We start from the raw sequence: 144,179 nt of genomic DNA on the forward strand, positions 1-144,179 counted from the left end.
CAGAAGCCAGGGAATGAAACATCTTATGGACCCCTACATTTGGCCTGTATTCTGATGGCAATGGGGAACAATTAAACAATCTTGAGATAAACCCATCTGAGTGTCGGATCTACAGATCCTATAGGGCATGTAAGCTGTGATGAGTCTGCAACTCATCCCTAAGAGTAATGAAGGCCATCAAAGGGTTTGACTAAGGTAACAGTATTTGCAGTTCAAGAAAAAAAAAATTACAATGTAAAGAATAGATGGACCGAAAAGGCAAGACTGTAAGGAAGGCCACTTAGGACTAGCAGAAAATATAAGACAATGATAGTGGGGATAAAGAGAGGCAAATGGGTTTAAGGCACATGTAGAAGCAATGAATAAACCTTGGTGGTTGGACGTGGGAAGTGAAGGAGACGAGAAAAGGTCTGATGACACCAGATTTCTGGTTTGGGCAATGTGTGGATTGTGGTACCATTTAAGACAGAGACTACAGGACAGAGGAAGCCAATGGGTTCAGTTGGACACATTGGGTTTAAGGTGCCTGAGGGACATACAGATGGAATTGTTTGGAAAATAGCAGAAATGTAATTCAGAAGAATGGGAGAGACAGTGGCGCTGTGGATGGGGATCGCACCATGGAAGTGGTAACTGACGTGGAACTGAAGAAGAACAGTGATATCCCTCAGGGAGAAATGTAGACGAGAAGGAGGAGGCATGTAGTCAGACGCCCAAAGCATACTGATAGTTAAGGATGAGCATAGAAGGACGAGCCTGCTGAGGAGATAAGAAAGAGCAGTCCAAGATGTTGGATGAAATCCAAGGACATGCTGGGTTACAGGAGCCAAGAGAAGACAGTGAAGGAGGAGTAGTTAGTGTGTCAGCATGATATGGACAACCAAATGGCAAATTTGATAAGGCAGATCCAAGTAGAATGATGAGACAAGCCAGGTTGCAGCAGATAAGAATTTCAGACAAAGTATGCATGGCTTTCAAGAAGTATGGCTGAAAGGAGAAGAGAGAGGGCCTAGTTGGAAGGGAAAAAGAAGGCAAGAGACTCAAGTGAGTCTGAATACTACCAGTGGCTCCCTAATAGCACCTATTAAAAAAAATGGGTGAAATAGATGATGGGGATTAAGGAGGGCACTTGTTGTGATGAGCATTGGCTGTTGATCAGAAGTGTTGAATTACTATACTGTACACCTAAAACTATTACACTGTATGTTAACTAACTGGAATTTAAATAAACACTTAAAAAAAGAAAAACTTCCTGATCTACTTACTCTTCAGGGCTCTCCAAATTTGGCTCAACCAGCTTTATTTCTTATTATTCTCCTACCATAAATCACTCTGTGCTTCAGCCAAACAGGTTAGTCACTGTTCCCCCAAGTAAAATGAATGGTTCACCAGATCCATTTCTTGGTTTATATTATTTCCTCCACCCAAAATGGAACTGTCGTCTCTCCAGGTACAACCTTACCCCCCTGCACTGCCCATCTCTGGCTCTTGGAAACCCCACTACTCTACAACCTGATTCTGCAGGGCTCAATGCTTGTCCCATTCTCATACCCCTCCTCATCTTCTGTACCTAAGTTATTTGGATGTTTCTTTTATGCCCCTACTTGACTGTAGATTCCTAGAAAGCATGGCTTGTAGCTTACTTAGCATTTTGTAAGCTTGTTTTATGCAGTAGAGTTCAACAACCATGAATGAATGAAAGTTTTAATGAGCTCCATAGAAGTGTTTCTTTATCATATCCAGTTGATGCCCTGGCAAGAGGCAACCCTACTGTAGTCCTGTTCTGAGTTCTTGCATTTTCATTAAATAGTAACTCTCTGGGCACATACTACGTGCCAGGCGTATAATGTATTTAAGGTGCCTGAGGGACATTCCAGTGAAGTTGTTTGCAAAATAAGCAGAAATGTAGTTCAGAAGCATAGGAGAGACGGCTGGGCTATAGGTGGGGGTGTGGGTATCCTCAGCAGAGAAGTGGTAAGCAATGTGGAACCAAAGAGGAAAAGTGAGATCCCTCACTTAGGGAAAGATGTGGAGGAGAGAGAGGAGGCTAGTATCATCACTCCATTTTATAAGTGAGTAAACTCAGGCTAAGAGAGGTTAAGTAACCTGCCCAAGGTCACATAGCCAAAGAATGATTGAACCAAGACTCCAGATTAAGACACCACCCTGACCTTGCTGACTTCTCTCTGCTCTTGTTGCTGACTTAAAGAATGGAGAAAAATAATTTTAGGAAACGCCCTAACAGTGTTCTCAGTAATTGTCCTACAGAAGATTGTAAAACATGCTACTTTAGGAAGCCCTTTCAGACCAGTAGAAAAGTCAGTAGATTCTGTCATTTTTCCTTTAAAATTCAGTAATAAGTAACTAGCATAAATAATAACAACCTCCAAAAAATAGCCAGGTAGAATACAGTCAGTGAAAGATTAAGGTATCGGAAGATGAGAGAGGAGATAAGCAGCCAGATAGGAGAAATATTCACTTTTCTTGGCTTTTATTTGGCAACACTTAATATTTAATAAATTCTGAGTGTTCAACTCCCTGGAATGATTCTAAGAACGAATTTCTTGCAAAAATTACATGTGTCAGTGAGTTTCCTAGGAACATTCTTTCATGGTGACACAAAATTAGGTGGCCTTAGTTCTTTGACCTTGTAAAAATGACTCTTTGCTTACATGATTTTTCTAGCAGAGAAACATCAAGCATAACAACTTATCACTGCCTGGAATGAGAACCCTGCCCTCATTCCTAGGTAATGATCCAGGAGTTGGATTGTATTTTCTTATTTTCACAAACATGTTGCATTATGGCTTTTTCCATTCATCTAGTAACATTACTCATTATCTCTTGACAATGATCATTTAACAACTCATTTGTTTTTCTTTGGGATTCCATTTCTGATGAGATATTCATTATAATAAAATTAAAATGTAGCTTAATTTTTACTAATGGACTGTGGCATTCTTCATATTAGAAAAAAATTCTATCTGTATGGCATTATAAAGACAGTGAGTTCCAGGAATATTCTGAACAAAATCAGAAACATCCAGTAATAGTCTTTACTTTGGCCAGATTCCCAGTAATGTCATTGTGACTTCCCCAAATAGTCTCTTAGAATGCTGGTTTCTTGTCTTTTAAAGATGAGCAGTCCATCCTTGTTTGATGTGAAAGATGTCTCTTTTGGCCTAACTCCCTTTCTCCTCTCTGACCACCTGTCTTCCATCAAAAAGTGCTCCATGAAACACTTTTTAAAATAAAAGTGAGGGGTGCCTGGCTGGCCCAGTTGGTAGAGCATGTGATGCTTGATCGCGGGGTCACGAGTTTGAGCCCCACATCAGGCATAGAGATTACTTAGAAAATAATAAAAGTGAAATTGAGGGCACCTGGTTGGCTCAGTTGGATAAGCGTCCAACTTTGGCTCAGGTCATGATCTCACAGTTCATGGGTTTGAGCCCTGCATCAGGCTCTGTGCTGACAGATCAGAGCCTGGAGCCTGCTTCAGATTCTGTCTCCCTCTCTCTGCCCCTCCCCCACTCACGCTCTGTCTCTTTCTCTCTCTTTCAAAAAAATAAAATAAAATGTTAAAAAAAATTTTTAAGTGAAATTAAAATAACTGTGTTTTGACATTCAGCCCCCAACCCCCGAATTCTGGATCAAGCCTACAGAATCAGTTTCAATCACAACAGTTTTGTGGGTTTTTTAAAAATATTTTTAATGTTTATTTATTTTTGAGAGGGGGAGAGGAGCAGAGAGATAGGGAGACACAGAATCCGAAACAGGCTCCATGCTCTGAGCTGTCAGCACAGAGCCCAACACAGGGCTTGAACTCACAAACTGTGAGATCATGACCTGAGCTGAAGTCAGAAGCTTAACTGACTGAGCCACCCAGGTGCCCCCACTCACAACAGTTTTATAACAGTCAGCAAATCCTTTTAGATCCACTAGTATCTAAAAGTTTTGTAATGGATTTACTATTTTTTCCTTTCTACTTAATGAAAATGTTAGAATTTGGTTAAAATAATTTAGTTAAATAGGGGATTTCAAAGAGGAACCTAGCTTTCAGAGGCACTCGATGTCACATTTTTGGAGGCGCTCAATGTCACATTTTCAGCTGTGCAGCACCTGTGCTTTATCCTTAGCTTTGGGCCCCAGGGTACTAGGTGGAGTGCATCCCAGCCACAACGGGGTGGGGCCAAGGCAGGGATGAAAATGTGACAATGACCTGGTGGAAGCAACACGGTTTATCTCAGCCATGCTATATGGTATGTAGTGTGCCTGTATAGTTCTGGGGTCAGGTACACCTGAATTCAAAGCCCAAAGAATCACTCCATGACCTTGGGAGATGCCTCATCCCACACAAATCCCTGTTTTCTTATTCATAAAATGGAAAAACTTTTGTATCCAGCAGGTCTAGTCAGCAGACAGAAACCATACCAGTTATTGAGCAATGAGAATGTAATATAAAAAACTATTAACCAGGGGAGCCTGGGTGGCTCAGTTCATTAAGCATCCAACACTTGATTTCAGCTCAGATCATGATTTTACAGATTGTGAGATCGAGCCCTGCATCAGGCTCAGCACTGACAGTGTGGAGCCTGCTTGGGATTCTCTCTCTCTCTCTCTCTCTCTCTCTCTCTCTCTCTGCTTCTCTCAAAATAAATAAAAAACATTAAAAATTGTTTCAAAATAAAATAAAAAAAAACTATTACCTAGGTATAAAGTTGTTAACTAAGTGTCTGAAAAGTAAACAAAGACACTAAGAAATCATAGCAGTAGCACCTGTGGGAAGTAGCTACCTCCCCTAGAGGTGGGTAAGAGAAGAACTTGGAGGAGGGACCAAGACCCTTGAGGATAGGGTACCAGTGGGCTGGTGCTGGTGTCTCTGAGAAGGTGCAATGAGGCTGCTCCGATGAGTGAGGGGGAATCTGCAAAATGGGTTCAGACTCCTCCAGGAAGGAACTGCCTCTGCGGAGATGAGCGAGCACTGCTGAAGTGGAACAGGGGAACAAGAAGTAGATATAAGCCCCCAGGGAAGGAGCAAGTTCCTTCTCCCTCCTCTGGTCTTATGATGTCCCTCTGGTTTCCCCATTGGCAGCGTCCAACAAGGAGCAACTGGTTATGCAAAAATGTGGTCTGTAGAGTCCCAGAGAGACCCAGCACCACAAAGCAGAGAATAGAACCGTGGACTGGAACTGAAAGACAAAAACCTAGAACTAGTACAAATTCCAGGTATTAAGCACCCACTCCATGCCAGGCACAATGCCAAGTGCTTTACATACATTATCTTATTTATCTTAACCACTTAAGGAAGTGTCCTCATTTCACAGATGGGTAAGAAAGGAAGGCAGATTTATCTGACTTCTTTACTCTGCTGTATATAACAAGACGTTGTCTAAACCCTGTCTCGGTAGATGTTGTCCTTTCCACCTTCACCCTCCTTCTCTGCTCTAACATATTCAATCTTCTCAGTGTCTGGTGGTTGCTGGGGAGAGGTGAGGGAAGTGGAGAGTCAGGCAAATTTATAGAGGAGCTAAGGGGAGGAAGTGGACCCACTTTGTGGTTCAGAAGTACGTAATGTGGCCCTGGCAACAGGCAGATGGGAAGAAAGAGCAAGAGAGCTTTAAGGGAATTTGCCTTGTGGGAAAGAGATGACTGAGCTAATGGCTGAGATACCATTAGTTCATTGGGGAGCATTGGAGCTGGTCACTGAAGCTTTGGCAACTGGCATGACCCAAGAGGGATGCCAGGGTGGAGGGTACAAATGAAGGGCTGTAAAGCTGGGGCAGGCGGGGAGGGCGGCTTCTGAGAGGACCTCAAAGGGAAGAAGCATCTTTCTTTATGTCTTGAGCTATCGTTGCAGCCTGGCAGGGATCTGCTCTGGGGCAGTGGGGTGAGATAGCCATCCCTGGCTCCCAGAGCTGAACAAAGAATTCCAAGCTTAATGAGAGCAGGTGAGATGAGAAGTGGCATCTTCCTGAATTTTCAAGGTTTCAGTGAGGATAGCAATGACTTTTATAACAGCAATAGTACATTTTGGAATAACCAGCAGCCATGTCACCTCAAACAGCACTAGAAAAAGGACAAATCTATAGACAGGATTGTTGGGGTCAGAGCCACAAGGCTGAGTAAATAACATATTCCATGTGCCTTGGGCCAAGTTCCCTGGCAACAAACTCAGATGAGACTTGCTTGCAGGTGGTTCACTGAAGGCTGTAGTCAGTGACAGGCCCTATAGAGAAATGAGGGAAGCAAGACTGGGCAGAGGGAGAGATTGAACTGCAAAGCAGATGTGACAGAGGATGAGTTGAGTTCATCTTCAGTGGGAACTGGGATAGTTCTAGAGTAGTCCCAAGTGGGGACTGATCTTCTGACTCCCTCACAGACCAGCCACTGGGTGCAGTCCTTAGTGAGGGGTTATAAATCTTGTCCTGTGGGAAATTCCTGACAGATGCCAACTGGGAGCCCATAGCAGTTGATGTCCCAGTAGCAGGGGGAACAAATGACTTGGTCCTAAATGAGAGATCAAGGAGGCCCATCACAGCATCTGCTGCACATCCATCAATGAAAAAAGTACCTACTGGGGCACCTGGGTGGCCGAGTCAGTTAAACGTCCAACTCTTGATTTCAGCTCAGGTCATGATCTCACTTTGTGAGATCAAGCCCCCTCGTCAGGCTCTGTGCTGACAGCACTGAGTATCTCCCTCTCTCTCTCTGTCCCTCCCCCACTTGTGTGTGGGGTCTCTTCCCAAATAAATAAACATTTAAAAAAAAAAGAAAAAATCTACTGAATAACTATTATTGGTCAGCCCTGTGCTAGGCACTGGAAACACATCAGGGATCGAGACACAAAAAATATCTGGCCTCAGGGGATAAAAGTATATTTACTAAACTTTTCTTTGCCTCAGTGAACCTCACCTCGAACTATGGATAATAATAGTAAGCTTTCAGTTAGTATGAGATATAGTTATTATTATTTAAAAAAAATTTTTTAATGTTTATTTTTGAGAGAGAGAGAGAGACAGAGACAGAGCGTGAGAAGGGGAGGGGCAGAGAGAGAGGGAGACATAGAATCCAAAGCAGGCTCCAGACTCCGAGCTCTCAGCATAGAGCCTGACACCCACAGGGCTTGAACCCACAAACTGTGAGATCATGACCTGAGCTGAAGTCAGAAGCCTAACCTAAGCCACCCAGGCGCCCCATCGTTATTATTATTTATAATGTCTACGCTACATGTTTGAGGACTGCCTGGAGGACCAGCAGGGCAATCACCTCCTCTGCTATCACTGCCACAGGCATGGATCTGCAGAAAGGAGGAGCCCTAAGAGAGAAAGAGTTGTAACACTGGGCCTGCCCCAGAAGCAGGAATAAGCTACCCCTGAAGGAAAGGCATGATTTTCAGAAGTTTCTTGTGTATTTTGATGGCCAGCGCAGTCCCCAGGAACTCATAGCGTGACAGAACTTCAAGAAAAAGTGGAGACACCCAGGCTGACTGACTAAAATGCCTGTGGCCGAATAAGTACCTCCCCTCCCAGAATACCATGCCTGCCCAGGCCAGAAGCTCTGGGAGAGCAGCTGTGGGAAAATCATCAGGCAATCAACTCAGGCTCATGTCCATCTCTCTACCTTGGTGCTTCCCCCCATCTCCTTGTATGTGGGCTTTGAACTGGGACTTGAAAAGGGCACTGCATCTAGGAATTTCCCTTGGCTCCATGGCTCCATAGACTGGGCTTTACAATCGCAAATAGCTGTGCCCCAGCCCCAGCCCAGGCTTACCTGTTGGCTGGGTACACACCACCTGACCCCCATTTGTCAGGTAAGAGGAACCAGATGGCAGAAATGGCAGTGAAGGGTACTGTCCTCACACAGAGTCCCTGCCAGAGACATGGGAAGAAACACCACTTTTTAAAGGGTTTGTTTTTTTCAGCAGCATGGGCAGTGTTTGTTCTTTGGAGGGCATTGGGGACTGCAGCAACAGCATTGTGCTCTGAGCACCTCAGCCTTGACAGCCACAGAAACATCACAGGAAGCCACAGCAAAGGGGGAAAAGGCTACAAGTCCTGAGTGCTACCCAAAAGAAATGTTTCACATGTATACATGAGACTCCTTGCTGAAATCTCCAGGGACTCTCAGAATAATTTGGGAGGAAGCTGACATTTCCTCCCATAATTTGGGAGGGACTCATGTTCTCATATAGCAGGTGGAGGTAAAAACAGAGAAATACTAGTTTGTATGGTCTTGTGACACTGTTTATCCCTCCCATCTGCCTCCCAGCACTACCATCATCCTGTGTGGGGCCTGGGCCTTAAAAGTTATATACAGGTAATTGATACTTGTTGCTTTGTCCATTCCCTCTACTGGAAACCATAGCATAATTTCCTTCAGAGAGATTACCAACTCCTCTCTCTGTTCATAAAATGATGGTGTTGTTTGTACCATTGGCTTGAGATATGGGCACGTGACTCATCCTAGCCAATTAGAAAGAATATGACTTTTCTTTTGGTAGCAATGGTTGGTTTGGGGATGGGTACATGATCCAAAAGAGTCAATAAAACTCATTGAGGTTTTTGCTGGGAATCCTAGGAAAAGGAAAATTACTTCTGTTTAATAGACTTGAATGAGGTCTGCTGCTGTTGGAAGCATCTTGTGACCACAAGGGACAGTAATGTTTGAAAACTGAGCCAACATTGAGAAGAACAGAGGTGAGAGAGTGACTGGGTTCCAGCGACACCTTAGCCTAGATCTATCTTTGGATTTTTCAGTTAAGAGAGACAATGTGTTGTGTTTTTGCTTAAAGCCATTTGGGTTGTTTTTCACTTGCAACCAAGAAAGTCGAGACAGATGGAATCTATAAGCCAAGCAGCACAGGATTGGGAACATAAAGGACATGCGAGTTAATTTTAGTTCCCCTTTTCTCCTTTTACTTGATCCTCACTGCAACTATTATATGTAAGTAGGGGTGATAGTTTTATTGTCCTATTCAAACAGTGATAAAATCATACCCTTGATATGTTAAATGACTTGTTCAAGGTCTTCTGGCTAATAGGTGATTGAGCTCAGGGTCGGTGACCTTCAGATTTGGGACACAGGAAAAGTCAACAAGATCAGTACACCAAAACATGATAATCAGACCTATTTACTGATATTGTCTTGAGGATACTTTTAGAAAATCATTTGATCCTACAAACATTTTCTATTTATATCTCTCAATGTCATTTTATTCTGCTATTGGTCATATTTTCAATTCCATACAACTTTTCATATTAATGGAGAGAAAAAAATGCCTGTAAGAAACAAATTCAGTTGATCAATAAGAATTTATTGGGGCGCCTGGGTGGCTTAGTCAGTTAAGGGTCCGACTTCGGCTCAGGTCATGATCTCATGGCTTGTGAGTTCAAGCCCTGTGTCTGGCTCTGTGCTGACAGTGCAGGTCCTGGAGCCTGCCTCAGATTCTGTGTCTCCTTCTCTCTCTACCCCTCCTCTCCTTGCGCGCTCTCTCTCTCTCAAAAATAAAATAAACATTAAAAAAAAAGAATTTATTAAGTGCTTAGACACTCTTCCATCACCCTCTTATCCGACTCCATTTCTTCAGCTCCAGAGCTGTCCACTGAGCTCCCCACCTGAAACATATGTTCCATAAAAGCAAGGGCTGGGGCGTGTAGGTGGCTCAGTCATTTAAACATCCGACTTCCACTCAGGTTGTGATCTTGCAGCCTGTGCTGAAAGCTCAGAGCCTGGAGCCTGTTTCAGATTCTGTGTCTCCCTCTCTCTCTGACCCTGCCCTGATTATGCTGTCTTTCTCTAAAAAATGAATAATAAACATAAAAAAAATTTTAAAAACAAGGGCTTTTTGTCTTCTTTATCATATTCTCAATTCCTAGGTCTTGGTACATAGTAGGAGCTCAACAAATACTTGATAAGTGAATAAATGAGACCATGCCTTGGAGAAGGGGAAGAGAAGGGAAGTGATGACAGTTGACTTGCTGGAGGATTTACCCAAAATTAACTGAGAAAAATCTGGAAGTGATGGAGTTTAGAGTCAATAGGCAAGATGAGGCTTTCTGCCATATAGGGCTTAAGAGATGGTTTAATTTCAGCTGTAGAGTAATAGAGAAAGTTACATTTCTGTGAGTCTTAGATCTATCACTGTAAGATTCATATGTGCTGCACAATTAATAAAATGAATGAATGTTCTTATTCATGCAAACACTACTCAATTCAAAATTAGTACCTGTTTTAATGGGTAAGATTTTATTAATGATTTAAGCAATAGGACTAGTGTCCTAATTGGATATATGACATTTGACCAAACTAAATATAAAAATATTTTTGATTTCTTTAAAACATATTGTAAAAATTTTTAGAAATAAGCCACTGATTTTTTAAAAATCTGCTCTGAAAATATAATTAAGTTGTTTCTCTTGATTTTCAAAAATATTTTTCATTTTTTATAACTCTGAGCTCTTTTATCATTACTTGGATAAATAAAATATAAAATTAAGATAATATAATTTTGTTTAATTAAAAAAAAAACTTGAATTTAACCTGATCAGAAAGGTCCTTTCTAGGAGGAAGGGTACAATCTCCAGTTGATTGCTATTTTGATATTTTAACTGATCTGAGGTCTCTCTTTTTCTTTATCCTTCCTTTTGGGCTGTCAGCACCAGAGGTGGGAGGTAGAGGCTATACCCATTGAGAATGTTTGGAAGCATAACTCTCCTCACCAGACAATAAAAGGATAAACAAAACAAAGGGAGGAAGGAAAGCAGGGAGGGAAGTTCTCACAGCAAGGAGAAGTAATAAGCATTTGCTAAAGTCAAATGCGCTCTTTGGGGAACCTGGCTGGCTTGATATTGGGTGGTGAGTTCAAGCCCCACAGTGGGTATGGAGATTGCTGAAATAATTAAAACAAAAAAAATGCAGCGTTTACTTAATCATTTGCAAGTGAGAAGCTATTTGACTATCCTGTATACCAGGCCAATTTATTTTTAAATCTAATCAATCACCTAGATCAGAGCTGTCCAATAGCTGTAGTTATTGGGCACTCCAAATGTGACTAGTCACCTGAGGAACTGAGTTTTTAAACTTCATTTTAATTAATGTAAATTTAAATTAAAATAGTAGCATGTGGCTAGTGACAGTACAGATCTAGATAATTAGTTAAATTTTACTAAGCATTCTAATTTATTGTTTCTTCGAAAACATTAAAGGAATCACAGTTATGTTTCTAAATTAATTAACATAATGGAGTGAGTATTTTGGACACATAAAGACCCAATGTCCAAAAAAAGTAGAAAAGAGGCAACAGTTAGAGATGATGTCCTCATCACCTTCTTAGCTCTTCATTGTGTCTGGTGTTCTCCTATTTCCTTGGCTTTTTGGAAGCCAAGAAGCAAGTTTCTCCTGTTTCTCTAGTGTTTTTTGCAGACATAAAAAAAAAAAAAAGTCCAATCACCAGATCTTCACCTGACATACTACATACCTAGACACTTACTGATTCAGTTATTTGTTTGCTTGTCTGTTTTTGCTCTGAAGAGTTCAGTTGACTATTGGCTTTGGTTTTTCAACATTTTCTTGGTAGTAATAATTTTGAATGTGGGGAGTTATTTGCCTGGTATGTTGTTCATTAAAATACTGTGGGCTGCCTAAGTTCTCAGAACCTCTATCTGATGCTATCTGATGAGAGGCAACCTGCAGAAAGGTTCAGTCAAAGTGCACTAGGGTCATTAATTATTCTTGAAATAATCACTTGGTTTTCTAGGTTTTCTTTTTAAATTCATTTTTCATGCTCAGTCTTTCTTTTCCTCTGCTGCAGGTCTTTTGTTGGTGGTAGTGATGTGAGATGGTTTGGTTTTGGTTTTATTTCGTTTCAAGAGAATGGGAAATGCAATCCAAAGATGCCCCTAGATTTTTAGCCCAGGAAGAACCATGACATGAGCGATCTAGAAGACATAGGTGATGCAAGATGCCTACTGTGTATATAATTCTATACCTGACTGTTGGTAGGTGTCTACTATGGGACCAGAGTGCAAAAAGGATACAGAGCCTTAGGATTCCTAAGAAATGCATCATTACAAACATACACTTCCTACATACCCTTCCAGTGGAGTAGCACTTCCAGTGTTTTGCCTCACCCAAAATAATGACCTCTCTGATAAAACTGGGAAGCACACAGGTCTGCACTCATGTAAGTGTCACAAAGTTAATTTCTTGATATCTGCAGTCTTCACAGGGGGCAGCAGTGAAACGTTTCTCCTCCCACTCTATTCCCACCTATACCAAGAGCTTGAGAATCAAGTTTCCTCTGAAGATAAAACTCTAAAATCTACCCTTATGGCAGCCATGGGAGTGTACCATGTAGATTTCCCTTCACGAGAGAACCTGCTGTAAGGACGGTCATTAGCTGGCAGCCTCCAGCTGCCATACCTTCAGGATCTGCTGCAGGATGGGTGCCAAGACCACCTCTACCCAGGCTGCTCCTGGATAATGGCTGAGCAAGGTGGGAGGACCAGAGTCATGCCATTCCTATCCAACACAAGTCTCCTGTAATAGGCTCCTTGCTGGAGCTCCTCATTGCCCTGGCTAATGATGCACAGTGGTTTGAAGCTTTTCCAAGACAATCCCCCTTATTTCGCTGACTCTGTTCACAGGTATCAGACCTACAGTGCAGTCTGAAGGTTTCTGCCTACTCACATTTCCTCTTCCCTTTTCCCCCCACAGGCAATTCCCCAAATATGTCTCTTGCACACCTAAGTCTGTATTGATGTCTGCTTCTTAGAGGACCAACACAATACAAAATGAATGAGATTAATTATTTGAAGAAACAACATTAAACGGCATTCTCGACTGTGAAGATATGAACCAAGTCTGTTCTACTCTAAGGCCTAATGCAGACTGGGCACAAAGCAGGCTCTCAATAACTTGAAAAGGAAGGAAAGACAGGGGGAGGGAGAGAAGAAAGATTTTGGATTACTGAGATTAAAATCTAATCAAGCTTTAGTAAAGGGTAAAAAAAAAAAAAACGCTATAGCATTAGAAGGAAAAACTAGCAGACAGAAGAGGATGGTCAGTTTAGAATTTAGAAAACGGAACTCTACAGGGTGAAAATATGTTAGTGTATCTCCAGCACCGTATATGGAAGACATGTGTACACACACAGACGCATATACACATTCACACCTGCATCCACATCTACACACGCATAAATGATAACATGCAGGAAGTCATATGTAAAGTACACATATTTATATTCCTGTTATTTTCCTCAGTATTCTCAATATGTACAAATAATACCTAAATATACCACAATGGTAAATGGAAAATGAAACAAAAAAAATCCCTAAATGCTTCCAATGGAAACATTACCAATTGAGAAAACAGAGACAAAGGCCAGCTCCAGGCTGGGCTTCTGTTGCTACGACTTCCCACTTGTGCAATTAGTCCTACCCACTGGGTTAGGATACGCCTGTCATTAGCATCTGGCAAATATCCCTCAGTTAAGAAGCAGCAATTGCAGTGTCCCTCAGAAAAGGCTCTGGACTCCATCAAGAGATGTAATCCTATTAAATTCCATCAAACAAGTCTCATGTTAATTTTTAAAATTAATAACCATTTAATACCCACAATAAATATATGTTGATGTTCAAGCATTTGGGCTTTATTGAGAATTTACTGAGCATGATGTTTGTCCACATATATCTTCTTTTCCAATTATCTTAATGAAAAAATATGTATTCGGAGTCTACTTGTTTCTTAGGAAGTATGTTTTTGTTGGGGTTATTTCAAAAGCATTTACAGAAATGTAAAATGTTTTTAGAATTTTAAGGGCAAAGGACCCAGGGTTTTATTAATATCATGCATTTAGGACTGTGTCCATAGCCATCATTTTGTATATATATAAAATATATTTATATGTATATAATGTATATCTACATATAAATTTATAAATATATATAAATTTATACATACTATAATATATAATTTATAATGTAAATAAATTATATCTACAATGCATAAATTACATGCATAAATTCTCTCTATATAATTGTTATATATAATTTTATATATTTATTAAAAATTTTTTTAACATTTATTTATTTCTGAGAGAGAGAGAGAGAGAGAGAGCACAAGGGGGGGAGGTGCAGAGACAGAGAGAGGGAGACATAGAATCCGAAGCAGGCACCAGGTTCTGAGCTGTCAGCACAGAGCCTGACGTAGGGCTTGAACTCACAAACCGTGAGATCGTGACCCAAACCCAAGTAGGAAGCTTAACCGAATGAGCCACCCAGGCGCCCCCAATTTTATCTATTTTTAAAATTATATATGAATCTTTTACAGAAATCCTTAAATTTTAACTTAATTTTAGTTCTTTAATCCTTAAATTCTTTAGAGAATTTTTTTTTTTTTTAAGTTTATTTAGTTTGAGAGAGAGAGCACATGCATGGGAGGGACAGAGAGAGAGAGAACGCACATCCCAGCCAGGCTCAGTGCCATCAGCACAGAGCTGGATTTGGGGCTCAATCTCACCACCGTGAGATCATGACCTGAGCCAAAATCAAGAATTGGTCACTTAACCGATTGAGCCACCCAGGCACCCCTAGAGAAATTCTTAAAAGAAAACTGCAAAGGTATGCCTTTTTGAATTTTGCTGTTGGTTTTCTCTTAAATTCAAACGCTAAAGAGTCTCTTAATGGCTCAGGCTCATAGTTCTAATGCCTTTGTACATGGTATTTATTTGGATAATGTCTTTTATATAGCTATCTTATTTTCCAAAAGCAATAACCCTTAAGCAATCCTGCAGCTCATCATAAACCAGGCTCAAACTGGAAATACACACTTTTATTCCAGATGTTTAACGAGCAATGAATGTGAATCTATTCCTCGAGGAACAAACAAGGGATATTTGAATTGAGGTAGGTTTACCAGCTCTGTCTGCGATTAGAAGTGGTTTCTCCAAACAGCAGTTTAGAAAAGAAATGAGGGGCTCCTGGGTGGCTCAGTCGGTTGAGCTGCCAAGTTTGGCTCAGGTCATGATCTCGCGGTTTGTGAGTTTGAGCCCTGAGCTGGGCTCTGCGCTGATAGCTTAGAGCCTGGAGCCTGCTTCAGTTTCTGTGTCTCTCCTTTCTCTGCAACACCAACCCCCACCCCCCCTCATGCTGTCTCTCTCTCTCCCTATCTCAAAAATAAATAAAAACTTAAAAAATTTTTTTTAAAAAGAAGAGCAATCAGTAAACAGGAAGTTACTTGTGAATGGACTTAAAAGAGAAAAAGATCCACTCTCAATTCTTTTAGGAAGTCATTCTAAGTCAGCTGTGATTGTAGTAATATTTACACTATAGAATCATTATCATTAATCTTCTTTATTCGTGACTTTTCCAAAAGCAAAGAAGGGCCTGGAATCAAAACAAACTCTTCAAATCCTGAGATATAATTCGATTGTAGAAGAGACACATTGGAAAGGAAGGGGAACTGGAGTGGCAGGAGCGTTGTCTTTGGCAAAGTCAACGGTGTTATTCTTGCTCCTCTTTTACATTTCTAGACTTTTGGCTCTTTGTCAGAGGCCAGTCTTGGTGGTATTCCTTTCATCTTCAGGGGTCCTGGCACTTCCTCCATGTGGCCCTATTGCATTGTCTTCCTTGCAGACAACTACCATCTCAGTATGATTCACGATTATAGTAATATTCAGTACTGGTGAGATAGCTAGATGAGTTAGCTACAAAAGAACCCAAATGACTAACTGGATCAATATATTGGATATGGTTATTTAAATATGGAGAGTACATCTAAGAAATAAAAATATATTTCTTACCTACGGTTAACACTAATCATTCTTGGGGCGCCTGGATGGCTCAGTCGGTTAAGCATCTGACTTTGGCTCAGGACGTGATCTCACAGTTCCTGGGTTTGAGCCTTGCGTCGGGCTCTGTGCTGACAGCTCGGAGTCTGGAGCCTGCTGTAGATTCTGTGTCTCCCTCTCTCTCTGCCCCCCACTGCTCGTGCTCTGTCTCTCTTTCTCTGAAAAATAAATAAGACATTAAAACAAAACAAAACAAAAAACTATCATTCTTATAGGCAAGGGTTCATTCCCAAATGTCAATATAATAAAATGATTCCAAGGTGTTTTGGTTGGATTTGGTGCTGTTAATTATATTTCTTACTTCATGCTCCTCATTACCATCAATGTCCCACACTGAAGATTTTTTAGGATCAAGCTAGTTTTTTAATTAAAACTTGCCTTTTGTATCTTTTTTTATACCCAAGTCTCTTTATAATGTGGTAGAAACCTGGGTTCTCAAAAGAGTCTTTTTCAAATTCTCTAGGTCCATCTCCATGTGGAGGGTGGGTGGCTGTTGCCCTGAGGCGTTCACCTAAGGCTGGTTCCTCTTTCCCTGGGAAATCCTTTGCTTACACACTGTTGCCAGAGGGGAAAAAAGCAGGGGTGGGGGTGGGGGTGGGGGTGGAGGGTGGGTGGAGTAGAAGGATCTTTTCCCCAATATGTCCAGTAGGAAAGTCCTGGGAGAGCTCCCTGATTTTAACAGTTCTTGGTTGCATGCTCCATCCAGGGTCTGGAGGAACAATGAATGAAATTAGTGATTCTGGGTGGATAAACAGCATACATCTGTCCACCATACCCAACATCTCCAAGTGCATGGGTCCCAAGATGCAGTTCCTGGTGTATTAATTAAGTACTCAGTAAAAGTTAGGGATGATGATGAAGTTCCTCTGTTGGATAAAGTTCCACTCCAAACCAACAAAGAACAGCAGACTTTGCCCAACATGGGCAGGTGAGTGGAGCTGGTTTCATTCAACACACATTGCATTGCCTTAGCACCCTTATACATGAAGACTCACTTGGGGCTGTTTTCCTCAGGAAGGGGTTGCAAGGAGAGAGGCTAATTGAACTTTGTAGATCCTTGTCATGGGCATTAATCATATTTGTGCCTGCCCATTATATTTTTAATAACCTTTAATATTTGGGGAAATTTCTACAGTATATGGCCCTTTCCCCCACAAACAGTTGAATTCCTAGCCTCTCTTGCAGCTGAAACACAGTCATGTGACATAGACGTTACCAATCATATACACTTGCATGAGACTTTGGATTTAAGAGATAAACTTGAGGAAAGAGGGTCTGTGATGAGCTTTCCTTCTGTAGGTGGCAGCATAGTTATCTCGCCTTTGGGGTAGGAGTGTTGCAAAGGTGAGTTTCCCAGGGCAGAAATGCATCTGATGTGCTCACAGCCATCAGAATTGCAATAAGTTAGAGTACTTGCATTTATTGCTTAGTCTTGGTAGCAGCAATGGCAACTGATTTCTCAATGGGCCATTTTGGAAGCCAGGCTTTGGTCATTAGCCTTGACATAATTTCTTCAATTCTCTTAAAGGTAATGTAAACTACCTTCTATTTAAAAATGCATCCATCCTTTTTATGGCTTGAGCTAGCCAGAATGGACTCAGTTGTTTGTAGCTTAAAAGGCTAACCAACACAATTTGCCTCCAATGTTTTAATCTTGGGAAGAAGTGGGGAGGTCTACTTCATAGCTTATGTTGACAAATATCAAAAAACATTGAACCCATATTTAATTCTAAAAAGCCTCCTTCACAAGAATATTTACTGATGGGTCTGTGGACAAGAATTCAAAGATTATGGGGAGTTCCTAAATGTTGATAGTATCCAAAAAGGTGAATTCAGAAGAGGCACTTGCATCACTAAAGTATTAATATCATAAGTCTATACTTCTATATTTTCCTAGACAAAGGAAGTGGGGAAATTCCAGTTTGGTGGTTTTGCAGAACTACAGATGTTATGGAAATATCATGAACATTGCATTGTCACTAGGACTGCATAAAAGAATTTTCACACAAATTGCTTTCCAGATACTTTTCATTTCTTTTATACATTTGTAGCACTTACAAAGCTAGAGCTCCATGTGGTACAGCTGGAGGATCACTTTTAAGGAAGCACAGACTATACCCAAGTTCTAGATGTGGGTTGTGCCTCAAAGAACAACAGGAGGGATCCAAGGATAGAGTCCAGCCCCTCATTCTCTCCTCTCTCACCCTCCCCCCTTCAATCTAATGACTGCCCTGGATTGTTGTTCAGGCATCTTTCAAGATAATTGGAGAGTGCCCATATCTGAGATTAACTATACTGGAAAAAGCCACTTAAAATTTACTTGACACAGGCTCCAAATTTTCATAGTAGATACTGAAAAATTGTTCAGGAGTTTATCTTCAAGAATGGAACAGAAAATTCAACATTTCCTTTATATTTGCAACTGTGTGCCAATTCTCATAATGAACGAAGAATGAATAAATGTGGGGGTTTTTTGAGTATAATTTCCCCTGCAAAATGCATTCTAGCAAAATACAAACATCTTTTCCTTCACTCTTGACTTTCAGAGCACTATAATGTAGTGAAAATCACTTTTGAAAACTTATCATAGGGCTTCTTCATTTTTCTCATGGGCTTCTCTTTGATACTTGGGCATTAAAAAATCATTCTTTTTTTGAAGGGACTGTTGGTCAGCAATCTTCTTTAGCTCTTTCCTTCAGTTGTCCACTGGAGTAACTCATCCGGGGCTTCATTTGTCAAAAAAGCCCATCATTCTCCTACTTCTTACAACATCACTTGCATCCATTTTATGAAATTCTGAATCTTTTACAAGATCAATATTGCACCGTGGATTGAATGTGCATTGTATTTACATTGCATTTTCAGATGTTTACAAGGTTGATGAATTTACCAGAGACTAACTAAGATGTTAACATACTGGGCCTACCTAGATGCTAATATTGGGCAGCAAGGAATGTTTGAGAGGGGACTGATTTCGTAAGTGGTCGGTTCATTGGTGAATATTTCCGTATTTCCATGACTTTGATTCCCTGTGCAACCTAGTGAACTGCAGAGATTGGGTAATATATACTTTGGATAATAAGAGTCACTTCACCTACCACTCTGCTTTTCTTTCTAGAATCTGCCACGGGGCTTTTGTCCTTTCTACCTCTCCCCTTTCCTACTGCCTGGAGTTCTTTGGTTCCCTGCCCATTATGCCAATTCTGCATGGTGAAAGTCTAGAAATTGGTCTCACAGAAATGGACCTTATACACACTTTCAAAGTCCACTTGGGTCTGTCTCAATTTTAACACATTAGGCTTCTCAGAACATTTAAAGATTATAATTTTGGTCAGAATTCTAGTTCCAAGTCAAATATGTGTTTCTAAAAGCAAATAATACGGCCTTTGGTAAACTTTTAAAATCATATGGTAACATCAATGTCTTCCTATGTGTCTCAACAACAACAGAACCATCAGTGTTGGAACCCTGACTCTTTAGTGAAGATATGAACACAGTTATCATTCTATAAATTAAGAAAAGAAAATACAGTTGCATATTTATGTTCAAATAGCTTTCTCTTTATTGAGACATGTTTAATACTTTGTCTTTGAATTTTAAATTTTGAAAACTTAGCTTAGTCCTAGGAATGAAGTATTTTCTGGCTAGGATGACTTCAAATCATTACCAGAAAGTGAATTGAGCAATATTTTCACATTATAATTTAAAACTTTGACTTTTTAACAAAATATCATCTAAAACACTTATGCTGTTGGATAGCATATTCTTGAAATGTGTGCAAAATAAACAATCATTTATTTTCCTCTTTGCTGTTTTAAAGCAATTTTTATTGGGTTGAGGGTGTAGGTTTCAGGATATAATGTAGTTTGCCAAATTCTGTAACCCCCCCCACCCCCCTTTTTTTAAGGTCATACAGGGTGTGGTGCCTTTAGAGAATTTTTTAAAAGTTGTAGTTCTTGGTGTTTTTTTCCTTCACTTTTTCAAAAATAGTAAGATAATCTAAACACCACCGGGAAGTTTTGGTTCCTGCTATTGGCTCCTGGGTTCCCCCAGTATTAAAAGTCATATGATTCTCTGTAGCTAGCTTTTACTTATTTTCTTGTTAGGTGTGTTTACATTCTTAACATTGTAAGCTCAATACTAGAAATGAAGGCTTGATAAGTAATATTTTAATGATTATTATTATTATTTTGCTTAGCAAGGTGAAAATAATTTAGAGGGAACAACACAAATGAGGCATCTAAATTCAGCTATATCACTGGTGTTGTATATAAGCCAATTTGACAATAAATTATATTAAAAAATAAATTCAGCTACATCCTTCTTGTGGTGGTATGGTTGTGGAAAATCTTAATGGATCCATTCTGTTCTTGTTTTTTTTTATTAATCCCGAGTTATTGGAAAACATGTAACAAAATAAAAGGTTTAAAATTATTTTTCTCTAATTAAATAAAGGAAAGCCTTGGTTCCTCCACAAGGCTGTAATTATTCTTAGAAAAACAAATTCTCTATGTATCTTAACTGGTCAATGCTACAGAAATAAATTGTTGGAAAAGATCTTTTAAGGACAGAGAGATGCCAGCAAAGAAACACCATTTTCAGAACAGAGCACAGGATGGTGAGATCTGATGATTTGGGTTCTGTCTTCATTATCTGCCATAGTTAATGACGGTTCAGTCACAAATCGCTTGGCTGAAAATGCACTTTGAAATCCCAGCACAGAAACTGTCTCCCTATTCTCATACACTAGTAAAAACAGAGAAGAATCTATTGAGTGAGAGTGTGTGTTTAAAGTAAGAGGATAAAGGCAGGAGTTAAAATGTGATTGAATCCCTCTTGTGCTTCCCCCCTTTCTGGCCTTAGATCTGGATGTTTGAAGGCAACAGAAATAAAGAGGGAACCCCAGTTTCCCAGCAATCAGCAAGCGCTAACACCTTTTTTTTTTTTTTTTTTTTTTTTTTTTTAATAAGCAACTAGGGAATAACACTCCACAGAGGAAGCCATGACCCCCTCTCTGTTTATCATCTGTGGATCCCGAGGCCACGTCCCAATAGGGTACCACTCGGCAGGGGGTTCCTCTGTCCTCCTTCTTCCCAAGGCCCTGCGAGCGGGATGTCACAGGGGCCGTGTGTCCTGGGGTGTCAGGGAGGAGACGCCCGCCCTGCCCCAGGAGAGGAGGCGGCTTGCCCTCGGAGCCGCCCCCTCCCGCCGCCGGAGAACAAACGGGATATTCAGCAGTGGCCTGTGGCTGCCAGAGCAACTCCTCTGGGGAAATTAAGCGTCGAGTCAGCCTGCACCGTAATCGTCTTTAAAAGCACCCCCACCCGCCTGCCGAGCACACCCGGATACCTGGGCTGCCCCGCGGCTGCGTGTCTGTGTGTGTGTGCTTGTGCGCGCGCGCGCGCGCGCGTGTGTGTGTGTGTGAGAGAGAGAGAGAGAGAGAGAGAGAGAGAGAGAGAGAGAGAGAGAGAGAGAGAGAGAGAGAGAGAGGTGGGGGGGAGAGAAAGAGAGAAAGGCGGGGGGAGCAGCAGCCGGGGCGTGTGCGGCGTGCGAGCCTGTGTTTCTGCCCGAGTGTGCTGGAGTGTGAGCCTGGGGGGTGGTGCGAGCCGGTGTGTGTACCGGCGTGCGCGCCGGGGTGGGAACGAGCCGCGTGCGTCTACACCGGCCATGAGGGGCGCGGGCGCCTGGGCCGCGCTCTGCCTGTTGCTGGCCGCCGCCGCGCAGCTGTCGCGGCAGCAGCCCCCGGAGAGGTAACGCGACCCCCACCCGGGCTCCCTCCCTTCCTACCTTCCTCCCGCTCTCCTGCAGCCAAGCCCGCAGCTTCCCTGCAGCCGCGTCGGGGCGCCCAGGGAACCAGCGCGCGACCCCGCGCTCACCCGGGCTCTGGCGTCCCCCGTCCCCGCGCCGGCTGTCCCCGGGCCGGGTCCCGAGCCCCCCAGCTCCGCCTGCCCCCGGTCCTGCCGCTGGCCGGGCCACCACGTGGCGGGGGCTGGAGCTGACCTGCGCCTCTTCTCCCCTAGTGCTTATGCGGGCGGAGGGAGGCACTGGGGCCCAAGTCTGTGGACTTTGCTTTTTTACTTCTGTTTTCCTCTCCCGGGCGGCTTGGCCCAGAGACATGAAGCCTTGGGGAAAACGAGTCGCGCGGCGCGCGCGGGCAACCGCACGCCACCTCCATCAGAAAGTTAACTCTTCGCCACCTCCATCAGAGCTGAGGGAGGGCCCTGGTCCTGGACTGGGGGACCCACTTTTGGCATCCCCTCTTCCACTTCCATCACCAGCCACCTCCGTTTGTAAATGGGAGGCCCTGCCAATGGTCAATGGAATTCAGAAAAGGAGAGAAGTAGGCATCTCTCCACATCTAGGAAATTAAAACTTTTTAATATTAACCAATTGCTTGTTTATCCATTTACCATTTTCCTATAAGCTCTTACCACTATGTGGAGGATTTGCTTATGGATGGATGGATAAATAGATGTTGTGTTACTAGGATGGAGACAGATGGCAACTGGACTGAATGTTTTATTAGGCTATAATTTAAATATTCTAAAAGCTAGCAAGTATTTCAAATCCCGTATATAGTGCAGGCATTTATTAATCCATATTAACTTTATCCACATTCAATAGGCTACACCTTTCTGAAGTTGACTTTGGATTGTTAGACCCACTTTCAAATTAAATGTCCTTCTTTTATTTTCCCAGACCTGTTTTCACATGTGGCGGCATTCTTACTGGAGAGTCTGGATTTATTGGCAGCGAAGGTTTTCCTGGAGTGTACCCTCCAAATAGCAAATGTACTTGGAAAATCACAGTAAGCATTTTTTTAAGGGTATTCTCCTGGAAGTGGGTATTGGAAACAGTGGAAGGCTGTTGCATTTTTCCTCTGGTGTAAGGATCTAGGTAAGGGGCGAGTGCCTAAAATAGTGAAATGTTGGATTTACCTCAACTATGTGGGAGATTTTTATTAATAGAACTAGTGGCATCCTGTGTTAGTGATTAGAAAGGGCACAAGATAACTGTTGAAGGAATAAATTCTTAAAGCAGATGTGTTTCTGACAACTCATCCTGACTCAGTTGAGTTTCATAGATTGAAAATTAAGGCTGTTTTCAAAGGCCTGTTGTAATGACTTTTAGAATCCATTTGTTGCCTATGCCCTGCATAAATGTCTCCTAGTGGAGAACAGAAGATCAAAGGTAATGCTCATCCCTGACTACTTTATACCCATTATGAGTAAAAGGGAAAAGAAAATGAAAAAAAAAAAAATCCCACTTAATGTTCCTGATTTAAAACCACCACTAATGGCAATCTGAGAATAGAGAATAATAATAATTGTGGAATAGGGCAGTAAAGTCTAAATATCAAACAAAGGCTAATAAAATGCCCATGCTGGTTAGTAATGGCATAGATTATGCCAAGTCAAGATAAGCAGTCAGATTTCCAGACAGCCATCTTAAAAAAAATAGTCTGGATTTAGAATCAGCTAGATTGAGTCATCTTTCCAGTCAGTATGATGGTGAGTATTTTTCATTTTTTCGTTGTTGGGAAGTTGTTTAGTAATTGAACACATTGGTTCACGGAGACCTTTATTCAGTCAGATTGTGCCACCGGCTGATTATAATTTTTAAAAGTAGCTCCCTCTTACTGAGCACTTACTGTTTCCTAGACACTATGCCAAGTAGTTAACTCACATACTCTCACTGAATCCTTGAAATCACTCTGAAAAGTAACTCTTTTGTACCCATTTTATGGATAGGAAACTGAGGCCTAGAACAATTATATAAGTTGACTTGATCAAACATTTGGTAAGTTCAGCTTTGCATAAAGTGAAACCTATTTTGTAATGGGGCATTTTTAACAAGGTCGTTTGACAGGCAATAGGAGTGGTCCACTGCCTTAATATAAAACTTGGCTCCTGTATGTGTTGATGCTCCCCTATAAAATATTGACTGTCTGATGAACTGGTACATATTTCATTATGTTACTGCAACACATGGGGCCAGGAGAGAATGAGTCATAAGAAGTAGCTTTGAAATAGTGATATTAGTGTGAGCGTGAATAAGGCTTCAAAATAAACACGGAACTTGGTTTTCATATTATAGTTGTGTTTCAGTTGTAATTTAATGGCTTTAAGTTATACACGATCCAAGGAAATTAATGGCCAGGAGGCATCATGTGCCTACCAAGTAGAAATTCATGGTTGGCTATATATGGGGTATTATGGGCATAGTTGGTATGGCATCAAATGTCGATGGGAGGAGGGTGTCCAGTGAAAGTTTTCCTTGGTAAAGCAGTGGTGTGCTTAAGCAGAGGCCTGACTACCATATTCTTACATGGGAGGAGGGGAAGTATAATGGATGTTCTGTTTGGATGCAATGTAAAAGTTAGGTGTATGGGCCCACCAGTCAGTCTTCCCTGGATTCACATTGTCATTCTATCACTGATAAATTATGTGACCAGGATTTATCTTTCTTAAACCTCGGGATTGTAGGTCACCTGGGTGACTCTGTGCGTTAATTGCCTGACTTCGGCTCTGCTCATGATCTCGAAGTTCGTGAGATCGAGCTGTGTATCGGGCTCTGTGCTGACAGCTCAGAGCCTGGAGCCTGCTTCGGATTCTGTGTCTCCCTCTCTCTCTCTGTCCCTCCCCAACTCACACTCTGTCTCTCAAAAAATAAATGAACATTAAAAAAAAAAAAACCCCAAACACCTCAGGATTGTTGTGAAATTAAAACCAATTAGTGCACGTGAAGGCCTTTGGCTCAGTGCCTGAGATATAATAAGTGCTTAATAAATGTTACCCATCACTGTTATAATTTTCATTATCCTCATTATTGTTTGGTATTGACTTCTCCTTCCTTCTGACTTACAGTCGATATGGCAGATCACTCTTACCCACTTACTTCATTGGTTAAGCTGGGCTTGGCATCAGCTCAAAACAACTCAGACTTCTATGGAACAATCTTCTATATCTATATCTATATCTATATCTATATCTATATCTATATCTAGGAAGACCTTATTTCTGCAGTTGGGTTCTATAATCATACTGAAGGTATTCTGTGTGAGTCAGAACTAGGTTAGCTTCCAGTAACAGAGCCCCTCATAACAATGGCTCAAACAGAAGTTTGGTTCTCTCTCACATAAAGGAATCTAGAGGTAGGCAATGCAAGGTTGGTGTGGCGGCTTCAAACCTTTAGGCACTCAGTATCTTTGTCTCTCCCTGTTAGGCCATACTTAGATGCGTGTTCAAGTTCCAGCCATCATGTTTCTGTTCTAGCCAAAATAAAGGAAGAAAAACAAGGGCATGTATCCTCCCTTTAAGGACATTGTACATAATTACATGCAGCTCTCCTCTTACATCTCATTGGCTGGTTTTTAGTTACATGGCACTTCTAGCTGCAAGAAAACTGAGAAATGAAGTCTTCATTTCAGGCATCCAGGTGCTCTGCTAAAATTCAAAAGTTTTCTTTTGAGTAAAAGTTTTCTATCAACTGTGGAAAGAAGGGAGAACAAGCAGACATCAAGCAGTCTCTGTGACATATTTATTTGTGGTTTTCTCAGGCTGCCTGAACTCATGTTCATGAAGGTGACTAACAAATGCCAGCCTTTTTTGGCGGAAGAAAAAAAATTTTTTTTTAGGAAGTATAGGTAATGTAGAAAAAAGGATTACACAACTTGATTTTCTACTTAAAAAAAGCTTAATAGTTTTCACTCTTAGCCAGTTGAGTTTATTCTATTCCAAGGGGCCTGTGTCTTTTGTGTTTGCATATGAGTAGCTACCAAGAACTTCCAGAGAAGCCCAGCACATTCTCCTGGTTATAATTACTGCCTCTGCTATTCCCAAAGGCCCTGAGTACTCTCAAGGTCTTAGTTTGACAACATTTTTATTTCTTCATATTTCACAGAGAATAGCACTAATTTGTTTGTAAAAATCTTCTCATTTCTTCTTCACAGTCCTCTAGTTTGTCGGAGTAGCAGAAGAGGACTTCGAGCTCCTGTACATCCTAGGGAACATAAAAAGAGGAGGACCGTGATGTTGCTAAAATTAGTAATCCTGAGGTCTCTCATTCATTCAACAGATGTGTTTTGAGTGCTGGATACTATTTGGATTATGGCAGCAAACAATGCAGCCAAACTCCTTGCCCTCCCTCATGCAGCTAGCATTCTAGTTTGGGGAGATAAGCAATTAATATTTAAATAAACAAGTAAATAATAAGATATTAAGTAGTGAGAAATGCATTGTAAATATAAAATAGGGGTGCCTGGGTGCTCAGTCAGTTGAGCATCTGAACTCTTGATTTTGGCACGGGTCATGATCTCACGGTGAGATAGACCCCCTTGTCAGGCTCTATGCTGAGCTTGGTGCCTGCTTGGGATTCTCTGTCTCTCTCTCTCTGTCCCTCTTCCCCTCTTGCATGTACTTACTCTCTCTTTCTCACTCTCTCTCTCTAAAATTTAAAAAAAAAAAAAATAGATACTACTCCACATCCATTAGGATGGCTATTATAAAAAAATAGAAAATAGCAAGTCTTGTTGGCAAGATGTAGAGAAATTGGAACCTTTGTGCATTGGTGGTGGGAATGTAAAATGATGCAGCTGCTGTGGAAAACAGTATGGCACTTTCTCAAAAAATTAAACCTAAAAAAAAGCAGAATGAAACCTATAAATACAGAGAACACACTGATGGTTGCCAGAGGGGAGGTGGGTGGAGGGATGGGCAAAATGGGTGAAGGCGAGTGGGGGATACAGGCTTCCAGTTATGGAATACATAAGTCATGGGATGAAAGGTACCACACAGGGAATACAGTCAGTGGTACTGTAATAACGTTGTATGGTGACAGATGGTAGCTATACTTGTGAGCACAGCATAGGGTGTAGAGTTGTCCAGTCACTATGTTGTACACTTGAAACTAATGTAACATTTGGGTGTCATTGATACTTCCATAAAAAAGAAAAACAAACAGAATTATCATATTATCTAGCAATTCCATTTCTGGGTATATACCCCAAAGAAGTTCAAGCAGGGACTTGAGCAGATACCTATATATCCATGTTCATGGCAGGATTATTCACAGTAGCCAAAAGGTGGGAGTAACCCAAGTATCTTTCCACAGATGAACAAATAAGTAAAATGTGGTGTAGACATACAAAGGAACACTATTCAGCCTTAAAAAGGGAATTCTGACACATGCCACAATATGGATGAACCTTGAAGACATTGTGCTAAGTGAAGTAAACCATCACAAAAGAACAAATAGTGCATGATTCTGTTTATATGAGTTATCTAGAGTAGTCAAATTCATAGAGTCAGAATGGCGGTTTTCAGGGGCTGCTGGGTGGGGAGTTAGTGTTTAATGGGTACAGAGTTTCACTTAGGGAAGATGAAAAAGTTTTGGAGATGGATGGTGGTGGCGATGGTTGCGCAACAATGAAAGGTCATTCTGGCTGCTGTATAGAATGAGTTGTAGGGAGTTAAGAATGGAACAGGGAGACCAATTAGGAAGCTAATGTGGCATCTAGGAGAGAGGAGATAGTGGACTAGACAAGGGCGGTAACAAAGGAGATGAAACATGGACTCTTCTGCCTAAAGCAGTTGGCTTAGCAGTTCTGAATGCAGTTAGGATGTAGTGGCACCAGCCAAGAGGCTGGATATACCAGGCTCAGGACCCTTGCTTGGCAGCTGCTCCAGACAGGGCTGAGCTCTGGTGTGGCCTCAGGGAAGGCGGTCTGTTAAAGGCTTTCCCAAAGCCAGAGGAGGATCAGTCCATTTTCCTGCTCCTGCAGTCAGTAAACCAAGAACGGAGTTTCTACTGGCTAATTCAATATAAATTTTATTAAAAGGGGCATCTGGGTGGCTCAGTTGGTTAAGCATCCAACTCTTGATTTTGGCTCAGGTCATGATCTCACGGTTTGTGAGGTCGAGCCCCTCATTGGGTTCTTCGCTGATGGTATTGAGCCTACTTGGGATTCTCTTTCTCCCTCTCTCTGCCCACCCCCCTGCTCATGTGTGTGTGCATGTGCATACCCCCTCTCTCTCAAAATAAATGCACTTTAAAAACATTAAAAAAATAAATTTATTGAAACATCACAGAGATGCCTCAAAATGGGAGTCTCAAGAGTGGTCCTAAAAGTCTAGTTCCCATAGTTGAAGAGGAATATTCTGCCTCTTGCTCCTTACCTTCCTCTCATCGTGGTTCTTCCAGACTGGAGATGTGTTCCCGCAAAGTGGCTGTCCCCACCAAATCGTTTTCATTGAACAACATCTTATTAGTAGGAGATTGAAGAGAGTCTAATGGTAGTATCTGTTTACTTTAAGAAAGTTGAATACTGCCTGTCACAACCAAACTTCCTAGCCAATTGTAATAGACTTTTCAGTATGGAAATACAGCTTACAGATTAGAAATTTAGATTTGTCCTTAAATTATAGTACTTTAAAATTTTCATAGCTAGTTCTTGGATAGCTGCACTGTCCCAAACACTGTCTACATTGGCTATTTAAATTAATTAGCCAAATTAATTTAAAAATTCAGTATCTAAATCACATTAGCCATATTTTTTTTTTGTTTATCTTGAGAGACAGAGAGAGAGAGAGAGAGAGAGAGAGAGAATGAATCCCAAGCAGGCTACACGCTGACAGCTCAGAACCCAACCCAACACTCAGTCCCACAACCCTGGGATCATGACCTGAGCCAAAACCAAGAGTTGAACGCTTAACTGACTGAGCCACCCAGGTGCCCCCACATTAGCCATATTTCAATTGTTCAGTAGCCACATATAGATGGTGGCTACCATATTGAGCAGTATATAATACGAATATTTCCCTCAACACGAAAACTTCTTTGGATAGTGAGGTTAATTTTACTCACGTAAAGGTATGTTCAGGACAGGGGTGCTCCGTGCTGCTTCGTTGTGCTTCTGCTTTGCAAGTGGAGAAGCTGACACTTGTTCTATGGAGAGTTGAAATTGTGACTGGAACTCAAGCCTCTTGACTCAGCTGCATCTTTCTGGCTGCAACTCTTGGTGACCTCAACTAGTCTTAGGTTTTACTAATTAATCTTACTGAATTTGTTCTCAAAAATGTACAGTTAGAGATTAAGCCAGAGAATTAGAGGGTTATGAAATTGTTAAATATTTTGTAATCCGTGATGGGGTAGAAGGTTTCTTAGTTTCCTGTGAGAGTTGATTTTTGGAACTGGAAGTTAAGGGGCATCTGTATAAAAAAATACTTATTTGACATAGGTGGTGAGGACAGGAGTTAGTCAAGTAGGATTTGAGAGCTAATGTACATAAAACTTTGGAAAATGGTGGTTGGTTCTTCTAAGGAGGTTTGGGTTGAGACAAAGTTCAGCTGAATTGATTTAAGGATGAGAACCAGTAACTCCACCTGTAGCCAGCCCTGTAACAGGAAACAAAGCTCTGAGTATTAACACTACGTGGACCCTCTATCGCAGTGGTCCTCCTGCTAGGTGCATGTGTGCATCGGGATCAGACGGTGCGGGAGACAGTAAGAGATCTCTGAGATCCCTAAACGAAGCAGAAAAGAGTGGACCATTGTGAACAAGAACACAGCGCGTGTGATGGAGTTCACTGCTGCGTTGACAAGACACATTTATGAAGAGCGCACCAGGTACGGTGCTAGGTGCTAGAGATATACAGATGAATATGTATGAGATGAAAACGTGGGGGGCTGCCTGTGAAGACATGTTCCCCAGGCTCCGAGTGGGAGTGAGGCTCCACAGGTAGCTCTGACACAAAGATCTCCATTCCGTTAATTGTTTCATTATAAATTCATTGCAAACTTGGCAAATCACCAATACTTTTTCTGTTCCTTTTCATCCATAACTTGTTCATTTTATAATCCCATAGTAGAGTCATAGATTCATATTGATGGTTTGACACAGTTTTTGAATTAAAAAAAAAGACGTTAGTAGCAAAATAATACTTTGTGAAAGCAACTATTCAGAGTTTGACTTGGGCTACATATGTTATGGCTGGTTAAGTGGAACCAGCTGAATCTTTGTTTATAGCAACTATGCAAATTAGAGGAAACTGGAAGCCTAGAACCTTCTGGGAAATCTTGAATAGATACGTAGGAATTGTTATTTTAAATTGGTTCCCAAAGTTAAAACTAAATGTGGCATCTGATTAGGCAGTTGCTGTCCTTATCTAACAGAAACAGCAGTTGGTATGTAGATACAGGTGAAAATGATTTGTGCTTAGATTTAAAGCTGGGCATGATTTACAAAAGTTTTTAAAATCAGATACTTCATATTATGTTGTCCTGTTGTTATAAATCAGCATTAGAATTCCAAAGTACTTATTTATTATTTATATCTCTTCTTTATTTCCAATTTTAGTATACGTGCTGCCAACGGAACACTTTTCTTTATTTCAAAAAAATTTTTTTTAAGGTATTGAAATTAGCTAATTATTGAAGGTTTCAGTTATTATTTTCAGCGGAAATCTGGCTTGGGAAAAATCAGCAAACGTTTGAGGAGTTTAAAATTTGGCAGTGGAGGTTCCTTTAACTCTGAATTAAATCATGTGGGAGTGTCAGAAGGTCACAGACCTTTGCCAGAAATGGGAGAACAATTATAGCAATGAATAGAATCACTTCCACTTAAACTAGAAGTGTGTGGCAAAATTTTCTTTAGCTAATTCATGCAGAAGAAAAAGCATAAATCCTATGTTGAAGATCTTCAGGCTCCCAGGTAATCCATGTACTGTCATTTTGATAACTATTCTTTCTTTTGAACTGGAATTAAATATACTGATGTGGAAATGGTGGGGTTCGGAGCCAATAGTCAAGAAAAAATTTTTGAGATGTCTTTGGTGCAAAAAGGTAGTTTTATTAAAGCACGGGGACAGACCTTGCGCAGAAAGAGCTGCACTGGGGTAGTGACAGGTGACTGATTATATACTTTCATGTTGGGAGGATGTTAGGGATAGCATAGGTCTCTAAGGAATTTGGAAGCAAGATTTCCAGGACCTTGAGGGGCTAGTTGTCAGGAAAAGGTCATTTACTACTGTCTAGTAAAAGCCTAGTCATGAGACCCTTCAGATGTGTATCAGTGGGCCATATGCTTGGAAGATGATTGCTAAACTCTGTCCTGGAGGTAGAGATAAAGGAAGTTTCCAAAGGAATTTTTATATGTTAACGTAGATTTACAGGATCCCGGGGGTCGGGATAATGTTAAGCTAAGATTGCCTTTTGCCTTTAGCAAAGTGTCATCATCGAGGTGGTTGAGTTCCTAGAGGAAGGTCACTCTGACTGTCTCAAGGACTTGTCAATGGGCTATAAGTTATAAGGAAATTTAATTTATTCCTTTTGTCTTTGATCAATACTAGTTATTTTATAGATTGTAGATATAAAATAATAATTTGTGGTTTTCAGCATACCTTCAAATACATTGTATCATTGTATTTCATTCCCATCCAATTCTGTGATGTCAGTGGCGTACGTATCAGTATGCCCATTTCACATGTAGGGAAACTGAGGTCTAAAGAACTCATAACTTGGCAGTATTGTCATTCCTACACAGGTATGAAAAGACTAGCACAAAATTTTTCAGCTTATTAATACAAAGGCACTATCACAAGCTTACTTAGCAAATAAATTAACATTCACCTGATGCTTATTAAGCATCTCCTGTGAACTAAGCCTTGGTTGGGCCCTGGGGTAAAAAAGACAAGGCAAAGTTTCTGTCCTCAAGGAGTTTATAAACTGGTGGGGAGTTAGAGAAAACCAGTAGCAGTTATGTGTGTAAATAGCTACGATGCTCACTGTAAGTAGTTTTAAGTATTGATAATGTGGAATAAGTCTTATTTACATTTTTAAAAGATTATTGAATGTCTTAGATTATTATTGCTTTATGCAAAGAGTGAAAGATGTTAGGACCCATTTTATATCTGTGCTACTCTAAGACTTGAGAAATTGGTACTGTGTCCTTTGTTTGACATCATAGGGCCCTTTTACAACACCTGCTTTATATTTTCAAATATGTCTGATAAATAATCATATAAAGACATTCCTATACCATTGTCTTGGGGGTAGTTTTGCTAACTACATTTTAATGTGTGTTAAAGTCATCATACTGAATCTATCCTCCAAAAGCCTGATTAAATTTAAATGGATTTCACATTTTTAAAGAAATGATAGGTTAAAAATGTAGGTGGGATTTATATTTTCCCAATAACCTGCATATGGCTTCGTGAGAAGAAAGTCAGCAGTGGTGGGGCATGGGGTTGTGTGAAAATTGAAACAAATAATGATGTTCTACTAAGATCAGTGCTGGGTATATAATTTGAGAAAACAAATAGTGAATTTAGACAGGAACGCAACATTTAAGTCACTTAATTATACCTAAGAGTATAGCAAGAGGTTCTAAAATTGCTTTAACTATTATTTGCCTGGCATAACCACAGCAGGACAGATAGGGGAATGGAATTTTGGCCTTAAGCACATATTTCCTGGCTTTAAACTACATGTAGAATTTAGAATTATATAGAGACTTAAATTCCAATCTTAACTATGGGTTTTTTTTTTTTTTTATGTACGCATATATTTGTTGGACTAGGCCTGGTTATTTCAGCTGCCTTGAATAGTAATTTAACCTGGTGCTTGACTTAATATTATTTACATCTAATTCCTTAGTAAAGATGGGAATAATTAACAGAGAATGTCTGCATACCCAAGCTTGAGGACCATATGAATGGGATAAGAGCACTATAGCTGTTTTTTGTTTGGGTTTTTTAATTAAGAGAGTATAATTCAGATACTTTGTGATTCTTAGGGCACTTACACTGTCCCGATTAGGTTTCAGTTGATAAGACATTGAAAGAACTAAAACATTTCCCTTGCTCCCTTAAATCTTCCTGGGAAGCAAGGAGAACACAAATCCCAAATAAATAAGCAAGGAGATAACATTTTCCCATTGGGACCTCAGTCCAGTTTTTCTAAATTTGCTTAGTTTTCTGCTTTTTTTAAAAGGGTTTCTGTTGCTTGTTTTGTTTTGTTTTTCTTTGCTCGTTCACATGAAAATCAAATGTTTTTATTGATTGAAAACCTAATGTTATAAATGTGCTTATTTGTACTGCCTGCAGTTTTTAGTGCTGGGCTAAAGCAGAGCCTTAGAAAGGGCTTAATGAGTAGAAGGAAAATGAGACACCATGAAAACGAAGTCTTCATGTTTTTCTGAAAAAGATTGTCCTTACTAACATATTAGTGACCAAAAAGTCATTCTTTCCTGAACTATCACTTTAATAATGGAGCACAAAAATACCACACTTAAAACCTCTCTGTCAAAAAGCAGTATAAATTGAGAAGGCATTTAACAGAGGTAAAACACCCAGAAAGGGTCTTAAAGAATGTATTATTAAGAAGACTGATGGAATCACTTTCACATTCCTTGCCCACCGCCAGAATTCAATTTATGATGTGAAATTATGGGCAAATAAGAATTGTTCCATAAATTTGCAGATTCCTCAAAATCTATCAAGAATTAACAATACCAAAAAAAAAAAAAAAAGGAAGAGAGAGAGGTCTCATTTGTTGGCTTCTCTGTGCTGGAGACCAGAGAAGCATATAGGGGAGCTCCTAATTTTAAGGGTTCTCTTTTTCCCCACATTGTTCTGCCTAGTTAGGAAAGTGTTCCTGTGAATAGTTGCTGTCCCATGTTCCTGGCACAGTGAAGTTTCATATGTATAGATTATTGCTTCTTCATCTTATGAAAAATGTAATCACTACCTTTATCTTACACGGTTTCACCTTATAATTTAGCAGCTTTAACAACAGTGGCAATAGCTCTTTTGGGTATACTTGAATGTCTTACTCTAGGAACTTTGGAGAAAAGAAGTGTTTTCTTCAGATATATTATTTGTTAAATCATGATAGTCAATGTTGGCAAGTCTTTGGAAAACCAGTATAAACATCTAAAAATAAATGGAACACCCATAGAGAAGTGGGGAGTTGGAATTAAAACAGCACAAGCCCTGCCACTAAATATCACCTCTCTTTCATCCCCTCACCCCCAAGACACTCCTGAGCACTGCAGATCAGAAAATAGTGTTTCCCAAAATGTGGAGGGAGGGAGAGACTTTTTAGTCAGAGATGGGCTGTTATGTGGATAAGGCTGACCAGAAGGGCACAGGGGAGCCAGTGGAGATAATTTTTCTGCTTATGCCTCCTAAAAATGAATTGATACGAGTCTGATTGCTAGACACAGACCTTCTAAAAGCCCTAGGCTGAGATTTACCTTCTCTGAAAAAAATCATAATTTATTCTTTAAAACCATTTTTAAAGTGTCTACCAGAGACCAGGTGCTGGGTTGGGCACAAAAGACTGCAATGGAAAGAAATCCATATCCCTGAATGAGAGGGGAGGAGACAAGGAGGCTCTTACTAGTGAGGGAGATGTCCCCAAAATGAATGACAATGACACAGGGTGATAAGTTTCATATCAAGGGTTGTATATGTGGCATTACTCAGTGACTAGAAGAATGGGCATTGGAAAGTCATACTGATACACTGTTCAGCTATTTACTAGGTATGTGATATACATTCCAGAACTTTCCACAGTTGTTTATCATGGTCAGACCTGCCCTGTAAGGGTAATGTGAGGATTGAAGGAGATAGTAGATGAAAGGTTCTTGGCACAGTGCTTGGTGCAAGCATGCACTCAATAAATGGTGGTGATGGTGATTTTTTTTTTTTTTAACCTCTCTTCCAGGGCTGTAATAAGGCATAAAAGGGTGGTGTTTGTGTAGAACTTGTCTACAAGCCAGTGCATTTCATGCTGGATGGTAATCCCTTTGGGGCATGGCTAGCTCCCATTGGAAATACCCACTCCTACTCACTATGTCCTTTCTTCACTTAAAATATGATCTTTCATAAGACTGTCCACAGAAGTACTTCCAAACCTTCCCTGCTTTTCCTCAAGCCATGTCCCCTCAACCAAACACCTCCCGCCCAGCACCAACCAAAAGTGCCCCTTAACTTTTGAAACTAGGATATTTAGAAACAGAGAAAGGATTGTCAGTTAAAAATTGCAAATAATTTTCTATCTTTAGAGATAGGGACTTTAATTAACCTTTGGAGCCTCAAATCACCAGAATAGTCCCCGCTATTGACTTATTCCTAATAGAGACACCTCATGATAGAGTGGTTAAGAGTATAGTTCCTGGAGCCAGACTGCCTGGATTTAACTACCAGCTCCACTATTGTGGTGGTAAGTCTTTAAAGATGACCCCCCCCCTCAATATCATATCTCACAATATCATACATCACAATATCATACCTTCACAATACCTCCTGGTATTCATGCCTTTTTCTAGTACCTCCAAACACTGAATCTGGGTTGGCCCTATGAAACAAACAGAGTAGGGCAGAAGTGATACTACATGACTTCTGGGACCAGGGTGTAAGAAATCTTAAAGCTTTTGCCTTAGTCTCTTAAAACATGCACTCTGGGGGAAGCTAGCTGCCACGTAAGGACCACCATGCTGTGAGGAAGCCCAAGCCAAGCATGTAGAGATGCTTCATGGAGAGGGGGAGAGAGAGGACAGAGATGCCCAGACATCCCCCACTTATTCTAGTCTTCCTGGCTGAGGTGCCAGACGCTGGAGTAAAAAAGTAATCTTGGAGAACCAGCCCAGTTAAGCCTTCAGGTGACTCAAGTCCTAGCTGATAATTAATGATAGTTATATGAGATAATTCAAGCAAGAACAACCCAGCTGGGGCCAGTGAACTTACAGAACCATAAGAAATAAGAGCATATTGGGGTGCCTGGAGGGCTTAGTCAGTTAAACATCCGACTCTTAATTTTGTCTCAGGTCATGATCTCATGATTCGTGAGCTTGAGCCCCATGTCCAGCTCTGTGCTGACAGCATGAAGTCTGCTTGGGATTCTCTCTCTCCCTCTGACTCTTCCTCTCTGCCCCTCCCCGGCTTGTGCTCACTCTCTCTCTCAAAATGAATTAAAAAAAAAAAAAAAAAAAAAAAAAAGAGTACATTGTTTTAAGCCACTGACTTTTGTGGTGGTTTTTATGTAGCAATAGATTACCAAAACAGTTACTTACTAGCTGTATGGCCTTGAGTTTATTAATCTTTCTGTGCCCGGGTTTCCTCATCTAATAAAATGTGGCTAAGAATATCCCTTACCTCATAGGATCACTTTGGGGATTTAGTTACTGAATGTACAGTATTAAGGTGACTTCGTAGAGAAAGAACCAGGGAAGTAAAGATCCTGACCCAACTCCCTTCCCTATTTGCAATTCCTGTTGGGGCTTCCCATGGCTACAAGCAACTGAAGGATAATTGTTGATGATTTCATTCAGATCAACCACCCAGGAAGGAGAGTAGGGTGGAAATAGGAGGAGAATGGACCTGGAGGGGCAAATAGAAGATATTTGACACAAAGAGCTCTATCAGCATTCACCAGAGAAGTGGAACCAGTAGGAGATATATATGCATATACATGCAGGCATATACACATAGAAAGATATACATGTGTACTTAGAAATACACATGCACACATGTACAAACATACATATACATACATACATAAAGAGATTTGTTCCAAGAATAGGCTTATGCGATTGTGATGGCTGGCAAGTCCGAAATTTGTGGAGAACCTGTTAGGCAGGAGGAGCTGATTCTACAGTGTTGAGACAGAGTTTCTTCTGAGATACCTCAGTTTTGCTGTTAAGGCCATTCAACTGATTGGATGAGGCCCACCCACATTATCAAGATAATCTCCTTAAAGTGAACTGATTGTAGATCACGTTTATGAAATGCCTTCATGGCAATACCTAGATTAGTGTTTGAATAACCGGATATTACAGCTTATCCAAGTTGACAATGTGAAACTAACTATCACAGAGCCACTGAAGGGTCTGGAGCAGGGGAGTGACAAGGGTCACCCTGGATGCTGTGTTGATAACAGAGATTGGGGTGCAGGGGTGACAGTAGTGAAACTAGTTAGGAGGCCATCGATGTAGTTAGATGAGAGATGATGATGGTTTGGACCAGCATGGGAGCCAAGGAGGTGGTGGGGGATAGTCAGTTTCTGGATGTACTTTAAAATAGAGCCAAAAAAGAATTGCTGGTGGACAAAATGTGGGGAGGAAGAAAAAGAGGAACCAGGGATGGCTTCACAGTTACTGACCCGTGCAAAGTGGAAGGATGGAGGTGCGATTCATCAACCATGACAGGGAGGCCAGGGCAAAGCAGATTTCGTGGGGGTGGTCAGATGTTCTGTTTTGACACGTTAAGCTCAGGTGTACATCAGATCCCACAGTGAAATGCCATTCCAAATACTACTCATCCAGCAGAGAGAACAGGTGGCAGGTAACAGTTTACTCCCTATTCTTCAATAAGTGCTTTAGGAAGTAACAAAAAATAGAAACGATCAAATGGCGGCAGGTGAGGTTCAAGAGACTGGGTGCAGACATGACTATGTTTAGGTGTGGTGGCAGCTGAAGATAAAGGTGCTTATGCAAGTGTTTGAAATAAAAAATAGTATGTAGTAAACCAACAATCAGTGTTTCACTTCACTGTTAATGTCAGTAAAGACATTTCTTTTATTGCAGATACACCTGCTCTGGTGTATTATAGCAATAAATCCTGTTTCTTGCAAGCCTAAAGCTATCATTCAGAGCCAAATGCCACTATTTTACGTTGAAAATAAAGTATTGGAATCTTTTGAGTTTGAATTGTACAAAGGGTTTGGTTGCTTGAGAGTTTGGCATACTCCCAACACTGGATGTCTTTCTTCACTTTTCAGAAAAATAAATCAATAACTTGTTATTGGGCATATTTTCAAGCCACACCTAAATGCTGGGGCAGAACATGAAAAATACTTTCTGGAGTTAAATGTTATCAGACACAGAATCAGGAATCCATTCACTGCTATTGCCCAGATTGAAACAGTCAGCTTTCTAGGTCTTGAGTGTGATATGTCCATCAGCCTAACATTTTACAGAATGCTGCAGTTGATAATGAGAAATGACCTCATTTTTCTGGGTCCTCATTTGATTCAACTACCCAGAACTATGTGACAAAGCCAGCAAACACTTGCTGCCTTTCTTGACATCCTATTATTCTTAGTTAGGCTTTTCTAACTTGTAGTACTAAAAATAAAAAATAAAACTGACTGCTGTTGGGACTACTATTCCAATGTATTGGCCTACTTTGGAATCATCCTCTTGTTTATGTGAAAATAGTTTTAATTGTAAGATAGTAAATTTAATTTTGGACTTTTTTAAAAATATTTTTTTAATAGTCCACAGACCGTGAGACCATGACGTGAGCAGAATTTGGAAGCCTAACCAGCTGAGCCACCCAGGCACCCCTAATTTTAGACTTTTAAAAACAGGCCTAAAATTGACAAATTATGTATATTCCCATTAGCCATTAAATGGTCTATGAGCAGTGTGCCTGGCTGGCTCAGTAGGAGGCGCACACAACTCTTCGTCTTGGGGTCATAAGTTTGAGCCCCATGTTGGGTGTAGAGATTACTTAAATAAACAAAACTTAAAAAAAAAAAAAAAAAAGAGTGGCGCCTGGGTGGCTCAGTTGGTTGAGCATCCGACTTTGGCTCAGGTCATCTTACCACTTGTGAGTTCGAGCCCTGCGTTGGGCTCTGTGCCGACAGCTCAGAGCTTGGAGCCTGCTTCGGATTTTGTGTCTCCCTCTCTCTCTGCCCCTCTCCTGCTCATACTGTCTCTTTCTGTCAAAAATAAATAAACGTTAAAAAAAATTTTTTAAAAAGAAAGAAAGAAATGGAAGAAATGAATAAATGAATGAATGAACGCAATTACCTTTGTCCTTTCCTTAAAGCCTAGCACATGACTTGACACATAGTAGGTACTTGATAAATATTTGATTAATTTATTGAAAAAAATGGGTTCGGGGCGCCTGGGTGACTCAGTCGGTTAAAAACGCGTCCAACTTCAGCTCAGGTCATGATCTTGCGGTTTGTGAGTTTGAGCCCCACATCAGGCTCTGTGCTGACAGCTCAGAGCCTGGAGCCTGCTTCAGATTCTGTTTCTCCCTGTCTCTCTGACTCTCCCCCACTTGTGCTCTCTCTGTCTCTCTCTCTCAAAAAAAAAAAAGTAAATAAATAAAAAAAAAATGGGATTGCTTTTCTGGGAAAAACAAAAGAATTATCATTGTTCCTTTGTGGTCCTTGCCCCCCGCCCCCTCAAGTAACTTACATTCATTTGTGAAGAGTTTGCAGCCTTTGCACTTGTGAGTTTTACCAGTGACAGGTTTTCATCAACCATTGTGCTTCATTTTTCTCACTTGTGTGGCATACTTTTCTGAGCCGGGGCCAAGAACCAACCACACGTCATAGCCCTCCATGACAATTAAGCTTTAGCTCCTTTGGGAAACTATCAAGTTACCCACTGATATCTTCTACTTTTATGTATATGTGGAGTGGCTGTTATTTCTAATTAAGGATACAGTTGATATTAATAAGACAAGATAAATTGGATATGGCATGTAAAAAATTATGCGATTTTTATAATAGATCACAGAGTGATTTCAAACTTTTCCCAAATAGCAGGTTTCAAGTTTGCACAATGATGCGGATGACACTTAGCTAGTAGCTTTGTTGTGATAGATAATGCTTGTAATTTTAGCCAGCATTTACTGAGCATTAAGTAAGAGGCAAGCACTGTTCTAAGTACAATAAATTGATAGATATATGTTTCTGCCACCTGCAGGGCACTCTGTATTTCTGCTTGTTTTAGTTTTGGGTTTTTTCTTTTTAGGCATACTTTACATATAATGCACAAATCTTAAATATGCAATTCAATGTCTTTGACAAATTCAAACACCTGTCTAAATGACACCTTCATCAAAATAAATGTTTTCAGCACCCAGAACCTTCCTTCCCTCTTACTCCTTTGCAGCCAATTCCCCATCCTTCCAAGAGGCAAGTAGCATAGATTAGCAATTTTTCCAATTCTAGGACTTCATAAAAACAATAATATGGAATGTGCTTTTTTCCTTCACAATTTCCTCACTGTAATGTTTTTGGATTTATCCACATTATTGTATTAGTAGTTTGTTCCTTTTATTGCTAATTATTATTCTACTATGTGAATATACCAGTTTGTTTATCCATTCTCCTATCAATGGACATTTGTGCTTTTTTTTCAAATTTGGGCTATTATGAATGAAGCTGCTACAAACCTTCTTGTATAAGGCTTTTTATGCACGTATGTTTTCTTTTCTCCTGGAAGGATACCTGAGAGTGGAATTGCTGACTCATGGGATAGGTGTATGTTTAACTTTGTAAGAAATTACCAGCTCAGTTTCCAACATGATGACCATTTTACCCTCCCACCAGTAATGGTAGGAAGTTATGTTTGCTCCGCATCCTGGCATTTGGTATCATCAGTCTTTCTAATTTTGGCTGTTCTAGCAGGTGTGTAGTTAATGTCTTATTGTGATTCTACTTTGCATTTCCCTATTGGCTAATGAGGTTGAATGCTTTCCGCATGCATATTGGTCTGTCTTTGTGAAGTGTCCATTCAAGTCTTTTGCCCATGTTTTTTATTGGAGTATTTTGTCTTTTATCATCAAGCTGTATGAGTTCTTTATTCTGAATATAAGTTCTTTGTCAGATGTATGTATTGCAAATATTTTCTTCCCATCTGTGGTTTATCTACTCATTTTGTTAATGGTATCCTTCGATGCACAGAAATTTAAAAATTTTTGAAGTCCAGTGGGTCAGTTTGTACTCTTGTAGTTAGTGCTTTCTTGTTGTCCAGGATAATAAAGTATTCTTCTATATTTTCTTCCAGAAGTTTGTAGGTTTAGCATTTACATTTATGTCTGTGATCTGTCTCAAATGAATTTGTGTGTAGTGTGAGGTGGGAGTCAACATTTGTATTTTTCTGTGTGGATTTCCAGTTTTTCCAACATCCTTTGGTGAAAAGACTGACCTTTTACCCATTGAAGTGCTTTGCCACCTTTGCCAGAAATTGATTGACCATATAAGTGGGGCTCTATTTCTGGACTCTCTATTCTAGACTATTGATCTGTTTGCCTTCTTGACTGTTTTGCCATTGCCATTCGCTCATTGCCATTGCCAAACTTTATTAGTAGTTAGGTTTCAGGGAGTCAAAAGTTATGCGTGGATTTTCAACTGCACAGGGAGTCGGGGGCCCTAACCTTGTTGTTCAAGAGTCAACTGTATATCATGAGTTAACATGCTGATTGCATAATATTCATATTTGTAGTTATTTCTAAAGCTTTCCTATATGTTTTAATTGTTGCTCTTTCATACTGTCCTCCGAAAAACAGTGAGAGGCCTTCCATCCTTAGCAGGGTGTTGTTTCTTTTTATAATTTGCAGAATTGTTGCTATGGAGAAATTAAAGTGAGAAGCCCATGTTCCTAGCCAATGGATTCTTTAGGAGATGCTGTTGTCAGCTCACTGTTATTTTGTAGAGTAACCTCGTTAAACAAGCTTGTTAGGGGTGCCTGGCCTCTCCTCCTTGGCATGAAATGGGTGTATGAAACCAGATTTTGCAGGGTGACTTAGATACTTATCTTTACTTCAAGTTAAGTTTTGATGCTTTTCTTTGTCTTTTAAAAGTGTTTTAGGATTGACAGTTTACAAAACAGGCAAAAGATTTCAACAGACATTTCAGCAAAGAAGATATATGAGTGGCCAATAAGCACACGAAGAGATGTTCAGACATTAAGGAAACGCAGCTCAAAAGCACAATGAGATAGCACTTCACCTCCACTAGGATGACTATCATAAATACAAATAAACAGATAATAATGGTTAAGCGTTGTTAAGGATGTAGAGAAATTGCACCTCTTATACATTAATGGTAGGAATGTAAACTAGCATAGCCACTTTGGAAAACATAGTCTTTTAAAGTTAAACATTTACCATATGACCCAGCAGTTGCACTCTTAGGTGTAAGAAAAATGAACATACACATCCCCATAAAAGTTTGCACAAAGGTGTTCATAAAAGCATCACTAATAATAGCCAAAAAGTGGGTATGTATATATCCACCAATTGATGAATGGATAAATAATAGTGATATATCCATACAATGAAATATTAATTATCCATTTAAAAAAACACAAGATAATGCCTCCCTTCAACATCCTCCATCACTTCAGGCAGTTGAGGGCTTTGAGGAAAGGGTGCGTGGTGAAACTTGGGTTCTCTCATTTTATGAGCAATCTCAAGATTTGCAGTTGAAGAAACAAGGACAGACAGGGATACCATGGAGGAAGTTCCAGGCATGTTTGAACATAATTACCTCTCCCTCCCCATAATGTTTCGAGCCATCTGTGCCACTTATGTGCATTCTGGACTAGTGAGTTCATTCTGAGCCTCTCCAATTTACTCTTTCCTATCCACTAGTGTCTTTTTTGTGTGATTTTTTCCCTAAATGTGTTGTTGTCACAGAACATTTAATTTAAATGTCACACCATCTGAGCAAAATGACTCACTGTCTTTTCTCTTGCTGACTAAACTCTCCTCTGGGAATCCTGAGGTTTTTCTCAAATAGAACGTTTATCCACTTTTCTTTTGTTTTTAATTTCATTTACTTTTTTTTTTTTTTTTGAAAAGCTTTCTTGGGGTGGTCTGAGTGGAGGAGAATTTGCAAACAAAGTTAGCTAGGTTGTTGGTAGGTTTGGAACAGAGAGTGGTGGAAAGAATGGAGGTGCCTCCTTTGTTTATGCTACTAACCACCATCCCCAGGACATGCCCTTTGGGTTGTGGCTTCTGGCATCTCTGAGCCCTTCACACACCCTCTTTCTTACCCTTTCCTTGTGGCTACGCATTTGTGAGACATCTGGCTAGTATAAGAGTCTTCTGTGGCCTCAGACTGTTTTCTCTTGTACAAGTTTTTCCTTGTTCTCTTTGCTGACAGAACTACACCTTTTAAAACCTTCCCTCCTCAAACCATCATTCTAACTGTGCTTTGATACTGAAATACATGCCTCTAATATCTTAAACTTGACACATTCAAAACCAAACTTACGCCCTCAGTCCTTCCTCACTGCTTTCCTCTAAAACAAAACAACATGAAACCTCTCTTTCCACTGCCATTCTAATGTGAATGGTGCCTGGGGGCTTGAAATCTTGAGGTCGGTGTTGTTGAGGCACCTCTCTGTTCCCCTCCCCTTTTTAATGTTTATTTATTTTTGAGAGAGAGACAGAGCACAGGAGTGCAAGCACAAGCTGGGGAGGGGCAGAGAGAGAGGGGAACAGAGGAACCCAAGCAGGCTCTGTGCTGACAGCAGTGAATCCAGTGTGGGGCTTGAACTCGTGAGCTGCGAGATCATGACCTGAGCCGATATCAGACACTTAACTGAGTGAGCCACCCAGGTGCCCCCACTCATCTCATCTCCACCACTTTAAGTGAACCCAGCTTCTCCTTGCAAATGTTCATGGTGAAATTAAAACAGCAATGAGATCTCATTGTTTTGCCCGCCTGATTGATAACTATTGGCAGCAGCAGTGTAGTTGAGGGTGTGAAAAATGGGGATGGGAATAAATTCAGCTTTTCTTGGCAATATGCTGTTATAATCTAAAATTCCTATTTTCCTTGACTTAGCAAATAACATTTCTAGGAATTTATTCAACAGAAATATTCCCTTAAACATAGGATGGTTTATATAATTGTGCTCATAACAGCATTATTTATATTAATAAAAAATGAGAAACATGCTAAATATAGAAAAAGATGTGATTGTTCCTATAAATTATGGTACAGGTGTGCCTTAGAATAGCATAAAGTCATTAAAAATGGTAATATAGCTGTCTTGCAGTTATTTTGAATCCTCTAGCATCAGGCATAATTGTTGGTATTATAGGTGCTTAACAGAATCTGGCTTTTATTTTTTAAATATGCTCTTACCTATAATTTTACAATGTTTTTAAAAAAATGTTTTTAATGTATATTTTTGAGAGAGACAGAGCACAAGTGGGGGAGGGGCAGAGAGAGATGGGAGTTACAGAATCCGAAGTAGGTTCCAGGCTCTGAATTGTCAGCACAGAGCCAGACACAGGGCTCGAACTCCCCAACCACGAGATCATGACCTGAGCCGAAGTCGGACGCTTAACCGACTGAGCCACCCAGGAGCCCCTAATTTTACAGTGCTATACCTTATATACTCTTGTAAATAACCTAGGAACATAGTGTTATATTATTCTTATTACTTTTTAATAAAAATCATCATAGTGACTTCTGGTTAAGCGTGGTGGGTTAAACACATGTGTTTATTTCTGTCCTTTCTCAAAATCCCACCAAAATTACAGTAAGGAAATTTAAAAGTTTAAACCCACAAAGACAAAAGGGACCTGGAATGGAATTAACAGAAGAGAGATACCAATAAAATTTTGGAAGATAAAAAAGCAGATGGTCAGTGGTAACTGGATTGGCAGAGGAGAGAAGAGGGGAAAGTCAATGTATCTGCCAGAGGGGAGGGGCGGTACCCAAGAGAAGCAAGCTGATCTGTGCCCCACAATCCCTGCAAGGCTCAGGAATTGGAGGCCCCGCATTTCTTGGAAGACCCCAGAGCAGGGGTGGTTGGAGTTATGTTTGAAAACCTTTTAAGAGCAATTAGCCTTCAAGGTTCCCTCCTTTGCTCCAAGCAGTAAGAGGGCAGTCTCCTTTCCCGTCACAGCAGGGCTTGTTCTCTGAGAACCAGAGGGGCTCTGGACTTGTAACTAACTGCAAAGCCAGCAGATAGGGCCAGGCTGAGGTATGGCACTGAAAACAGGTTAATGAAATTATGTCTACACACTGAATGGTGAGGCCCTCCCAACCACCTTTCTCCCTGCTCCTCCCAAGAAAACAGCAGCAAGGTTTTAACCCTCAGGCAAGACATTGAAAGATTTTAGAGAAAACAAAGAGCCCTTCAGATAGGACCTCCAGATAATTTGGGAGACCCAGTGAAAAAGCCAGCCTGTCCCCAGTCACATTATGGGGACAAGCCCTGCCATAGAGCTTCCAGTCAGCCTCACTTCAGCTCTGAATATGAATAGATAGTCAGGGGTTGCTGGACCTTTGTAGAAAGCCTCTAACATGAAAGGGTGGAGCCCCAAACACGAAAAACAAACATACAAACAAAAATAAGGAAACAGAGACAAAACACAGGGCAGAAGAAAATTTTATTTTATTTTATTTTTATTTTTTTTTAACGTTTATTTATTTTTGAGACAGAGACAAAGCATGAACGGGGGAGGGTCAGAGAGAGGGAGACACAGAATCTGAAACAGGCTCCAGGCTCGGAGCTGTCAGCACAGAGCCCGACGCGGGGCTCGAACTCACGGACCGCGAGATCATGACCTGAACCGAAGTCGGCCGCTTAACCGACTGAGCCACCCAGGCGCCCCCAAAAGAAAATTTTAAAATGATTATTATCCTTAGATCAGAAGAGGTATTGTGTGTGTAAAAATAAAACAATGCCAAGAAAAAAAGAAAAAGAAAATAAGATAAAAACACAGTTGGAATATAATAAGTGGAAATGGAAAACATTGATAAACTTGAAGAAGATACCTCAGAAAAGAGAACAAAAGGAGGGGAGATGAACTATTGGAGAGGAAAGATAAGAAAATGAGAGGATCTATTCAGGAAGCCCCATCTGACTAATGAGAGTTCTAGGGGAAAAGAATGGAGAATATGAAGGGGAGGGAATAAAGAGATACTACTCAGCACAGTGAATGGAAAAAGACAAACACCAAGGCACATTTTTGTTCAACTTAGATGAGAAAATCCTACAAGCTTCTAGAGGAGGGGAAAATCACATAGAAAGGGAAAAGAACAACATCAGCCTATTAGAAACTAGAAGGCAGTGGAATGATGTCCTAAAAATTCTGATGAAACGGGTGCCTGGGTAGGTTAGTCGGTTAAGCGTCTGACTCTTGGTTTCAGCTCAGGTCATAATCTCACAGTTCGTGGGTTTGAGCCCCACATCTGGCTCTGTGCTGATGGCATGGAACCTGCTTGAGATTCTGTCTCCCTCTCTCTCTGCCTCTCCCCTGCGTGCGCGCTCTCTCTCTCTCTCAAAAAAAAAATAAACATTAAAAAAAATTTTTTTTTAATCTGATGAAACTTATTTTAAAGCTACAATTCCAAACCCTACCAAAGTGGTGGATAGATGTAAGCACAGAATAAAGGTGTTTTTAGAAATGCAAGATCTTAAACTTTTTCTCAGTGTTGACCCTTTGTAAGAAAACTATGAGAGGATGAGCTCCAACAAAATGAGGGAATAAAGCAACCAAGAAAAAAGATTTAGGAACCCTGTGGGGATTTCCTGAGTTGGACGAAGCCAAGTCCTGGCCTCCTAGCTGTGCGACAGGCCTTGTGAGAGGCCAGTGAAGACTGGACAGAGAGAGGGCAGGAGGGTGGAGGGCTCTAGGATGGATGTTTCCAGGAAGAAAATGGAAGTGACAAGATACCAGTGCCTGGCCATTGTCAAGAGGGGTTTTAGAGAGAGCTACAGAGAAAACTAAGGAAACTCAAAGAACAAAGCAACTATTAGCCTTAGGAAAAACAAAGAATTGTACAATTAGTCCAGTAGTGAATAATTTTATGTAGTCATAGTAATGGAAATCCTGACTTGATTTAATCAGATTTTGACGGGCACATCAGGGAAATAATAGGCAGCAAAGAGATAAAGTTTAAAAAGGATAAATCAAGAAATAGCAGCACAAGCTTTTATTAAGCAAGGAGATAGATGCCGAACAAAACAGTTGAGTTAAAATGGTTGCCTCTGAGGAGTGGGAATCAGGGATGGGAAGAGGGGGCGAGCGCTCATTTTTTTTTTTAGAATCTTATAGTGCTATTTTAGATTATAAACTATAGACATGATTTTTTTTTATTATAAGAATTGGGTTTAAAAACAATTTTAGTTCTCTCTTGTAGCAGCCTAATGCTACTATGTAAACTCTGTTTCTTGCTCATTCAGGACAACCCTGGCTGCTCACATTTGCATGTATTCTGTTTTAAATGTGTTTATTAACTTACTATGATTCTTCTCATCCCAGAAGGGACGGGCTTTCTGTTTCATTCCTAGTAAAATAGTTTATTTATTTATTTATTTTTTTTAATTTTTTTTTTTATTTTTTTTATTTTTTTTATTTTTTTTTTTTTATAAATTTTTTTTTTTAACATTTATTTATTTTTGAGACAGAGAGAGATAGAGCATGAACGGGGAGGGGCAGAGAGAGAGGGAGACACAGAATCCGAAACAGGCTCCAGGCTCTGAGCTGTCAGCACAGAGCCCGACGCGGGGCTCGAACTCACGGACCGCGAGATCATGACCTGAGCCGAAGTCAGCCGCTTAACCGACTGAGCCACCCAGGCTCCCCTAAAATAGTTTAATTTCGTGTTCCTGATCCATTACAGATTTCTCAGAAACAACTGACAGATTATAAAAGTATTTTCCTAAAAATATCATTTTAGAGGTTTCCTTTGGGCATTGCATAGAAATCAGTTCCAGCCTCTAAAAGCTTTCCAAAAAAGTCATAGTCGTGTCATTAGGAAGAAAACAAGGGTGCTGTCTGACAAAAAGGCCCCTAGCTAACAGAGGTACCCCTTGGCTTTTATAAAGTCTGTTATCCTTAAGCCAGTGTGTCCCAGGGGCTTAGGGAAGGGCTGCTTTTTCTTCAAGATTCTCCACCAATCATGTTTATTTTCTTCTGGGTCAACTCATGTTGACAACTCCTAGAAAACTGAAAGAATATCCTAACATGACTCCAGTCCTTTGTTCCATTTTTTGAAAGTGTGAAGAAATTGGCAAGATTTAATTTCTGTGACTTATCTGCAATGTTCTGTCACAAAACACACTAAGAAAAAAAAGGAATAGATATCCTTACTTATAAAAAAATTATAGGGGGCCTGGGTGGCTCAGTTGGTTAAGCGTTTGACTTTGGCTCAGGTCATGATCTCGTGGTTAAGGAGCTCGAGCCCCACATAAGGGCTCTGTGCTGACAGCTTAGATCGGCTTCAGAACCTGTCTCCCTCTCTCTGCCCCTTCACTGCGCATGTGCTCGCTCTCTCAAAAATAAACATTTAAAAAATGAATTAAATAAAATAAAAACTTATAATCCTGTATACACTAATTGGGAGATTATAACAAAGCAGACCACTTGGGATGGGCGTTTTTACAAACTTTTGGTGCCGTGTCTCACGTGTCTTAGTGGAGCCTCAGCTTGCCCCAGAGAGGCACCCACTGCCAGGTTTTAGGTCACATGGACTATTGGAGTTTATGTTTTATCCTAGCTGGATATACGTTGCTGTGCCAGCAGCTGATATTTAATGACTATTTGATGATTTGCAGAAGAAATGATCAAATGACATAGGAAATCTCCAAACTAATCACAGATCTAACATATGTGAAATGAAGGTAGAAGACTTTTTTCCCCCATCTCCATCCTTACTTTCTTTGTACTTCTTTGATGCCTGGCCCAGGAATGCATGTAGGTTCAGTTAGTCAGACACATAAATCAGAGTGGAACAATTCTACCCTGCGAAAGCTTCACGTTCACTGCAAGACAGGGAAGACGCCACAGACCCTGGGAGGCCCTCTGGGCCCTGTATATGCTAAGGGGGCCACCAAAAGCAAGGAGAGAACAGTAGAATAGTGGGTTCTGAGAGATGAAAGAGGAAAGATAACGCCCCCCCCCCCCCCCCCGCCCCACCGAGTCTGGACACTGGTTGAGGGAGGGAGGTGGGATCCAGAGAAGGTAATATGGCCAAGACTTTGAAATTGGGGTGGTGGTTGATAGTCTGAGATGGGGAGAAAGGATTCCAGGTGGGAATATACACGTGATCTCATAGAAGTGGGAAAGGAAAAGGACTGGGTGTGTTTGAGGATGGGGAGATTCTCACCCAAGATACGAAGAGCTGGGGGGAAGAGGAGACCAGCATGTCTGACTCAGGTGGGCCTTGCACACCATTGTTTTCAGGACTTTGGACTTTATTCCATCCTTTTATTCATTCAGCAGCTACTCATTTAGTTAATCTACAGTTTTGGGGATGTAGTGGGGCAGCTACAAACTTCAATGGAGAGGCCTGCATGCCCTAAGGCCAGGGTGGCCTTATGTCCTCATTTGTCCTGGGAAGTTCCAATATATACCTGTCATTTAGGACATCTCACACGATTTACTATTTGTCCTGGATTTTTCGTTGTTTTAAAAGAAATATTACTACTAATAGTTGTTTTAAAATCATCCAGGATGGGTGTGGTAGAGCTCTTTGAATTTGCATCTTCTGCTGTGGTCTTGTCTAAAAGTGTATCATGCACATGGGGCGCCTGGGTGGCTCAGTCATTTAAGCAACCTACTCTTGGTTGGCGCAGATCATGAGCTCACAGTTCATGGGATCGAGCCCTGCATGGGGCTCTGTGCTGACAGCGCGGAGCTTGCCTGGGATTCTCTCTCTCCCTCTCTCTCTGTCCGTCCGTGCTGACGGCACAGAGCTTGCTTGGGATTCTCTCTCCCTCTCTCTCTGTCCCTCCCCCACTTGTGCTTGCTCTCTCTCTCTCTGTCTCTCTCAAAATAAATAATCATTAAAAAAAAATGTGTCATGCACATAGTCTATGCCCAGTGTTCTGTCGTCAACACCTGGTTAAATGTGAAAGACAACTGTGTCTTTGCCCAACACAACTAACACCTTCCAAGGACGGCATTTAAGATGCACACTAATCACATGAGGTAGCTCTGGCATTAGCCACGAGGTTCAGCTACTCCTTCCTGTCTTTGTGGGAGAGGGGACAAGTATTTGATGCTGCTGTTCCCGTCAGCCCGTGATAGCAGGGCTGTGGTTTGTGCCCTGGCCAGGGAGACACCGGAAGTTACCAGGCTACCAGTTGGCTGATTCAGTAGACAACAAGGGAAGTATAGGCTTGTTGTACAAGAAATACATGCTGGGAAATGGAAGCTGAGCTGTCTTGCTGTGGAGTAGTCTGACTGCTCTTGCTACAGTGGTTTTGTTACTTACTGCTTGGTGTAAATGTATAGCTCTTTGTTTTATAAATATTCATTGTATGGTAGTGCTTTTTAAAATTTTATTGTTTGGTGATGCTTTTTTATTTTGTAGTAAACCTTTTCAGGAACGAACAGCTCAAGAGCACATGTTTAATGAAAATGAAATAGTGAACTTCTAGTTTTCAAGAAAGTTGACGATGAATGCATAACTTGCTCAAAAGATTTGTCATCACTTACATCCATGGTAGGGTCCCCGTGACATCAGCCACAGGAAAACTAGAAGATGTACATCTGTGCAAGGGAACACAGTATTGCCCCCTTATCTGCAGTTTTGCTTTCCACGGCTTCAGCTACCCACAGTCAGTGGCCCAGAAACAGTTGGTAGCAACCTAACGCTGTGTCATAGTGCTCGCATCACTCATTGCATTTCATCTCTCATGTAGGCGTTTTATCATTACGTATCATCATAGGAAGAAAATGGGTGAATGCAATACAATAAGATATTTTGAGAGAGAAAGACCACATTCACATAACTCGTATTGCAGTATATTGTTATAATGGTTCTATTTTCTTATTAGTGTTTGTTGTTAATCTCTTAGTGTGCCTAATTTGTACATTCAACTTTATCGTAGGGTTTTCTGTAGAAGAAAAAACATCATATATATAAGTTTCTGTACTATCTGAGGTTTCAGGCATCCACTGGGGGTCTTGGAACATATTCCCCATGGACAAGGGGGGTTACTGTACTCTACATTTAAACTTTATCTCCTCCCCCAACCAAAACCTAAACCACAACTCTTTGCATAATTGCTTGTCTTCCCATCCTGGCTGTAACTACCTCAGGGTTCCCATTGCTCTGGATTCTGCTTTGTTGTTCCTTCAAGTGTTTCCCATCTGTGTTCTCTTGGCAGGCTTGAGTTCAGTAACCTTCACAGTGCTAAATGGCCCCACCGCAGCCCCGATCTCCCCTCTGACATTTTCTTCCTCACCCTTGGGCAGCATTTGCAAAAGAGGCATAATCTGAAGCCCAGCCTCTTGTTCATTTCAGAGCCATGTCCTCAGCTAAAAGATCCTGTTTCTTTTCTCAGCTCAAGAAGTACTCATGGCTGCTGATCACCTTCTTACCCCAACTGACCAGCTGCAGATAAAGGAGTCAAAGGATCATGGTAGTGGTGGTGGAGGTACTGGTTACACTTTTAAAGGGGCCATTGAAATTGCAGATGTACCTCAGTGATGCTGTATTTACCGCTTGTGCTATTACTCCAAATTGCCTATTGCCACCCTGCTATTCACACAGCCTGAGACTGTCCACTCCTTTGGTGGCTGTATTACAGTGTTAATTCATATAGAGCTTATATGCAGCAAAAACAACAAGGAGGTCGCCATAGTCACCTGTCACAGCACTGCTGGGTAAGGACAACAGGTGACTGTCACTATCCATTCATTAATCAGGGTTATTAACACAAAGTGCAAAGCTATAACAACAACCCCCCAAATCTCAGTGGCCTAAGCCAACAAATGTTTAATTTCTTACTCACTTCATACACCAGTGCAGCTGGATGGCCGTCCTGGGCAGTTCTCCTTTGAGCATTAACTCCTCTGTGGCTCTGCTGTCTCTTAGAACCTTCCTGTTTCCTCTGTGGAATTCCCTCCTTAGAGCAAAAAGAGAACTCTAGAAGGATTGCACCAGACATTCAATGGCTGGGCCTAGAGGTGGGGACATCACTTCTACCTACATGCCATTGACCAAGACCCAGTCAGCGGCTCCAACCTAACTGCAGTAGAGGCTGGGAAGTGCTGACTTCCTCTGTGCCCACGTGGAGGAAACAAGATTGGTGAGCATCTCTTCAGTCTCTGCCACAGGCCATGGAAAACACAGTTGGGTAGAAGTCAGATCTGGGCTTTGCCACTGATTCACTGGGTGGCTTTAAGTAAGTCACCATAACCACTCTGAGCTGTTTGTAACCTCTCACGGGGGCCCTAGTGCTGCCTACCTTGTACCTGTGAGTTTGCATTATTATGTACATGTATGTGCTAGTAATAGGGGTTGTGACTTGCACAATTTTTTTTTAATTAAGATTATAAGGATCCCAGTTATTTATTCAATAACTACTTTTTGAACGCCTCTGATAGCCAGGCATTGGACTAGCCACCAACAAGCTCTGATCCCTGGATCTTACATTCTGATGGAGAAACATACGATAAATAATCTATAAAGAAATAACATGGCTATGTGAGCTACATGATCTAAAGCAACTGAAGGGCTCAGCGTAGACCTCTCTGGAAAGGTAACACTTGAGCTGAGACCTAAAGGATGATGCAAATAATGAATATCAGGGAGGAGAGTGTGCCAAGCAGAGAGACCAACCTGTGGCAAAGACTCTGAGGTGGAAAACTAGTTTGGAGGGTTCCTTGAACTGCCAAACTGTTGTATGAGACGGAAAGATTAGGTCAGAGAGAGATAGTTAGGGGCAACCTCTCCGTGTCTCTGTTTCCTCACCTGTAACCTCCAAAATGGGCTAGTAATGTCAACTTCATAGGGTTGCTGTAAAAGATTAAATGAAATAATGTGTCAAGTGCTTAGGAAAATATCTGGCATGTGATATACGCTAAGTGTGTGGCCATAGATGGTGAGTGAGGATTTTATTCCAAGCACAGTGGGAAAGTTTTAGTTTATAGCAGAGGAGTATATAACCTAATGTCCACTAGTGCTGGTAGTCTGGGCTTGAGTTGGGGGTTTTCTTCCTTCTTCCAGACAGAGTATAAAGGGTTTTTGTGTGTGTGTGTGAAATTAACTAATTCTCCCCCACCAATTGTTCAAAATATCACCTTATTTCCATTAATCCCTCTTCAAATCTTTAAATATATATAGGGTATTTAAATATACACAGAATATACATGAATACGAAAAATCTTAAAAAATTTTTTTTTAATGTTTATTCACTTTTGAGAGAGAGAGAGAGCTGGTGAGAGGTAGAGAGAGACACAGAATCCGAAGCAGGCTCCAGGCTCTGAGCTGTCAGCACAGAGCCCATTGTGGGGCTTGAACTCACGGACTGCAAGATCATGATTTGAGCTGAAGTTGGATACCTAACTGACTGAGCCACCCAGGCGCCCCCGTGAATAAGATTTTTTAAGATTCGGATTTATACCCCTCTTGAATATAGCCAAATATTTGTGCATAGTTTGCACATAAGTTTCTTTGAATTACATTTAGGGGTGTATGTGAGATGACACTGAGCTGCTGTGCCTCTTGAACTTTGTGTAAATAAAAATGTGGCCTTGTATTTTAGAGCATGCTTCCCAAAGGTCTGTTTTTGGAAGAGGAAAATCTCAGAAGGTTAAAATGATGGCTTTAAAAAAAAATCAGACATGCTTCAGAAACAGATTTTTGCTCACATTAGTAAATAAAGTGTTGGAAGAAAAGCTACAGATACAAAAGAGTTACCATTTCTACAGAAATCTACTCCTTACAAAAGAAGCTGCCCTCATATTTGCGTTTTGCTCATAGTATCCTGAAAATGCAAACCATCAGCTTAAAATATAGTTCCCCTGTTCATTCTCTGGAAGCAGCTCTGGCATGAGCATCAGGAGACTTGGCACATTTGCCTGTGACAGTAAGGACATCCCAGGGGCTGCAGGGTGAGCTGAGGTCATTGTTGCAGCACAAGGCTGTGGCCCACACAGGACTCAGCTGTTGACAGGGAAAAACATGAATATACAATTGTTTTTCTACAGGCAGATAATGAATCCTCTGGTCAATATAATCTCACAAAACAGCAGCTTTGTCTCCATCACCACCAAAAAAGCATCTTAATGGAGTTTCTGCATTAAGTGTTAGCGTTACAGGAGATTTGAAATATAAGGTTTCCCAAAAGATATGCATCTTCTTTTTTTTTGTAAAGAATGACCTAGAAAGGAAAGCAGCCTTCTGGAACTCTGCTGCTGCTGGTGGGGGTAGGAGATATTAGGACATAAGAGGCGGAGCCGCCAAGCAGGTGCCTTGTCCAAGGTTTGTGCAAAGAAGCTGGTGTTCCATTTAGCACCTGATGGATTTATTCATTTAGCAAATATTCATGATGCCCCTCCGCTCAGGCCACGCGCTGCGCTGTCTAGAGGCTGGGATGCAGCAGTGACCAAGGCAGGAGGGAGTCTTGCCTCCTTGAGCTCCATCTTCCAGGGAAAACAGACAGTGAAGGAGTAGGTGGGTTGAGCCACCCCATGCTCAGGCACCTGAAGGGCAGGCTGCTAACTGGGCAGAGCCCATCTTGGGAGGAAGAGCTGGGAGTCTGGGAGTACGTACCTCCAAGAAGAGGAGACCTCGAAATGAGACCCTCAGCATGAGCGAGAGAAGGGCAGATGTGGGAAAGTCTTCTAGGCCAAAGGAATAGTTTGTGAAGGGTGTCTGTGTTTTTGTTTTTGTTTTTATTTCTCCCCTTTGTCTTCTTCCTCACCCAGAAAACTCAAGGATGCCCAGGCTAGAGAATGATATGTACAGCATTATCCCATTTTCATTAATTTTTAAAACAGACACAAAACAACTGTGTACTTTGCATGGACACATATACATTTAAATAAAAGTATTTTGGCTTATTTTTTAAAGTTTATTGATTTATTTTGAGAGTGAGCAAAAGTGGGGGAGGGGCAGAGAGAGAGGGAGAGAGAGAGAGAATCTCAAGCAGGTTCCCTGCTGTTAGCACAGAGCCCAGCATAGGCTCTGTCTCTTGAACCATGAGATCATGATCTGAATGAACCAAAATCAAGAGTCAGGCACTTAACCAATTGAACCACCCAGGTGCCCCTACATAAAAGTACTTTGAGGTATGTTTTAAAAATACTTACTTTTGAGAGAGAGAGAGAGAGAGAGAGAGAACGAACATGAACAGGGGAAGGGGAGAGAGAGAGGAGGACGCAGGATCTGAAGCAGGCTCTTCACTGATGAACCCGTGAGATCATGACCTGAGCCTGAAGCCGCTCAACCGACTGAGCCACCCAGGCACCCCTGATAGTAATTTGAATGGCACAGAAAGAAACCCACTAAATTTGTGACAGTGGTTGCTTCTGAGAAAGGAGGGGGAGATAAGCCTGGGATGGGGATGACAAACCTCATTTTATCTGAAAACGAATTTTTTTAAAAAATTGTTAGTGTTTTATTCATTTTGTGAGGGAGAGAGAGAGGGAGACATGGAATCCAAGCAGGCTCCACGGCCTGGAGCCTGATATGGGGCTCAAACTCATGAACCATGAGATCATGACTTGAGCTGTAGTCAGACATTTAACTGAGCCACCCAGGCGCCCCATTTATCTCAAAATTTTTAAGGAGACTTTAAAAATGTGTTGACAGGCGGTGCCTGGGTGGCTCAATTGGTTAAGCGTCCAATTCTTAATTTCTGCTCAGGTCATGATCTCGGGGTCATGAGGTTGAGCCCCACATCGGTCTCTGCACTGGGTATGGAGCCTGCTTAAGATTCTCTTCCTCTCCTTCCTCTGCCCCTCACCCATTTGCACATGTGCTCTCTCTCTCTCTCTCTCTCTCTCTCAAAAAAGCTGACAAAATGTTAACAATAATTAATTCTGGATGGCTGGTACCCAGGTGTTTGTTGTATTACTCTACATATGTATCTCTATATATATTCTTAACAAAAATCAGGAGTACAGACTATAGTGGTGGGGTCATCTTTGGAGAATATGCTTTACAAAGTCCTTTGGAATGACCATCTAGGAACTCTTAGCAAAGTTCACATCACAGGGCATCAGATAATCTTGGATTACTCTCATAAAAATGAAGACCAGCTGTTGTAGTGAGAGAGTTTGCCGCAGTATGTGTCTCCCTCACAATAGATTGCTCTTTGGCCTTCAATGCAAGATGGCATTTGTTTCTGGTTATGGTAGACCTCAACTGATAAAGCTCTCTGCATCCTTCCTTTAAAAGAGTTTTTGCCAGGGTTTGTTATTGGGATCAAGATGTGTTCAAAATTTCAGTGATGTAACCTTGTTTCTACTGCTGACCATATGCTGACTTATCCCACTGGAAATGAGTATCCAGCTTGACCACAGAAAGGACTCAACAGAACTTTCTCAGTGTCAAGGAACTGAGAACTTACCAGTGAAACAAGACTCTGCCCTCTTTTGCCCCCTGTTTGCTCATCTTGTTGCAGAAAGACCCTGGGACAATCTTCCTCATTTCTTATAAATTTTAGCCCCTGGCTCACTGACCCTGTCTTCAACACTTTTCCTGGTTATAATTTATAGTAGTTTCAGTATCTACATGGAGGATCCTGTTGGGTCTTACAGCTTCTGTCCTCCAATACACTTACCCTCCATTGTTCCTCTGGCACCCGCTTCCATTATCCTCGTCTCCACCACAATCTATGTTGTAACTGTCCTCACCTCATTGATTTATGATTTCTGTCCTTACCCAGCTTAGATTCCATGGGCCATCATTATGGTCACTCCTCTGCCTACGTCCTCAACTCTCTGGACCCTCTCTTCCTCCACAGTCCTTGCTTGGCACACTACACCCCACTCCTCCAGCCTCCCAACCCTGCTGCTTAAATCCAACTCTCCACCTGCCCTGCACCTCTACCCAGGGGGCTGTGTTTAGCTGGGGAAAAACACAACCATGAAGAGAGGACTCACTTTTTTTTTTTTAGGTTTTTGTTTATTTAAAAAAATTTTTTAATATTTATTTCTGAGACAGAGACAGAGCAAGAGTGGGGAAGGGGCAGAGAGAGAGGGAGACACAGAATTTGAAGCATTCTCTAGGCTCTGAGCTGTCAGCACAGAGCCTGATGTGGGGCCCGAACTCACAAACCGTGAGATCATGACCTGAGCTGATGTCAGTTGCTCAACTGACTGAGCCACCCAGGCGCCCCAATGTTTGTTTATTTTTGAGAGAGAGAGAGAGTGTGAGCAGGGACAGCGAGAGAGACACACACAGAATCCGAAGCACAGGCCTCACTTCTAATTTATTTACCTCAAATGGGCCCTCAGCACTCCTGACACTCCTGCTGCCCTTCCTTGATCCACTTAAACACCTTCTCCCCTGTTCTCAGACTCCCAGTAGCTCCTCTCACAGCCACGTTTGCTGCTGATGACCTTGTTTTCTATTTCACGGAAGAAAAATTTCATCTGCTCCCACAGCCTCACCTATAACGCCACCTGCACCTGCCTCCCTTCTTACTAGGCAGAAAGGTGCATCTAGGGCCACCGCCCCAATCTGTGCCTTAGAGCAAATCCTCCCTTGCCTACCCAAGGACAATTCCCCAGCAACTGCCCCTCTCTCCTACTCTGCTCAGTTTTGCCCTCTCTGTGGAGTTATTCCCATTGGCATGCAGATGAGACTTAACATAGCCCCTTGTAACTCTCCTGCCTTGACCCCACACCCCCTTACAGGTACCCACATATTACTCTGATCATCTTTCCAGCAAAGTTCCTTGAAAGGCTTGTCCCTATTTATTTTCACCAATTCTTCTCACCCATTTTCTCTTGATCTTCTCTTATCCGGCTTTATCCCTGGTGCTCCACCAAAATAGCTTTGTCAGAGTTACAGTGACCTCTAGTTGCTAAACCCAGTGACCATTTCTCAGTCCTCATCCTCTTTGACTCAGCAGCCACACCTGACTCGGCTGGCTAGTTCTTTCTCCTTGAACACACTCTTTTCATTTGGCTTCTGGGTACCACACCCTTCTGACTGGTTCCTAACTCAGTCTCTATCTCGGTTTGACCTTATCTGGAAGTCGTGATGACATCAGAGTGCTCCAAGGGTAAATCCTTCCACCTCTTCCCTTCTTTTATATCTATACTCTGTGGGTGGAAGAGACTCATAGCTTTGAATTACCATCCACACAGTTTATCTACACATTTACACATACAGTCACTCTTCATTCAAGGACAATCCACATTCAATTAATCTACTTCAGAAATGGTTTTCTTGACCAAAAAATTTTCAGTGATTGATAGATTGCTTATATTTAAGGTTACAGATGTGGCATCATATTTTTCTAATTTTCTGATGATAGGCTAGAGATTGTCTGCAAAAAAAGATCAATACAACAATAACATCAACAAAAGCCCAGAGAAATACTACAAGAGATATCTCAGAATGTGTCAAAATTAAATTGCATTTTCTGTTATCAGCTTCATAGCCTGTGGCTTTGGAGCTTCTAATACTCACCCTTTTAAGATAAGCTCCTAGCAATTAGAATACAGCCATGACAAAGCCAAAATATTCTCTTGAGACTACTGCACTCCAGTTTTTAACCATGGGGTGTGTATGTGTTTGATACAAAAGGCAAATAGCACTGAAACACTTCATCTTATCACAGAAAAATGAATTTATGACATTGAACTCACCAACATGGAAAGCCATATTTATCTTAAAGCATCTATTGACCCTTGAGTATGAGATAATTATTTAAGATGAATAGAAACCAACCTCTGTTGGTGGTTGTGGGTTTGTTTTGTCTCTTAAATCACTGACTTTTGTCATCTGTAAGATTTTACAGAATGAAATTCTTAGGCCATTCAGTGGGGGATCTCATCTAGTTGAAAAGGTAAAACAAATCTGATTGAGACTTTATGATCAAATACTTGAATGAATAAGTTAAAAGATGGTGTGAACTAGAAAAGAAATGGGGATTTTGTTAGGATCCTGCCAAATGTAGGGTGTCTGGATGGCTCAGTTAAGCATCTGACTCTTGATTTCAGCTCAGATCATGATCTCACAGTTTGTGAGATCGTGCCCCGTGTTGACCTCTGCACTGACAGTGTGGAGCCTGCTTGGGATTCTCTCTCTCTCCTTCCCTCTCTGTCCCTCCTCTGATCGTTTGTGCACAAGTGCCTGCTCTCTCTCACTCAAAATAAATAAATAAAATTTTTTAAAAAATCCTGCCAAATGCTTTTGTAGCCATTTTTTTCTGTCTGTTCAGGAATCAAGAAGGGAAGCATCATAAAAAATATATGGAAGAAATTATGGTGAAGAAAGTCTTATGAGAAAGTGAAAACTCATATTTTTTATTAGTACATTGTGTTTCAAGGTTGCCTAGTGTATAAAGTTTTCATGTGGAAAACAAAAACTCAGTGACTTGAGAAGAGATGATTCTTTAATTACTTAGTGTACTCAGTGTAAATAGTTGATCTAGATTTTTCAGGACCCAAACTGAATTATGTATAAATTAAGTATATGATTGCCAAATAATCCCTTCAGTTGGATCTTCATAGAGAGATTCTACATATAGAGATTATCCTGTTGTATTATTTGTGAAAAATGATATTTTGTAAGTTTCTTTGCCAAGCAATACCTCTGGGTGCCATGGTGTTTTACAATATGCAAATGTGTGCTAAGGTGCAATCAGGACTGATATTCTTTGTAAGCAATGACTTATCAATTAATAAGACTGGCCCAATATTTTGCAACTTTGTTGAGATAAACTCCCTCGGCATAAGATTGTGTACCCTAATGAATTGTGGGATTTTCCAAAAGAGAGTAAATACTTATATTTTATTAGGAATTTGTTATGGTAGAAAACCTTTGCTGAGTTCACATTTGAGGGAAGAAAAGCATCATCTTGAGTATTATACTTTCATCTGCTCACTTTAGTAATTGGCTAGACGTGAAGGCCTGAGGTATTGTTTTCATGACATGGTTTTCCAATTGGTCTTTTTCTTTTCAGGTTCCCGAGGGAAAAGTAGTAGTTCTTAATTTCCGATTCATAGATCTTGAGAGTGACAACCTGTGCCGCTATGACTTTGTGGATGTGTACAACGGTCACGCCAATGGCCAGCGTATTGGGCGCTTCTGTGGCACGTTCCGGCCTGGAGCCCTTGTGTCCAGTAGTAACAAGATGATGGTGCAGATGATTTCTGACGCCAACACAGCTGGGAATGGCTTCATGGCCATGTTCTCTGCTGCCGAACCAAATGAAAGAGGTATCGTTTCCACATAATGCTAATAACAGCAATAATGATGGCTCACAGTTACTGGATGCTTACTGTGTGTTAGGCTGTGTTCTGGGCACCTTAAATGTGTTCACTCCTTTAATCTAAAATTTAAGACCAGTTCTTCTCAAAAATAGCTGGAAAATGCCACTAAACCACTAGGAAACCATTCAAAAAAGTCTCTTTTTCTTAAAGCCCATGTGATTCTTATTAAAATTCAAATACAGAAACTTATGGAGTAAAAATGTGAAGCTTACATATGTATATGCACATACAGATACAGATACGTACCCCTTAACTCCTTTATAGTCCCCTCTTAGAGCCATGGTGGTGGTCCCATACCTTTGTGTATGCACTTATACATATGTACTTCTGCAATAGCTTCTTAAAAATGTAAGTGGGGCCATACATTCATAGTGTTTCACAGCTTTTTTTTTCTTTCACTGAGAACTATGTGTGGGGGAATTTTCATGTCAGTACATATGAGCACCCAAGGGTAGAAACCTCTACCCTTAAAAGATCATTGTAGTGGGGCGCCTGAGTGGCTCAGTCAGTTAAGGGTCTGACATTGGCTCAGGTCATAAATTCATGGTTCATGAGTTTAAGCCCCACATCAGGCCCTCTGCTGTTGGCACAGAGCCCACTTCAGATCCTCTGTCCCCCTCTCTCTCTGCCCCTCTCCTACTCACGCTTGCGCGCTCTCTCTCTCTCTCTCAAAAATAAGTAAATATTTGTATATGTATAAAGAAAGATAACTGCAGTGGGCAAGATTTGTTAAATTTGGAGCCTTTAGCTTGAAGTCATTCCCTAATCTGTTCTTGCTTTGAGCTATCGTGCAACATTACTGGTCTGAGAGGTCAGAGGACAGAATCTGGGGCTGACAGAGCAGCCAGAATGTTTGGAAGGAAATCATGGCTGGAAGCTACAGAGGAATTGACGCACAAAGTATACATATAAAATCTACCTAAATCTTTGGCTTGCAGCCAAACTCTACATGTGCAGAGGAGAATCCAGTTGGCCTGGCACAAAAGCATCAGCTGAAACATGAAAGTGAACAGAGATTACAGCTGTTGCCTGCTGCCAGGGAGACCGACTTTGAGCTTGAGTCTAGGCAAGTGCTAGAACAAAAGTCATTTTTCATAGAAACACAACAGAATCTAGAATCTCTAATATCTAATATCTCATCATATCCAATATCTAGTCATCTGATAAAACCAGAAAAGTGTGTCTAGAGTCCAGTAAAAAGCAGTCAGTAAAAACCAATCCTAAGATAACTCAGATGTTACAGTTGGCAGACAAGCACTTTAAAGTAGCTATTATAAATATGTCTAAGGACATAAAATCTAAGGACTTAAAGGGAAATACATGTGTAATAAGTAACAGACTGAAAATTTCAGAAGAGAAGCTAATCTATAAAAAAGAATAAAAGTAATTCTAGAACTGCAAGATAGAGTCTGAAATTTAAAAATTTACCTGGTGGGCTCATGAGCAGATTGGGGATGGTAGAAGAGTCAGTGGATTTGAATAGAAATGACCTAGTCTGAAGAACCAGGAGAAAAAAAGATTAAAGGTAAAAAGCCTCAGAGACCATTGAGGCAATATCAAGTGATCTAATGTGTAATTTGTGTCCCAGAAGAGAGTGATAATAGTGCAGGAAAAATGTCTGAAGAAATAATGGTTTGAAGCTACCCAGATTTAGTGAAGAACATTAATTTATAGGGCCAAGAAGATCAACAAACCCCAAACAGGACCAAAAAAAAAGAAAAAAAAAAAAAAAGCCATACTGAGGAACATTAAAATTATAGAAATCTAAGTAAAAAGAGAAATTTTCATGGCACCTGGGTGGCTCAGTCAGTTAAGCATCCGACTTGATCTTGCATTTGAGCCCCACGATAGGTTCTGTGCTGACAGCTCATAGCCTGGAGCCTACCTCGGATTCTGTGTCTCCCTCTCTCTCTGCCCCTCCCTCTATCACACTCCGTCTCTCTCAGGGAAAAATAAAAAATAAAAAAAATAAAAGATTTAAATGCTGCAACCTCTAGGGGAAAATTTTTAGTAGTTTCTTCTGAAGCTAAACATCTACATCTACATCTACTCTTGGACTAGGAATTGCTCTCCTGGGTATTTGTGCGAGCAAAATGAAAACGCATGTCCACAAAGAGATTTCTACAAAAATGTTCACAGAAGGTCCATTCACAATAGCCCAAACTGGAAACACCCAAATGAATATCAGTGGAGAAGAGGTAAACAAACTGAGGTATTTCCATATGCTGGAATATTACTCAGCGGAGTGAAGAAACAAACTGCCAACTCACACAGCAACATGAATGCCTCCCCCTATAAGCAGGGGAAGCCAGACACAGAAGAATACACAATACACTATTCCTTTTATATGAAGGTCCAGAGTAAAACTACGGTGGAATTTTTCAGATAAGTGGTGTGGAGAGGCAGCAGACTGACTGGGGAGGGATACAGAAGTTTGGTAGGAAATAGATTCTATATCATCCTAGTAGTTTGGCTTTCAGGGGCAGATCAATTTTTCAAATTAGTACAGCTAAGATTTATGCATTTCATTGTACATGAATTTATCTCCCTGAAATCTGTCAATCATCATCATCATCATCATCATCATCAGGTGGTGGGGATTGCACATTAGTATTAATAAAAAGAATAGTAGAATGATAATAATTGTTGAAATTGGGTGATGGATACATAGAAGCTCATTATGTTATTCTGTTTACTTTGTTTATGCTTGAAATTTTCCATGAGTAAAAGTTTTATAAATTATCCAACCTCAATTTTTATAACACATTTTCTTAGAGATGCCTTTTAAGAATTATTATCTTCTGTGTCAAAAAAATATTTAAAGTATATTAGTTCCCTTAGTTTGAATTCAGTTTTTCTCTGTTAGTTAAATTCAAGTAAAATTAAATTTAGAACTTGGTGTTAAAATATCTTTCTAAAATTATTTCTCTTGACTTATCAGTCCATGTGCATAAAGATGTCTGAAATGATGTTTCTCAAATATTAATTGTGGTTAGTTTTAGGTGGTTGGATTTGGGGTAATTTTTTATTTTTTTGATGCTCTTCTGTATTGCTGAAAATTTATAAACCCGTATTATTTTTACAAACAAAAATTATTCCTAAAAATATTAAAGATGTATAGCATATAAAGTTTTCTGGTAGTGGGAGTTTTATATGCCAACTAATTCAAATTTTGTCCATGCACCTGGGTTTTAATCCTATTAATAAATACCTCTGCCTTGAGGGTTCTTAAAATCTGTGTAATTTGTTGAGCCTGCATGATTTCTGAATGAGTTCTTGGCCAAAGATTTTGTCTTTACTTGTCCAAAAAAATGAAAGAAAGAAAAGAAGCGATAGCTCTCACTCTACTCCTATGTTCTCTTGTGCTGATGTGATATGTCAAGTAACAGAGATCATTCAGCATGTGTGTGGAGGGCAGGGAGATGTATGTGGAGACCATTTCTTAAGAAAAAATTTAAGAGCTTCTCTCATTGCCTTTATTTACTGTACTATCATCAATTTTCCAAATTCCCAATCTCCTTATAGTTGCATTGCCATGACCTATATCAGGATATAAACTTGGATTTTTTTTTCATACTTAATAACTTTAGGGGATCAGTATTGTGGAGGACGCCTTGAAAGACCTTCTGGCTCTTTTAAAACCCCCAACTGGCCTGACCGTGATTACCCTGCAGGAGTCACTTGTGTGTGGCATATTGTAGCCCCAAAGAATCAGGTAAGCTTCCCTGAAAATCTGAAGAAAGCATGCACATGTGAATTGCCTAGATGGTATGAGGGGCCCATCTTTCAAGAGCTTAGCATGCAGGGTGAGGAAGGCCCTGCTGGGCACAGGTATCTCTTCATAAAAGACCCAGATTAAAATTGCTTTTGCTAAGTCATGTATTTAATTATATAAATTATAGAAATACAATTTTTAAATTTCAATGTAAATAGTAAGCAAATCCCTGTGAGATTGTTTAACCCTGTGGAAAATGTTATAAGCAGCAGTGACTAAATACGGGAGGGTTAGAATCCCCAAGTACATGTACACGTTTCAGGTTGCCATTTGTTCACACGCTAAATGCACCTGACAGCTTCACTGGGACAAAGCCAATGCAAGCACACCACATCTTCCCCTCAGAGAACAAGTCTGAAAGCTAATCTGCTCTGTGGATTTTTTTTGGTTGTTGTTTAACATAAAATTTGTTCAGGTTCCCCACAAATAACTTTATGCAATCCTCTAAAACAATCAAGAGAGAAGTTCTTAGTTTTCCAGTGCTTATTAGTTTGTGGTTATATGAAATTTTATCTTTTCTGGGAACCACTTTTAGATATTAATTACAGGAGAAAACTTAGCATGGGAGTAGACCAAGTCTACTTTGTGGATGTTGGAAAACAAAGAATTATTATTGTTACAAACACTACAGACTTTAATCACACACTAGATGGTGATCATTATGGTACTGTTAAAAAAAACTTTTCTAAACTGATCTTTTGAAGGGCGCCTGGGTGGCTCAGTCGGTTAAGGGTCCTACTTTGGCTCAGGTCACGATCTCATGGTTTGTGGGTTTGAGCCCCATGTTGGGCTCTGTGCTGACAGCTCAGAGCCCGGAGCCTGTTTTGGATCCTGTGTCTCCCTCTCTCTCTGCTCCTCCGCCCCCCTTTCTCTCTCTCCCTCTCTCTCTTTCAAAAATAAATAATAAAACATTAAAAAAAATAAAAAATAAACTCATCTTTTGTATCACTTACACAGATACTATTTGCCATATATTCATTTTTTAATGTTAAATTATTCAGGCAAACGTACCATGCAGATTGGTGATTTGAACTCACACACACACTTTGATCGTAATCCCCAAACCCAGTTTTATTTTTAAGAATAAAAATCTGGTCATTTACTTATTGATGAAAGATTTATAAACTTATTTAACTTTTTATAGCTTAAAGTAACATTTAAAAATCACATTTCTCAACATTTAAGCAGTATGTAATTCTTGAGATGGTTTTGGTCACTTTTCTTTCTGTGACATTTGTAAATATATTGGTTTAAATAATTTCAACTTAATTATACTTGCAGATTACAATTCAGCATATTTTTTCTATTATCTCTTTATTTAAATTTAAACTTGGGTTTCATTTTATTAATGTGATTTTTTACTTTAGCCAACTGAGTTTTTAATCATTGTTGTAATGTCTGAAATCACTGGAAGCGCTGTCAGAGAAGAATAAACTGGGAAAATTAAATCCTGAGTAATTTCTGTGCCAATCTCTGGGCATTTTCTTCCAATAAAGACTTAACCTTCATTTTTTATCATAGTTTCCCCCTCTATTCTCCTACTTATTTACTTACTTTTTAATCTTCTCTCTAAAAGCTGTTATATGACTAAGTAGAGAAAGGTCAGCCAATTTTTTAATAATCTGGAAAACATTTTATTACCAACTGGTGAGAAGTTATTGGACCCAGAGAGGAAGTATTTTAATACGATTTAAAGCACTGCTAAATATGAATAAGCTATTATTCACCCTTAACTGGTGCTGACTTTTTAAAGGTGGGTAAATATGTAGATATGTGACAATTATCTTCAAAGCCAAAATTTACCTTTGATCCCTCCGTGATGCTGTTGCTATTATCATATTCATCTAGGTTACTGTGTGTGAGTCTTCTTTAGCTAATATCTAGGGCCTGTCCTAACAGGAATTAATGCCCATTATCTTCCCGAAGCAGCAGGGAGGGTTACCTGCCCACCTGCTGCCCAGCAAAAGTGGAGATCAGCTGTCTGGGTGCCGTGGGTATTTATGAGCCCAGTGAGATTTCCTTTGATTCATATGTTGGAGGTGCTCTGGAAAAATCTGCTTGTGAGGGGAATGATTGCCTGTTAAAACTTCCTATTGACTTGAATAACTTGGACACTATTATTGGTACTTATGCAAAAAAAGTTAAGAAATAGTTAAGAAGTCTAACACTGACTTGGTATATGAGTGCTTTTATGCAACCTCTTCAAAAATCAACTACATCACCAAGTAGGCTGTGCTCAACTCAGTAGGCACACTTTTCAGACATACTTCAAGAAGACATCACAGTCAGTCCCCACTTCCTGAATCTCTGGTCCTAAAGAATTTGACTCCTTTGCATGTGATAGGAATGTTGTTCTCTTTCCCTTGTAAGGGGAACAACTCCATCCACCACCCAAATGCATACACTTACACCACACCCCAGCATACGCTAACATAGGGGAACATCTCCGAGAAGAATGAAGTTGGCATAGGTTCTGCTTCCCACTCTAACACATATCCAGTTATGGTCTTAATGTAGATTGCTAGGGTTGTGTGGTGTTCCCATACTTTTGTAGCTGTAGGTGAACAGGTCTCCTAAATTTAAGATCTTAACTAGGGTTGAGATGACCTTTTGGAATGACTAAAAATTAAAGGAAAGTAATACCACAGTTTTGTGAACTACAGAAGAAATATGAAAACCATAAGAAATGAATAATTCAAACAGAAGGAATATTTTCTTGACAAAGGAAAATCATGATATCCTACGGATCTGGGGAGAGGAAGATTTCTGGGTGAGATTATTCCTCAAAGCTATCTTGACATTTCTAATGTTGTGCTTTCTCTAAAGCTTATAGAATTAAAATTTGAGAAGTTTGATGTCGAGCGTGATAACTACTGCCGATACGATTTTGTGGCTGTGTTTAATGGTGGGGAAGTCAACGACGCTAAGAGAATTGGAAAGTATTGTGGTGATAGTCCACCCGCGTAAGTAGCACCTGTTTTATTTCATTAATATGTTAGTAGCTCTAAACTTCTTTCTTATTAAACTGCCCAATTATATTTTATTTTCTGGAAGATTCTATGCTGTTGTTGTTTTGTTCACAAATTCTTGGGTTTGTTCCATGGCAGTAGAGTCCCATACAGCCCCAGCACAAAAAATAGCCAACCCAGAGAGTAAGGAGGCATTAATGAGTGTAGCGAGGCCTCAGCGGCCAAACAGATAACAGATGCAGAGTTGGTGATGCCCCAGAGCCAGATACTAGCCAGATACCTGGATACGTCACTGCCCTGCAAAGGTGAGCTCAAGCATCAGAGTGGAAGGGGGAAATTCTGAGAAAAAAGCAGGGGGCTGAAATTTGGGGATCCAGATACGGAAACCTGGATGCTCATGATGACCCAGGTGGTTTTACCTGATCAGAGACTTGTCCTGGACCTCTTGTGGCTTTGTACCTCTTCCTCACCGTGTTGCTCAAATGTTTGCTGGGTAAGCCTGAAAGGCACTGTGTATTTATCAGCAAACATTTATGGAGCTTAGAGCTCTGCTACTTGCTAGCTGTGTGACATCGAGCCAGTTGCTTAATTCCTCTTAGTTCCCTATTCTGTATTGGTGCAACACATGTATTTTGGTGCAAGATATTTCACCCTTTCACATACAATACTGGAGAAAGCCTCAGTTGAAATTAATATAGCTTAGGGCCTCTGGCTGGCTCAGTCAGTAGAGCTTCCAACTCTTGATCTTGGGATGTAAGTTCGAGCCTCATGTTGGGTGTTGAGATTACTTTTAAAAAAATAAAATCTTAAGGAAAAAAAAGACGTTACTACAGTTTGCTGTCAAAGTCACCATTATGTCAATTTTTAAATACCCTTTTCTACTCTGTTGCTTAAACATAATTCGATTATACGCATCACCTGATTTTACATGCATGTCTATGATTCCCCCAGACACATTTAAGTTAAAACAAGGTATTTTTCATTTTAAATTCATTTTTTCAATTTAAATTCATTTATATTGTTTGATAATATTAAGAATTGTTAATACATACAAATTGGCTAAAATTGGAACATTACTATACCCAAACTTGACTCTGCAGCCAAATGTGTTAGAGAAAGGCCCATTTCTAAGCTCTTAGCAAAGGTGTTCCTTCTGTATTTTTTTCCTGTTGCTGCTGTAACACATTACCACCAACTGAGTGGCTTAAAACAATACATGTATTCTCTTACAATTCTGGAGGTCAGAAGTCTGAAATCCCTTGCACTGAGCTAAAATTAAGCTGTCAGCAGGGCTGTTTCCTTCTGGAAGCTCTGAGGGGAGAATCAGTTTCTATGCCTATTTCAGCTTCAAGAGCTGCTGCATTTCTTGGCTGTGGTTCCTCCTCCATCTTCAAAGCACATCACTCCTGTCTGTCCTTCTGTCATCGTATTGCCTTCTCCTCTCCTGGAGTCAAACCTCTCTCTTCTAAGGATACCTGTGGTTACATTTAGGGCCCAAGTAGACAATCCAGGATACTCTTTTCCTTCTCAAGATCCTGAACTTGATCACACCTGCAATGTCCCTTCGCACATAAGGTAACATATTCACATGTTCAAGGGATTCGGATGCGGACATCTTGGGGTGCCATTATCAGCCTACCGCACCCTCCTTTATTCCAAGCCAGTCTTTTCATCTGTATCCTCCATCTGACCTCTTCCTTTTCTCCCTTGAAATTCCCCTCTACCTAGTAGCCCTGTTTTTTTCTCCATCATCTCCATCTTTAGCCTCTGCCTTTATTATTTGTTTCCCATAGCCAAAAATTTAAGTTCTCCTGAAATAAGGGGAAGAAAAGTAACCCTTTCTTGACCCCCTATCCTGCTGTAGCTTTTTCTACCATGTCTCTCTTTGTCTTTATATCCAAGTATTGAAAAAAAAAATTTCAAATTCCATTTCCTAGCGATATGGAAAATAAGATAGCCTTTAAAATCCTACCACAACAAATACCAAACAGTGTTCCTAAGTTAAAAAAAATTTTTTTAAGCATTGCTCAGTTGGTAAAAAAAAAAAAGAGAAATCATCAGAGGGCAAAAATGTTGAAAAGCCCAACAGTGCTTGGGTGGCTCAGTCGGTTAAGTGTCCCAGCTCTTGATTTCAGCTCAGGTCATGATGTCACAGTTTGTGGGATCAAGCCCCTTGTCAGGCTCTGTGCTGACAGTGTAGAACCTGCTTGGGATTCTCTCTCCCTCTCTGCCCCTCCCCACATGTGCGCATACTTGCTTTCTCTCTTTCTCTCTCTAAAAATAAATAAACATGGAAAAACTATTAGCAAGTCATATCTAACAATGTATAGAAAATGCTGTTTGACCAGGAATTCAAGATTGGTTTGAACTTAGAAAAGCTATTAATATAATTTAGTTACCAGATTAAAGTATGATTTTTAGATTTATATTTTTATTTGTTGGAAACAATTTATTCAAGAATATATTTTCTTAAATAGCTTGAATAAAAGTTTATTAATATTATTTTAATAGCAACAGAAATACAAAATACTCAAGAATAAATCTAATAATTGTGTGCAAGCCCTGAAAAGAGAAAATTATAAAACCTTACTAAAAGGTATTTAAAAAAACCTCAGTAAATAGAGCTGTATACTGTTCTCGTGAATAGGAAAAATCAATGTCATTTAAAAATAACAAAATTGGTTTTTCATTAAACCTGATAGCCTGATTCTGAAATGTTCATGGAATTGCAAGGGAGTTGGGGATGGGGGCAAAACTAAGATGGTTCTGAAGGAGAACTTGGCAGGGGGATTTGCCTTACATGATGGAGCCATATCAGAAAGCTGTTGTATTTAAGACAATATGGTTTTAACAGAGATTGACAAATGGACTAATGAAAACACCAAAGAGAGGCCAGACACATCCACACATGTCTGCACATGGGGCACATCGCAGAGAGCCACAGGTCAGCTGGTAAAAAATGGCCTCATTGAAAAATGAGGCAGGAACAATTTGTTTTCATATGGGAAAAATGAATGACACACACATACACACAGAACCACAACTACAGATGCACTGGAACCTTAAATGAGAATTTCTGCCCGTTAAAATACACCTTAAAGAGGGAAAAGAGAAGGCACAAAACAGAAACAGGTATTTGTAACATATTTGACAAAGACCCCTAGGTCCAGAATATATCAAGAAATTCTAAAAATTATTTAAGGAAAGACAACAGGAAAAAAAAATGGGCAAGAGACATGACAAGACATTCCCAAAGGAAGAAAGCTGCACAGTGACTAAATCTTTATAAAAAGTGTAAATTGGTACAACAACTTTGGAAATCAGCTTGGCATTATCTAGTAAAGTTGAAGATGGGCATGTATCCTGTGACTTAGCAGAGAATATGTACACTACCCTCCTGGGGTGCCCACTAACGTTACTTTTGCCCATGTGTACCACAAGACATACACAAGAGTATTCTTAGCAATATTGTTTGTAATGGGGGGGGGCAGAGGAAATAGCCTAATATTTATCAACAAGAGAATAGTTCACACTATGCAGCAGTGAAAACAGTGGATGAATCTCGCAGTTATAATGCTGAGTGTGAAAAAAAATAACAGAAAAATGCACACCATACCCTTTCATTTATATGAAGTTTATAAATTTTTTTTTAATGTTTATTTTTGAGAGAGACAGAGACAGAATGCAAGTGGGTTGGGGCAGAGAGAGAGGGAGGCACAGAATCCGAAGCAGGCTCCAGGCTCCAGGCTCCGAGCTGTCAGCACAGAGCCCAACGCGGGGCTCGAACTCACGGGTTGTGAGATCATGACCTGAGCCGAAGTCGGACGCTCAACCGACTGAGCCACCCAGGCACCCCAATTTATATGAAGTTTAAAAGCATGCTTAGTGATGCATATTTATTGGTAAATCTGTTGGTAAAGAAAAGGAGAAACATAGAATCCAGCATAGTGATAGCCTCCATGCAGGTGGGGAGGGGGTCACAAAGTGGGGGCTCCTTGCTTCTGAGGAGTTTGTCTGGAGTAGCTTGACAGCCAGTCCTCCAACTAACACTTTTACCAGAGGAATATTTTTTTCATAGAGTACTTCTGGGATGGGGCAGTGCAGAAAATGAGAAAACCTATTTGGGGGACTTCTCCCCTGTTAAAAGTCTGAAGAGAAGGAGGAGTGCTGTGGTTGGTGAGATCACTTCATCATCCCTGTGTCGGGTTCAGTGCAGTATCAACACCATTGAATTCAGTTCAGAAACACTCATTAAGCCTCAGCCATGTGGTGGGCACTGTGTTAGGTAGCTGGAATACAACAATAAATAAAAAACAAAGATAATTGGTAGGAGGGATGAAACGAGGCGGATAGTTAAAATGGCAAAGGAATATGCCAGGTACGTTTCTGACAAGGAGTCCTTTGGTCCAATCAGCACAAGTGGTGGGGTCAGGAGAAGCTTTTTGAAGGAGATTGTGCCTCTTGAAGCTTAGTCTTGAAGGAAGAGTTGGCATTGGTCATAAGCAGAAGGGAGGACAGACTCATTCCAAGTAGAAGACACTCCATCAATAGAGATAACACAGGGGAGGCATATGCTATTCTGGAGCCCAAACCTTGAGTTGGAGCCTAGAGAGGCAGGAGCACTGAACTGGGTTCCACATCTTACAGACAGGGGAGCCTTTCAAATACATTTAGTCAGGAAATGGCGGGACCAGTGCCTTAGAATCCCCATCCTTGACATGAGCAGAGAGTCTGGTTAGAAGGCTGTGGCAGGAGATCCAGGTAAAGTCAAGGAGGTGGGGAAGGATGAGGAGATGAGGAAGGATGGTAGAGATGGAGAGGAGGATGTGGATCAAGAAATATTTAGGCAAGATTGGCAGGACATGGCGGTTGACTAGCTGTAGTGGTTGAAGACGACGACGACTATGGGATGACAAAGCAGAGACAGTGAACGCAGCCAGCTTTGTAAGACCAAAGAGCATCTTCCATCCCTTCCCAGGATCTGCCAGTATGGAATGAATCCAAGGAAGAGTTCCTCTTGCCTTTCTAGTGGTTTGTTACATTAATTTGTGGATGCACACGTAGCCCTCAGAACGTTTATGGCACTGTGATTCTGTCACATTCATGCTAGAGCTCAGCAGCAGCATAACAAAAATGTCTGTTACTACAATACTCTTCCTTGAGAAAATTTAATTTCCAATTTGATGCTCCCAAGATTAGTTCATAGAAAAGACATTAGATGATCACTATAATTATAATATCATGCCCAGAAGGCTGACCTGATGAGGTCTTAAGGTTTCCTTTGCTGCATATAATAAGTGCTTTTTGTAATTTTATCATGTAAACAAGTTTAACATATTTTTTTGTAATTGTGGCTGGGAATTGTTTCATGCATATTGTTTATATTTATTGAATGGAATATGTTTTCAAAAGCAAGACAGAATGTTTCTGATAAAGGCTTGATTCTCAGAAGCATTATTTAAATGATCTCGGTCACTCTTGTGACCAGAATGCTAAATGTAGGTCACGAAGCTCAGTTTTGGCTTCATCCCATCCCTTGGCTCAGAAGGTAATTAATAGCCTTCAGGACAGAAAAGATCCTGCAGTTTTTCTAACTGGTTTGGTCAAGTACAGATCTACCTCCTCACCCCCAACCATCCCCACTCAAAGTAGCTGACAGGTGGGAAGAAAAATTAAGTTGCCCCATTATTTGCTGTTCATGATGCCTACAAAGTGGTTTGGCTGGGGCACCTGGGTGGCTCAGTCGGTTGCGCGTCTGACTTCGGCTCAGGTCATGATGCCACGGTTCGTGGGTTAGAGCCCCACGTTGGGCTCTGTGCTGACAGCTCAGAGCCTGGAGCCTGCTTCAGATTCTGTGTCTCCCTCTCTCTCTGCCCCTCCCCTGCTCATACCCTGTCTCTCTCTGTCTCTCAAAAATAAATAAATGTAAAAAAAAAAAACCATTTTCAAAGTGGTTTGGCTGAGAAGATGCCTCAAAGAAGAGTTTAGTCAAACCACTAATTAACTCAATTAAATAACTTGTTTCGTTTTTCCCACTTCTGAATTAAATAGTCTTGAAATAGAATTAGCCAAACAGCATTTTTTAACCATTGCTTAAATAATAATAGAGAAGGCTCAAATGAAACTATTTTATATGATAGTTATTCCCTAAGACTTAGGAGTGCTTTTGAGCCTCAGTTATTATCGCCACTAAATCTTTAGTACCAGCTAACCAGCAAGTCCCTAAAATAGCTTTCAAATTAAGAGTTCTTTAATGATGTCATTCATAACCACCAAAGCAATCACTTTCTCTTTCAACTTCGCAGCCTTCTGCTATTGAGATTATAAAACAGAAACGTTTCCATTTCAGGCCTGCCTGAGAGCTCTCATTAAAAATGAAATGGAAGTCACGTTAAACCCTACGTGGCTTTCTTATCCCCTGGTGACCAGCCCACCAAAATGATCCCTCTGGCTGTGTCTTCACAGTGCATGGGAATTCATTTATGACATTTCTCCATCTGACTCTCTATGGCCAGCATCCCTAGCTCCCCAGGCCAGCTCAAATCCAGAGTCTTAATGAAAAGAAGCTGTGTGGTTCCCAAGTCAGGCCAGACTCTAAGGTGCTTGTGAAGAACCAGCCACAGTTTCAGTGTTTACACTGGTCTCAATGTCTAGCACAGTCTCTTTGGTCACCTGGTCCTACGTTCAAATTCTGACTCCCCTACATGCTAGCTGTAGGGCCTTGGGTAAATTACTTGAACTCTCTGAACTTCACTTGCCTATTCTGTTAGAAAGTGAGTAACAGTGCCGATCTGAACACTCGTAAATGTTAGCTATTTAGCATTAATTCTGAGCACATTGAGACTTTCACCTTTTGAAGTATCTTAACTTTTACTTTTAAACATGTAGTGATCTATTGTCAAATGGAAAGCTAGGATTCTACAATTCAGAGAGGTGCCACTTAAAAAAAATTTTTAATGTTTTTCTTCTTTTAGGCCAATTGTATCTGAGGGAAATGAACTTCTCATTCAGTTTTTATCAGACTTAAGTTTAACTGCAGATGGATTTATTGGTCACTACAAATTCAGGCCGAAAAAATTGCCTACAACTACAGTACCACCTGTTACCACCACATTCCCTGTAACTACGGGTAAGTTTTTCTGTTTTGATGTTTGTGCACACACCTCAGGAGTATAAGAAAAATTCTTTTGAAGTAGAAAAAAAAAATTAAAACAAAGATACTTGAAACTAAACTAAGTTAAATAAAATGAAAACTTATCTAAAAGAATAATATAACTCCATTAATGAAAAAGTGTAAGGTGTAAGAAGTTTATAAGCTAATAATTTTTAAGAGTCATGTAAGAAAATTATGACCACTTAAAAATTACTAGGAACCCTATTATAGGCACAGATCATTATAAACCCAGTTTTTCTTTTCTGGTACCTCTAAAGTTATGGCTTTTTTTTTTTATTACATAGAATTGTAGTATTTAAAATTAAAGTTCTAGGGCCTTGATACCTGCCTGTTTTCACATCTGCCAGTTTTTTGGTTTGGGTTTTATTGTGTATGTGTATGTTGTTGTTTTTCTCGCTTCACTCTAAACTGTGTTATACAAAATACTTCTTTTTTTTTTCCCAAACTGGGGTAAGTTGGTATTATAGAAGCCAATTGGGAAACTGGTCTGGAGCATAACCTAAGAAATGGAGAGACAAGAGTGTATCCCTATACTAAGTCTCCATTCACTGAGATTTCAGGCCTCAGATCTCAAAATCTAAATCTGAGAGAAAGAAAAAAGTGGGAATGAAGGATCTGAAGTTAAGATACAAAATAGTTTGAAATGAGCCCAGCTTTTATAGCCCGCCATTCTCTGCTTGCACCCCTGGTAGGGCTGACCTGAGTATAGGCACTTGTAGAAGAGCTGATTTTTCTGAGTGCTCCCCAAGTATGCCACCTTGTGGCCTAGACATGTACTGCTATATTACAGCAGTGTTTCTCATTTCTTCAGCTCATCTCAGTGGAACCTGGTGTCCTTATTCTTTCCATTGAATTATCTGGCAGCACCGTGCTGCTAGTGGCTCCCTAGATTTTATCTCCAGTCCTAAACCTCTGAAATTGCCAACCTGGATTTATAATGATCTCCTAGGGTTTTGTTGACTGCTAAGCATTTAAATTAAAACCTATCAAACTCAACTTGTTTTTATTACACTATTTTGTGCATCAAATCTGCTTCTCCGCCTGTTTTCCCAAGCAGGGTCCACAGCATCAGTAGCCACACTCTTAAGTCATCTTTGAGTTCCTCTATCTTACCTCCCCACTGCATGCCTCCCACCACACACACAAAGCAGACCATGTCTCCCACCTGAATTCATTGTCTACACCTGTGCTATCCAATAGGGTAGCCACTATTGAACCCTTGAAATGTGGCTAGTGATACTGAGGAATTAAATTTTAATTTAATGATTTTTAAGAAGCCTCATGTGGCAAGTGGCTACCATATCGGGCAGCCCAGGAGCCAGACTCCTTCATGACATATATAAGACCCTTCATGAACTCTTTGTACCTAGCTTCTCTTTCTAGTTCCATCTTTAGGCCCTACCACCTCTCTCCTTATGCTTCTAAGTATTTTGGTATTTTATCCTAAGTGTGGGGGCAACTGTTGATGGATTTAAACAAAGTTCAGGATCAGATTCCCACTTCATGAAGATAGCTCTGGCCAGTTGTGAGGTGAATGGATAGTAGGGTCAAGACAATCAGGTTCTCGTGGTTGTCCAGGTGAACTGTGCTGTGACAGAAATACACAGAGTCCAGAAATTCTGACTGTTGTGCAAGCGAGGGGCGTTGGAAGATATTAACAGGTCTTTAATTGGTGATTATTGGTACTAGACAGATCAGGGAGGTGTGAATCATGCCTCTCAAGTCTCTGGTTTGCACAATTCAGGGGAAGGTGTGACCTTTCACTGAAGCAGAGAAAGGGGTTTAGGGGTAGAATCGTAAGTTAAGCTGTGGCGTGTTGGGTCTGACGTGTCTTTGAGACACTCAAGTGGAGTAATCATGTCCAATTCGATCTATGGCCTCTAGAAGAGATTTCAGCAAGAGATTTAAATTTGAGAATCATCAACATACATGTGGTTGACACTGTGATCCAAAATGAGATCACCTAGGGAGAGGTTAGAAGTGAAAGGACAAGGGCTGCTGGAATTCAGTCTCTAGAAACCTCAACTTTTTAAAAAGAAGGATATACTGGCAAAAGAGACTGAAAAGATAGGAGCTGGAACAAGAGGCATCTACACTGGATGTTAGGATGTGTGAACTTGAAAGCTTGGTGATGAAAGACTAACGGGAGAACGTTTGAACCTGGGACTGGGTGATGGAGACAGAGCCGAGGGAAAGTCTGGGAAGGATGGAGCCGTGGCACTGGGAGGAGGGAACACCCACCGAGATGGTCGCAGGTGCACTTGAAGAGGAAGGCTGAGGACCAGATGCCATGCCAGGAGTGCAGGTAGAGAGCAGACAGGGAGGTGACAAGGGTCAGGGTGCTCTAGTGATGACTTAAAGGCAGGAGAGCAGGGATCTACTGAAGGAGGAGAAGGAGCAGGGTGGGACTGCCACTCAGCTTCCAGATTGACATTCTGGGATTTAGAAGAGCTGGTTTCCAGTGTCCACTGAAAGGATGCTCTTTCATCAGAGAGGGAGAAACACTAGCACCACTACTTTTTGACTCCAGTAATTAGGTAAATTTAGGTCCCCAACTTCTGGAGCAGTGTTCCCTCTAAATGTTTTCTGAACTCTTTGCCTTAAAAAAAAAGTATACACATACACACACATGCTATTCTATGTATTTTAACATTAAATTGTACATATTTTAATACTGTGATCCACTTGAGATCCTTTTTGGAGTTAAGTATGGGTACAAAGTAAGAGTAAATCAATAATAAATTCAGAGAAGAGTTCACAGAAACATATTAGAAGGGCAGTGTTACAGCTGCAAATTCTTGCCCAACAAGTACAATTCTGTTATAGCTGTTTTGTTTAGTTCTTCCTAGCATATTGCCACATATAAGTGAATAATTAGCAAATATTTTGGAAACATTTTTATTGATAATAATGGGAATTAAATATTTTCATTTTGGTAACCCACAGTTTCTCCACCTTGGCAATATTTACATTTTGGGCCAGATAATTCTTTGCTGTTGGGGGCTGCCCTGTTTATTGTAGGATATTTAACAGCATCCCTTGTATCTCCCACTAGATGCCAGTAGCAGCCCCTAGTTGTGACAAAAAATATTTCTAGACATTGCAAAACATCACCCAAGGGGAGGAATCACCTTTGCTGGAGAACTACTCTGTGTATCTACTTTTATTTTTAAATTAGTCTACTTCCCAGTTCTTAAATGCTTATAGGCAATGGCAGACTCAAAATAGATGTATAGTGATGGATTGCAGCTCATTACAGGTATAATACACTTTACACAGTTTCTAAAACCTTGTACTACCCACATTTGGGCAGGTGCCTATTTTAAAGGCACCAAGAAAACTCCCTCCATCCTCAGGGGGAGCACCATTGGATTCCTTTTGTAAAGTGAAGAATTAACCTACATTTTCTGAGTTCATATTTTTTGCACTGGGTTTTTCTAAGCAGGGTGCAAGGAAGCTATATCTATTTTTGGTTAGTGTTATGTATAAAGAAGGAAGAAAAGAGGGCAAAATGTGGGTTATCTTTGATCTCTGGTTCCAAATTCAGCAGAGAGTATTGAGTTACCCTGAGGAAATGAGAACAGTAGTTAGTACCATAAAGAATTTCTTTTGAATGTAATTACTCCATTGCAATGATGGATTGATGGCTCAGGGAAATAAATAGGAATTTTAAGTAGTTTCAGGTCTAAACACCAATGGCAATTGAATTCATTTTCCTGAATCTTAATGTCTTTCTTCTTTGAATTAAGGTTTAAAACCCACCGTGGCCCTGTGTCAACAAAAGTGTAGACGGACGGGGACTCTGGAGAGCAATTATTGTTCCAGTAACTTTGGTAAGAAATAAAATCGGGCCTTTTCTCTTTAATCAGAAACTTGAGACTGCATGCTTAGTCTCAAAGGAATTGCCCTGAATGTGATGGTAAAGGGTTAGTTACACTCCCCATTCACCCACGAAAATGTTTTCCTGTTCACTAAGGTATAGTTGGCTAGTGTTGTTCAAAGTGTTAGATTTCACAACTGAGAAAAATATGTATACAGAAAATATGCTTTTTTTCACATAAACTTAATAATTTGACTCTTGGAATAGGATACTGCTACTCTGTGTATTCTGGCTGGCTCAGTATTCCTGAAAAATCCTGTATACTTTTTTTCCTCACATATTTTTCATGGAATATTTTTTCACACATCCGTAATTCCACTTAAGTAAATTAGAAACATATCCAGGCTGGCCTTTCTCAGAAGAAATTCACGTATTTCCTCTGAGTGTCCTTCCAGAGTACTAAATTGAAACTTGGGAATCTGAAATCTATTTGGAAATGCTTACAAATTGGAACTGAGGAGGTATTATCTAATGACTTAGAATTTCTCAGAGCTTTTTCCAATTGTAAAAACCACTTAAGAGCAAGAGATACCAAATTTAATTATGTTGGTTATTTTTTAAAGGAACATTTAAGAAAAGTCTTATCAGGAAAAGGAAGTTGCTAAAGCCTAAATAGGTTACACCCACAACAGAGAGTCTCCCAAAAGAGGCTTGCTTTTTCTGTGCCTTTTAAATGGTAACTGTCTACAGTCCAAAATGTTCTAATTGAGGGTGTGAAGGCACTGAAGAATCTAGGGCCCTAGATCTTACTGGAGTTTGCATGCTGCAATTCAAATAACAGGCATGAAAATGAAAACAAATTGCTGTCACATCCAGGTTAGTCTTCGGTGGGAGGTGCTTAAGGAAATCTCCCCCTCTATATCCTTTGGAGCCACCAGATTTCACTTGGCTATAGATTTAACAATTATCACCAGGAATCAAAGTAAGGCATAATAAGAATTCTGAACTTTGCACACTACATGAGCAGCAGCTTCTCACTTTATCCTGAAAGTGAGAACATGTCAGCCAAGTCCAAACTTTGATTTGTTCCATTGTGACTCTCTTCTGTGGCAAAATGACCAACTACTCACACCAGTGGCCCATTGGTTCTCAGCCTGCATTGCTAACACTCCCCAAGGAGCAGTTTTGGCACAATAACTGGGGGGGGGGGGGGGGGGGTGCTACTGGTTTTTCTGCGGAGGGACAGGGCTCATAAAACAGTCTCTCAGTGCCAAGTCCTACACCACATGGAATTGTCACCCACAAAATGCCAAAATCATGCCTTTGAGAAACAGCATCTTTCCTTCTGTGCCTCCAGAGTGAGACTCTTTCCTCTTATATCACCGTGGAATAAAGAGTGAGTTACATAATGAAAAGCAACTGAATTTTGTTAGGTGTTTTTGTTTATAAGCAAGAAAATGTTTTGTTATACCTCAGCTGTATACTTTGATTTGTTAAATGAAATAAACAAGGTGGATAAGAAAGAATATGAAAGACCCAGAAACAGATACTGATAATTAGAGATGGGGACCCATGGGATGAACAAAAGTTCAAGGAGAGAGGACAGTTGAAGAGAGGGGTGAGGGGAAAGACACAGAAAGGTAGGCACTCAACCACACAGACACAAAGACCCAGATCTTTGTAGCTCAAACCCCTACCATGCAACTGCTTAGTACGGTATTACCTCTAAAGATTCAAAGTCTTAATTGAGTATTCATAGGTAAAGGTTCATAAGCCTATGCCTTATTTGGTAAATGATCCCCATGTTGGATAAAACAGTGCAGAGAGCCCCTCTCAGCAGCAGAGTGCATTGCAGCAGGTAATTAGGTTTCTCTCCTAGGCATCAACACCTAACAACCCGGCTAACATTCCAGCTCCATGGCCTCTTTTCTTCAACCTGAATTTTGGTGACACATGTGCAGAATCACATCGATAGCTCTATTAGGGCTTTCTCTTGAACATTAAAATGTTTCCTATCTGAAGCTTAGAAGAACGTAAAATTATTTTCAGTTCTGCTTACATTTTTGCTTTCACTGTCATAATATATCTAAATGTTTCCTTCTGCAGTACTGGCTGGCACTGTTATCACAACTGTCACCCGAGGTGGAAGTTTGCATGCCACAGTCTCGATCATCAACATCTATAAAGAGGGAAATCTGGCAATTCAGCAGGCTGGCAAGAACATGAGTGCCAAGGTCATCGTGGTCTGCAAGCAGTGCCCTCTCCTCAGAAGAGGTAAGGAGGAAAACATTAGTCTTTCTTTAGGGAAGCTCAGGGACAGAGAAGGAAACGAAAGAGAGTCTGAGCAAGTCGTGGATCTTCCCCTGCCATGACTGGGGAAGTAAAATCAAGGCTAATGTGTTGTCCACTTCTGGTGTAGAAGGAAGGCCTTAGGAGTCCGGCAGAATTGGGCTCTAAGCCCAGTTCTTGTAACATGTGACAGAAGATGAGATAGTGGAAATGATGAATGAGTCCAAGAAGCATTTGAGGTTGGATCAATAGGGAACAGACACAGAAGGAGCGGTTCAGGGGAAAGAGATTTTCAATTATTGCACTTAAGGTGCTAATACTATGTTTAGAGGAAAATATCCATCAAGGAACAAGAAATTCAGAGCTGAAGTTCAGAAGAGAGAGGTATATATGGGCTAGAATTAAAGATTTGGGAATCATTTGCAGATATAGGTTCATTAAATCCACACATGGAAATGAGTTTAAGGGAAATTATGGAAAAAGGAAAGTTAAAAAATGAAAAAAGTCCGGGGCGCCTGGGTGGCTCAGTTGGTTGAGCGTCTGACTTTGGCTCATGTCCTGCATCGGGCTCTGGGCTGACAGCTCAGAGCCTGGAGACTGCTTAAGATTCTGTGTCTCCCTCTGCCCCTCCCTGCTCATGCTCAGTCTCTCTCTCTCTCTCTCTCTCTCTCTCTCAAAATAAATAAACATTAAAAAAAATTTTTTTTAATGGAAAAAGTCCAGAGCCAGAGGCAAGGAGCAAATGATTTTTTTTTAATGAGTTCTTTAACTTATAAAAGTAATGAATGTTCTATGTTTTTTTTAAAGTTTAGGTAAATAGAGAAGGATATAAAATAAAAAGTGAAGCCCTTTCCCTTTTCCCAGAGGTACCATGAAAAGTTCCCTCTAGAAAGTTTCTGTCTACAGAAAGCATGCAAGTACACACTTAGACAAATGAAGTCATGCTATACCTGTTCGACTACCACTCCCCCCCCCCCCCCCCCCCCCCCACCTCATGATCTATAGACACCTTTCCATAAACAGCACATATAGATAGATCTCTCTCTTTGGAATGGTAATCATGTCTGGTATCCACTGTGTGGTATACCACGATTTCTGTCTCCAATCTTAGCTGATGTGTTTCCTCAATCTTGTTACAAACCTCCCCCACAACTAAACCAAACCAATCCCTTCCCCCCCATACGCACACACAATAGAAATGAAGAGAGAATATCCACTTTAACAATTCAGGTTGTTCAGAAAAGTCTGGAGGCTCACGGCTTCACATGGATCCTTCAGAGGGAATCGCAAAGGCTCTGTAAAAGATTAACACTTCTTCCCAGAACTGCAGGAACATCAGATAATGTACATGTAGACACTTACCGTAAGGTCTCATAATGATGCTAACAGTCTGGCCTTGAGGTGGCATCTACCTGCCCAGCCCTCTAAGCCTTCACAGGCTCAAGACCACTATGAGGACAATGTTAGCCCACAAAAGAAGATTATGCAAGAGAAAAAGGACACACGTATTTCTCTTAAGACATACAGGCGAAGAGGGAGAATAAAGGAGGCGGTAATACACTCTGCCTTTATGACATTTTTTCTCAGGCAGTATAAATCTTCAGAGTTGAATCCAACATACCTCAGCTTAGGGCCCAGTCTAGACCTAACTTAGCCAGATACACTGTAATACAAAAAACCGTATAATGGATAGAAGTACTTCTTAGTACCTATTTGTTGTAAGGAACTATAAGAATGCAAAGAAATATATGATGCAACTATGCCCTCAGGAAACTTACATAGTACAAATACTTGAGATATTGAAAAAAGCTCAAGTCGACAACAGGAACATAAGACCGTGGATCATTAGTTGCCAAATGCTTGGGAAATCTAGAGTCATTATGGGATAATGACAGGCCATCTGAGGATGGCATGTCAGGGAGCACCGAGGCCCCTTGAGGAAGGACAGCCTTTCACATGAACACAGCGCATATTCAGTAAATACCTCAGACCCACAGCCCTGCAGAGCAGGACATGGCTGGGCCTCATCATTCCCTTCCATCTTTCTAGTGTTGGCAGAGCTGGAACACGTTCCTTACTGGAGTTTAGATTTTTTTTTCTGAGAGGCTTATACCTGATTTTATCCTAGATAGAACAAATGTATAATTAATTATACCATTTCCAGATCATTTTATCTAGATGTAAGTTATAGTCTAAATTGTATCGAAACGGTACACATAGAGAAAAAAATTATATATATATATATATATATATATATATATATATATATATATATACATATTTTTTTTTTTTAGGTCTAAACTACATTATTATGGGCCAAGTGGGTGAAGATGGGCGAGGCAAAATCATGCCAAACAGCTTTATCATGATGTTCAAGACCAAGAATCAGAAGCTCCTGGATGCCTTGAAAAATAAGCAGTGTTAACAGTGAACTGTGTCAGTTTAAGCTGCATTCTGTCATTGCCTTTGAAAGATCTGTATTATTCTCAGTAGAACAAAAATCTTATATTAAACATTGAGCATTCAGAAAGATTTATTCTTCACATGATGTAGGTCTGAGACCTCCGATATCACAGATGGAAGTTCTTTGCCTGCACAGAGAGGAGCAGATACACGATTGAAAACCTGCAGACTTAGCACGGTGATAGGAAACTGAATGTATTGAGCGTTGACAGTTTGGAAGCAGTTTATTTATACATCTCTGTAAAAGGATATTTTAGAAATGAGTTGTGTGAAGATGTAAAAAAGAGATTTTATAAGTGCAATATTTATAGTGATATTTGTTTTACCTTCAAGCATTTGCTCTGAGGTGTTATATTCTTCTCTTGCATTTTTTAAATCAATGCTTAATAAAATATTTTAAATGATTCTATCACAGCCATTAAAGTTGTTTTTTATAGAATATTCCTTGCTTTTTACATAATCAGTTTGGTATCAATTCACACTTTGCTGAAAGAGCATTCTAAGAACTTCAGGGACAAGATGGATAATGTAAGTGGACTATAATTCTCTGTAGAACCAGACAGTGTTAGAATGGTGTCCCTCAGGAATCCAGTGCAACTCCTTCATTTTGTAACAGAAAATTGAAGCTCGGGTATATTTGGTGACTTGTCTAGAGCACACATCTTCCAAGAGAAAGAACTGGCAACCAAGCTTAGGAGTCCTGACTCCAACCCAGTGCCCTCACTGCTCTAGAAGAGGCCCTCTCTACCCCAGAGGAACACCCTCTTATTCTGACTTTGCAGCATTTGGTCTTTGGTTTCCTAGTCTTTGGTCGTTTGATAGGACTTGAAATTAGAAGTGAGCCCGGTGCTCCTGTCCTGTTCATCCCCAGGCAACTGGATCAGGGTATATCAACTCGGATGCTTTCTGCTATTGCTTTTAAAAAAATCTGTTTTCCTTCAGTAGTGAAAGAGCCTTGAAAGGACTCCCCTCGTTTGCACCCAGATGTTTGAAATGCAGCTGTATCTGCAACAGCTCTGCCAACCAACCCTTAGGAGGTTGCTGGCCAGGAGCTGCGAAAGAGGGGACAAACCATCGCTGTCTGAAGAAGGTAGAACGAACATCAGGGATGAACCAAGACTTGGATCACAAGGTCTCTCATGGTACAACCAAAGTTTTAGAAATAAGGAAAATATTCTTTTGGGTAAAAACAATAATTCCCAACCCTACAGGTGACCAGACATTCAAAAGGCAAAAAAAAAAAAAAAAAAAAAAAAAAAGAATTTCAAAAGGAAGAATCCCTCTGTTTTGGTAGCTGGGCAAGCATAAGCAAGCAGTGAATGTGGGCTGCTTGTGGGATCAGGAATCATTCCTTAACCTCTCCCACTGGGCTGCCCATCAGTACCAGAGAACTCACCAGCTGAGAAAGTGGATGAACTTCAGGAGTCAGTGGTTAACTTCACTGGCCAGTGCCATCTTTTAGAAAGGCCCTCACAATCATCAGGACTTCACGGCTATGCCCAGCCAGAATGTAACTATAGAAGTCTAATTGACTCTAACCTTCTCAAGGCAAGTGACTTCCTTTCAAGAATGCATGTTATGAGACGTGAAAGTGATTACTAAAGATTTTAGTATTTTGAGGCACCTGGTTGGCTCAGTCACTAGAACATGCCACTCTTGATTTCAGGGATATGAGCTTGAGCCCCACATTGAGTGTAGAGATTACTTTAAAAAAAAAAGATTTTAGTCTTTTTTCTCCTTCATCTCTTCTAATTGGTGCATTATAGGCAACAGGCAACATGTGTGCAGCTATCAGCCACTTGCATTAACCTTTAGGAAGACTTTCATTGGTTTCCAAGTGGGTGCTTGAGTCACAGTGAGGTAAAAACTGGGAAAAGTAATCTGAACTATTTAAATCATTGACATCTCTGAAACAAGACTTTCAACTGTTTAGGGAAATAGTGGTTAATAATGTATGGCACTGGTTTGTCTTCTAATTAAATTATTCAAAACAGATAAGCTGAATAGTGGCAATGCTCTTTTTGGTCCAAAAACCATTTCTTAATTTCTTTCTTCAATAAATCACTTATTTTGACTAAAGTGGAGTTTCTTCAGTTATGAGTTGAAGGAGTTAGACTAGATGACTTCTAGGAATTATTTCTTTCTTAGGGGTTCTTTCTTTTTAAAATTTTATTTCTTTTTAAAGTATAATTGACTGTATTTTGTTTTTGTTTTTAGCTAATTGTACTTGGGGAATCAAATACACATGATGAACAAATTGGTGATCATACTAATACATCATAAAACATTTCCAGATCCTCTGCTGTGTTTCAGGGGGTCTTGCTAGCTTAATTTTCATCCTTTGAATTCAATTCAATTCCTATAACAAAAATATATGAATCTTGCAAAGTTCCCAAATCTTAAATTCTGTTACATTACTTACCTTACTCAAAGGTTAACCTTAGTTGAAGACATTTATCTTCTTTTTTTCTTTCTGTAGGAAAGTGCTACTGGGCTCCCATTATACCTTCCAGACTGCTGAAATGAAATAAACTAATAATAGAACTCTTCTTTAAAGAAAAGCCTTATAATAGAACAGCTACAGATTAGTGCTTTTTTTAAAGTTTATTTATTTTTGAGAGAGACAGACAGCAGAGTGGGGGGAGGGGCAGAAAGAAGGGGAAAGAGAATCCCAAGCAGGCTCTGCACTGTCAGTACAGGGCTCGAACTCACAAAGCTGCAAGATCATGACTTGAGCTGAAACCAAGAGTTGGAGACTTAACCAACTGAGCCACCCAGGCGCCCCAGTGATTTTTTTTTTTTTGTAATATTTATTTCTTTTGAGAGAGAGAGAGAGTGCTCAGAAGAGAGAGAAAGAGAGAGGCAGAGAGAGAGGCAGAGAGACAGGGAGACAGAGAATCCCAAGCAGGCTCCGTGCTATCAGTGAGGAGACCAACTAGGGGCTCAATCTCACAAACTGAGATCATGACCTGAGCTGAAATCAAGAATCAGACACTTAAATGACTGAGCCAGCCAGGCTCAGATTAGTTCTAATGCAAATTAAGTAATATTGCCAGAAACTCCTATTGCTTGAATTCATGGACATATTTATATACGTGCAAACAAATTTGCAAAAAAAATCTTCAAGTAGAAAACAAACATTTAAAGAAGTGTGTGGCAGTGAGGGAGCTTGCCCTAAGTATTCTAAGGCCCTTATATTGAGAGAGAGAAGGATAAAAATACTACTTTTAGAACTTTGAGAACTTAAGCCTTTATATTAAAACATCTAGGGAGGGGCGCCTGGGTGGCAGTTAAGCATCCGACTTCCGCTCAGGTCATGATCTCGAGGTACCTGAGTTCCAGCCCCACGTTGGGCTCTGTGCTGACAGCTCAGAGCCTGGAGCCTGATTCAGATTCTGTGCCTCCCTCTCTCTCTGCCCTCCCCTGGTCATGCTCTGTTAATATTAAATATTTTAAATATTAAAAAAATATATCTATGGCAACTATAAGAGACTACATAGTTTGAAATTTTTAAACTAGCAGAGAAAAGAAGGCAAGACATTAAAATGAAATCAGGGAAAATATCACAAAATGATGACAGAAACAAATGTACTGGGGTGCCTGGGTGGTTCAGTCAAGAGCCTGGAGCCTGTTTCGGATTCTGTGTCTTCCTTTTTCTCCACCCCTCCCCGCACTCACGCCCTGTTTTTCTTTCAAAAATAAACACTAAAAAAAATAACAAATCTCAACAAATTTCAAAGCATAAGTATCATTTGGACATCCTTCTCCAAAAATAATGAATAGTTAGAAATTAATAACAAAAGTAAACAATAGGAAAACAAGAAAAAAAACCTGATATTGGAAATTGAGAAATGTGCTTTTAAATAACTTATAATAAAAAGGAAATTATAATGGAAAGTATTAAGTATTAAAAACTGAACAATAGTAGAAATACTAAATTATTTTTAAAATGTTTATTTTTGAGAGAGATAGCGCAAGTGAGGAAGGGGCAGAGAGAAAGGGACAGAGGATCTGAAACAGGCTTCTGTGCTGAGCCCGACTTGGGGCTTGAACCCACAAACCACAAGATCATGACTTGAGCCAAAGTTGACGCTCAACCCACGGAGCCACCTGGGTGTCCCTAGAAACATTAAATTTAAAAATGTGTAGAGGAACACTTCAAAATACACTTCAAGTAACACTTTAAAATTTATAAAATTAAATGTTTACATTATAAAAGGGTGAAAAATAATTTGTGAATGACACACGTTAGGACGTTAGTAAAACAAGAACAGACTAAACTTTTAAAAGGTAGAAGGAAGAACAGAAATTGAGTAAAACGGTAATCATAAATACATAAAATTAACAGCCAAAAATGGATTCTCCAAAATGACTAGTAATTGACAAAATTCTTACAAGATTAAGCAAGAAAAGAAGTAAAAAGAACAAGAAAACAATTTAGGAATAAAAATTTCTGCTGATGTTATAGAATCTTAAAAGGTAACAAAAGGGTCTTATGAACCACTTCATGTAAATATATTTGAAAACTTAGATGAAGTGGACAAACTTCTAAAGGGGGGAGGTTACTTAACTCACTCAAGTAGAAACAGAATGCCAAAATTGTCCTAGAACCATTAAAGAAATCCAAATAGTAACTATAACTCTTTATTCAAATAAAACCCTGGGTCCAGATAGTTTTACTTAGAAAGTATACCAAACATCCAAGGGACAAATACTGCCAATCTCACATATACTATTCCAGAATATAAATAAAGAAGTCACAGATAGCGATTCTTTTTATGAAATTGGTATAATCTTAATACCAAAACTTGAGCAAACATAGGATCCAGTCTGATTTTACTTACGAACATAGGTGCAAAAAGAAAATAATTATCAGACAAAATCCAACAAACAAAACAGAACACAGTCAAGTTGGGTTTATCCCCAGAAACACGTGCTCGATTTACCATTAGGGAATCAATGTTCACACTTCACTGCGCTAATAGATCTGCTATGCCAACTAGAGAGATTTAGGTGCAACTAAACATGCAGACTCCTAAGAGAACCACAGGCCTTTCTCACTGTCAGGATCCCCAAAAAGCTATAGCACAAGGATCAGAGCTTAACAGGACAGGGTCAGACTTTCTACTTTAGGAGCCTGTGCAGCATTCTGGCAGCAGTTCACACAACCAGTTCACACGAGCTCTTTTCTTTGGCCTTCCTAGATAATGTCTCAGATGCCAGGAGACTTGACTCACGTAAGGCGGGTGCAGACACTCCAACTTAAAGCTCATATCTCCTCAGAAACCAGTATCTCTTGTATGAACTCCATAGGCATAGCTTCCAGACACCTCAGAGGACATGCCTCCTTGTAAGAGTTACATGCTCAGGAAGACCTAAAGCTGCAGGTCCCCTATCAGGTATTTATAGTTCAATTATAGTTCCTCATAATCCAATGCAATTTACCAACCAGGGTTCATTTATACCACACATAAATTTGTCTAGCAACATAGTTGACATGCTGTAATATCAGATTACTAGGTAAATTAAGCTGGAGTTAAACACAGGTCAATTCTTTTTTTTTTTTTTTTTCTAATGTTTATTTACTTTTGAGAGAGAGACAGACAGAGTGAGAGGGGGAGAGGGGCAGAGAGAGGAGACACAGAATCCGAAGCAGACTCCAGGCTCTGAGCTGTCAGCACAGAGCCTGATGCGGGGTTTGAACTCACCAACTGTGAGATCATGACCTGAGCCACCGCTTAACCGACTGAGCCGCCCAGGCACCCCAAACACAGGTCAACTCTTAACGGGGAGGGAAGGTTTCTTAGACTTACTTGCAATATATTAAAGGAGAAAAATCATTTGACTTAACGCAGAAAAGCATTTGATATAATTCAATATTTATTCAAGACAAAATAAACATTGAGGAAACTAAAAACAGAAGAGCTTCCTTATGCTGATGAGAAAACCTCCAGCAAATGGTGACATATTGAAAGCATTTTAATATCAGTGATAAGACAAAAATGCCTGAAGTCAACATTTCTACTGGTGAGCCTAGCCAATGTAGTTAGGAAAGAAAAAGAAATAAATGATATTGGACAGGAAGAAGTAAGACTTTTATAATGCAAATATAATTCAAATAGAAAACCCCCAAAACCCTGCGGGTGATTAGAATTGATAGTTTCACAAGTCTGTTCCTTAGATGTGTACATAACCCCTAACCCAAAGACAAAACATTGAATTTTTAAAAATCTTTTATAATTAAGCATCTTGAATTAAATATGTGAGGGTCATTATTCATACACAAACAGCCTCTTTTTAACATAGGATGTACAAGTGTGAGAGCGTGCATGGATGTATAGAATTGGATATTCAGACAGAGTAGCTCTGGGACATACATAGAGATTTGTTCTGAAGAATTTTAAAGTTGTTATTTAATGTTCTAACGTTTAAGTCATGGGGATGAAAGGTACAGCATAGGGAATATAATCAATGGTACTGTAACAGTGTTGTATGGGGATAGATGGTAACCACACTTGTGGTGAGCATAGCATAATGTATAAACTTGTCGAATCACTCTATTGTACACCAGAAAACTAATGTAACATTGTGAGTCAACTGTTCTTCAATTTAAAAAAATTTAAAAACTGGACTTCTTTGTTTTTGTAATTTATTTCTTCCTCTAAAAAACAAAGCCAACAATTAGGTTTAAAAAGGCTAAAATTTGATTATAATTTTGAAATGTTATATTTTGCTTGAGGGATATTCTGATACTAAGATTAGGTTACATTAAAAAAAAATTAATGCTTATTTATTTTTGAAAGACAGAATGCAAGTGCGGGCACAGAGAGGGAGACACAGAATCTGAAGCAGGCTCCAGGCTCTGAGCTGCCAACTGTCAGCACAGAGCCCGACGTGGGACTTGAACCCATGAACCGCAAGATTATGACCTAAGCCAAAGTCAGATGTTTAATTGACTGAGCCACCCAGGTGCCCCAAGATTAGGTTACATTTAAACAGTGAGATGAAGTTTTTGAGAACAGAAATATATTAAGAACATTTACAAACTTAAAGATTTCATAAAGCTGATCAATTTATAAGAAATTAATATTAACAGTGACATAATGCAGTTAAGAGCTTCCTGGACAAGGCAGACAAAGACTTGTATTCTCCTTCACAGTGTATCAGTGGGAGAACTTTCTGTTTCCTTATCTGTAAAATGAAAAAGTTGAATTGGATCCTGAGATCCCTTACAGATTTTAAATTGTTTCTAGATCCTTGAATAACCAAATTGATCAGGGTATAAAATTGCACAGAAATAAAATCATTCAGTTTCTCCATTCTAAACCCTTGGTCCCTCCATGCCTTGGTTTATGTTTTGGGTGGACTGACTCCTGATTTTCTATATATGCTTATTACCTCACAGTCCTTCTTTTCCCTCCTAATTCTTCCTCATCTCATTGGTCTGTTTCTGTCCTTGGTCATAAATTAAGTCTTTAATAAACTATTCATTTAGAAAAGCAAGGCCTTTTAAGACATCTTAAATTCCACTCTGTGACCAAGATGAACTTACAATGAGAAATAAATCAAAAAAGTAAAGCTTTGGGATATATCTTACACAAACAATAAATTGAGCTCAGGATCTCAGGTCAGTCATGAATCAGTCTTAGACAAATTACTTAAAATAGCGATTTTCTCACCTATAAAATGAGAAGATTGAAGTAGGTGATCTAAGTCTTCTTCCAACCCAATTTGCTGAAATAAGTTCTAGAACACACAACTGTTAGGTAAGTGTCTAGGATATTACACAAGCAGATCAAGCTAAATTTTCATTCAACAAATTTGTGCCATTCACCATCAACAAAGTACTTAAGCTGAGGATATAGAGAATACGAGAGCTGCTTCTGTCTAGTTTTATAACTTAGAAAAAGGAAATCCTCTGTATTAAAATGACCATTATAGAAAATACAGTGACTCTTTGCTATTTCCACTGAAATATTAAGGGGAGGGGATGAGTTTAAAATATTTAAAATTTAGAATATTAAAACAACCTCACAAAATTAAATTTCTGGATGAGCTACTGAGTCAGCTCCTTAAAATTCTTTTCACATAGCACTTGATAATTTTAATATCTTTCAACAAGAATAATTTGCCTAAAATTGAAGGATGGATTAAATATCTTTTCTAATGAAGAGACAGACCGATACACCCTAGAATGCAGCATGAAGAAAATGGAGCTTACCTGTCATTTATGTGGCTGTAAGTTTTTTTGTTTATTTTGAGAAAGAGTATGTGTGTGCATGATCAGGGGAGGCACAGAGATAGAGGGAGAGAGAGAATCACAAGCAGGTTCCCTGCTATCAGCAAAGAGCCCGATGCGGGGCTTGATCTCATGAGTCATGAGATCATGACCTGGGCCAAAATCAAGAGTCGGACCCTTCACTAACTGAGCCAGTCAGGCGCCCCACCATTAATATTTTCTTAATGTAATTCTGAATAATTAGGCCCAATTGGTTTACTCCTCATGACCTATAATCTCAGCCTATTTGGATTTTATAAATATTTTCTGAGGAAAACAAAAATTTCAAGGTTAATGCAATTTTAATAAAAACCCCCTTTTTTTGGTAGAACTTGATAGACCAATTCCAAAATTTACGACAGAGGAAGAAAGCTAGAATAGCCAAAATTATTTTGAAAAAATAGTACAAAATAATTTACCTTGGCATTTATTACTATATTTCACCCCACTGTGTTGTGTTAATGATGGGCTACTAACTTGCATAAGCACTGTTTTCTTTGGACTAATAATGATTTAGGTCTACTGTTATTTTTTTGTTTTAGTAAGTTTAGGCTTATGTATTTTTTTCAGGTTAATGAAGCATAATTTGTATTCATTAGAATTCACCCTTTTTGAATGTACCATTTGATTATGCAATCAGTCTTCTCCCACTAGATCTTAATAACCAATGGTCTGATTTGGGTTTCCATAGCTTTTTTTTTCTAGAATGTCATGTAAATGGAATCATACTGTATGTAGCCTTTTCATCACTTAGCATAATACTTCTAAGACTCATCTATGGGGGGGCTTGGGTGGCTTTGTTGGTTAAGCGCCTGACTTTGGCTCAGGCCATGATCTCAGTTCTTGAGTTCGAGCCCCATGTCAGGCTCTGTGCTAACAGCTCAGAGCCTGGAGCCTGCTTTGGATTCTGTGTCTCCCTCTCTCTCTGCTCCTCCCCCACTCACACTCTGTGTGTGTCTCTTTCTCAAAAATAAGCAACCATTAAAAAAAAAAAAAAAAGACATATGTTATTGCATAGATCGGTAGTTTGTCCCTGTATTAACTTGGCTAGGCTAATTTACGTTTCCCAGAATTTTCTTTCTTACATACCCTTAGGGTAAACCACAAGGCACACTGTTTGTTTTTGTTTTAAGTTTATTTGAGGGGGGGAGGGGGGGCGGTAGAGAGAAGGGGGGTGGAGAGAGGGAGAGGGGAGAGAGAGAGAGAGAGAGAGAGAGAGAGAATGAATTCCAAGCAGGCTCTGTGCTGTCAGCACAGAGCCCAACACAGGGCTCAATTTCACAAACTGTGAAATAATGACCTGAGCTAAAATCAAGAGTCAGAGGCTTAACCAACTGAGTCATCCAGGTGCCCCACAAGACACATTTTAAAGTGAAATTTGAAGGGCAGAAGTGAAGCAGCAGTGATCTCATTTCTTATGCAGGCACTTTTGTAGCTTGAACATGGGGTAACTTACCTGCTGGCTCAACTTTTGGGGTGGGACAACAGTCTGACCTACATTGTTTTACCTTTCCTTGGATCCTCCTTCAGCTTCTTGGACTCCTGGGCCAGGTGTGTGTTTAGCAACCTGGCAAAAGGCAACTTTTCACACAGGACACACACATCGTCAAAGTTGGAGACAGTAAGAAGTGACACAGGTCTCAGTGTCAACTGCCTACCATGTGAATTTTAACTCTAGTATTAGATGCAAACAATAGACTCACAGAGACTGTTTAACCAACTCCAACGTGTAACAGCAAATCCCTGTAAACAACTCACTATACAAACATGTATACATGTATGCCTGCAAATATCCTAGTAGTTCTGCTTCTCTGACTGAACTCTGATACAATTCTTTTGTATTACCGAGTAAATAAATACCTACCATACGGATGTACACCTTGTTTATCCATTCATCAGCTGATGGACATTTGGCTGTTTTCAGCGATCTAGTTTAGGATCATGAATAAAGTTGCTATAAATGTTCACAGACACAGGTCTTTGTGTGAACATATTATTTCAAAACATGGTATTTATAAATACAAGAAATAGCTAAAAGAGTTCAATATGTTTGCCACTGGAGGTGGAAAGGGGCACAGAGGGGTCCGATGTTGATGTTTTACATTTTAGATCTTTCTAACCATGATTTAAAAAAAAAAATACACTGAATTGTACACTTTCAAAGAGTGAATTTTATGCTATGTGAATTATATTTCAACACAAAAGTATAAAAGTATATGATAATACAATAAACAGATCCCACCAACTTATAATCTAATGTCAAGTTTTATTTACCTTTTTTCTTACAATATGCTGTCATCCAAAATATACCTTATAAGTAATTCATGCATACAGTAGGCACTCTATAAATATTTTGATTTAATAATTAGGTATTTTTTAGAATGACTAAAAATCCTGATGTAAAATCCCAACTGGGAAGTGCATAATCCCATTGTAGACAAAATATATAACTTTACAATAAACATTTTTATAAGAATTTGCCCCAAAGAGGGAACACTTACAATGTGGAAATTAAAAAATAAAAAGTAAAAAGCAAGATGAAGCATAATACTAATATATTTAGACAATGACCCCCCGGACCAGTGGGGCTTACAGACCTAGGGTTACCTGCACCCTGTGGCCTTAACACCATCTGAAATTCAGTTAAGAAGATAATTATATACCTAATAACCTCTTAACTGGAAATGCTGCAAGAAAATACAAGCAATAGCCTGTGAAACTTTTTTAACTACATCCCTCACATGAACGCAGGAAAAAAATTTTTACTACATATCTTATTCTCCAATTTAAAAAAATCAAGGCTTTTTATCTTAAGCAGTAAGAGTGATCCACAAATAAGCAAGAAGTCACTTTTATAGAAGCTATGTTAAATTCTGTGGAAAATACTTTGGGAGATTAGTTCAAGAACCTTAGTCCAAATATAAATAAATCCTCGCATTAAAGGGTCTTCCAATTTACAAAAACAAAACACACTGTGACCACATATGATAAAGTATCTTCTAAATCCTTATTTTGGGTTAGCTTTATAACTATGAACAGTCACTCCAAACTGAAAAATGAAAAAGACTGTAGCACTATTATGATAAAGAAAAATTAAAAGCCACCAAATGCCTAACCTTAGTGAAATACCTGTGCAAACCTATAAACATATTCAAATACTCTATTTCTATAAAATGAAAAGTCTACTGACTATATCTTTCAAAAACTATATAATTCCATAAAAATTTAAATATACAGACTATACCAATACATGGAAATGTATATATAAAATATTATTAAGTGAAAAAAACCAAAAAATATAAAGTGAATACAACCATGTAAAAGTAAATACATTACAATAACAAAAACTGTGAAGTGACTTAAAATTTATAGAGACATAAACAGATTCAAATATCCATTAGAGGTTTTTCTTTGTTACTTAAGATTATAACAAAATAAAAAAAAAATAGACTATTATTTTAGATTAAACTATACTCCTAAACAATAAATACTGAACTAATGTGAACTCCTAAAACAGAGATTTTAAAAACCATGACTTAACTATATTTCAAGTGTATCCTATGGATGGAGACCAGCCCACATTTGCTGATCTTCACTTTACAAAACCTTCTGGCAATGTGCACAATTATAACTGCCCTTCTTAAACATAAAAAGAAAAAAATTTAAAGCACTGTTCAAGTAAGAAAACCAAGCAGCATGCCAACAAAATCTATCTACTTAATCTGTTTTGCACCTGCAAAAAAGCTACTAATAGAGGGTTTTAAAAAACTAATCCTATATACATATTTTACATAATATATTTATGCTATAAATATTTTAAAGAATGGCTTTTACATAATTCTTCATTTTAACTCAATATATATCTAACTGATTTAATTGCAAATTATGCAAATCCAATCTTTCAGATTTATTACTGAAAATTATTCTCTACATGGTTTAGAAAATGGTTAATTTCTTGGGTAAAACATAGCATATTTAGAAGTCCGAAAGCCAAGTAAATCCCTTATTTCATTTCGGAATTTTGAAAGATCTTGGCGTAGTTCATTTAGATTTTCCACGGTTGCCTGATCTGTACTTTGCATCTTCTGTCTCATGGATGTCAAGTAACGATGCACTAGGCAGCACATCACTTTTTGGTAGTTTTCATCTCTCTTTTGTTTCAAATTTCTCCATTCCTTCAAAACAAATAATTATATGATACAATTTTATAAACAATATTTAAATGAGGTGAATTTTTAAGATTTTTCACAGATACAAACACATGTTTTATTGGGCTATATTTTTGGGACTATGTGTTACAAAATAATATTCATCACTTGTTTAAAACAGATACAGCCTGCCTATTTGTTTTATTCATTCACCTATATGCTTCTCTGGATTTAAAAATATTCTTAGGAATCCTCAATTTATAGGAAGGATTAGCAAACTACAACCCACAGGACAAGTACGTCCTGTTTCCTATTTTTTAATGGCCTGTGAGCAAAGAGTGGTTTTTTACAGATGAATATTTATAATTAATTTGATGATAGGGAATACTGATTTTGAGACCCAATTAAACAAAATGTTATTCCCCCCCAAAATGGAATTCCATTCTTTTCATTAGATCTGTATTACAAAAAATTATTAAATTATTACTCAATTAAGGTTACATTTTAAATTTCACCAATAAAAATTTTGTGGAAATTTGTGTTCTTTCTTGTTATATTACTTATTATAGTCATAAAGTATTTTTGATTTTGTCTCAGTCTGCTAAGTCCAAAATATTTACTAATAGGCCCTTTAAAGAAAAGTTTGCCAACCTCTGGTTTATAGCAACATGAACTGAATTATTCATGTAATGAATAACTTTCAAGAAAAACTAGAAAAATGAGATGGCTCCAGTAGTCAATCTTTATCTATGCTGACAGAGTTGGCATTCTAAATATTTCCCATGTTTTAAAACTTGAGACAAGATTTCATCAAAAAAAAAAAAAAAATCATAGCTCTCTCTCTCACATATTGAATCCTTACTTTATGTTAGATACTATGCCATGCATTAGGGATATATGAGTAAAAAAAAAAATCAGACAGTCCCAGGCCTTAAGGAGCCTGCATATTTACACTCTAGGAAACATCAGTGATTAGGAATTGTTAAAATTTCCAAGTTGCAATTTTAATATCTTACCTTTAAACTGTTTTGCCGTTTAACCTTGCCTTTTGATGTATGAGAGCAAATCCACTTACTGAGGCTACTAATCATATAGCAAATAGTCTTTGGTGAAGGAATGATATTGAAAGGTGGGGGTAACGTACATTTGTCATCAAAGTAGCTAAGCCACAACTTTGCTCGAGCAAACTTCCATTCCTTGTCTTCATGATTCTGTAAGAGCCAAATGAAAAAGCAACACAGAATGTGAACACACACACACACACACACACACACACACACACACACACACACACGGGGTAGGGAAGGGCAAAGGAGAGAGAGATGGGGGGGGGGGGGGATATCATTTTACATGGTCCAAATGTTTGATGTCCAAATGTTTACATGGCTTGTAGGTAAAAATTTGGTTCAAGAGTTGTAGTTAATATACATTACTTACATTTAAAAAATCTATATTTAGGGGCGCCTGAGTGGCTCAGTTGGTTAAGCATCCAACTTCAGCTCAGGTCATGATCTCGCGATTCAGGAGTTCGAGCCATGTGTCAGGCTCTGTGCTGACAGCTCAGAGCTTAGAGCCTGCTTCAGATTCTGTGTCTCCCTCTCTCTCTAACCTTCCCTCACTTGTGCACTCTCTCTCTCTCTCTCTCAAAAATAAATAAAAACGTTAAAAAGTTTTTTTTAATCTGTATTTAATTTTAAAATAATACTAATTCTTATTTCTTATAATCTTTGGCTGCCTTATCTACTACATACATTTGGTATGATCTGAAAGAATATAAAGTTTTTACAAGAATGAATACTTACTGCTATCAACTGAAAGCTTTTATGAAGCATTGCCACCAGCAGCTTGGTAAGCACGATCACAACCACGACATTGTATGTCCCAACAATAACAGCTCCAACAAAGGACTGCAATTCTTCTCCATAACTAAATCTTGTGACAAAGATTGCCACATGTGCTAAGGAGAAAATATACCAGAACAAAGCAAAGCAAGTGCCAATGAACCTGTAAAGACAATTACATTTCTGTTTAAAAGAAAATTAAAGCACTTAATTAGCAAAAATGAAGAACTCATTCATATTAACATTCCATAAGTAAAACATTGATAATCCAAGAATACATTTTAAAATGAATGAGATTGAACCCAACAGTTTACATATGTCTTAAACAAAGAAATACACTTAAAAGGATAAATTATTTTGTTTAACCTCCTACTGCTTTTCTATTATCAACAAAGCAGCCTCTAAGATCCTGTTTGTGCCTAATTAGATGTTGCCACTCCTCTGCTTAAAAACTTCAAATGGCTCTCAATCTCAATAGCCCAAAGTCCTTACAAAAATCACAGATCAACAACATTCTACATGATCCTCATTACCTTTTGGACCCCATCTCTTACAACTTGCCCTCATTCACTACATTCTATCCACACTGGCCTCCTGGTTTTTCCTTGAACAGCCAGCCACACTCCCATCCCAGGGCATTTGCCTTTGCCATTTCTTGGATCGGTGAGTGCTCTTCCTCCAACTATCTTCTTCATGGCTTGATCCTTCATCAACTTAGTATCTTTACCTGAATGTCATCTCTTGCGAGGCCTTCCCTAGTCTATTTAAAATTGCAACCTCTAACACATAGGGAGAAGCCTGGCCAAGCTTTGTCTCTTTGGTCCTTTTTATTGTATAATATATATTTTATTTCTCTTTTTATTGACTATATCACCTCACTGTAATATAAACTCTATGAGGCAGTTTTGCTCACTGGTACTTCATTCACTCAGTACTTTGAACAGTGTCTGTTATATAGAAGGTGTTAAATAAATACTTATTATTCATTTAATCTTAAATAAGATGACATCCAAGTATCTAAAGAATAGTTGGTACATAACAAACACAACAAATACCTAATTCCACACCCCTTCTCCATTATGTTACTTAAAAATGAGGGGAGGTATTCTGTCTGCCTCACAACTGGTTGTTTAAGTTCTTAGGATACAGTAAATTAGAGAAAAAAATTGTTTATGAAGCTCTAATGATTCTCAATTCTATTGACCTCCTACTGAAGTGTTGAAAATATGAGAGATGGTTTTACCTGTAACAATAATGGACAGTTGCTGACATTTAATATGTGAAAAGTATGGGGTGCCTGGGTGGCTCAGTCGGTTAAGCATCCAACTTCGGTTCAGGTCATGATCTCACAATTCGGGATTTCGAGCCCTGAGTTGGGCTCTGTGCTGACAGCTCAGAGCCTGGAGCCTGCTGCAGATGCTGTGTTTCCCTCACTCTTTGCCCCTCCCCTGCTCATGCTCTGTCTCTCAAAAATAAATAAATGTTAAAAAAAATTTTATTAAAAAAATATGTGAAGAGCAGAGACATCTTTCAATACGCAGGACTGACAGAAAACTGTCCTGCCCCAAATCCTAACAGTGTACAAAATGCCAAGAACTCCTCTGTTAAGACAAGCAGCAGGGGAAACAATGTAATATCGTGGGCCTGTTAATTGCTTAAGATTCTATTTGTGTAAAGAAAACTACAACATGATTAATGAAAAACTAAGTATTTATTAAAAAGGAATGTCTTAAAGAAAATTTGAAGTTCTATTTCTATAGGTACTAATTCATATGTAATACAATAGAGAGAAATATATTTACTAAAAATTTAAAAAGACACTCACGAATGGAAGGTATCATTACTTTGCTGTTCACAGAAGATGCCCACACAGTCCTTCTGTTCTTTTGGGGTATAGCCTTTATCATACAGTTGTGTCAGTCCAATTGTGAAAGAAAACAAAACAAGAAGGAACATCCCAAGAAATTTTCCAAAATCTTGTAACATCTGTCCCATTGAAATCTGTGGAATATATTATATAGGTGTTCATTAAAATTATCAGGAAAACAAAATATTAAGTATTAAATGACCAGGCAATAAAAGTAAAACAAACATATGATTCCTTTTATTCCATCTGGTTAAGATAGTTCCATACTTTTAAAACATCAAAAGTCTCACTGACAAACAAAAAGCCATTCTAGGGGCACCTGTGTGGCTCAGTTGGTTAAGCTACCAACTCTTGATCTCAGCTCAGGTCTTGTTGTCAGGGGTGTGAGTTCAAGCCCACGCTGGGCTTTGTACTAGGTGTGAAGCCTACTTTAAAAAAAAAGAAAAAAAAAAAAAAGGCTGCCTGGGTGGTTCAGTTGGTTAAGCATCTGACTTCAGCTCAGGTCATGATCTCGCAATTCATGGGTTCTAGCCCCATGTCCGGCTCTGTGCTGACAGCTCAGAACCTGGAGCCTGCTTCAGATTCTATGTCTCCCTCTCCCTCTGCCCCTCGCCTGCTCACACTGTCTCTCTCTCTCTCTCTCAAAAATAAATAAACATTAAAAAAAAAAAAAAAAGCCATCCTAATCATGCCAGCACTTTGAGTGTTGGATGGCACATTTCTTGACTCTGGACCAGGTCTGCAGAGGACACTGCTGGGAAGAAATAAGAGGCTGAGACATGGAGATTTAAGAAAAGGCCTAATTTGCAAGGAATAGGGGCGCCTGGGTGGCTCAGTCCGTTGAGCGTCCGACTTCAGCTCAGGTCACGATCTCGCGATCTCGCAGTCCGTGAGTTCGAGCCCCGTGTCGGGCTCTGGGCTGATGGCTCAGAGCCTGGAGCCTGCTTCTGATTCTGTTGTCTCCCTCTCTCTCTGCTCCTCCCCCGTTCATGCTCTGTCTCTCTCTCTATCTCAAAAATAAATAAACGTTAAAAAAAAAAAAAAATTAAAAAAAAAAAAAAAAAAAAAAGGTTGCCTGGGTGGTTCAGTTGGTTAAGCATCTGACTTCAGCTCAGGTCATGATCTCGCAATTCATGGGTTCTAACCCCATGTCCGGCTCTGTGCTGACAGCTCAGAACCTGGAGCCTGCTTCAGATTCTGTGTCTCCCTCTCCCTCTGCCCCTCGCCTGCTCACACTGTCTCTCTCTCTCTCTCAAGAATAAATAAAGATTAAAAAAAAAAAAAAGCCATCCTAATCATGCCAGCACTTTGCATGTTGGATGGCACATTTCTTGAATCTGGACCAGGTCTGCAGAGGACACTGCTGGGAAGAAGTAAGAGGCTGAGACATGGAGATTTAAGAAAAGGCCTAATTTGCAAGGAATAGAAGGAAAATTCCTTGCTCAAGCCTAAAGGGAAATAAACGCTTATGTTTTTTATGGCTTCTTAAAGTTTACAACTATAAAATCATATGACAAAGTATTTAATTTGCTTTTTGTGACAAATTCTAAACCAATTCTCCAAAGATAGCATTTCCTCCTCTAGGACTGCCCTAATCTTTTTTTGCCAAGGTGGTCAATTTTCTTTCATTTTAGGTCAATTATAAGAAAATATGTGTGCAAACCAAATGAATAGGTCTAATTAACATGGGTATCTTTTGTAATGCAGTCACATGTAGTATGTCTGGGAGCTTTATTCAAGCCTAATTTCATTGTCCTCCAATACTCTTTCAAAATCTGGGTGATAGGTACTTTTCATAAATTCTTGGTATTTAAATTAGCATACAAATTTGGAGAATAATTTGACATTATCCTTTTGACCCAACAATTCTATCCCTTGGCATTTAGCCAATAGATAGGAAATATGCAAAATGCACGTATATACATGGATTTTCACTGCAGCACTGTTAGAGGTCACAAAAAAATTAGAACATCTTAAATGTTGTTAAAAAGAATGAAGTACATCTATATGTGCTGGTGTAGAAAAATGTCTATAAAATATTAAGTCAAAAAAGCTGGGTATAGAACAGTATTATAACAGATCCCATTTCTATTTCTTTAAAGTATAAATCAGATATATATTTCGTATAGATAGGATTTAATACGCACAGTACATTTCTGGAAGTTTACACAAGAGACTGTTTAATAGTGCTTAAATATGGAAGGTAGGACTTGGGGTTGGAAGGCAGACTTTCTTCCTTTGAATTTTCTTTATTGTATGCATTTCTTTCTTTCTTTCTTTCTTTTTTTTTTTTTTTTTTGCATTTATACTTATAAGATACAAAAAATAGGGTTTAAAAATAACCCTTCCTCAAAACTTACCAGATCAATTTTACACAGTTAATTAAATCCAGCTTCAAATAAAATGTCTAACTGCCTCAAACCTACCAAAATAAAATATGCCACTTACCACTGATACAAAATGGTAATGACATTGAGCAAGTGGCCAAACCTCTCTAACCCACTAAAATGAGCCAGCCAATTAAGTAAAAGAGGGGTGCTAAAATTTTTTAGGCACACCACAGCCTGGTAAACTGGACTCTGCAACAGTGAAGAGGTCCAATATGCATGGCTTGCACATTTGACTAGGCCATGTAGTACCTTTTGAAGTCTTGTGCTTTCCTCACTTCCCACTGCAAAATTTTGAGAGAAGAAATAGGGAGCTTTTAAACTCAGCAAGTTTTACATGTGTGAGAAAGAGAAGAAATACATTTCCTTCTTAATCAATGATAGCTTTATACCGAAGTACCTTGGAAAGAAATCATTTTTAATGTTTATTTTTGAGAGAGAGAGAGAGAGAGAGAGAGAGAGAGAGAGAGAGACGGAGACAGAGCGGGAGTGGGGGAAGGGCAGAGAGAGAGGGAAACACAGAATCCGAAATAGGCTCTAGGCTCTGAGCTGTCAGCACAGAGCCCGGTACAGGGCTCAGAGACTGACGTGGGGCTCAAACCCACAAACGTGAGATCATGACCTGAGCTGAAGTCAGACACTTAATCCACTGAGCCACTCAGGCGCCCCTACTGGAGATTTATCCTTAGGAGATAATTTAAAAGAGGCAAAGACCCTACATACGGAGCACTGTGTAGAACAGCAAAAACATGCCAAATATCTGATAGGGTGAAGGCTGGTATCGTTAGGGTTCATATCATGTGTTAAATTATAAAACTTGCTGAAAAAATGAAGCAATAATAATGACAACTTCTAGTCATTCTCCTTCCAAATCTTCCTCCAGAAAAAACCATAATTACCTGTCTAAAAATTCTATCTGATCAAGCCATTCATACTCAAAACCTCCTTTGCATGTATGATAATATTCAAATTCCTGGCACAGAGGCCTTCAGAGTCCAGCCCAGTCTATTTTTTTCAGCCTCATCTTCCCAACTGCCACCCACTGTCCAAATACGAAAGACATCCTGTCTTCTCTAAGCACGCCATGCTTTTATGACTCCATGTTTCTGTACATGTAACTTTGTTCTTTGCCAGGAAAGCTTTTTATCCCTTCAAGGCCCAGATCAAATGTCACCTTTTCTAAGAAGCTGTCCAGATTCTCTCCAAGCACCCCCTCAGTTATGCTCCAAAGTACTTTGTCCATAATCTCTAAAATCATATTTTTCACTTTATACCAATATTTACGTTTGTCTCTTCTAGCAGGCTGTAAGAGCAGCACCATATCAATAAGCTTCAAAGCCCAGCATATTAGTTAAAATGTTGAACACATAGCTACTTTTTATATGCCTTATAACTCTCTACCATTTTCCAAGAGGTATCATGTATTTTTACTTATCCTGTAGGATCAGAAAGGCTAGTATTATCTCTCTTTTTCCAAGTGACAAACTGAAGCTCAAAGAGATTGTGACTTGCTCAGGGTAACAGAATAGATGGCAGAGGTAGAATTCAATTCTTGCTTCTAACTCCTTGCAAGAGCTTTTCTGAAACATCACTTTGTGATTTTTATCTTAGCTCTCCCATTAAAAATTTGGGGCTGTGCCACTCTGGAAAACAGTGCGGACGTTCCTCAAAAAATTAAAAACAGAACTACCCTAAGATCCAGCAATTGCACTACTAGGAATTTATCCAAGGGATACAGGAGTGCTGATTCATAGGGGCACATGTACCCCAAAGTTTACAGCAGTGCTTTCAACAATAGCCAAATTATGGAAAGAGCCTAAATGTCTATCAACTGACAAATGGAAAAAGAAGATGTGGTTTATATATACAATGGAATACTACCTGGCAATGAGAAAGAATGAAATCATGCCATTTGCAGCAACATGGATGAAACTGGAGGGTATTATGCTAAGTGAAATAAGTCAGTCAGAGAAAGACAGGTTATCATATGTTTTCACTCAGATGTGGATCTTGAGCAACTTAACAGAAAACCATGGGGGAAGGAAAGGGGGGAAATAGTTACAAATAGGGAGGGAGGGAGGCAAACCATAAGAGACTCTTAAATACAGAGAACAAACTGAGGGTTGATGGGAGGGTGGGGGAAAGGGGAAAGTGGGTGATGGGCATTGATGAAGGCACTCGTTGGGATGAGCACTAGGTGTTGTATGTAAGCCAATTTGACAATAAATTATATTTAAAAAATTGGGGGCTGTGTGCAATTAAGGATTTCATTCTCATGTAATGAGCTTATTGAATTAATACATGAATAAATATCCAAAAAAGATGTAACTATTAACATTTTACACCAAGTCTTTTTTTCTAACATTGTGTGAGCTGGGCCATAGTTTCCTGACCTATAAAAGGGATGGTCATATGCTACATCAAACTCACTCATCTACATGCTATTAAAACTTGGCCAGATTTTATGCCAATCTATTTAATCAGCATCTCTGAGGGCAGGACTTAGATATACAGATTTTATGTGCAACCCTAGTGATTCTGAGCCTCACCAACCTGGGAACTCCTAGACTAATGACCTCTAAGTTTCCCTCTAAGTGTAACATTTATGCTTCCAAAGAAAAATGTCCATCCCCAGTATACCCTAAAATGCAAGGCACTTTGAAATGAAATCACCCTTTACTCACTGCAAATGACAACAATATGCCATTTATGTGATACAGAACACTAAATTAAATCTATTAATTATCCAGTAAAGCCAAATGATTCACTATGAATAAAGTATGCGTTTATTTGTCAGATGCTACACTTATTTTCCAAGTTTCTTTGTATTATTTTTCAGATTTGCGACAGTTAACTCCACTAACTATAAAGGAAATGAAGAAATGGCTCTAATGATTTATGTAAAGTTCATCATGTGTCAGGAAACCTGCTACGAGATGCATCTTATATATACTGACCCATTTAATCCTCACAACAATGACACAGAACCTGAGACTCACAGAGATGAGTAACAGTAACAGTAAGTTACAGAGCAAAATTTGAACCCAGTTGGTTGGTTCTGTCTTGTTCTTTCTGTCTAATGACGCAACTACAAGTGCTTAATTCATTTGAAACATGTGGATAAATCAGGAAGAATTTTTAAGATCTGTAAATTATTAAAGCCTGCCCAAAGAAGTATTGTACAATAAAAGTTAACGAGGGAATCATATTACTCTGTAGCAATGAAAACAGAGAGGCAAGTTAGCAGACTGGTGAAGATCTTTAGCTCTGGAGCCAAACCACTGGGTTAGAATCCCAGTTTGGCTACTTACCAGCTGTGTGACCTTGTGCAAGTTACTTAATATCTCTATGCCTCAGTTTCTTCCTCTGTAAAATGGAAATAAAAGAGTCTGACTCTTAGAACAACTGTGAGTATTAAATGAGGTAATAAATGTAAATAAAGATCTTAGAATAGTATCCATGGTAAGGGCCCATATGTTAACAGTTATTATTATAATTACCAATTTATTTTTAGATTCTATCTTTACGTCTTTTTTTGTTAAAATGTGTAACATTACTGATTTATGTCCAATCATGACTCTTACATTTGCTGAAGCATATTAGCTAGCATCCTTCTTTTATAAAAGCAGAAGAACTAACTTTGAAGAGCAGGTTGGTCTGTGGATTCAGACAGACTCAGGTTCAGCTCTTGACTACTTCTTTCTAGTTCTGTGAACTACTTAACCTCTCTAAGCCTTAGATCCCCCATTTGTAAAATGGAAATAAAAATAACAAGGGTTGTGATGAGGATGAAATAAGGCGAAAACACTTAGCACAGTGCCTGGCCCACATGAAATGTTAAACAAATGTGGTGGTTGTTATTGTTTTGAATAAGCAGCTCCAGTAACAGGTAGTAGATATAGCCCAACAGCTTTATTCTTCTCACACACCAATCAGCACTTGTCTTTACCCAAGACCATTTAATTTATCAAACAGTAAGTGACTACTATGGCAAGGCAGTAAGTAAAGTGCAGATGAAAAAATAAAGATACAGTCCCTATCCTCAAGGAATTTTTAATTTAGTAGAGACAACACCGTCTATAATTTAAGACAAGCTAAATTTTAATTGTCTTACAATTAAGACAAGCTTTAGGAAGTGCTCATTGGAGGTTCAAAGTACCAAGTTCACTGGATGGAGTTATTCATTAGCAGGGGAGCAAGAGCATAGGAATGGATTTTCCAGAGGCAGGAGCTCTAACACTGGCACATGTTCCCTCTCCCTGGAATGCCTAACCCGCCTCCATTCTACTCATCTTTCAAGGCTTAATTCCAGTGTCATCTCTCCTGGTAAGTGCCTTAAACTGAAGTGAGTGCCCTTTCTATGAGCTGTGCCTATGACAGCAATTACCACTGTAAATGTCATGCTTGCTTGTCACCCTCAGTGTACTTGAGTTCTTTAAGGAGATATTGGAGCATATTAATTTTTTTTTCAGATTTATTTACTTACTTACTTAAAGTAATCTCTATACCCAACACTGAATCCATGATCCCAAGATCAAAGAGTTGCATGGTCTTCTGACTGAGCCAGCTAGGTGCCCCAGAGCTTACTCATTTTAGTATTTTCAGTGTCTAGTACTTACCAGGCACTCAAAAACTGTTTACTGAATGAACAAATAAAATTTTGACAAGTAGAGGAGTGGGTGGGACATTCTAAACAGGGTAATAACATAAACAATGTCATGGAATTGGGATAGCATGGGACATGTGTGAGATTACTGACTGGTCTTGGCCCAGATGGAGAAGTGCTTCAGTAAGGGACAGAGATGAGTTTAGCGACAGATGGCTACAAAGTAAGTAGGGCCAGATGTAGAAAGCCACCTTCCAGAGTCTACCAACGACATAAGTTACAAATTTAATGAGCATAATCATAAAAATGTCAAGTACTAAAATAGAGGATTCAACCACTGCTGAATATAGAACCATTTTATATATTCCACTATATGATATTCCTGTGACCTTGATTTGCCTAGGACAATCCCAGTTTCCACTTGTTTTCCCAAGTTAGTAATAAATAACATTCCTTTCATTCCCCAAAGTGTCTCCATTTGGATGATAAAATATGGTCACTCTAACCAAGGGAGTAATCTGTACCCCTACCACAGGTTATATAACCAGTTAAAATAAAAGTCTGTCAACTTCTGCAAATATTTGGAAGGAAAATATGTTAATGCAGATAATCACAGTAATCACATAAAAACATTATCTGACATAACAGGTTATATATATAAAGGAATAAAGTTGCTCTTTTGCTAAAGTAATTAACTTATTGTCAATATTTTTTTGCATTTTACTTCTAGTTTTACATTCATAACTGGATTACTCCCTTTCAATTGAGTTCCTTACTTATGATGAACAAAATGGAAGAAAAATGTATTCTAAATTTTCTACAAGAACTTTTTCTAGAATATTTTGGAAGAACTATGCAATACAAATCTGTCATGTTAGTAAGACTACACTGTAACACAAATGTCTTTATTTGAAAACATCTTTAAGTAAAAGCCTGAAAATATGAATCTATAGATTCCTATTCAATATCTATTCTTTGCTCTCTTCCTGACTAACCAGACCTTGATTTTTTGGGGGGCAATTGAAAGTACTCATCTCCTCAGACTTCCTTGTAGCGACAAATGACCATATGACCAAATTCTGGCCAATGAGTTATAAGTGGAAATATGTGGTAGGGCTCCAGGAAAAATGATTGCTCTCTTGATAAAAAGAGAAAGACAGTTGGCCCATATTTTCTGGCTTTTGCCCTCTGTCTTTCCCCTTCTCTCTGTAGGATACAGACTTGATATAATGACTTGGAACAGGGAGCTTGCAACCATGAGGAACAGTAACACTGTAAAAATTGCAGACAACCTTCCGTCTGGGAAGATTTGCTTTGCAATACTAACTAATTCTATTTGTATTTCCAAATCCTTCAGTTCTGAGACTAGCCTATACCAGACAACAGTGGTCTGGGGTGAGGGTAAGGGGAGTTTTAAATGCAAAACGGTGTCAAGAAACTTTTTGGGGTGATGCACATGCTAACTTGATTATGGTAGTGATTAAACAAATTTATACTTTTGAAAAACTCATCAAACTATATATTTAAGATGGGTTTATTTTACTGTATGCAAAGCATATCTTGCTAAAGATTATTTATTCTATTTATTTTTTTGAATCTTTCTTTCTTTCTTTTGAGAGAGAGAGGGAATGAGCAGGGGAGGGGGACAGAGATGGAGAGGGAGAGAGAGGGGGGAAGGAGGTGGGAGGGGGACGGAGAGAGAGAGAGAGAGAGAGAGAGAGAGAGAGAGAGAGAGAGAGAGAATGAATCCCAAGCAGGCTCCATGCTGTCAGTGCAGAGCCCGAGGTGGGGCTTGATCTCACAAGCCTTCAGATCATGACCTGAGCTGCAATCAAGAGTCAGATGTTTAACTGACTGAGCCACCAGGTGCCCCAATAAAGATAATGTTAAAAAATCATTTGCTTAACTAAATCCTAATGTTTAAGCATATATTATGAGTAACCAGCAGACCTTTTTAAAAAAGAGAACACAATAAATATTTGTTGGCTTCACCTAAATCATCTGTCAGTTCTACGGCCATTGCGACAATCTAAATTGTCCTGCTGGAGAAGAAAAACACAACAGCTGAAATGACAAAAACCTACTTATTCAGTATTTGTATACACATCTATATAGTTCTTTGGGGAAGAGATTAAGTCAGAAGACCTGACTCAATAGTTCTAAGAAAAATAGATAATTCATTAAGAAACAATAGCATACTTTTTCCTTTTTAACTCTTTGTAGAAATATATTTAAAAAAATACAGAAACTTGGTGATACCTATAAAAAAAAGAAAGAAACTTAGTGATATCATCACCTTTTAGCTAAGAAAAAAATAAAAAAACAACAAAACAACACACATGTAAAAATACTGTTGACTATTGACTAAAACAGTCATAGAAGATATTAGTGGCAAAATTAAATCAAAATAACAGTCTAAATCAGTGTTTCACATACTATTTTTTGGAGAAAAACAGAGACCTGAACATATCTAATGAAAAATGAGTATCACATTAAATGAGTTTATGTCATGACAGTTTGAACAAGGTTAAACAAGTTTCTTTATCTCTTTCTCACAAGCTTTAATGTGATAATGTGCACTGTGAATTAATCAGGACTTGGTTAAGGAACTCACACTCCAGGAAATACTGTTGCACAATGATAGCACAAGCCAAATCAAACCAAGTTTTTCCTACATATTTTATTTTCATATCTCTATTTGGAGAACATAATTATGCCTTTTCTTTAAAAATATCTCCTTTAAAAATGTTTTTAAAATCTACATTCCTAACAAATTTCGACTCATCAAGAAAAATTGAATATTGCTCAGATTCTCAGACTCATAACTCACAATATATGTAGAGCTACTCACCTACCAGAGTTGATCCCCTTTCTCTAAAAACAATCACTATTACAATCTGTGGTAAATTCAAACAATTATGAGTCCTTTCTTTAATGTAAAGGGACTTAGCATTTAGTCCTGGACCCTCATGCATAATAACCATTCTACTCTGAACAAATCACCATCTCAAAAGCTCAATTTCTTGAGCTATAAAGTAGTTTAAGGCATAAAGCTGGACTACATGAACTCTATGAAATTTGTTAGCCTAAAAATGTCGTTTTCCAACTTATTACATTTAATATTTATTAAACAAAGTGAAAGAGTATTTTAGAAATATAGCTTACATATTTTCAAAATCATCATTAAGTATGAATTCTTTGTGCACAACACCTCCCTCATATATACTATTTAAAACTTTAAATGTGAGATTCATTTTGTCAAAACACAAGATTTTCATGTTCCTCTACTGTCTTTTTTTTTTTTTTTTTTTAATTTTTTTTTTCAACGTTTTTTATTTATTTTTGGGACAGAGAGAGACAGAGCATGAACGGGGGAGGGGCAGAGAGAGAGGGAGACACAGAATCGGAAACAGGCTCCAGGCTCCGAGCCATCAGCCCAGAGCCTGATGCCCAGAGCCTGATGCGGGGCTCGAACTCACGGACCGCGAGATCGTGACCTGGCTGAAGTCGGACGCCTAACCGACTGCGCCACCCAGGCGCCCCTCCTCTACTGTCTTAAGTATAACTACGTTTTAAACACATCTATGTCTATGAACTGAGGGGAGAGGGACAATGGGCCACAGCTTAATAAAGTCTGAATATCTGAAAGCATAGGATTATCATTCAGTCAAAAGCGAAGTAGGTGAACATGCAGTGTCCTCTCAATTGTTAATTATTTTCAAAAGCAAAGTTTAACTTTAACATCATGAGAGAACAATGTTCTAGTGGATCAATAGAAAAATATAGTAATAATGACATCTAACAAATATTCTTTAAGAAATATTAATTATTTACCTGTAATGGACCCAATATGGAGCTTGTTGTATACATAAAAAAGAGACGAAGATAACTTAGAACATTTGCAAATGCAAAAAGCCCTTCTGCCACCAGAGTAGGATGGAATGCATCCCAGTCCTTCCGATCAGCAAAATCATGAAACTAAAGTTAGGAACAAAAGGCAAAGATAGATAGCTCTCTCAACTTAGGAAAATAAAAACCAGTATTCTGACTATTGAAAGAAAACTATTTATGTCTATTTTAGGAGATCTCCTTTTATGTTTTATGAGGTTCTCTTCTTTTAATACAAATAGCATTGTTTTAAGTAAATAAAAGATCTCTACATACATGAGGCAATATCACTCTATATAATAAAAGGTTTTCTCAGAAATTCTTGGGTTTTAAAAAATTAAACATTTTTTTAAAAAATGTTATTAAACTTTTTATGAATGAAATGTTTACTGTTTTCCTTAAATTTTACAACACAAACTTTAAGCATTAAGTAAAATTTAAGTATGTTTGCTCTCAGTTAATTAACTATCATATTAAATTAACCCTTAAATTAGCCCTTTAACTCAGGTTTCTAGTATGAACCCTAGAAGTTCTTCTCTCTTCCAAATACCAAGGGAGAGAGAGTGCATTATTATACCCAGACATAGAGCGACCACATGTTCCAATTGTCTGGAATAGTCCCAAATTATATACCAGTTTTCCTGGCATAATCATTAATGCCCCCTTATACTCTCAAAGTGTCCTGGTTTGGATAAAAAGTTATATGAGCACTCCACTTCTAGAACTAAAGAGATCAAAGACACCAATGACCCTCAACCTCTTTATTGAGCCATTTATCTATGTATGATCATTTTTTAATTTTCTTAGTAATTTCACAAATCTGGTCATTGAAAATACGTAACAAACATGTTCCATACTACTGATCATTTAAAAGTATGCAGTTTTCTTTTAACAAAGTAAAATGATGTGTAAGTGAATCAGTGTTCTTTTTCTATAGTCCATAAATTAGTTCAAAAACAAGAAAATATTATTATCTCTTAGTTCCTTGACTGTGACACCCTAGAAGAATTCTAAACTTAGGGCTTAAACAAAGATAATTAAAATCTATTATCTTTTCTGGGCTCGAAGTAGCTTACATCTTGGTAAAATTATAAGATGCATACAAAACTAAATTTTTGTCAAATTCTGAATTTAAAAAGAGGCATCAAAAAATAATCACATTTACATCACTCTTTAATAATCATGATTTGGAATGTGTACAACACTATAATGAATTCTTAAAGATAAAACTTTTTTCTGGCAGGTATAAAGAGGACTAACACTAATCAATTTAAGTATCTTTGTGTTCTCACTTTAAGTAGATACACGTTAATGAGGTAAATGAACCTAACTCAGATATAAGGAATTGGCATTTGGTAGAAAGAAAATGCCTAGACAGACCTGGATTTAAATCCAGTCTTGGTTTCTTACTGTGTGGTCTTGGATAAGTTACTTAATATCTCTGAGCTTCCTTTTCCTTACTTGCAAAATGGGGATAAGGACATCTGTCTCATAGAGTCCCTGTGAGGATAAAATGAGATAAAGTATAGCAAGTAGCAACCATGGAGCCTGGCATATAATAGGTAACCAACATTTAAAAGTTATTAACATCCTTTAAACTACTGGAAGGGAGGAAACAACACACACTATTCCCTTACACTGGGATAGTGAAATTAAAATGAAAACACATCAGGTACAGATTTGGGCCAACGTTAACTTTGAGTTATATAGCTACGTTTCCTACACAAACTTCATTTATGTCTCCAATTAACATAGCTAATAGTCACCTTGTTGTGAGCAACCACTTTGAGGGCAAAAGTTGCCAAATAAAGTGAATTCATGACAAAACTGAGTTGATTACGGGATTCTTCTAAAAAGTCTTCCAACCCTTCATACCAGAGTCTTTTAATGTCTGACCAAATCATCCCTAAAAAAAGGAAGAAAAAAAATCAGATAATGTTCTTAATTCAATAATAAACTAAAAAATAATTAAAACTCAAAATATTAAATAAACAGCAACTTACATCAAACTATAGTCTCATCCGGAAGAAAAAATAAGAACTTTTTAGTGAAAAGTTCTCAAAATTTGAAAGAAAAAAACCTTAAGTTTTATATGACAATATCTTTCCCAGAGATTTTAATAAATGATGCTCGTGAGACAAGCATAAGAAAAATAAGGAAACACACACACACAAACACACCACAATAGCTTAGTTCCTGACTCTTTTCTCTATTATGCTCACTCCTACAGTGACTTTATCCAGTCTAGCCTGATGGCTTTAAATACTATCTGTGGGCAGACTTTCAAATTTATACCTCTAAATTTGATCTGTATTTATATAATAAATAATATCTCTAAACCCCTCTTCAAAACTCAACAATGTTCTTGACTGCTCTGCATCACCAACTGAATGTTTTAACATATCCAAGATGTGTATTATTTTTACTTTATCTACCTAATTTTAAACATTAATGCATAATGGATTGAACACCACTAAAAGTAAAAGTTCTGACTGAAATCAAGTTACTTGAAATTAACTAACTTCCAAAAAAAATTAAAGTTCCAAAACATGCAGATTAATTTTATAGCTGAAGGAGAACTAAAAGTTAAAATGATACTTTAATTTTTCTCAACTTATTTATTAAATCAATAAAGAACATACTGATCAACCAATGCTTTATACCATAGAAGACTAAATTTTAACATCCTTTTACTCTATAGCAAATAGTGAAAAGACGGGTGAGAAATGCTGAGTTTAAAAACAAGGCTGAAGATCCAGAGGGAAATAAAGACGTCATTAAAAGACCATAAATAGGGGCTCAGTTGGTTAAGCGTCTGACTCCAGCTCAGGTCATGAACTTGTGGTTTGTTAGTTTGAGCCCCGTGTAGGGCTCTGTGCTGACAGCTCAGAGCCTGGAGCCTACTTCGGAATCTTTGTCTTCCTCTCTCTCTCTGTTCCTCCCCCCATTCATACTCTGTCTCTCCCTCTCTCTCAAAAATAAATAAAGATTAAAAAAAAAAAAAAAAGACCATAAATAGACGATGTGATTATACCTCAACTCTCCTCCATTCCCCACAGAAAAGGGCAAGAATTATAAAAACTACAGGTCATTTCAAATTTGTATCATACAGCATAATACTTACAAAAATAATTTTCAGAAAATAAAAGTATCTTATATTAAAAACTCTGTCATTTCTAAAGAGATCTGGCTATCATTACAAAGAACTGATTTATATAGAGTGAGTCACCAGGGAAACCTTTAAAGTTAAATTTAAATAATGTTTCTATAACAGATAAAAATGTAACCTCATAAGTTCATGGGTTCTTAAAAGGAAAACTAATGATACAATAAAACAAAATAGTTAACTCTTAAAATGCAACCAAGTATAATATGTATCACATTTCAAAATACCTAAGATTCATACCCTTATACCAAAAAAAGCATTCATCAGCAAAATTTTTCTTTTTTAATGATCATGAACAATTTTAGAGACTGAAAATAAAGAATTTTTAACTTCCATGTAATTAAGTAATAATAAATAAGTTCAGGATCATATATCATTAGAATAGTGTTAGATAAGTCTTCCATGATCATGAAAGTGTTCGAATTCTTGCTGTATAAACAGTGTAAAATTATAAACCGAACACAGATGTTTATAACGCCACCAAGCAAAGGAGAATTAAATGGTTAAATAAAAGCAGAACTTTTTGGACAAACTTGACACTTACCAATAATCCACAGTATAAGAAGATAGTCTATTCTTTCAAGGGCTGGCCCCATTGTGTTTTTCTTATCCTCATTGTAGACAAGAGAATATAGGTTTAGTAACAGCAGGAATGTGAAATACGATGCTCCATGAATAATAAATTTCATAAAAGGAGTGTGAATGATTCTGCCAAACTGAGATTTGGGAGCTATCAAATAACAAAGTGACAAAACTGGCCAAAAGATACCAACTGTCAAAACAGTCATTATCTTCTTACAGGTGGGCTTACGTCGGTAGCCTGACATCTGTCCAAACCAAACAGTGTTCAGGAACTGCTGGCAGTTAGACTGGGAGACAAACTGAAAATGACACACACACATACAAAAAAAGAAAAAAGAAAAAAGAAAACCTCTAAATACAATCTGATAATACCATTATTTGACATTCAAAGTTTTAATAATAGTTTAAAATCAATTCTATATAATCCACATAATTTTTGTTTTTTGTTTTTCTTACATGTAATAAAAGAATGTAGAGATTGAGAGCACAGACTCTGGAGCCAGATTACCTGGATTCAAATCCAGGCTCTGCCATTTAATAATTGATCTGTAGCAAGTCTTTATTTTTTTTTTATTTAAAAAAAAATTTTTTTTTAAACATTTATTTATTTTTGAGATAGAGACAGAGCATGAACAGGGGAGGGGCAGAGAGAGAGGGAGACACAGAATCTGAAACAGGCTCCAGGCTCTGAGCAGTCAGCACAGAGCCCGACGTGGGGCTCGAACTCCCAGACCGCGAGATCATGACCTGAGCCGAAGTCAGACGCTTAACCGACCGAGCTACCCAGGCGCCCCATGTAGCAAGTCTTTAAACCTCTTTTTTTTTTTTTTTTAATGTTTATTTATTTTTGAGAGAGAGAGAGAGAGAGAGCATGAGCAGGGAAGGGGCAGAGAGAGAGTGGAGACACAGAATCTGAAGCAGGCTCCAGGCTCTGAGCTGTCAGCACAGAGCTCGACAAGGGGCTTAAACTCACAGACTGTGAGATCATGATCTGAGCCAAAGTCAGATGCTTAACCGACTGAGCCACCCAGGCGTCCCAAGTCTCTAAACCTCTTTAAGCCTCAAATTTCCCACCTATTAAATGGTGATAATAGTCTCTGCTCATAAACTTATTAGCAAGGATTAAAAGTAAAGCTCTTAGAATAATAATGCCTGATTCATAGCATGCAGCATATAAGTATTAATTATATTATCACTTAGTCATTACTTAATGATTATTACTAGCCTACTTAGCCATTTTGCAAATTTTAATTTATAGACAGTCTCATAATGTTTGTGAAATTTCAAAGTTAACAAGCACAATCCAAAGAAAAAAACTGATCTCAAAGAACTAATAGGATTTCAATTATAAGAAACCAAGATACGAAGATAGCAATCAAAGTCTAAACATGAGACATATTTACTCTTCATGAAAACATTGAAAACTTCTTAAAATGTATTATACTCTTAACTCTGCTTAAGACTGAATTCTATGTAAGGAAAAAAAAGGAAAAATATTGCCAAATAAGAGGGAAATTCTAGTTTAAGTACAGAAATAAATTTACCAAAGTTTACAAAGGCTTCTGAGTTTACAAATTTCAGAAGCAGTATTTTCTCAATATAATGTGCATGCTGTGCAGGACAACACCAGGGTTCTGAACTCTGGACATAATAATGTGATCAGGTTTGAAATTACCAAAGCACAAGAGATCATAATGTCATTCAGATATCTAAATACTAACAGGTCAATCTTCTGTTTTAAAATTATTTACCCTGGGGGCGCCTTGGTGGCTCAGTCGGTTAAGTGTCTGACTTTGACTCAGGTCATGATCTCACTGTTCATGAGTTTGAGCCCCGCATCTGTGCTGACAGCTCAGAGCCCGAAGCCTGCTTCGGATTCTATGTCTCCCTCTCTCTCTGCCCCTCCCCACCCCTCTCTCAACAATAAATAAACATTTTTTAAAATCTTAAAAAAAAATAAATTTCCTAATATACTATACTTGTTTTGGCATTGAAGTCTTATTTCATTCTCCATTCTTCTGCACAGATTGCAGTGCTCTTAGGGAATCTTAATTTGTCTCTAAGATGAAATACTAGGGAGAGAAATAGCTTTTCCTCTCACAAACTATCCAGTTTAGTAGCATCCCAAACTTAGTGGTTTCCCCTTCCCCCAAATATCAAAGCAATCTCAGAACTGATTGCTGTCCTTGTCATCCCTCTCTATAATGACGATTTAATTAAGAGTAATGTTAAATATGTAATTGGAAGAACAAAATTTCAACTGGAAATGTTTTAAGTTTGTGGTGGTTTTAAAACATTGAAACAGGGGCGCCTGGGTGGCGCAGTCGGTTAAGCGTCCGACTTCAGCCAGGTCACGATATCGCGGTCCGTGAGTTCGAGCCCCGCATCAGGCTCTGGGCTGATGGCTCGGAGCCTGGAGCCTGTTTCCGCTTCTGTGTCTCCCTCTCTCTCTGCTCCTCCCCCGTTCATGCTCTGTCTCTCTCTGTCCCAAAAATAAAAAAAAAAAAAAAAAAAAAAAAATTGTTTAAAACATTGAAACAAATTTTTTGCTACTCCTCTCATCAAGAGGTGGATTATCAGTGTTTCCTATCCTTCAATTCAACAAGGTTTGATTGCTTTAATCAGCTGGAAGATGTGATGCTATGTGACTTCTGAGGGTAGGTTTCAAAAGGCCATTGAGCTTCCACCTTGTTTGATGAACATTTGCTCTCGGAGCCATTAACAGCCATATAAAGTGTCCTGAAGCTACCATGCTGTGAGGAAGCCTAGGCTACATGCAGGCACTCTGGGCAGCCCTCAGAGGCTTCTCAGACCATCTCCTCATAGTCAACTCACCATCATGGCTATGCCCCTCCATGATTCCAGTAGTAAGTGCTCAGGTGGCCCACCCTCTATGGATCCACCCACCTGAGCACCCAGCCCCTCATGAGTTCCCTGTCTCAGTCCTCAGCTGCTGCTCAGGCACCAGATATTTGAGTGACGAAGACTCCAGATGATTGTAGCCCCCAATCATCTGAGCTATCACCAGCTGAGACCCTAAACATAGAGAAGCAAGGACAAATTATCCATCCTTGCTGTGCCCTTTCCTAATTCCTGGCCCAAACAATCCAAGAGCATAATAAAATGATTATGAAATTATTACAAAAGAGTATGAAATAATGAGTCTTATGTTAGGAATTTACCCAAGGGATACAGGAGTACTGATGCATAGGGGCACTTGTACCCCAATGTTTATAGCAGCACTCTTAACAATAGCCAAATGATGGAAAGAGCCTAAATGTCCATCAACTGATGAATGGATAAATTGTGGTTTATATACACAATGGAGTACTATGTGGCAATGAGAAAGAATGAAATATGGCTCTTTGTAGCAACGTGGACGGAACTGGAGAGTGTTATGCTAAGTGAAATAAGCCATACAGAGAAAGACAGATACCATATGTTTTCACTCTTATGTGGATCCTGAGAAACTTAACAGGAACCCATGGGGGAGGGGAAGGAAAAAAAAAAAAAAAAGAGAGAGGTTAGAGTGGGAGAGAGCCAAAGCATAAGGGACTCTTAAAAACTGAGAACAAACTGAGGGCTGATGGGAGGTGGGAGGGAGGGGAGGGTGGGTGATGAGTATTGAAGAGGGCATCTTTTGGGATGAGCACTGGGTGTTGTATGGAAACCAATTTGACAATAAATTTCATATATTAAAAAAATGAATAAATAAATAAATAAAAATAAAAATAAAAATGAGTCTTAGAAGAAATATCTTAAAACCACCATTTACCAATACCTCATACTATTAATTGGATATCATTATCTACAAATAAACACTCATTGTTAGTAAATTGTCTCAAAAAATAAAATTTAAAATGCATACCTTCCTTCGTCAAGTTCCTGAATCATGTGTGTGTGTGGATTAGAAATAGGTATTTCCCTTAATAGGAAGGGATGATGCCAGTAGAGCCAGATTCAATTTAGTTATCATATCATGTGCCTCTCCACCTTTGGGTTTCAATGAATTAACAAATAAGAACCAGAAAATATGATATCTGATACTTTATTTTTAAACAGTAAGGCATTATTACTGTTAAGTCATAACCTTAATTAATTCTTAAGTAATTGCTCTGAGTCACTCCACTACTGTGGAGGAAATAATTTATGCATATCACAGAAAACCTCATACCTCCTTTTGGTTATATTTGATAGCAAGTTTTAGACGACTTAAATTCATTCTTTCTTCTAGTAATCCCCGTTTGTCAAGAGGTTCATCACTAGATGTATGGTTTAGGATAACTTCCAATTCTCGTGAATTCCGGGCTTGTGCAAGCAAATCTTTAGCAAACATTTTACATTGCCGGGCTAATTCCTCATAATCATTCCTGCAAGATGCAACAGTCTATTATTAGAAATGTCACTTCTAGTCTCTAAGCTGTTTTCAATAGAAAATTATTTACTTGGTAACATTTTAATTCTAATAGGGTCATACAAAATCTGAAGTCATTTTGTGCTGATGGTCAGAAGAATCTACTGGTGCATAAATTCTCCAAAGCTTTGGGGAAAACTGTAACACAATTATACTGCCTGTGCTCACACTGATAATTTTAGATGAGCACAGTATTTCCTTACATATACTGATATTCTTGGAAGTTCGGATTATAGTTGTCAACCAGTTCTTCACTTAACTCATTTGCTCTCCTTCTCTGTAAGTTTGGTATAAAACTTCCTTTTACATTACTTATCTAAACAATAGATAATAATAAGGCTATCAATAAATATTACTATGTAACTCAACCAGAGGTGCTTTCAATAATAGTCTATAACATGTTCTATGCTACTTCTGATATTAAAAGAGTATTCTGATTCACTTTTAAAGTGTTCACTTGAACAAAATTCAAGTTGGGAAGAAAAGACATTGAAATACTCCTACTAAAGAATTTTCTTTCAGAATCACTGTTTCTTGAAATTTAGGATTTAACTGCTGGTTAAAGGCAGGCCTAAATCAACCAATTTGTGAGAAATTAAGTTTTAGCAGATAATCCTCTTTAAAAACATCAGGTTCGTTAAACTTACGTCTTAGTGTAATAACTTGAAAATAAAGTTAGAAATATATATGAATCAATTAGGGTCAGATTTCAGAAAATAATTTTTTATTCAGTTTTTTTTCCTTAATGGGAGAAGAAGGGAAAATAGAAAAATTTCCCAATGATTACAATAGGATTGTATACAATAGGATTTTCTATGACCAGCTTACAGAAAATCATAACTCAAAGAATTAAAAAATTTCCTCAGAGGCTAACATTTTTCTCATCCACTCTTTGCATTTACTATATAACCAAAACTACATAAGAATACTAATTGGATTTCTTAAACAAATGAAATATTACTGCTTCTTAGTCTAGGAATCTCATTACAGATAGGAATATTCATCAAAAGTGTATGTTGTTACACAGAGGTCCCATCTTTAGGTAAACAGTGACAGACCACTAAATTCAGAGGTAAAACTAATACATTGTATTAATCTAATTTGCTTAATCTTGAACAAATTACTAGAAAACTAGTAAATGGCTGTATAGTTTAGCTGGAAATACAGTAAACAAGAAGCCAAGAGTCCTATGTTCTAGTTACAACTCTGTTCCTAATTAGATGCTGTTATCAGTAAGATATCTAACTTATATAGATCACTTTTCCTGTCTATAAAAACCAGGAACAAGTAAAACAAGTAAATGATCACTTCTATGATCACTTCAAAACCTAACTTTGTTATCCTATGATTACAGTATAATCTTGGCAATTGCTTTAAATCCTTTTTGGAAGGAGTTGAATAAATTCTATTTTACATGGTAACTCAGAACTCCAATTATAAGACTATAACAGGAAGTCCTTCATATTTAAAAGGAATAATTTACTAACAGCTTCATGTGCTAATAAAGTTAAAAGTACCAACAAGTTACATTTTAATCATGTGTTCATCAAAATATATACTTTATGTAATAACAGGTTTAAATAAATTTTAATTTATCCAAATTGAAATATACTAGTTCCAAACCTGAACACTTATGAACAGGTATATTTAAAAAGTTTCTAGAACGCAGAGCTATCAAGAACACACTGCTTCTTAGTCAAGGACTTAACTGCTATTAAGGCATAAGACAACTGCAAGCTTCTTATTGCCCTTCCAGTAAATAAAAGTTTGAATTTTTCCAATCTTGTCAAGTCACTAGAGGAGTATAATGCAAGACATGGGGCTCCCACAGCAGCTACACTTAAAAGGAAAGGGAGGGATAGGCATAGCCTGCCCCCCAGAAACCTTACAGCAGGAACTGGCAAGAAATGTTGATCAATTCCTCCTTCTTTGGAGAGCACCAGGGATACTTTAACACAAGGGGAAGTGTCAAAGCTTTTCCTCAAGTCTACAAAATGTAGTTTTCTAAGGACTATTTTTTTTTTAATATTTAAATCAGTAGTTTAATAGGCTGGTTTTTCCAAAGCCTTTTTCTGTACCTCCGATTTAACTATCTGAGAGAAACTGTAACAATGATTCTTTGAGTATACAAAGTGCCAAAATTACATTTAACTCTTTGTTTCAGAAGAAAACTCAGAGTGGCATTCGTCCCTCTTAACCAGTATTATTTTAATGTCTGCATGTTATGTGTCTCCTAATAGAAAATCGCACCAAACGGTGAAAAGGGACTATGTCTGTGTGTGTGGAATGGCCCTGAAACACAGAAAGCATTCTATATGCTTCTGAAAGTGATGAAGGATCAGGCTCCAGGTATGATTACAGAATCTGGGAATGAGGGGAGGTAGAACACAGAGGAGTTATAAATAAATTTGCTCTTGCTTAAGGCTATCACTTCCACTATTCTTTACACTGTCCTAGAATGCCTTTGGCAACATTAAATAAAGGTGGGGGGTGGGGAGCTTAAGGATGGTGCAAGAATGGCAAAGGGCAGGTGGGGAAGGAGTGACCTAAGTAATACCAAGGTCTATTCCATTGAATCTGAAGGTAAATCCCAAATAGGTGACAGCAAGGTCTGGTTCCCTTGGATCAGAAGTAAATAAAAATAAACATTAATTTGGTCTATGAAAAAAACTCAGGCTGAAGAGATTCTGAAAAAAAAAAGATGTAATTTACAATTTCCATTCATTCCCACCTGAATTCCACCTCCACAAGGCTTAATTCTTTTAAATCAGCACTAAGTTCAAATGCTCTCAGAATTGGATCCTCCTCTGTTAACATTATTAGAGCTGGACTGGCCAAACAGCGATATATATCAAGACGAAACCTGTGATAAAATTCGATTCCGTAATGTAAAATAAATGTATTATACACATATAATTAGTATTTTTAACCTATGATTTTCATAAATTTAAAGTACTGTAAAATTAAAAGAAAACAACTATAATATACTTATTACAGGATAACCTGCATAAGAAGACTTAAAAAAAATAAGTCTTTGTATTCTACAATCCAATTTAATTAAAAAATTTCTATTCCTGAACCCAATATTATTTTAAATGAAATATGCTAATAACTAATACATTTTGAATATGATGTGAATGATTATTAAATTTTTCTTTCCTCAGTGATGAGACTGCTTTCATATGCTAGATATATGTAACATATGACTTATTCAACCAGGTTATTTTTTTAAAGATATTTTGAATCTTAAGAATGAAATCATTGGGGTGTCTGCGTGGCTCAGTTGGTTAAGTGTCCGACTCTTGATTTCAGCTCAGGGCATGATTTCACAGTGGTGGATGTGGAACCTGCTTAAGGTTCTCTCCCTCTCTCCCTCCCTCCCTCCCTCTCTCTCTCCCTCTCTCTCTCTCTCTCTCTCTCTCTCTCTCTCTCTCTCTGTCCCTCCCCCACTAGTGCTCTCTCTCTCTCCTTTAAAAAAAAAAAAAAAGAACGAAATCATTCATTTATGCACATTCTCTAACAGAAAAGCATGTCCCTTTACCTTCTGTAAACTAATTAGGTTTCATGTTTAATACATAAATATGAAGCAAAGCAGAAAATTTTTGCTATATATCTTTAATTTGTAAGCATATAATTCTTAATTTCTCAATTTGGTAGGTATTATATAATGTGTATTTTCTTTTAAACATAATTAATACATGTTTGTTATTAAAAACAGCAAGCAGTTCAGAAACATGATGGTCCCTAATTCTCCTTCCACCACTCTACTCTTCAAAGATGGTCACATTATGGAGAATTGTCAATATCCTTCCTGATATTTTCAATTCACACACAAACATAATCAGACATACTATATAAAGGAACAACTCTATGTCACTACATATAGAGTCATGTCATTTTTTTCTAAAACTGGATGGTTTTCCATTTGATGGCAGCTCATCAGATCTCCATTAATGGAAATTTCAGTTGCTTCTAATTGTTTACTTCTATAAATAATGCAGCAATGAATATTCTTTAGTTCACATATCTTTTGCATACTAGAATTGCTGGATAAAATGGCATGTGTATTTTAAATTCTAACATGTTTCCAAAGCACTAACAATAAGGAGAGCTCATTTCTCCCTACATCATCATCAATATTTTGCCACTCTCACAGATAAAAACTGGAATTCTAGAGTTGTTTTATTCTGAATTTCTTTATAAGCTTAAGCATCCTTGTATGTTCACTATCCATTATACTTCTTCTGTAAACTGCCTGTTCATTTTCATTAGCCTATTTTTCTGATAATTGCTTTTTTTAATCAATTTGTAAGATCTACATATCAAAGAAATTAGCCCTCTGTCTAGTCAAAGTGTTCTAAATACTTTTTCCCAGTTTCTTGTTTGTCTTTTTCCTTTGTTTGCAATTGAACTTTCCTATGTGGGAATTTAAATTTTTTTAAATGTTTATTTATTTTTGAGAGAGAGAAATATTGCATGCACAGGAGAGGGGCAGAGAGAGATGGGGACAGAGGATATGATGCTAAACCGACTGAGCCACTGAGGTGCCCATAAATTTTTATTTAAACAAACTTATTGAAATATTCCTTATTTACCGTATAGGTTTCAGGTCTTACTTAAGATATAAAAGTAAATTTTGTATAATGCATTTTTAAGAAAACAGTATTTGTGAAATCCAATTATAAGTTAGCTATTCAATAAAACAAGTATAGCTGTCTTAAGGATTTCTAAAGAGATATTTGCCGACAACAAAACTGTCCAAAAACTTGAGAAAAATTTGTATAACTAAGCAACTGTTCTGTTTCTATCAATATTTCTATATTAATTTTATCAGATTATGTCTAAAAAAATGACTTCTGTATTAACCAACATTATCATGTCTCAAAATATATTAAGGATTAATGACAAAATGCACAGCAAGAGTGACAGCTAGTAATGGTGGCAACCAATTGTGTTAGAGTAATAATCAAGTACTGTTGTATAGAAAGTACTTAGATGGAATCTGACAAGTAACGGGGCTGACTCATTTTATAAAATCTATCAATTTAGTATTCAAAATACTATCAAAGTAATGGTGGTGTGAAGAGGTCAATGATTCCACTACACACAAAAAATATGTATACAAATGGATACAATTACAGTTGTCCCTTGAACAACATGGGTTTGACCTCTATGGATTCACTTTTACGTGGGATTTAAAAAAAAATTTTTTTAAGTTTTTGAGAGAGACAAAGCAAGTAGGGGAGGGGTAGAGTGAGAGGGAGACAGAGAATCTCAAGCGGACTCCATCCACACTGCCAGCACAGAGCCCAATGAAGGGCTCAAACCCACAAAACCACGAGATCATGACCTGAGCTGAAACCAAGAGTCAGACGCTAAACCGACTAAGCCACCCAGGCACCTCTGTGGGTTTTTTTGATACAGTACAGTACTATCAATGTATTTTGTCTTCTTTATGATTTTCTTAACATTTTTTTTTCTCTAGCTTACTTTATTATAAGAATATAGTACATAATACATATAACATACAAGATATGTGTTGACTGACTGTGCTATCAGTAAGGCTTCCAGTCAACAGTAGACTAATTAGTAGTTAAGCTTCTGCGAAGTCAAAAGTTATACATGGATTTTTTTGCTGCACAGGGGGTTGGTGCCCCTACCTCCCACAGTGCTCAAGAGTTAACTGTATTTTTAAAAAATCAACCTTTTCAGGGCAGTGGAAATTATCTACTGAGAATCAATTACCGAAAAACTGCTAGAGCTTCAGGTAAGAATGGTTCGAATCTGTGGTCTTCTTGCCTGAGGCTACCTCCATCACCTCTGCCCCCCCCAGTTCTGTCAAGGAGAACTGCAGTTTTCCAGCCTGAGACTGGTAAACCTGTACTTTTGTGCTTAAAGGGGAAAATCAATTCGACTGGAGGCAAAAACCTACAGTTCTGATGGCTGAAAGGGTTGGACTTGGAGGAGATGAACAAGGAAAACCTGCAGTTTTATAAGACCAAGCTTGGAGTCTGAGTAGAAACAAACAGTAGACAAACTAGAAATTTAACAGCGAGATCTTGGAAGTGAAAAAAGCCATAAAATAATTCATACAAGGTCTCCAGAGATCTCTGGCAGACTAACGTATTAGGCATATGTGGAGAACATCAGACAGTTTGGTAAAAAGAAAAGACAAGAACTATTGAGAAATGGCTGCAACTTTGACTAACCCACAGATTCATCAGGAGACAGCAGAACTCTTATAGGCCCAAAGTGTATTAACATAACTTCTACCAAATTAGTGGCTCACCGACAGAGACCCTAAAATGACCCTTAAGAATCAAAGCTAAGGGGCACCTGGGTGGTTCAGTCAGTTGAGCATCTGACATGATCTCTTGGTTCGTGACTTTGAGCCTCACATTGGGCTCACTGCTGTCAGCCTGTCAGCATACAGTCTGCTTCACATCCTCTGTCCCCCTCTCTCTGCCCCTCCCTCACTTGTGCTCTCCCAAAAAATAAATATGAAAAAAAAAGGATCAAAGCTAAAAAATAAAAATAAGAAAAAAAAATAAGCTAAGCACAGAGATCAATGATTGTACCTCACAGGGAGACAAGATTCAGCAGACCAGAAAAATAATTTTTAAAAAACCTTAGAAAAGTAAAAGAGTATTGAGACTTGCTATAATATATACTAGACTGTCCAGATTTCAAACAAAGAAATACTAGATGTGCAAGAAAAAGTCAAGCTGTCCCTCACCAAACAGCAACTAAGGGGGAAAATAGATTTCACTAAAATAATCCAGACAGTTGCTAAAAAAAATAAAATAAAATAAACAAACAAATAACAGCAATAGGCCCCTGAAAATGGAGGGGACTGGCACACAGAGTTGCTATAATATATTATCTAAAATGTCTAGTTTCCAGTAAAAAATTAAGAGACATGAAAAGAAATAAGAAAACATGTCTCATACCCAAGGAGAAAAAGAAAAAAAAAAAAAAACCCAGGTAATGGAAACTGCCTTTGAGAGCAACCAGAAGTCATATTTAACAGAAAAAGATTACAAAGTGGCCATTATAAATATATTCCAAAACTAAAGGAAGTATGATTAAAGAAGTAAAAGAGGGCATGATGACAATGTTGCATCAAACAGAGAATATCAATAAATAGATAGAAATTATGAAAAAGAACAAAATGGAAATTATGGAATTGAAATGTACAATAACTGCATTTTCAATTCATTAGAGGAGCTTGCAATAGGTTGAGATGTGTACCCCTAGAATTCATATGTTGAAGTCTATCCACCAGTATCTCAAAATGTGACCTTATTTGTAGACAGGGTCTTTACAAAGGTAATCAAGTAACAATGAGACATTAAGGTGGGCCTAAATCCAATATAATTAGTGTTTTTATAACAACGTGGAGGGTAGTGTGGAGACAGGTACACATGCAGGGAGAATACTCTCTGAACATGAAGGTGGCCATCTACAAGCCAGTAACAGAGGCCTGGAACAGATCCCTCCTTCAGAGTCCTCAGAATAAATGAATCATACCAATACCTTGACTTTGGATTCATAGGCTACAGAACTGTAAGACAATAAATTTCTGTTAAGTCATCCAGTGTGGTATCTTATTATGACAGCCCTAAGCAAAATAATGCAGGACGTAACAGAAAGAACTACAAAACTTGAAGATATATCAATAGAGATTACGCAAGCCAAGGAACAAAGAGGAAAAAAAAAGAATGAAGAAAAATGAACAGAAATTCACAGAGATATGTAATACTTTTAAGTACAACAACATACTCATAATGGGTACACCAGGACACAAGAAAAAGAAGAAAAAAAGTTTTGAAAAAATAATGGCTAACAACTTACCAAAATTTACCAAGTACTGAAAAACAACAACTTGCATGTCTAAGAAACTCAACAAATTCTGAGAAGGATGTATACAAAGAGACTCAAACAGAAATATCATGATAAATATGCTGAAAGTCAAAGGCAAGGAGAAAAATATGAAAACAACAAGAGGAAAATGATGAGGCATTTACAAGGGAACCCCAATAAGGCTAACAGCAGACTTCTCAGTAGAAACAATAGAGGGAGCATTCAACATTCAAAACACTCAAAGAAAAAACTACCAAAAATACTATAACCACCCAAATTATTCTTTAAAAGTAAAAGCAAAATAAGAACTTTAACTGAAAAACAAAAACTGATTAAATATGTTCCTAGCAGACCTGCCTTAGAAGAAATACTAAAGAAAGCTCTTAAAAGCAAGTGATCCCAGATGGGTAATACAAGTCCACATGAACAAAGAGCACCAGCAAAATTATATAATTATAAAAGACACTATAAATACAGATTTTTCTCTGTTAACTGATTTTAAAAAGCAATTATATAAAATAATAATGTACTGTTTGGCCTATGATAACACAGAGAAATGTAATACATGTGTAATGTATTCACCAACAGCAGCGCAAAATAAGTGATCAGGACTACAGCTATAATAGACTAAGGAAATGATGACAGTAAAATAATAACAATACACTGCTGGGTTTATAACATTAATAGATGAAATATGTATAACAATAATACAATTAAAGGGATAGAAAAGAGACTATATATATATATATATATATATACACACACACACATATATAGCATTCCATATATTAGAATTAAGCTAGTATAAATCTGAAGCTGATTCTGATAAGATGCATATGATAAGCTCTGGGGCAACCAGTAAAAAAAAAAAACCTGAAAACATATAATAAATAATTCATTAATAATATTAAAATGCTACATTACAAAATATACACTCATGGTGCCTCATGGCTCAGTCAACTTAGCACCCGACTCTTGATTTCGGCTCAGGTCATGATCTCATGGTGCATGAGATCAAGCCCCATGCTGGGCTGAGTGCTGACAGCACAGAGCCTACTTGGGATATCCTCTCTCCCTCTCTCTCTCTGCCCCTCTTCCATTCTCTTTCTCACTCTAAAATAAATAAGTAGGGGCACCTGGGTGACTCAGTTGGTTAAGTGTCTGACTTTGGCTCAAGTCATGATCTCATGATTTGTGAGTTCGAGCCCCACATCAGGCTCTATGCAGATAGCTCAGAGCCTGGAGCTGGCTTCCTATTCTGTGTCTCTGTCTCTCTCAGCCCCTCCCCTGCTTGTGCTCTTTCTTCCTCTCTCCCAAAAATAAATAAAAATTAAAAAAAAACAAAAACAAAACTTTAAAATAAATAAATAAAATATACACTCAATGTAAAAGGAAGCACTAATGAAGGAATAAAGGAACAAGAAAGATATAAGACACATAGAAAACAAAAAAGGACACATACAGAAAGCAAAAAGAAAAATGACATATGTGAATACAACTATGTTAATAACATTAAATGTGTATGGTTTAAACAATCGAATCAAAAGTAGAAGTTGTCAGACTAGATTTTAAAAAAAAGCATAATCTAACTATATGTTGTCTTAAGATTCAAAGATACAAATAGATTGAAAGTAAAAGTCTGGAAAAAGATATATCATGCAAACAGCAACCACAGGAAAGCTAGAGTAGCCATATTAACATCAAAGTTTAAAACAAAAAAAACTGTTACTAGTGATAAGACGGACATTTTATAATGATAAAAGGTGAACCTTTTCAAGAAGATACAACATTTATAAACATATTTATAACACTAAGTACTAAAATTATGAAGAAAAAATGAACAGAAACGAAATAGACACTGAACAATAACAATTAGAAACTTTAATACCCCACTTTCAAAAACGGATAGAACAACCAGACAAAAGATATAAAGAAAAAGGAAAGAGAAAAATTAAACAAGACCATTAACCAACTAGACATCTACAGAACACTGCACCTGACAAGGATAAATTATATATTCTGATACATTCTGAGATTTAATATTCCTCTCCCAGAAATTGATAGAATAAATGGATAGAAAACCAGTAGGGATAAGGAAGACTCAAATGCTATGAAAGAATATATGTTCAAACTGATATTTATTGAATGTTTACCCCAAAACAGCCAAATATGCATTATTTCAAAAGTACATAGAATATTCTCTATGTTAGACTACAAAGTAGGCCATAGGACTAGTCTTAATACGTTTAAAAAAAAAAGAACAAAATCATAAAAAGTGCATTCTCCAAATTAAGCAATGGTATCTTAGCTATAATTTCAAAATTGAGATCAACTGGACTCCACCAAAATATAAGACTTCCATGCTTCAAAGTACACCATCCAAAAAGTAAAAATATAACTGACAGGATCTGAAAAAAGATTTACAAATCATGTATCTGATGAGGGACTTGTATCCAAAATATATAAAGAACTCTTACAATTCAGCCATAAAAAGGCAGATAACCAATTAAAAACTGGGAAAAGGATTTGAACAGACATCTCCAAAGAAGATAAGCAAATGACCAATAAGATGGTCAGCTTGAAAGATCTCACTTATATGAAATATACAGAATAGGCAAACCCACAAGAACAGAAAGTAAATTTAGTGGTTCCAGGGGCTGGGAGAGTAACTGCTAATGAGCATGGTGTTTCTTCTTGAAGTGATAAGATGCTCTGGAATTAGATAATGATGGTCAATGTCCAACTCTGTGCATATTACAGAAGGGTGAATTTTATTATATATGAATTATACTTCAATAAAGTTATTTACAAATTACAGTAGGGGCACCTGGGTGGCTCAGTAGGTTAAGCGTCCGACTTCAGCTCAGGTCATGATCTCGCAGTTCGTGAGTTCGAGCCCCATGTCAGGCTCTGTGCTCAGAGCTCAGAGCCTGGAGCATACTTCAGATTCTGTGTCTCTCTCTTTCTCTCTGCCCCTCCCCCACTCATGCTCTGTCTCTGTCTCTCAAAAATAAACATTAAAAAAATGTTTTTTTAAATACAGTATATTCTCCAATCAATTAATTACATTAGAAATTAAATTAGAAGTCACCAGTAGAAGGAAATCTGGGAAATCCCCAAATATGTTCAAGTACAACAACACACTTTAAAATAACCCAGGGGGCACCTGGGTGGCTCAGTTGATTAACTGTCCTACTCTTGGTTTTGGCTCAGGTCATAATCTCATGGGTTCCTGAGATCAAGCCCCACGTGGGGCTCTGCACTGACAGAAAGAAGCCTGCTTGGGAGTCTCTCTCTCCTTCTTTCTCTGCCCCTTCCCCGCTTGCATGTGCTAGCTCTCTTTCTCTCTCAAGATAAATAAATAAACATTTAAATAAATAAGATAGATAAATAAACAAATAAATAGACCATGAATGAAGAGAATGAAAAGACAAGGCACAGGCTGAGAGAAATATTTGCAAAAAATATATCTGATAATGGACTCTGTATATAAAGTATACAAAGAACACTTAAAACTCAATAATAAGAAAACAAACAACACAATTAAAAAATAAGCAACAAGGGTGCCTGGGTGGCTCAGTCGGTTAAGCATCTGACTTTGGCTCAGGTGGTGATCCCATGGTTTGTGGGTTTGAGCCCCACGTTGGGCTCTGTGCTGACAGCTCGGAGCCTGGAGCCTGCTTCAGATTCTGTGTCTCCCTCTCTCTCTGCCCCTCCCCCATTCATGCTCTGCCTCTCAATCTCTCTCTCTTAAAAATAAATAAACATTAAAAACATTAAAAGATAAATAAAAAAATAAGCAACAGATCTGAACAGACATCTCACAAAAGAAGATATACAGATGGCAAATAAGTATATAAAGAGATGTACAACATCGTATGTCACTAGGGAACTGCAATTAAAGCAACAATGAGTACCATTACATACCAATTAGAAAGGCTAAAATCCAAACCCTAACAATATCAAATGCTGGTAAGGATGTGGAGCAACATCAACTCTCATTCTTTGTTGGTAGGAATGCTGAATGGTGTGGGTACTTTGGAAGATAGTTTCTTGTAAAAGTAAACATATTCTTACCATATGATCCAGCAATCACACTTCTTGGTATTTATCTAATGAATTGAAAACTTATGTCCACACAAAAACCTGTACATGAATGTTTCTAACAGCTTTATTCATAACTGCCAAAATTTGGAAGCAATTAAGATGTCTTTCAGTAGGTGAATGGATAAACTGTAGAAAATTCATACAATAAAATATTGTTCAATATTAAAAAGATATGCACTGTCAAGCCATGAAAACATGTGAGGGAAACTTACGTGTATGACTAAGTGAAAGAATCCAATGTGAAAAGGCTACATACTATATATGACTCCAATTATATGACATTACAGAAAAGTTAAAACCATTGAGACAACAACAACAACAAAAAAATCAGTGGTTGCCAGGGGTTTGAGGTGAGGCAGGGACAAATAGGTGTAATGTAGGGGATTTTTAGGGTAGTAAAACTATTTTCTATGAAACTATGAATGGTGGCTACATGTCCTTATACATTTGTCAAAACCTTTGGAATGTACAACACCAAGAGTGAACCCTAATTATCTGGGTGATAATTATGGGTCAATGTTTGTTCATCTATTGAATCAAAGATATCACACAAGTGAGGAATGCTGATCTTCAAGAAACTGGGGAGGGAGTGAATTTGGTAGTATGTAGGAACTCTGTACTTTCTGCTCAGTTTTGTTAAACCTAAAACTTCTCTTAAAAATGAAGTATAATAATAATAATATTAATAATCAAAGAAATCACAAAATAATTAGAAAATATCTTGAACATACTTACATTAAAAATAAAGAAAATCTAAAATCAATAAGCTAAATTCTAACTTAAGAAGCTAGAAAAAGAAGAGCAAATCAAACCCAAAATAAATAGAAAGAGATAATAAAAATCCAAGCAGAAGCAATAAAAAAGAAAAACAGTAGAGAAGAATGAAATTAATGTTTCTTGGAAGAGATCAATAAAACTGACAAGCCTTTAGGTAGATTAGGAATCAGCAAACTCATTCTGTAAATGGCTTGATAATAACCATTTTAGGCTTTGAGAAATACTCTACTGTTATATAGTGATAGCAGCAACAGACAATAAATTAACGAATGGTTGGCTATATCTCAATAAAACTTTATTTATAAAAACTGTTGGTGGGCTGGATTTGACCTGAAGACTGTAGCTGGGCAATTTCTGGGCTATAATGACCAATAAAAAAAGAGAAGACACAAATAAGAAAATAAAAAGAGATCCTACAGAAAGGAAAAATATTAAAGGAATATGAGCAACTTTATGCCAAATTAGACAACATAGATGGAATGGAAAAATTCCTAGTCCATCACAAATTATCAAACAGGTTCAAGAATAAGCAGAAAATCCAAAGAACCCTATATTAAGAAAATTGACTTAGAAATTAAAAGCCATCCTGCCAAGAAGGAATCTAGATCCAAATGGCTTCACTGATGAATTCTATCAAACATGTAAGGAAGGAACAAATAGTGTCTGTCCTAAACAATACTGTGTCAGAAAATAGAGGAGGTGGAAATATTTCAAAACTTATTTTATGAGACCAGTGTTCTCCTGATGTCAAAGCAAGACAAGACATAGGAAAAAGGTGTTATAGAACACTATCCCTCATGAACATGCACACAAAAATACTTAACATACTAGCACAATGAATTCAGTAACCCCTAAGATGTATTATATAACACAACCAAGTGGAGTTTATGCCAGGAATGCAAGGTTAGTTTGACATCTGAACATAAATTAATATAATACATCATATAAATAGAATAAAGAACAAATACCATATGAGCAACTTAATAGATGCAAAAAAGCATTTCGCAAAAATCCCAAATCAATTCTTGATTTAAAAAAAAAAAAACCCTCAAAAACTAGAAATATAAAGGAATTTACTTATTCTTATAAAGGAAATCAATGAAAAACTTATAGCTAACATCATACTTAATGTTAAAAGACTGAATTCTTTCCCAAATAGAAAGTCCAGAAAAGGCAAGGATATTCAGTCTTACTTACATTCAACATCACCCTGGATAATAAAGCAAGAAAATGTAAGTGTAATAAAGCAAGAAAAATGAAGGCCCAAAGACTGGAAAAGAAGTAAAACTATCTCTATTTACAGATGATATAATCTTATATGTAAAAAATCCTTGGGAATCTAAAAAGCAAGCAAGCAAACAAACAAAACACCCTATTAGAACTAATAAGTGAGTTTAGTGAGATTACAAGATACAAAACCTGTATACAAAAAATCTGTTTTATTTCTATATACTAGCAATGAACCATCTGCAAATGAAAGTAAGAAAGCAACTCATGTGCAGTATTATCAAAACAGATAAAATACTTAGGAATGAATTGTAAACAAGAAGTATAAGACCTATACAATGAAGACTAGAAAACACTGCTGAGTAATTAGGAAGATCTAATAAAATGGAGAGATATACCATGTTCACAGTTTGAATGATTTAATATTATTAACATGCCAATTCTCTCCAAATTGGTTTAATGCAACTTCTCTTAAAAATTTGGGGTGCCTGGCTGGCTTAGTCAGTAGAGCACATGACTTGTAATCTCAGAGTTGTGAGTTTGAGCCCCACGTTGGGTGTGGAGCCTACTTAAAAAAAAAAAAAATTCAAGCAAGTATTTTTATAAAAAATGATAATTCATTCTAAGCTTTATCTACAAATGCAAAGGGCACAGTATAACCAAAAATATTAAAAAAAACATAAAAGATGAAAGACATTACCTGATTTTATTTCATCTTACTTTATTTTGTTTTGTTTCAAGTTTTAATTTAAATTCCAGTTAGTTAACATATAGTGTAATATTAGTTTCAGGAGTAGAAGTTAGTGATTCATCACTTACATATAATAAACACCCAGCGCTCATTACAAGTGTCCTCCTTAACACCCATCTCCCATTTAACCCATCCCCCCGCCAACCTCCTCTCTGGCAACCCTCAGTATGTTCTCTATAGTTAAGAGTCTGTTTTATGGTTTCCTTTCTCTTTTCTTTCTCTAAAATATTTCAGAACAAAGCATCTTCCCCGCCTCAAACGAAGCCAGGCTGAGTGTTCTCTCCAGCTCCAACTCCTCTACCCTCAGCTGCTTCAACTACACACCTATCTAACAAGCATACAATCTGGAAATATTTATATTTAATATTAATAAAGGATTTCAAAACTAGAAGAGGCCTTAAAGATCATTTCTGTTGGTCATCTTATAGACTAGTCATTTTAAAACTAAAAAGTAAATGATAAAGCCATAGCTATCAACCTGATCTTATCAAAAAGAAACACAGATCTCACTGTAAATCAACTTGAAAATAAAAAATTTTTCAGCTCAACCTCTGCAAATAAACATTAAATTGATTCCCAGGAGACTTTCTCAATTTATGGATTGTCACTATCTGTCAATCTACCAAAGATCTGTTCTTAAGGTAAGGAAGAAGTAAGGGTGAATACTTTGCAGCTTTAAAGCTAATTTCATATACTGTAAGAACAGCTTGTCAACAGGCTTCTTAGGACTTCGAGACCACATTTCCACAGTAAATATTATATGTGATACAATTTCAACTATATTTGATTACTACATAGATGATTTATATATAGGCTTATGCTGAAAATTAGATCTCAAGTCTAGCCCAGAACCTTATACAACATGCCCATGTATGTGATCTTGCTCAACCTGTCCAAAATGGGATACTCTCTTGTTCATTTTCTCCTCAGTTGTTCTTAACATTTTGACTGGGGATAATGGGAAGAGAAAAAAACTTGCATACTGTGTGAAAGGGGAAGTAAGAGGCATAATAAGTTAAATATTTAGTCAGACAGAAAATATTTATTTCCTTATAAATAAGAAGGGGTATCTCCACCCCTTCCATTATTTGAAAATTCTCTTAGATTAATAAACTCTGCTTTCAAAAAGCAAATAGTGTCTTCAAGCCCCACCAGTAGAAGTATGAGGTTAACCTTTCATAATTTGAAGGATTTTGCTAATTATTCATCATTTAGTGAACATTTTTTAAAAATGTAAAACTCATACTAAGCAAAAGAACTAGAAGTTTAGCTTTCATAAGGCATCCCAGTACCATATTTCTTAAAAGCTGCATAGAAAGATAAACAACAAAAATTTCACTGACATACCTTACTGTATCACACACCTATTCATCAAAACCTTAACTTTCTAACCTGGAATGTCGGAGGCTGTCCTTTTTGTTTTTTGCAGAGCACAATGTGCATTCACAGCCAACTGCATGGGGCTTGGGTAGAGATACATCCTGTTTTAACAGCATTGTAAGAATTTCATAGTTGTTACGATGAGCAGCTAAAATGACAGGTGCAACATCCATAGTTGTTGAATACTCAGGATTCTGAATTCGCTCCATTAGTTTCTGAAAAATATTTATATAAATGTCCAAAATTATTATTTATGACTGCAAAACAACACATTTATCTGAAAATGAAATGAAAAAATCAGAATGCACAAAGAACTTAAGAATTATATTAAGAAATATGATAACACTTTACCAGGACTAAATTTTTTTTGAAACCTGAAAACTCAATTTTAATTAATAAATACAATAAATCATGACAGTCAAAAATCTTCAATAGGATACATTCATACATCTGGAGTTCTATTTTTGTAACAAAGAAGTGAAGATACCTAGAGAAATACTTTAGAAAAAAGTGTTTAATTGTCACAAGATTATGGAAACATGCATGACAATGATAACAAGAATCTTAGAAAAAGAATATAAAGGAAAAACAGAAATGTTAAAAATAGGCAGAGTATAAATGCATGAGAAAAATTTTAAAAATTCCACCTCTATGGCAAATCTTGCCACATTGATAGCAGTGAAGCTGCCTGAAAGGGATAAGTAAATAGGAAGCACTCTTCATTTTGTAGAATTCTCTACATATTCCCAATCAATACCTATACTACTTCCTGTTACAAAGGCACGAAAACACTAACAATCATAACTACTATTAATGAGTCACTCCTGAAACTGTTAGGCACTTTACATTTATCACCTCATTTCATCCCCATATTAGCCCGCAAAATTGAGCATTATAATCCCCATGAAGAAACTGAGGCTCAGAGAAGTTAATGTGCCCAAGCTATGCAACAGAGTGGCAAAATGCAGATCAGAACTCAGGTCTGTATTACACTGGAGCCTTCTTTTATGAATAGTTTCTTTCTGCTTTCACTACATGGGCTCATGGGCCTGGTGATGGCATGACATGAAAAAAGAAACTATGTAAATAAAGAATCAGGGTTAAATAAAATGGTTGATTATTTTATGACTATTGCATACTCTTCCCAATACTTCTCACTTTTTCACACACATTTCCGGGAGAGCTGTTTGATTCCATTGCATAAGCTTATCAAGTTCACAGAATTTTTTTGGTAATTTTTATTAATATCATAAAAGTAATACATACACATTATAAAATATCCGAACAATATAGAAAAGCAGAAAGAATAAAAATTCCCATATTCCTCCAAAGCAACAAACATTTTATAGTATCTCCTTCTAGACCTCTATTACACCTCCTTTTAGGGACATCTTTGATATAAGTGATTTGGCATCAATGATTAAAAACAATGGTCCTTGGGGCACCTGGAGTGCTCAGTCTGTTGACCATCTGACTTCGGCTCAGGTCATGATCTCACAGTTCAGTTGGTGAATTTGAGCCCTGCATTGGGCTCTGTGCTGACAGCTTGGAGCCTGGACCGTGTTTTTGCATTCTGTGTCTCCCTCTCTCTGCCCCTCCCCTGTTCACTGTCTCTCTCTCTCTCTCAAAAATAAAAAATAAAACATTAAACAAAACAAAACAAAACAAAACAATGGTCCTTAATATTTTGAAGTCCAAGGACCCTTTTAATAATCTCATAAAGCTACAGCCCAGGGGCTCCATGATGATTCAGCCAGTTGTCTGACTATTGGTTTCCACTCAGGTCATAATCTCACGGTTCATGGGGTTAAGACCCGCATCAGGCTCCATGCTGACAGCATGGACCCTGCTTGGGATTCTCTCTCGCCCTTTCTCTCTGTCCCTCCCCCATTTGAACTCTCTCTCTCTTTCTCTCTCACCCTCTGTTAAAAAAAAAGGTGGGGGGGGGGGGCAAAAAAAAGCTACAGCCCAGAATTTCTGGGAAATAAAATTCATGTATTTAGAATTTAGTATGCAATTTAAGAAAATTCATATATCTATGCTCAAGATATTTTATTTTCTTTATTTAAACAACCTACCACAAACATCTTTATGAATACAGCTTTTTTGAAATTTAGGATAAACTCATTAACCACAGAACCCCTGAAGTCGAATAATAGGTCTAAAGGCCATGAACAGTTTTGAAGCTTTTGATATATATTACCAAAATTCTTTTCATATTTTACACTGCCAATAATATAGGAATGTACCCATTTCACACTTTAGCTAGGCAGCACTAGGCACGGTCATTCCCAATTTATAACACACAAAAAAAACCTACCATGAAATATTAATTTACTAGTTAAATTTTACTATTTTTTGACATACTTAAGCTGTTTTCCTCTTCTTTTATGAATAGTTTCTTTATGTACTTCCCATTTATTTATTGGGGACTTTAAATTAATGAATTTATTTAAAAATAAGAAAGAAGTCTAAAAATTTAGCCCTTTCTCTCCTTATTACTGGTTATAGAGAAGAAAATTATATTTATTCTCTTAAAAGAAAAATGTCCTCAGTTTTCCTATAAAACATACTTAACATGAAAAACATTAGAAGATTAAAATTCATAATTTAATTGCTCATTATATAATCTACATACTACCAAAAAAAAACACCCCACCTGTATTAGAAAGTCAAAATTTATCAATAGACAATTTTGATAAGCCAAGAATACAGAATGAATTCACTGAAATGATAAAAAAAAAAAAGTGTATAAAAATATTTGACATTGCCTGTCAAAAAGTATTAGGGCTGTTAAAATGTGATCCTGCCCTCACTGGAAGTACTCAAGCAAAGGCTGGATAAGCCTTTTGGTTACAGATGAAGTACAAAGTGTTTTTCACTGAGTACAACTCAAGATTCGACTGACAGTGGTAATGGTGATAAAAGAATGCCAGTCAGCTGCTCCAGTACCCTGGCAGGTTACACCCCTACTCCCTGCCAAAAAAGTAAAGGGGTTAAAAGGCTAGAAAGTGGAATAAGTATACCAAAATATAATCATGACTGCAAGACAGGTGACAGAAAATTGAATACGAGTCTAGATATTTCTGACCCTTTGGACAGGGGCTGTATTCTTGGCCTTTTTTTCTCTGCTCCTGTTGGTCTCTTGCCACAACTTAAACTAGTTGGTACACTCCTCTGGAGAAAGTCATGCTTACACAAACTTTGTAATATCTAAATGAAAGTAAAATATTTCAGTTAATATGTGATAAAGTATGCAATTTAGCAGAGTTTCTCATTGTTCTCAGATAATGGCAGATAATCTGTAACCAAGTTATAATTCTTTTGTAAAACAATATTTTTCTGAGTATAGCCAGTTTACACAACCAGCAATTATTTAAACTGCTTGTCTTACTACCTCCTCACCAATAATGAAGGTTGTAATTGTTAAATTTTGATATATAACAAATATATCATTTTTAAAGTAGAATTTGATTAGTGGCTATCTTCCTAATTACAAAAGCAATAAAGAAAAAAGGAGTAACACAAAAAATACCCTTAATTTAGCAATGAGATGACTGCTGTGAGGTAACATTTTGCTACATTTCATAGTTCCTTGTCTGTGCATGTTTTTAACTTTGGACTATATATTGTATGTCCAGTTTACTATTCTCATTTTTTGACTTATGTGATATTTGTTCAGGTTTGTATATATTCTTTGAAAAATACCATTTTAATATATATATAATTATTACTATTTCCCATCTTTTATTTGGGGGTGTTTAAATTGTGTCATATGGTTTTTTCATTGCTACAAATAAGATCACAATTAACATTTTTGTCCACATTTCTGACCAGCTTCTAGAGAAGGAAGCACTAAAAAATATGAGCATCTTTCTTGTTTATGACACATTCTGCCAAATTGCTTCCCAAAATACCCTCCCTACCAATTGTGTGTGAGACTGTACTACTCCCTTGCCATCAATGATCATTATTTTTAAAAATGTTTGCTAATTTGACAAGCAAAAATTAGTATTTCATGTTTTATTAGTAGTAACTTTTAATCTTTTTCTGAGATGTTTTTCATGTCCTTTTCTCATCTTGATATTTTTCATCAATTTGTCAATTATTAAGATTAATTTGTGATATATAGGAAATATATTTTCCAATTATCCATCTGCTTTCTAAATTTTTTCAATGTCTGAATTTCAGAGATCTAACTTCTATACAGCCAATGGTTGTGCCATTGCTTTTTACGATTTTTGTCCTTTGCTTTTAAGTTTACAAAGTCTTTCCACTCCTAATCACTTAAATATTCACCTACATTTTCTTCCAGTTTTATGGTTTCACTGTATATATTTAATTTGTAAATCCATTTGGAAACTAACCTGAATTTTCAACTTAATCTATAGAATGTTCAAAACTAAAAATACTGATCCACACTGACAAAGTTATGGAAATATCACTAACTTTAAAAAGGTTTCCTGAAAGCAATATTAATTATTCTTCAAAGTGTCTACTTACTTTAAGGCACTACCTTACAGTAGAAAAAACTATTTCTTTAGAACAAAATAAATTTGGGGGAAGAAAAAAAATGGCAATGGGGCAGATCTATTTTGGTTTAAAAATCCAAATTAATAAATAGTTAAGAGTACTAACTACTATAGTTGGTCTTGATGATCGTTTTGGTCGATGATTAAGTAGTATATCAACAGCTCCCACTACTTCAGAGTCGATTGCCACCAAAAGTGCATCTGCGGACTTCAAAAAAAAAAAAAAGGTTAAAAATGAAAATGGAGGATAAAAAGGTAAACTATTTATTTTTACTAATTCCTAAATAAAACTCTTTAAATTTAAACTGTATTATATACAGTAATATTAAATATTTAAAAATTTAGACTATCCAAATAAATAGTACATTTGCTGGCCTTAGCAGTACTTTTGTGTACCACAACACACACAAATTTCTGTCCTGGTTTCATTGCATAAACTGGTGAAATAATAAATGCTTGAAGAGAAGGGTTTATTAATGGATCCATGCCATATTTAAAGTTGCAAATTTTTTTCAAGATCTTTACTTTTGAACTTTGAACCAAAAGAATCTTAACATTCCAGATGTATTAAAGAAATTGCCAAGGACTATTACTACTGGTACAGGGTATGTTCAGTCTAATAAAAATTACCATCAATGCAACCATGAGGATAAGGGGAGCCCTCTGTTCTCAACTTTAAAACATACATGGCTGACTGAAATGGTACAAATTTGACATTGATATTAGCAATCTTATCAAGTAAAAGCCACAAAAAACTAGGCCACCAATGTCCTTAGAGACAAGATGGAGAAGTGACTTTATAGTTTTAAAAATCCCAAACTATAGTTCATTTTGAAACTCCAACTTTGACTGGAAGAATAAGTAAACAGAAGCTGAGAATAGGGACTTTCCAACACTGCAACAAAGTCTACAGTCCTATTATTATACTTGGCAACTGTGACATCAGGTTTCTGTGTTTCTTTTTGTTTTGTTTTGTTTTCTTAAAGAAAGCTATAAAGAGAGAAGGGAAACATGGGGATAAATAATGTTTTAATCTTAAAAAATGACTCGATTATTTTCAATTTGTACACTTGAAAAACTGTCATAGTCTTTGACAACCATCTATATCAACATCCTCTCTCTTTTGAAAATGAAACTCTATCAGATCTTTAGTATTCTTTGTAGCTGAAAAGAATAAAACTTCCATTCACTTTCTCTAGATGTCAAAAATAGGACTAAAAATGGAAGACTTTATTTGGATATCTAAAAATAGGACTAAGCACACCAAAGAAAGAATTGGGGGCCACATTCAATCATTAGGAACTGCCTATATATTGCCACAGGAAAAACCCCCCACTCTAATGAGAAATGTAATTATTTTATCCCTTAAAACTTTTAGGGTTCACTGGGCTGTAGCCTATTCTTTGAATTTAGCATCATTCTTCTTCTACTTTGCAAACATTTCTCTTCAGTTTTTACCATACTTGGTCAGGTGAAGCAAACAAAAAGAATTATGTATTCATTACTACTAAACATTTCACTTATGATTAATTTTAACCTATAAAGCTAATTATAGTAATGGCACTGCTCTTCAAGTCAAAGTACCAGTCAACTCCAACTATCTGAAACATAGCCATGGATCCAACTGCAAATTTCCAAAATAACTATATTGAGCTGTCACAAACTAACTTCATGGGCATTACTTCCCAGGAGGAATTGCCTCAATCATACTGACTTAAGAGTTGTCTATAAATGAAGGAAAACTGGCTTTCCCAAGTATTCTCCAAGTCTTTACTGAATAAGGAAACAGCTAGGTTAAAACTAATGAAATAGAAAGAAGTGAAAAAATTGCTAAAAGCTGACCAATGAAAAGATAAAATATGAATATAGCAAAATCGCTATCAAACAGAGCAGTCTGAAGCCATATAATGTAAGGACAAACATGTTAATATTTTCAGATTATATAAAGCAAAATAAAACAAATATATTCTCAATGATTCCCACTTATGATGGTAAAGTTAAATTATATTCAGATACACTATTTTGTGAAGAATAAAGAAAGATTCATGTTAAATCTTTCAATGCTTAAAAGGATAAGCTTCAGGAATAAAAACTATTTGTGTAAAAAAAATCATGTAAATAAGGAGTTACGATTAACTTATTCTGCACAAATCATATTTATTGGATAAAGGAAGTTCTGAATGAAAAAGTTTCAAATAATTTTTAAAATATTGTTAGGACAAAAGGTCATTAGTTTTGCTTCCCAATTTCTCACAAATATTTGACCATCCCTCCCTTATACCAATGTATTCAATATGTATACTTATTATGTATTAACGAGGATGCTTGCTATATTCCTTCCCATCTCAGAATGTCTTTTCAACAATTCCCATACTCTTTCCCCTAAGCTCAAAGTAAGAAGCTTCTTATTTTCTTTCCAAAGCTGTTTTCCACCTTGGTATTCTACTTAATGTTTTTCTGTCTTCTATAGGAACTTGGTCCTTCATTTATAGAAAAAACAGTCCTAGCTCCCATCTCCCAAAACATGAAATACTTCCTCACTGTTTGCTAAGCTGACTTGATCCTGTCTTTCTTTTCACCACTCAAGTTTTCTTTCTCTCACTTTGTCAAATTTCTCAAACCCATGCATATCATGTTCTCTAACTCTACTGATGCCAGTTTCAAAATCCAGTGCCTTTTCTACTCCTTCATTTTCTTTGATTTCTAAGCAACACATTAAAACTCTTTCTTTGGTGTTCACAATGCTGCACTATCCCAAACTCCTTTAATGGAACCCTTTCCTTCTATTGCCTTTATTAGCATAGATGTTCCCTGAGAATCAGCACGAGCCCTTTGCTCTCCTCGGTAATTTCATCCACTTTCATGATGCAGGTGATCATCCCACATCCATGACTGCTCTATCTCTCCAGTCTGACCTCTCCCTAGAGATTTAATCTTCATGTGTAACTGTGTATTGGAGACTGCCTGATACCCCCTAAATAAATAGGACTAAAACCAGAATTCACATTTCTCTGCCCCACGCTTGACTTAACTTCTTTCATCCTTCTCCCAGCCACCTATGTTTAACATTTCCAAATCATCCTAGACTTTTTAAATTCTCCCCTCCAAATTTAAATACTAAGTTCTATCAACTCTTCCTTCATAACATCTTTCACATCTGCCATTTTTCCTCCTATTCTTGTAGCTACTATTCTAGTTCAGGCTTTAACCTCTTCATATCTGGATTACTGTAAAAACTGTTCACCCAAGCTATGGCCTTCCCCACTTTCCATTTTTTAATCTATACTGAACACAGCCACTACAATGGTTTTCCTAAAATATTACTGGACACATCACATTCTTCCTCAAAAATCATTTAATGACCCCACTATCTATACACCCAAATTCCTTAGCCTGGCATTCAGGCCCTTTTTATTAGTTTTGTTTTAGTTATTTTTCCAGATATTTCCCACTACCATCCAGCCCAAATAATTTCCTCAGAAGGCTAAATTATCCATTGTCTCAAAAATATACATTGCATGTGTTTTTGTTTACATCCTTTTCCACATCTCCTATTCCAGAGCTATCTGTACATTTTTGAGAGTAGTTTCAGTAGTAGGTAAAAGCATGGACCCTGGAGCCAGAACCTGGGTTCAAATTCCAAGTCTGCCATTTGTGTTGTACCTTTGGGCATGTTACTTAACCTTTTTGTATACTGGTTCTCTCCACTATAATATGGAAATAATAATAGTACCTATCTCATAGGGCTGTGGTGAGGACTAAGGAAGTGAATATATTTAAGATTCCTAGCATACAATAGCACTACATAAATATTGATAATTATTAATGTTTGAAAGCTGAGCTCAAGTGACACTCTTCCATGAAACCTTGATAGCAGATACACAGTGACTTTCTCTTTTCTATGTTTCCAAAACATCTGTTGTAAAGCACAAAAGTTTAACCATAAAACATGGTTTTTCAATAGTGACGTTATTGACATTTGGGGCCCGATAATTCTTTGTTGTGGGGCTGTCTTGTGCACTGCAGGATGTTTAGCAGTATCCCTACCCTCCACCTACCACATGCCAGTGGTGGTCCATCCACCAGTTGCGAAACCAAAAATGTCTCCAGATATTATCAAATGTCCCCTGGAGAGCAAAATTGTCCAGCTGAGAGCCACTAGCATAACGCAAGATAAAATACATAATAGCACTTTTTAACCTCAAAGTAATACACAAGGGTCAAGTATTACAATACACTCAGTACTTATCAAATACACTTCTGCATTATTTAACTGATTAGAAATTCATATGTACAGTTGAAAAATACAGGGGTTAGGTAGGGGTGTCCACCCCCCACATACTCAAAAATCTGCATATAACTTTTGACACCCCCAAAATTCAATTACTAATAACATGTTGACCAAAGCCTCACCAATAACAGTCAATTAACATATATTTTGCATGTTATGTGTACTATATACTGTATTCTAACAATAAAGTAAGCTAGAAAAAAGAACGTTATTACAAAAATCATAAGGTAGAGAAAATACATTTACAGTACTACACTGTAAAAAATCCACATATAAATGGACCCATGCAGTTCAAATTTGTATTGTTCAAGGGTCAACTATACTTTCATTGTCCAATTAGTTTTAATATCCTTTAGTACAGACCTCATGTTTTACTTATTCATTTCCACAATCACACCCAACCAAAGGCTTTGGACATCTGTTGATTGATAGGTAAGACGGAGATAACCTGAGACAGAACACAGTGAACTGGAAAGAGCATGGGATTTGCAGTCAGAAGATCAGGTTCAAATCTTGGCTTTCCTCTCACTCACTTTAGAACTTTGGGCAATTCATTAAAGTCTATGAGCCTCAGTTTTCCAGTCTATAAAACATAACAGCTATATAGGCTGGCTATGATGTTCAAATGTGATCAGGAACCATGTATACTGCAGAATTATTATATACACAGGATCATGTATGTAAAAAGATAAAAATGATTATCATACTATAATATTTTTTATCCAGAATCATCAGGGTCCTTCTTTATAACTATTTTCTAGGTCACTGAAGCTTATGCCTTTAAGCGTTTCACTTTGAAATTTAAACTATTTTGATGGAAGCTTTCTGCTTTCAGAAGTACTATACATATTCTTCTTTCTTCCAAAACAATAGGTACTGAATATAATTTAACTTTTCCTCACTTATTCTGGGCCATTGTTATAAACATTGATTACCATCCCAACATACAACTTCTTCAGAGATTATCAGATATGTAATGCTTTTGACCTCTTTATTAAAGAGAGTCAGAGGTACTGTGCCCCATTTTGTTTTTCTGCAGCCCTCATGTCCCTTCTGTTGCCCCTCTAATTCTCTATGGATTAGAAGAGTAAGTATTATAAGTTTGTTAAAGTTGAAGGAGAGCTCCAGTACTCTATTGACTAAAGTTCATAAATGGAAAAATTCACGGCACCTACTGCTCAGAGATGTTTTTTTGTTACTTTCTGGTTCTCAGGGGTGTTCTAGATAACTGGAATTGCCGGGAAGGCAATTTCTTTTTCTACTCCAAATATGCATGTACACTGGAAGTGTCATATATTGTAATGCATATGTATATATACACACAGTAAAAATACACATAAAACTTACTTATATTTTTTAAATTTTCTGTGAGTGCTTCCTGATGCCACTAAAATAAAAAGCCTCATTAATTTGAAGCTCCAACAGAGCAAACAATCATACTATTTGAAAGAAAAAAAGAAGTGCAAGAATTCATGTGCTCCCATCATAAGCAAACCCAAAAGAAAAGGAAAATAATATTATTAAATTTCCTTCACAATCTCTTGGCTGAATTCTTTCAAGACTTATATGCATGCCTGCTTTTCTACCTGAATTGATATGAAGACAAACAGAAAGGTCTATATTTTCCAGTTAAAATTTTTTTTTCACTTTTAGTTATAAGCAAACACTAAACTTCAGACAAAAAGGAAAAATTAATAAAATTTAAAAGGACAAAATAAAAGTCAAGTTAAAAATTGCATTGTGAGTCAGGAGCATTTTGTTCTTTTGTTTG

The 144,179-nt window shown here is 38.2% G+C and overlaps 2 protein-coding genes across 10 annotated transcripts in view; one reads left to right on the top strand and one right to left on the bottom strand.

Annotated features, from left to right (window-relative positions):
- Positions 1-21,386: 21,386 nt before the first annotated feature.
- On the top strand, positions 21,387-82,709 carry PCOLCE2 (procollagen C-endopeptidase enhancer 2). Of its 3 annotated transcripts, XM_042903208.1 has the most exons (11): positions 22,586-22,658; positions 29,300-29,475; positions 44,803-44,805; positions 50,918-51,010; positions 59,504-59,759; positions 63,404-63,528; positions 66,415-66,551; positions 73,532-73,686; positions 77,481-77,564; positions 79,658-79,825; positions 82,135-82,709. In XM_042903208.1, the coding sequence occupies exons 4-11, from the start codon at positions 50,993-50,995 to the stop codon at positions 82,263-82,265; spliced, it is 1,074 nt and encodes a 357-aa protein (XP_042759142.1). In that variant the 5' UTR covers positions 22,586-22,658; positions 29,300-29,475; positions 44,803-44,805; positions 50,918-50,992; the 3' UTR covers positions 82,266-82,709. The 3 variants fall into 3 exon arrangements, with proteins under 3 accessions (XP_042759140.1, XP_042759141.1, XP_042759142.1); XM_042903207.1 differs by lacking the exon at positions 29,300-29,475 and having other exon boundaries at positions 22,581-22,658; XM_042903206.1 differs by lacking the exons at positions 29,300-29,475; positions 44,803-44,805; positions 50,918-51,010 and adding an exon at positions 21,387-21,600 and having other exon boundaries at positions 22,550-22,658.
- Positions 82,710-94,473: 11,764 nt separating this feature from the next.
- Positions 94,474-144,179, bottom strand: part of TRPC1 (transient receptor potential cation channel subfamily C member 1) — a 64,721-nt gene continuing 15,015 nt past the window's right edge. For 3 of the 7 annotated variants that reach the window (XM_042955163.1, XM_042955164.1, XM_042955161.1), the window contains 11 exons: positions 138,224-138,325; positions 133,598-133,800; positions 120,212-120,343; positions 117,241-117,436; positions 113,029-113,365; positions 111,085-111,224; positions 109,265-109,408; positions 98,396-98,571; positions 96,532-96,733; positions 95,746-95,940; positions 94,474-94,756 (listed from right to left, as the gene is read on the bottom strand). In XM_042955163.1, the coding sequence (XP_042811097.1) occupies positions 94,529-94,756; positions 95,746-95,940; positions 96,532-96,733; positions 98,396-98,571; positions 109,265-109,408; positions 111,085-111,224; positions 113,029-113,365; positions 117,241-117,436; positions 120,212-120,343; positions 133,598-133,800; positions 138,224-138,325 (2,055 nt within the window). In that variant the 3' untranslated portion in view covers positions 94,474-94,528. Of the gene's footprint in view, positions 94,757-95,745; positions 95,941-96,531; positions 96,734-98,395; positions 98,572-109,264; positions 109,409-111,084; positions 111,225-113,028; positions 113,366-117,240; positions 117,437-120,211; positions 120,344-133,597; positions 133,801-136,676; positions 136,755-138,223; positions 138,326-144,179 lie in introns of those variants that run through there. The other 4 variants (XM_042955165.1, XM_042955166.1, XM_042955167.1 and 1 more) reach the window with 3 other exon arrangements.

The sequence above is a fragment of the Panthera leo genome, chromosome C2, assembly GCF_018350215.1.
Source record: "Panthera leo isolate Ple1 chromosome C2, P.leo_Ple1_pat1.1, whole genome shotgun sequence".
Classification (NCBI taxonomy): domain Eukaryota; kingdom Metazoa; phylum Chordata; class Mammalia; order Carnivora; family Felidae; genus Panthera; species Panthera leo.

Coding starts and splice junctions, on each gene's coding strand:
- PCOLCE2 (XM_042903206.1), top strand. CDS start 21,518: ATGAGGGGCGCGGGCGCCTGGGCCGCGCTCTGCCTGTTGCTGGCCGCC. Junction 21,601..22,549: donor CGGCAGCAGCCCCCGGAGAG/GTAACGCGACCC, acceptor TTATTTTCCCAG/ACCTGTTTTCACATGTGGCG. Junction 73,687..77,480: donor CACATTCCCTGTAACTACGG/GTAAGTTTTTCT, acceptor CTTTGAATTAAG/GTTTAAAACCCACCGTGGCC.